The sequence below is a fragment of the Barbatula barbatula genome (genome assembly GCF_947034865.1).
Source record: "Barbatula barbatula genome assembly, chromosome: 1".
NCBI lineage: Eukaryota > Metazoa > Chordata > Actinopteri > Cypriniformes > Nemacheilidae > Barbatula > Barbatula barbatula.
The window spans coordinates 8,165,417-8,309,595 of record NC_136766.1 but is presented as its reverse complement, the minus strand read 5'-3'; the positions used below and the strand labels follow the sequence as shown (position 1 = coordinate 8,309,595).

Genomic DNA, 144,179 nt, shown 5'->3' with positions numbered 1-144,179 from the left:
GGTCCCAAAGAGTAAAATTTAGCCTGTTTTTGTTGGATATGTCTCAAGATTATGACAGGTTTACACGGATGGTGCATTCTAATCTTTTTCACTCTTAATTAGTATGTGATACCTTCGTATTTCAATTAACACACAGGGCACAAGCATTAACTTGATTTTTGTAACAAACATTAAAGCCTACATGGATAACACGGGGACACAAATCTGAATAAATGTAATGAACATTTGCATGCGATATTTATCATAGTAACAATGCATCACAACAAAACTGTTCTTTTCACGTTTACCATTGTAAATACCAACAAGTAACATGTTCTAGTCCTGATGGCTGCAGAAACTCATTTATTCATGGAGAAAGGCATTGCAACCAGGCATGCAGTCAAATGAGTCGCGTTTATCAGCCAATTCAGGTGTCTGGCCTGCAGTGCTGGAGTGTTAATCCCAGTAATGTATGCCAGAATATAGTCTGAAGCAGTTTTGCTCAGTCCTGTAAATTGGGTGCTAAAACATTGTCTCAGAAGGTGCAGTTCAATTACTTTCTCCCCCAAGACCTCTAATCTATGAAAAAACTGATGGTCTACAAAGATAATCCAGTTCTTACTGCCTCCCACACATTTACACAGTTTTTCTGATTTTCCTGCTGAGTTGTACTGTTCGAGAGTTTAAGTTGTTGAGCTTTGGTCCCACTCTTCTTCGTAATCCTCTTGAGCAGCAGTGTATTTGGGGCAAGTGCGATTAGTGATGACAACACGCCCTCATCATATCTCCTAGAGCAGACCAGTGAAAAACCTTCCTGCTCAGGATGCTGCTGTGTTTCTCATCCGCCTGTTTCCCAGCTTTTCCTTTTTCTCTCGTCCTGTTTCTCACTTTGTCTAAAGCATGGTAATCTCAGTTCTCTGAAGAAGCTGTTAAGGGCACGTGCAAGAGGAGGGTTTGCTTGTAGCTAAGGCATTGAGGCTTTTGAGTCTTCTGTGCATTGATTATGTCAGGGATAATGTACAGTCAGCTAGTTGTTATTGCAGAAATAAGCCCCGACTGTATATCACAATGAAGCGACTTATTTAGCAAATACAGCCGGCTGCTTGTACATCATCCTGCTTATTACACGCCTACTTGCCACATGAGAAAGAAAACTGGACATGAAATGTGAATTTGTAATATTGTATTAGCACATTTTTACAGAATGTTGACCATTTCGTGAGGAAAAGCCATTTACTTTCGGTTTTAAGGTAAGAAACGACGTTCAAATGTTTTTGGCGTCCATCCATCCATTTTCTACCGCTTATCCGGGGCCGGGTCGCGGGGGCAGCAGTCTAAGCAGAGATGCCCAGACATCCCTCACCCTAGACACTTCCTCCAGCTCTTCCGGGGGGACACCGAGGCGTTCCCAGGCCAGCCGGGAGACATAGTCCCACCAGCGTGTCCTAGGTCTTCCCCGGGGTCTCCTCCCGGTCGGACGGGCCCGGAGCACCTTCCTGGGAAGGCGTCCAATAGGCATCCGTAACAGATGCCCAAGCCACCTCAGCTGACCCCTCTCGATGTGAAGGAGCAGCGGCTCTACTCCGAGATCCTCCCGGGTGACCGAGCTTCTCACCCTATCTCTAAGGGATCGCCCAGCCACCCTGCGGAGGAAGCTCATTTCAGCCGCCTGTATCCGGGATCTTATCCTTTCGGTCATGACCCAAAGCTCATGACCATAGGTGAGAGTAGGAACGTAGATTGACCGGTAAATTGAGAGCTTCGCCTTGCGGCTCAGCTCTTTCTTCACCACGACGGACCGGTACATCGACCGCATTACTGCAGAAGCTGCACCGATCCGTCTGTCAATCTCCCGTTCCATCCTTCCCTCACTCGTGAACAAGACCCCGAGATACTTAAACTCCTCCACTTGAGGAAGGAACTCTCCACCAACCTGGAGTGGGCAAGCCACCCTTTTCCGACTGAGGACCATGGCCTCGGATTTGGAGGTACTGATTTTCATTCCAGCTGCTTCACACTCTGCTGTAAACCGTCCCAGTGCATGCTGAAGGTCCTGGCTTGAAGGGGCCAACAGGACAACATCATCCGCAAATAGCAGAGACGAGATCGTGTCGTCCCCAAACCTGACACCCTCCGGCCCCTGGCTGCGCCTAGAAATTCTGTCCATAAAAATTACGAACAGAACCGGTGACAAAGGGCAGCCCTGCCGGAGTCCGACATGCACTGGGAACAAGTCCGACTTACTGCCGGCAATGCCTGACAGCCCTTAGCAAAGGACCACAAACCCCATACTCCCGAAGCACCCTCCACAGGATGCCACGAGGGACACAGTCGAATGCCTTCTCCCAATTTTTTTTGTGGATTTGGAGAAGGCATGTTTTTGGCGTGTTTTTTGTAAATGTTTGTTGGGTTCTTATGGACCTTAAAGTGGGCATGAAACGATTTACTCACGATCTCGTCATTTTAAACCTGTATAACTGCACAGAACACAAAAGAAGATATTCTTAAGAAAGTAGGTAACCAAACAGTGCCGGCTCCTACTCACTTCTATTGTATGGACACAAAACCAATGCGAGTGAATAGGTGCCGGTTAAAAACATGCTTCAACATATCATCTTTTGTGCTCTGCAGAAGATAGAAAGTCATACAGGTTTGAAATGATAAGAGGATGAGTAAATCATGACAGAATTTTCATTTTTGGGTGAACTTTAATATGATTTCAATCTAGTATTCTTGCATATTTTTTATGGAGAGTTTTAAATCTGTGGAAAGAACAGACTGTTCCTGCCCTTACTAGACATCACTTTGAATGACAAAAGTGATACAAACTACACAAAAAATACAGTGATGAATGGAATCTTAAAAATAACCAGTCCAACGGAAGCATTTAAAGAATAGAAGGATCACTGGGAGACAATGTAACCTTTTGAGGACTTGTATGACATGGATACATGGGTTGCTATTCTCTGACGCTGTCATGTGCACCCACTCTGTTGTGAACAGGATGTTGTTTAGTGTCTGACCTGTCATCAATCACCAGATGCTCAATGCATTTCATTATAACAATGTGGCCGGTTAGTTGATTGCAAACAGACAGACACACACATCAAGCATACACGGTACACACGCATATCGAAAGATTAAAGTCTTTCGTATACAGTATGAAATCAGTCTGTCAAGTACACACATCTGTTAGAATATGTATATGAGTGATATGATACAGGCTAACTTTGTGCATACTGACAGTGGAAATACTTTGTGCTACCTTACTAGTGTTTGTGTATGAGTCTGCGAGTTCCCAGAAATGAGTTAAAACAGTAGGTCACTCCAAAATAAAACGTATGTCATTGTGTCATTGTTTATTTAGCCTCTTGTAGTTCAAATTCTGTATGAATCTTTCTTCTGTGAAACAACAGACTTAGTGGTTTATGTCCATGCAATGGAAGTCAACGGGGGCCAATGTTCTACAAAATATCTTCTTTTGTGTTCAGCAGAATATAGTCATACGGGTTTGGAAAGACATGAGAGTGGGAAAATGATGAAATATTTTTCATTTTGAAGGGAACTATCCCTTTAAATCATGAATAATTTGAATGGCTCAAGTAAATGAAATGGTTCACAAAGATGCGGAATAATGTGTTATATTTTAGTTTAGTTTAAACAGTGCACGTCTAAAAGAAACTAGTGATTAAAACTAGACTAGAATAAACCGGCATCTATAATCCAAGCTCTATAGTCTGCCGAGCCAGCTATTGTAACTTGCAACACACACGCACATACACACTGTCTGTGCAGCTGGAACACATCTATGAGAATCAGCTATTGAGAATATTTGTGTGTGTGTGTGTGGGGGGGGGGACAGGCAGGTTTTTCAAATGTACAAAGTAAACCTCTATGGTTCGAAAGAATGTCGAAGTGCATATGTAGGCTTGTGGAAGGAAGTGAATGAAAGAAGACACTTGCAGTATGAACACATGAGACTACAGCTGTGTTCTCTATAGACAACATCAGATCAGTGTTACACAGATTATTCAGAGTGCAAACTAATTAAACCCATTGTGAGTTTAAACTCCAGATCGCAGCTGTTCATTTCAAGTTGTTTCTGTGGTGAACAGATGTTGAGCATATCTATTTATCACAGACTCTTAGGGGTAAATGGACTGTTGACATTTTACGTCCTGTTTTTGTTAAGAGCCAGAGAAATTCATTCTGCGGAGCTGCTAAATATTGGTGTTATAAGCAAACTCACCACGCTTCCGACACTGCAGTCACTTTAAGTTATTCCTGATGTTGTCTACAGTCAAGCCTCCAGCCTGGCTGTCATTATGCATTATGTCAAACAGATCCTTGAACGTGTGGACAAGTTTGGAGAAATGTAAGGGTCCATGTCATGACTGCCTCACACTTGACAAACTGTATAGCGAGAATGGAGACTGATAAATTTATAAAGACAGAACTTACAGTGATAGATCATAGTATGCATTTTGCAATTGGTAATAGTTGCTGCTTTGTTGGTTAACATTAATATCTGATAGGTTCGAGAAGGAAATATAACACAAGTTGTCATGAAGAAATGCCACAGACATGTATTGATAAAGTCCGTTGGTGAAATTTAAGTGAATCAACATATAGACTACTATACGCCACGACCAGACCGCTCCCACAGAACTTGTCACCAACTATCACATTCGGTGGATGAGCAAGTTGGACACCTAGACAAAGCCTCAGCCTAACTCCATGTCCTAACCAAACGTGACGCGATGAGATTCCTGCCATAAGCAATTTGTTTGTCCATACCGAACGCGAAAAAAAGGGTGGGTCGTGACAATCAATCACAAAACACAGCCAATCAGAACAGTTCTTCTCTGTCCACGTACCCTCTCTCGCTGCAGCTGAAGAGACACGTGAAGAGAGATGCGTACTGTTCTCATGACCTCAGTTGTGCCAACGCTAGAATTTCAGAGACTAAACGTATGTAATCAAATCTACATAGCCTGTCATCATCCATGTTTGGTGATAAATATTCATGAGGTGCAGAACTTATATCGAATGAGATCGTTGTGTGGGCGGAGCTCTCAACATGGAAAGGATACCTTTAATCGCATATCACAGCGTCGCATCATGTTTGGTTAGGATGCGGTGTAAGAAACTTCCACCAAGCCACTGAGAGCTGTGGGAATCACTCTTTAACTCAAGGAAAAAGAATGACATTTGTTTGTTGGTTACTTGAGTCAATGAATTTAAAAGATTACCTGTGACACACTAGTGTTGTTGCGTTTTGTCTATGAAATGTAAGACTTTGTCTAAATGATTTTTTAAGACAATGATGATCTGTGATGTAACCAAATATGCCCCTCTCTGGATTGTTATACAGTGACGTTACTTAATATCTTAAAGGCCATATGCAGAGCAGCAAAGCTTTAAGCCTCCATTTTACTTTAATCATTTGACACGTTTGTCCTTTTCTGTAAGAAACCGATGAAGCATCTTCATTCGGTTCTGATGTGGTTAAAGGTCCAATTTGAATTTTCTTGGAGGATCTATTGACAGAAATGCAATATAATATACGTACCTTTGTCTTCAGAGGTGCATAAAGACCTTACATGATGTAGTGTTATGTTTTTATAAATAAAATTTATTTATACAACTTTTTCGCAGTTAAACATTGACTAGTTTGTTAAGTGCAGTAGCGTCTCCTTTCACCTTCTCAATATTTTAAAAGATGAGCTAATCTCTGTTGTTAAGGTTTTATTTATGAATAAGGTGAGGTATGATCCACTATTACATCATTTAGAGTCACGTCTGGTGTCCTCGTCATCTGAAAATGAATCACGCCGCACATCTTTATGGCGTATTAAATGCTTGAGGTTACATTTATTGCATGTGCTTTCCACAGATACTCCTTCCTGCTATCCTCTATCTTACTCTTTTCTCACAGACGCTCTGGCTTTATTAATTCAGTAAGTCAGCTGTAATACTGTCTACACAAGGAACCATGAAGTGATTCTGTGGAATAAATCATAAATCATGGATTCAGCGTTTTATCTGTTTCTCTCGAGACAGCAGATAAGGCTTGGAAAATTCCCAGTGGGAAAACCACAGTAGGAATTATCATTTTGGATGAGTCACAAGGTTGAAGTGTGACTGAAAATTTTAGTAAATTTTGCATACATAGGTACTGAATGCTGAGACAACCGTTCACATAGTGTACCCTTCCTGCAGTAATTTTCAATGGCACAAGATGCGTTTTAGAACGCAACCTATCGTGTGCGCAAACTGAATGCTCGTGGCTGTGGATGGCCGATTATAACGTTGCAAATGAGATACGTTTTCTAGACAGACCAATCAAATCACTTTATTAGACGTCAGTATTGTTATGAATATTACTTTTGTATTGAATGTAGCAGCATTTTGGAGTTCAAAGATGAGGCGTCTCAGGGTTAGCCTTTCTTAAAGCCACCGCTCTTTGAGGTTTTATTTGAAATGTGAAGGCGGGCCAGGTAAAGATGATTGGCAGCCGCATTTGGCCCGCGGGCCACCAGTTGACTAGCCCTGCCTTAGAGCAATCATTTTCCTGGTCGTCGACATAATAGTTTTAATTTCTATTTTTTATTTTTGTTGGTAGTAAAAATGTGGCGAATTCTTACATTTAAAGATGGTTTATTATAATTCATTATTTATTTTTATTATTTAATTCAGTAACCTGAATGTTTACAAATAAAAACAATTAATGTGGTTGTGTTTCTCTGTGACTGACAGCTTCAGCTTTACTGTAAATTATTTAAAAAAGCCGTAGAATCTGTTGTAGCCGACTTAACACATTGTGTGTTCACGGTAGAGCAGACAGAGGATAAGAAAGATAAGGAGAACATTTTTGGTTATTTAAGGAGAGCTATGAAGAATGCATCCCCCCAACTCTGGCTCTTCATTCATGATTAATGTCCTGAGGCTGGATGAATGATTCATGGGTAAAGGTTGGTGTTGGCTCCTCTTTCAGCCTATGATAGCACATCGCAGTGTGACATTTTACCATTTAAATGCATACTGTAAATGCGGCAGGATTTTGGACATTTTTTATATTGCATCAGCTCCAATCTAATGCTTATTTTCTGTCTCCCTCATTCACACACACACACATCCATCAGGTGAGCGGTCAAACGCACAGTTTGGGGATTGGCATTTGGTTTGGGGGATCGGGGGGCAGATGGTCTCGAAGAACCAACACCACATTTCTGGTAGAACCTAGAGGGACAGGAAGTAGTGTGACATGAGGACATATAGGCAGGACCTTGCCTGAAGCAAATGTCTCCATCTGTTTTCATCTAGTATTTCTATCTTTTGCTTGTCTCTTATTGGAAGTGACAATCAGTAATGGGTGGGGCTTTTTGGCAGGTTGTAAGGCACAGATTGAGCAGGAAGTAGATGGGGAGAGAAATAGAGAGAGTATAATAAGAGTATAAAATAAGAGTACAATTATTTCAAATAATGTGCCATTACAGGTGTGCATATATACTTTTTTTACAATAAAGAAGGATGATAGGAAACTTGGTGAAAGAGGAGAGCAAGAAGAGTTGTGAAATTCTCGTAAATGTTGTGCCACCCCAGCTCAGATTTGCTTGTCTGTCTTTGGCACCCAGACAAGCAGAGACTCAAATGACTTTCCACTTATTTAAAAGTAAACAAACAACCTGTCAAACTGTGTGTGTTAGCTTGTGCCGAGTCAGAAAAGCAGGTTTGGTGACTGAAGAAAAATATTGAGGCATTCTTGTGATGTCATCAGATTGTGTTTTAAGTGTATGCATGGTATGCATACAGCTTGTGATGTGCTACCTTTATAGTGAATGCATGCAGTGGTTCCTGCAGACTGCAGATGCTTAGAAATGTACAAAGCGCTAAAATGTTTCAAATTTGTTGTTTGCGTTTCAAATGAACACCCATTTAGAAGACCATGTGCCGACATGTGCTTACATTTATCTACAGTAGAATTCTGTCATCATTTATTCTTAGATTACCCTTAGATTGTTCCAAACAAGTATACATTTATTTGTTTTGCCGAGCACACAGGAAGAAATCAGGAAGAATGTCAGATCACATCCACCATTTACAACCATGGTAGGGAAGAAAATACTATGGGAGTCAATGGGGGATGAGATTCGGCAATCTTCCAGATATCGTCCTGTGTGTTCACCAGAACAAAGAAATTCACACAGGTTTTGTTTGGTTTCCAAAGGTCATTACATTACAAGATGAAGGATATATAAACCTTGGTCATAAGAGAATACAAACAAATGTGTGTGCTCTATTTTTGATGTGTAATGACGCATGAGACATATCTCTTGACGGATGTAAGCAGGCATGCTTGTTTGTTGTTATCACCTCGGCTACAGTTATGTTTTGATTGTGGCCTTCGAGATCTCTGAAGTTGAGTAACTATAGGGGTGAATAGGTGGAAAGAGATTACCTAGAATAAATCAATCTGATCACGGGTGCTCGGTCCCAGTCGGCACAGTCAGTACAAACAAGCACGAACTGGCAAACACTTCCATGCATGCATGCACACTAATAAGTGCAGAAGTCATGAAGGTCACAGGGCCACTGATCACAGACAGTCACCATCTAATGTCCTCATGACAAACATTGAACAGGGGGGACAGTCTGAACGGCTAAGGGGCAGCATTTATTTAGAAAATAGTGTGTCTGTGTGTTGTATGAACACACCGACTGAACATTTTTTGTGTCCTGTAAGACACTTTTTTTTAGTGTCGGTTTTAGTGTTACTTTCCACTGACACTTACATCACCTTATATATGAATGTGGTCTGTCCTTTTTCCCCACATCGCCCTCCTACTCATGATTTGTCTCTTTTCCTATAAGCGAATCTTTCTTTGTAAATGTAAATATATCTCTTTTAAAGATTTGATCTTATTTATGATTAAAGTGATATTTACAATTTAAATGAAAAAGAACTACTAAGCTCAGATGGTTTATTAAATTTGCCCCAGGCATGTGAGCTACAGCACATCTTAAATGCTTTCAAAATTTTATAGCATCAACACCATTACACGTATCTGAATATATTTAATGATCAGAATTACTAATACTCTGTGTGAATGCAAGTATATATGAATTTTATATTGAATTTGTGTGTTTCTTGGATTTTCAGTGATGCTGTCTTTTAATCGGTTAGATAAAATCAAATCTTCTTTTATTCCCCCAGTGGACATGTCTAAGCTGGGTTCTCGTGAATTTGGGGGCGTGTATAACTTCAGCACCTTCCTGCTGGATCGTTCGTCTGGGATTCTGTACCTGGGAGCACGGGATGCTGTCTTCTCCGTGGATACTGCCAATCTATCAAAGAGGATGAAGGTGAGCTCTCGTTTCCCTTGAGCTGTGAACAGCTTCTGGTTTTCATTATTCTTTATTGTATATACACCCATTGGAGAGAAACAGTATTTGCTATAATCAATAGAAAATAATTAACAAAAAGTGGAAAGCTAAATTCACCTAAGTCATTCCAATTCAATAAAAGAGGTTTGTGCCGTGTTACAGCATCAAGCACACACGCACACAGAGTCCTCATAATAGACAGCCTAATAAGATTGAACACACTGCTTTTCATCAAGCTAAGAAGATGATCTCATTCCTGGTCGCTAGTGCAGTTCGCTAACTAAATAAACCCGTCCCAGCGGCCCTCCCATTTCACCCAGCAGCTCGCTGTCTGCTCTTATCAGGCTCAAAATGTATCACACTCTCTAATGTGGCGTCACGTCCATTTGCCCCTAAGCACATCGCACGTTTGTCAGAGCCCAGAACATTCTTGCCCCTTCCTCGATCTGCACTTTGCTCATTGTCTAGAAGCCAAATTACTCAGTTATGTGTCATGTAATGCTAGATAGAAGTTTAAAGAGAGCTACTGTGCTGAGATCATTGCATTGATATCTTGACCTCATTTCCTGTGCTGATATGAACGGCCCTATGCATAGAGTTTCTACATTTTTGAGATTTGAATTTTAATTCAAATCCCCCTCCAGATTTCACTTCACTGGCTGCCAGTTGCAGTTAAAACGCTGACACTGGCCTTCAGAACGGTAACGGCAAATTCGCCCCTTTGCCTCACTGCTCCAGGTGTACATCCTCTCCCTTCATTCGGTCTGAAAATGAGCGACGCCTGGTTGTTCCATCACAGCGAGGCACCAAATCGCTTGCAAACCCCTTGTTAAGTAATGATTATGTTTAGCGTGTTGACAAAATGTTTATTTGCTCTCCTAATTGTATGTCGCTTTGGATAAAAGCGTCTGCCAAATGAATCAATGTAAATGTAACGTTATATAACATTATTTTTAGATTTTAAACATATTTAAAATGTTTTCAAGCCATAAGGGAATAATATTGAATTTAAATGAAGAATTCAATTTTTGCTGTTGGTTTAAAGGTCCAGTGTACTAAATTTAGTGGCATCTTGTGGTGAGGATGCGAATAAAAACCAACGGCTCACTTCACCCCTTCCCTACTGCGGCTGACACAGGACTAAGATGTCGTCACGTTTTCACTTCTTTGCCGAAATAAATAACATATTTACAAAACTCTGTAGAGCAGTTTGTCAGATTAGGGCTACTGTAGAAACAACATTGCGAATTCCACGTAAGGGCACCCACGGTGTATGTAAATAGCCCATTCTACAGTAAGAAAAACAAAACGCTTCATTTTTTAAGGTCTTTATACACCTCTGAAGACATAGTTATGTATAATATATTGCATTTCTGTCAATAGATCCTCCAAAAACGTATGTTATTCAATTATACAATACATTTTGGCAGAATGGATGGATGCATTTGACCATTGAATGACAAAACGATGAGGGATGTTTTGCACATTTTTATGTTGTTGTTCACACTGTATCTACAGGCCAAACAATCTTTAAATATCCAGGCCTGACACAGTTTTCTTTTTAACAAGCATGGAATCTGAAGTACTTATCTTTCTCTCTCTTTCTCTCTCTCTCTCTCCCGCTATCTATGTAGATTGAGTGGAGTGTTGCAGAAGAGAAGAGGAGATCGTGTGTTGCTAAGGGAAAAACCGAGGTGAGCGTGTTTGCCTGAAGATGTTGGTGTGGTGATGTTATTAACTTAATAGCAAAAAATTACAAACATTATGCGAAAAGGTAGCAAATTATGTTTGAATCTGAATGAAGTCACTTGTATTTTTTAAGGCATTTTTTAAAGATAGTAGCAATACTTATGTTTCAAGACTCTCAGTTTTTCTCTCTGCTGAGGATGGGACTAATGTGAATGAAACAGATAGTTAACGAGCTCACTTATCTGTGGTTAGCGTTCACTGCATGTTGGGGGAGGGACCTGTGGATGATTGACAAGTGGGCTGAGACCTCAGTGGGGGAGGGTCAGAAAGGGCGTGATTAGGCAAACAATAGGTATGTAGTAATAGAATGGAGAAGAAATTGACGCTAAAGAGAAAGATCGGAAGGTGTAAGATAATTGACCCCACAGATATGTTGCTGTTCATTGAAATACACATTTTCTCTTCTCCTGCACACAAACAGAAGAAACACAGAGGAGTCTCTTATTCGTCTTTATTGATGTGTTCATGTTGTATTTATCCAGAAATGTAATGTTTTTCAGTAAAACATATTCAAGCTGGGTTCTCAATCAAAATGTCAACCTTGCAGTTATGCCGGAAATCTGTGAAATGTCCATCACGATTGATTTACTATGCCTGATACAGTATAGGGGTATGGAGGTCTCACAGTATGAAAACGTCTGGGGGTCTCAAACATAGCTCAGGTTACCCATCACTGTCATAGATACAGCAATACACAAAGTCACCCTTTAAACATCCATACAGGCTGTAAAAAGCATTGTGCTGGAGACAGAAGCTGCTCAGAATGTTATTTAACCTTCCTTGGGCTGTCTTATACATTTACACAGAGTTTTTAATAGACTAAAAAACAAGTAAACGGTAAAACGATTCATGATACACCAGCAAAATGCAAAAACAAGATGGTTTAGGCATAAACTGTACTGTGGTTAACCAAGATGTTCTTTCTTCTTGAGTCTGGAAGCATTTTCTTTTATGTGCCAAACATGATAAAGCTATTGAAATAAAAACAGTTATGATTTTCTTTTGCAACTGTATTTTAGAAGTGTCATCGTAGCTCTTCTGTACATTTTCAGGTACAACTACAGAAAACAAACAAAAGGTCTGATGATGAGCATGATTTGCACTTTGTGCACCGTTTCTGAGCTTGTTCTTTACTCTGCTGCCCCTCACAGGGCGATTGCAGGAACTACGTCCGTCTGCTAGAGTTTTTGGGAGATGGACGAATATATGCTTGTGGGACCTTTGCCTTCGATCCTCAGTGTGCCTTCATTGTAAGCGCATGTGTGAAGCAAACATTCGTACATATGAAGACACATTTGACCAGTTTCTAATGTATTTAGGGACACATATTTATGACACTTGTCTATGTTTGTGACCGTGCGTAGAACATCTCTTCGTTCTCACTGGAGAAGCACGAGGATGGCAATGTGAAGATGGAGACGGGGAAAGGGAAGTGCCCCTTCCAACCTCGCCAGCATTACACTGCCGTCATGGCAGGTGTGGTATACCAAAAATTATTCTACTAACTGCTGTCTTGTTAATATATTGATCAGATCTTGTTATTGCTACTAATTATTGCTACTAACAGATCAATTGAATTGTGTGTTTTTTCCCTATTGCAGCAAATATTTAATATAAGATTTATTTGAAATAAATGACAGAATGAGTTACAAATGTAACCTAAGTATCGTATTTGATAACTCTCTAACGCTCTTTTCTTTTAGGGGGAATTCTTTACACTGCCGCCAGTATTAACTTCCTTGGCACAATGTACGATATTTCCAGGGCAATGGGCATCGAGCAGGAACGCATCCGGACCGAGCAATCCATCAGCTGGCTTAGTGGTAAAACACTCCCCACAACTACACGCTATTGTTCTATGTTCAAAGCAAATCAATCTTTTTCATTAGTACACATCCACCAAATGTAAAGTTTCCTTTCCATTTATTTTACTGGAATTTCATGGCCCCTGCCTATTTCTTTACACAGATCCAGAGTTTGTCAGTTCTGCCTTCATCCAAGAGGATGAGAAGAATAACCCTACCGGTGAGGATGACAAAATTTACTTCTTCTTCACTGAAGTTGCTAAAGAATACGACTTCTACACCAAAGTCAAAGTGCCCAGGGTGGCAAGAGTCTGCAAGGTACTAATCCAGTCTGTTTTCCTCAGCATTCGTTTACTTTAGTATTAAATCAATAATGATATATATATATTTTCCTCATATTTGTATGTTTTATCTCACTCACTGTCTACCAGTCTGATGTAGGTGGTATGAAGACTCTGCAGAGGAGGTGGACGACATTTCTGAAGGCCCAGCTGGTATGTGAAGGCAGTGGACAGCGTTTTAACGTTCTGACAGATGTCTTTACTGTAGAGCACCAGCCCGGAGTCCCCAACAGCACACACTTCTATGGCATATTCACCTCGCAATGGTACATTGTTCCCTCTCACCTTCTCTGAATATCTGGAATGATCTCATCTCTGAGTGTTTTGTTTGCTTTGCTTTTCATTGCTCCGCGATTGATTTTGTGCCTGACCACCTGATCTTTGTGTTGTGTTGATGTGCAGGGAGCGCGAGGAGCTTTCTGCGGTGTGTGTGTACAGTCTGGAGGAGATCACGAAGGTTTTGAATGGCCCCTTTAAAGAGCTAAAGAAGAGCTGTGAGAACTTTATTAACCCGGAGCCAGTACCAACACCACGACCGGGACAGGTATATAGCTACACCCTCACTACTACACATTTCTCAATAATACAGTTCAAAAAGATGCTTTGGATCATACGATACAGTATTACATAATAGAAAACTATATATTACAATAATGCTATATTACAATACATAATAATATATAATATTTACTGTAACCTGTTCTGTGCCGTGGCGTAGATCAACTTTTAATATGTACTGTACCTTAGTTTACTGTACTTTATTTTCATGTATTTTAGTATGCTATTCTAGACTATACTGTAATAATACTATATGGTACTACACTGCGCTAGACTGTTTTAAACTAATTCTATACTGCACTGTATTGATATTATAATATACTAATGCTTAACTATACTACTACATAACACATCTATATATACACATACATATAGTATATATGTATGAATGTATGTAATAACATATATATCTGTATATTATTCTATACTAAACTGCAGTAGTAATATATGCTAATACTGTTTTAATTATATCCTATACTAAGACTGTAATACTATACTATACTGTACAAATTCTATATTATTCCATATATATATCTGTATATACTTTATAATTTTATATGATTCTATATGTTATTATATACTATACTGCAGTTATATTTTTCTAATGTAAAAAACTAATTGTATACTATACTGTAATAATTCTACACTATTCCATGCTATAATGTACTAATTCTATACTATTCCATATATATTCTATATATCATTCTTTACCAGTCGTTCTCAAACTGGGGGCCCCCAAGATGGATTCAGGGGGGGCACAGTTTTTGTGCCATTTTATGAAGTATAGAAATGTTTATCATAAATTTTGTGCAATCAGAAAAAATAATACCACCAACCAAAATAATTGATGTTTCAGCATTTTATAAAAACCAAAGTTTAAGATCATAAGTCTTTATTTGGGGGGGCTCAAAGCAATGCGCCCCACACAAGGGACCTTACATAGAAAAAGTTTGAGAACCACTGTTCTATACTATACTGCAGTAATATTATAATACACTAAATATATACTTTACTGTACTAATACTTCACTTTATGGTACTAGTTTACACAGCGATATTACAAGGTGCAGTACTGTATAGGCAAAGTGGAGAGTTGCTTGTAGTTTTACCAGACAACATTGTACCTGTATGAACCCATAAGAAGCGTCTGTTCTACTCACCATCACTAATGTCTGGCTTTTAATCTTCACTTTGGATTTTGTTAATGATGTGCCTTCTGTGTCAGTGCTTGAACAGTGCTCTGAGGGAACAGGGCTTTGAGTCCAGCCTGAAGCTGCCTGATAAAGTGCTGACGTACATGCGGGATCATCCTCTCATGGAGAACAATGTGGTGACCGCACCGCTTATGATCAGGAAAGGCATCACATACACCAAACTTGCTGTTACCTTGACAAAAGCCCCCAGCGGTCGTAAGGAACAAACGGCCACTGTTTTGCATCTTGGAACGGGTAAGTGTTTTGTGTAAATAGATGCAAAAAACACAATATATTAAATTGTGTGATTATGTTCATCTGAGATTGAATTGAAATGTCTTCATCTGGGTAATGTACTGTACACGTGTGTATGTGTGTGTGTATTATAGATCGAGGAGAGCTACACACAGTTGCCGTGGTCGGCCCGAATGCAACTCTGATCGAAGAAGTCACCCTGTTTTCTGCACAAGAGCCAGTGAATAACATATTGCTATACAAGGTAATCAAGCACCTAACACGCATATCTAGTTTTATTAAATGTTATATTGTAATCTGCTTCTGCTTTTAATTTGTGGTAGAAAGCATTACTGTACATCTCCCTAAAAATGAATAAATATCGAATGCTTAACTGTTGTAGAACGAGGCTCTGGTTGGTTCCCCTCTCTCTCTGGTGAAGTTACCCATAGGGGGATGTTCTGTGCACACTTCTTGTGAGGTGTGTGCGCGTGCCCGGGGCCTCGGCTGTGTGTGGAGTCATAAAAAGCAAGCTTGTGATATGGCAAAGTAATTCACACTCTCTCACATACACAACCCATGAGAGTAAAATCTATTTTTCTTGCTTCCTTACAGTCAAAACATTCATGTTATTTGTGTCTGTTTCAGGGTTATTATTGTTAACTTTTAAAACATTGGTTAATTGAAATCTAATAAAATATAGGCTTAAAATATAGGCTCAGCCTCAGCCATTTCAAACCTGTATGACTTTATTCCGCAGAAGACAAAAGAAGATATTTTAAAGAATGTTGGTAACGGAACAGTGCCGACACCCATTCCTTTCTATTGTATGGACACAAAACCAAGTGAATGGGTGCCGGTTAACAACAGTCTTCAAAACAAAAATCTTCTTTTGTTTTTTGTGAAAGAAAGAAAGTCATAGAGGTTTGAAACGAGAAGAGGTTGAGTTAATGATTACAGAATTGTAATTTTTGGGTCAACTATCACTTTAAATGTTATTTAGAAAACTTAAAATAAACAACAAATTCGAAATGCTGCCTTAGCAGTAAACTTGATGAGGCACAACATTTGTTCGCTGGAAATAAAAAATAAACTCCTCATGTAAAATGACAAAAACTAGTAACAAATTTGCCCAAATTTATACTATAATTACATTACAAAAACAAACAAATAAATTTTTGTTGCATTTGTGTTTCAGGCATGGTAAAGAGGAAGATTTGGTCAGCCAATGCAACAAAGGTGAAGGTAGGTCTGACAGAACCAATGATATACTACTTAACGCAAATATTAAACAATTGGCTAAATTGTGCATTTTTGCTATTTTTCCAAAGTGTCTGCTAAATGTTACTGAAATACCAAGCTTGTTTTATTGGTATTCGTGTTTTTTTAAACTCTCTCACGTTCTGTAGGTCTTTGCTCCCCACCAGTGACTGAAATGCGCGTCGAAGAGGGTCTGCGGGTTTTGCTTTCTTGCGTGCAACTCTCCCCTCGTCCCTGCCACTGGGTCTCTCCTCCCTTCAGCCAAACCCGCCGCCACAACTATGACTTGGAGGTTGAGGTCACACAGGAGAGCCTAGGCAACTACGTCTGTTTGTGCGACGAAGTTGGCAGAGATCAGCCGCCCTGTCGCAAAGCCGAGTACCAGCTCACCCTCAACAACCCCAGCATGGAGGGGAACGTGGCCGCCGCTAGTAGCCGTCACTTCTTGGCCTCGCACATCATATTTCTCGTGGTTGGTTTTATTATCGGTGTCATCTGTTTATTTTTGATTTACAAACGGCAAGGCGGTATGCGGGGTGGCGGGCACTCATCCTCCACGTTAGAAAAGGGGCGGGACTTGCTCCCTTCCACAGACACTCCCCAGTCTCCAAGCAGTGCCAGTTTCCTGTCGGAAGCCATGCCATTAACAGAGAAAAGGAACGGAACTCTGAACGGACACGGCATGCATTCGGGCGGTCTTAATGGAAGGCATATTTATACCAACTCAGGTGGACCGAAACTGCATGAGTCAGCTGTTAACCTGGCAGAGGAACTGGATGGTAGAGAAAGGGCGGGGCCAGATGGAGAAGAGGAGGGGCTTGGGGATGTGCTCAGTGAGATGGAGGAGGAGTTTTCCAAGCTGCCTTGTCTAAGAGGAGCACCGCTGGCACAATGTGAGGAGAGCTCTATCTGAAGACCGGCACTCCTTTTTTCTGTAAAAAGCAGAGTATGCATGATGACAAACACAGACAACACAATTTTTTGTGTTTTCCAAGTGTGGACGTGCTGGAGCAGGAGGAAGCAGACAATCAGAGAAACTGACAACATACATTCCAAATATATAAGAAACGCAAGCGGTCACACAAAGAAGCACACACACAATCATGTGCCCACACAAAAAATGTGTGCTAGAAGTTCCTCTACTATTGTACTCTATTACGTTGTCATCTAGTCCATTCACTTCAGTGTGCATTTAGTGCTGTGTGTAGTTCTGTGTGTATTCTTTGGTTTCAACATGTGTTGGATCAGGTCGATGGTAAGATAAAGAGCAAGGGTTTTTTATAGCCAGCTATCAGCACTTTGACACGTCGTCCTCAAAGCCACACACACACGCACACACAGTCTGTGTGTAGTTCAGTACGCTCTGGTCGGTTTTCTGTTCCACAACTCTTTCAAAGGGGAAATGACCTTTATACGTCTGTATATCAGAGAAGCACAGAGCCGTATAACATTTGCCCATTCTACACAGCCAGATTTAATAGCATATGAAGGGCTTTTTAGTACGAAACCACTGTGTGATGCTTGTCAGGAGAAGATAATCTATTCATGACGGATGATAGAAACATGATTACCTTCTTGCTTTACTGACCAAGTGGTAATCTGAGTACTGTTTCTGTCGTGTACTGTGGCGTTTGTAAGGCTTCCAGGTCACTCCGTGCAATATGAAAACAGTAACTTGTCGGCCTCTTTCAGATGTCTGACCGGAAGGGCACGACTGAATAGAAAACATTAAGAGGAAAAGAGAAACTTCTCCTTGTATGTGAGTCCACGTCAGTCCTGACGGTAGATGGTGAATTGGACTTGTCATTGCCATATGATTCAGCCACAGTTATGCGTGTTGGAAATAAGGCTGGGAATGTTTTGAGGTGTCCATTCTGAACCAAATGTAGCATGTATAAAAATCTGCACAGTTTAATGAAGACAACAAGGACCACAAAATGATGGACATGTAGCACGAATGCGTAAATACAAATGAAGAAAGTGAAGGAAATCAGTGATTGTTTATAGTTTCCCTTTAAGGACAGAAAATGTGCCTATTTGAAGGTATATGTATCCCCAATAAAGTGCATGAGACATTTAGCTCACAGGACAGAGCCAGACATGTGTAGTTATAATCGGGCTGCAGAGTAATGTAAGCACTCCAAATACACGAGTGTTATATTTATGTAGCCATAATGATGTTTGTTTCAGGAGAATGTAAATATCTCTGAATATACAAGAAAATGGGAGAAAGATCTTTACATTTTGTTTATTCTCTCTTTGGTTTTCACCACTAGAGGGAGTCTTCCTAACCTGTGATAAACGGTTATTCTTCATCCTTGATGTTGCCATTTTCTGCCATTGACACACAAATATGGATCTGTCTTACTCTCTCTATTTATTTATTTTGTAAATCTTTTTTATAATAAAATATTTTGTAACATTATGTCGATATGAAGGTAACCCCTGAATTATGTATAATATATTTCATTTCTTCTGGACAAGTATCTTTCTATCTATTCACACTTTTAAAACTCAAAAATCGTATTTCTGGTCCACTCTTCGTGGCAATTGTTGGCAGACCCCCACCCTCTGAATCTATCCGTTTTTAGCAAGTTCTTGTCCAGAAATAACAAATCATTTAGTGATACATGGTCTTCTTTGTTTTGTTTTTTAACAATGAAATATGTTAATTGATGTACAGATATGTTGTATTCTGAGTTTCTATTTTTATAATTTATATATGATGAGATAAATGTACATTTTTGTTTTGAAACCTTTATTGGAGGAGTTTGTATGTGAATGGATGTTTGTGTGATGATGCTCTTTGGAATAAAATTGAATAAAAACTACCTCTCAAAACAAGAGTATTTATTTTGTTTAGACATTTAAAGGCCTTGGGGAATGTAAACAAAAACATTGTAAACAATACAGTTACAGCACGAAATTGCATATATTCCATGAAAGGATCACATATCAAATCATCTGTAATAATTCCCGTCGCACAAGCTCTCCGAGATGCTTATATGAGATTTGTCCGATTTATGTTCCTCGCATCCTTCACTGCTGTTATTCGGGTTTATAACGGGGCGGAACACGTGTTCAAAACAGAGACAAATCACGGAAGTTCAGGTCAAGGAGTCATTTTATGCATCTGACGTACTTTTCTAAAATATTCGTTCGATGACTAGTGGGTCAGCAGCACGATGCCAGGCAAGTCAAATCAGAGATATTTAGAGATTTTTTTTGTCAGATTGATGGAAGTGTAGGCCTACTTTGGTCAGCCATGAATTGTACGTCACATAACAGAGACGTACAAATCGAGATTTCGTGCAAATTTAAGCTTTCAGAACTCAAATAATTAGAGGAAGAGCCCAGAATATTAGGGGTGTGTTTTCCTGACGTTCATATTACTTTATAGATCAACTTTCGAGTACACGTTTCATTTATTACAGATGACGCAAATCGTTGTTGTTGCGCGACGCAACAGGAGACGCCGAGGCTGTGCCCATCTCGTTACAAAAGATTACATAGATAACATTTGATTTGGTTTTATGATTGTTTTTCTACATTTCTATTTAATATATAGGTGTCACGGCCTCTTAAAAACATAGCAAAAACTTCAGCGAACCCATAATGTATACAGAATAAAGAAATTACTGCTCTAATTTTAGTCAAGAAAATTGCGTGCGATAGTACAGATCCACTGCAGTTTAGGAAGTATTCTTCTAAAACATTACATATTTTCGTGAAGGCTATATTTTTCATTATTCTAGAATGTGCTTCAAATAGAATCCAAAGAAAAAGATTTATGTTGGAAATAACCCACCACTGAATCCACTATCATGGGCGATTATTGCTGGAAGTCTTGGATTAGCTGCACAGAATATAGACCCTGCAGCTGTAAATTTTGAGGACAAAATCCTAAAATGTGCACATAGATTTGGATGTACTATTTATACTTCTTTATTTCCATTTTTATTCTTTCAGACTAAATAATTGGAAATTGATCTGCATATATTTTAGATGGATCTTATTATTGTTTCAGATAAAGGCTTGTCTTTTGAATGCAAGTGGTGACACAGTGATTGCCATTATAATGCGAATTCGCATCAATTACCCAATTTACTCAAGAGAAATGAATACCAAACACTTGTAATGTAAAAGCAATATCTTGTTACAGATTTTATTGTTATTGGTTGATTTAATTCAACATGTTTACATCTATTCCTGTTAAAAAGGTCAACAGTTCTGCTGTCTTGGGTCCTTCAATACATCCCTGGCTTTAAACGCCGGCACAAATAACAGTGCCACTTTTAAGTGATGCCAGCCTCCATCCCACATCACACAGACTGTAATGCCTCATAAAGTGTTTCAAATATACTACAGGTCACTTCGGACGTTTTTGCAAATGGATACATACTTTGCTGGTTGCATTGTTTGGGTTATTTTATAGTTTTTACCCACAAGAAAGGTTTGGACAAATGCTGTTATTGCAGAAGCTTGTGATGGCAGTGCAGGCGCTTTCTGTCATTTTGGCTGCATACTGCTGTAAGGTCATTGAGTGCTGCTCACTCTCATCTAGTCTGTTAAGTGCATGCTCAAACTACAGCTTATGGGGATAATAACTCAGTCACTCTGTTTATTTTCTTTCAGCCGGTAATTACGGTGGAGAGACATGCAGATGCTCAGTGATAAGAGTATGGAAATGAGGAACAATATTTACAATATCTATCCGTAAACAGGAATATATAGACCTGTTGCATATATTTGACTAAGTATTGTGAGTTCATGCTTAACTTTTTTCCCAATTCTTTTTAATTATGTATTGTGCATGACATATTTTATTAGTTTTAATATGCTATTTTATAACTGACATAAATTAAAAACGAATTGAATTACCCTGACCATGAGGTAACAACCCAACACATAGAATAGGAAAACTGTAAAATAAATAACATTTGTAACTAATAAACTATAAAAATACCATGATTTATTGTACAAAACATATCACCATACTTGATTTACATACAAACGTTTAAAATGTTTTTCATAGTATAAATTGTGATGTGAAGACCCTTTTCAGCTTTATGATCATAGCTAAAGGCAAGGGAGACTTGAGTTAAACGCTCAATCTCTCATCATTTCCTAAAAACGTCTAGACATCTCAGTCTCATTAAAACTTCTTGAAGTGATAACAACAGCTGTGTCCTCATAACTGTAGTCCATCGGTCCAATGACTCTATTAAAAGAATAGAAACAAAGAACATATTTCAACATTTCTCTTGCTATAATGTTATATAAAATAATCAAAGTGGATTTCCATGATATAACTGATATTTTTTGGAAAAACTTAAAATCTATTTTAAGCAAGAGACATCATGTACCTGAGATGAAGATGAGGTTATTTCTTCTAAATCACCATAACAGCTGTTTTTGTGGCGAATCAAACTCCCCCAAAGCACAGAGTGACTGCAGCCGGGACACTCTCCCTCCACAGGAATTAGATGAGAAGGGTCTGACTTCAAAAAATGTCGGGCCAGGCAGATCAAATGGCAAACCATCTGACAGGAAGGGTGAAAACAAGACAGCCTGTCTGCAGCCTGAAATCATAAAAAAGCCAGTCTTATTGGGATCAGGATTGAGCTAGTCTTCTTTAACACCAGAGTGTCACCAACCTTCACAAGCTCTCTGCAAAGCGCACACCACTCCATCCGTCTCTCCTCTTGCTCCTCGCACTCTTGCTGTGGTTTCCTCTTAGCACGAACACAGCCATAAGTTAGAGGGATGTGCAGAGGTGGCTGCAGCTCAGGAGCAAAGTCCATACGGTACTCCTGCTTCAGCCAGCGCACAGTGAGTGGGAGTCGACACCATGGTGCAGCCCGTAACATGTTTGACACTACACGCCAGTGGAACTGCAAACTCGACTCTTTACGGGTGCGTCGGGTAACATGGGACAGTCGACGAGAGATGTGCGGATGCTGCCATGCCCACTCAAACTAGAGTAGGACAGACAAATAAATGTCAATGGCTGAAATTACTTTGTTAACACTTCAAAATTAGGTTACATTAGTTAACATAAACAATACAGCATTTATGCACCAATATTCTTTTGCACAACCAGAAATAACAAAATACAACAAAAAACATATTTACCCGAAGGGCTGCAATATCAGACGGAAAGCCGTGAATAATAAGCACCATTTCCCTTTAAAAGAAGCATTAAATGAATTAACAGTGTATCATGTTAACACCATGTCAAATCTTTGGCCGACATCTTACCATGGTCCTCTGCCACTGGTTCTCTTCGCTCCCCCTTTGTGTCGCCCGGCGTTATGTTGACCGATTCGGCGCTCTGGGTTCACAGTAAAGCCGATATATATTCGACCCTTAAATTTAGGGTTAGAACAATACAACATATACACTCCGTAGAAACTCTCCACCTCCACCACCATAGTAATAACGACAGATACTGAACCTGTTTTAGAGAAGTATGAATATAGATGGCGTGTAGAAGATTTATTATAGTATGTTCTGCACCTTTAAACATCAGCATTTAAAGCAATGTGACCATAGTATTGCATAATCTAACTACCCACAGGTTTAATGAAATATGTAAAGTGTTGAGGAAACGCTGTTTAATTTTGTAAACTGAACTCAAAACATTTGTTTTCGTACTGTAAGCCCTCTCGCTTCAAACTAGCACGTAAAAGATGTCCGGATATCGCCTGAGCAAACATACTATAAAAGATAAAGGAATTGAGTTTTTATAGATATCAGTTATAGCAATGAGTTAAATATATGTTAGTTTAATAAAAATAATTAAGAAGCCAACGATTATTTTAGAGCGTTTTTATCTTTTTACCACTGACTTTTCTATCTGGCGAATCAAGCAAGCGCCAAAGAAATCTAGGACCTCACATTCTATGCTACGATTGGTCTGATTTCAGGCCACCAGTGCGTTTAAGAGGTGCGGCTTGTTTGATGTTTCAAGCCCAATTGGGTGCTTTTATTTCCAAACCCCTCCTCTTCAAAGCATACCGGTAGTTACATGATAATTAAGACAGCAAGTGTTCTGTGTCATCTTCTTCATCCCGTTGTTTATTAAAACACATTTGTCCCAGCTGTACTTTACCTCGAGAGATATGTCAGTCACTCCAGATCTGATCCGCGAGAAACTGACAGCGGAGATTGGTGCGATACACGTGGTATGTAATAGTTGTATATCGAGATAAGGCGAGAACAAAAATAACTGAGTTCGGTGTCTGAAAATTCAGCGGAACTCATTTTCATTTAGTGTTATATTGTGATCACTTGCGCTTCTCTTTGCAGGACGTAGAAGACACGTCTCCAAATCGATGTGCTGCCAGTTTTAAAGTTCTTGTAGTTTCTCCCCAATTTGAAGGAAAAGCTCTGTTGCAGAGGCACAGGTGAGATAAGTGTGGATCATTTGCATTTTTCTAAATTAAATCCCAAAAAAGTTATGCTATGTTACATTGTGGTCTACCAAGTATTTTACTTGTTGTTATTACTTTAATATTTTGATAAAATGATTAATTTATCATTTTATTGTTGTTAAATAGATGCAAAGTAGCAAATTGACTGAAAATTGGGAATTTGAATTTCTAAGTATGTGGCAGCATGGAAGAGCCATGGTACATGTAAGGGCTAAAAGGTTTCTCAGTGACACAAGTATGTGGATTGTCTATGATATCTCAAACCCATATATTTTATTGTAATGCCACAAGCGGGCAGTAATTCATATTAGAATAAATTGTCATGGATTCTATATCAGGCTGAACACCAAAAGATGGAAGGGAAAATAAATGTAAATGGCTACATGTAAACGTAAATCAAATAATGCTGTGGAGAGTCTTCCTGTGCAGCTGATACGCATCCCAGCTGGCTAACAGAGTGTCAGCATAGATGCAGATGTGCAGAAGAATGATCTACATCTTGTACAGGGCCATTGAGCTGTGGGGGCATGCTGTGAAAAACAGGCATGCTGGGATCAATAGACTCCACGACCTAAAGCACTGTTTTTATAAAGGTCTCTACTTGTTTATCTGATTGTTGTTTAGGATGGTGAATAATTGCCTTGCTGAGGAGCTGAAAGAGATCCATGCGTTCGAGCAGAAAACGTTGACGCCAGAGCAGTGGGAGAAACAGAAAGCACAGTGACACACAACTCATTAAAGCCGCCACCAAGTGGTACACAGCAAGTGAATTCCTCTATTATTAGTGGGTGGATATTTTCATCTTTTTTGCCAAAGTATAATCACAACAATGTAATATAAATCAGATGCTTTGTATTTATAAAGTAACTGTGTTTAAGTTTTACTGTCACTTATGGAAAACATCTCCGTATTCAGACAATAAACCTTTATGGACTAAATTAATAGGGCAGCTTGGTGTTTTGAGATCTTCTGTCTACTGTCCCTAAACTGAATAATACTATGCTGTAAGACTGCAATCTTGTATACATGACCTTCATCTTAAATATCCCATTCATCCTTTAAACAGTTACGAATAACCGTAGCTCTGCAATATCAAACATTAATTTCAGTACCCTAAAAGCAGGTGAAATGCCTACTAAGGCTGAATGTAATGTGCAGAAAGCCCCCCTGCTGTCTGAAATAAAGACAGCAGCCCACCAGCAGGCTTTCAGTGCTCTCTCTTTCATACACAAACTGTCCTCGGTTGTGTGTTATAGTAATATTAGAGTGAAATCATTATTTTAATGCTAAACGCCATGCTGTGTTTGTAAAAGCAGAGAAAAGCTATTTAGATGCAAGGCGCTAAAAAGTAGCCCACAAAAAAGGATGAACCATCCAATGTTTGTCAGCGTGAGTGGGTTTGTCTTTCAAGACAATGTTCACTAAATATGAGCTGCATTATGTATAATAAACAATCATGGATGTGAATGCAATTATGGAACCCTAGAAATGTCCCCCACAGCTGGACATGCTTTCATAACAAACAGTTTTATTGATTTCACTGTCTTTTGTCCACGGAACACTGATAGCCACTAACATTGTATGGAGCACCCCTTGTGTATATCCAAAGAAACCTTCTAGTTTGCAGAAATAATCCAGACATACACTTTTAGCTGGATGTTCTTTTCATAATAAAAGCACAGACCTTTTGCTAACCCTACATCTTTTTCATAGAGACAATTCAAATGCATGGCAGAGTCAAAGCAGGTACACATTGTCTAGATCTGTTAGCTTGAACTTTCATTCCCTGTCCAACATCATAGATGCAGTCTGTATTTCATATAGTTGGGATAGGAACCAAAGCATATCTCCATAAACACAGTTTATTAGGAGCCAATGCAAAATAATTCCATTATCTCCAATGTGAAACAATGGTTTGTTCTTCTCAATTCTTAGTAACATTCCTCACAATACTGATGTGGAAAACATGGTTCTTGTAGCTTTTAAAATTTATATTATTTATTTCAGATCACGTCAGGTTGAAATCAAAATACAACAGTACATTTCCATTTTTGTTGCAAAGCCTAGCTTTGTAGCGGTCACTTCACAATTTCTTATTTATGAATCACAGCTATTTTAAAGCATGATCAGATCTGTGTTATGGACCATAAACATGATTGCATGTGCCACAAAGGTTAATGACACTGGGTTAAAGGCACAAACTGAATGCATATCTCTTATTAAAACTGATGTTAAATTCATGTCATCTCTGCCATGCTTCAAATCTTAGGTTATTAATTTCAATTTTTTAACACACGATCAACTTAACCACAAAGATAATATGAATGTTGGGAAAGCGGTTTGCTGTTCACTTATAATTCCCTTTGGGTAAAGGCAAAATATCTATTATATACACACTCTGCAGCATCAATTACTCAAGGAATGCACTTGACTGTGTGATTTCTGGTGGAGGCGTAGACCCCCACAGTTTCTAAAACTCTTTCCACACTCTGAACATACATACGGTTTTTCCCCAGTGTGAATGCGGAAATGTCGTGTCAGTGCCCCTCTGTGGCGAAACCGTACCCCACAAACTGAACAGGAGTACGGACGCTCACCAGTGTGTATTCGCAAATGAGTCTTTAAGTTCTCCAGGCGATTGAAGTCCTTGTTGCACACGTCACAGTGATACGGGCTGCAGCCAGGAGGAAAAAGTTGCCGTTTTATTGGCCTGGTTGCATTGTCCCCTTTCCCTACTCTCTTTTCAGGCTTGTGATACTGAATGTGATGATTTCGCTGATCAGTTTCACTATGAAATGAATGACCACAGAATTGACAAACATACAGCTTGGATTGCCCATTTTTCCTCACTTCGTGTCGACAATTTTGGGGTGGCCAGGTGAGGGAAGTCTTGTCTGCTGTTTGATAGAGTCCATTAAATGGAGTGGGCAAAGAAGATACACAGCCACTTGGTGGCACAAGGATTTCTGAGGTACCTAAGATGTATTAATGAAATATAAAAACAAAACAAATACAAATAAATATCAGTACATCTGTCCCAGGAAACCAATACAAAGACAATATTTTCAGACGGTGGCTATAGTTTAAACCATTACCAATGGCCAAAGCTATTCCGTCCAGCTCAAACTCCTCATTAGATCTTTGGTCCAAACTACAGTCTGGTCTAGCATCAAAATCACATCCAGAACTGCCGTCCAAGTCTGGTTCTGACTTTTCATTCTTCACCTTAACCTGCTCAAACTTTGGCTGAAATGATGAGGGGTCCTGATCACTTGGCCATACCTGTTGTATGTGATCTGAGGTATCGTTTTCTGTAAAGACACAAGTCCAATCAATTTGACATGAAATAACAGAAAATAATATAATGACAGCTCGTCATTTTTTTAAGACAAACGCATAATTTTACTAATAACTGTTGTAGTGTAAAAACACAAAAAGATATACGTCAAGAGGAAACCTCACCATTTATGGCTGATGTGCAAGTTTCGTGTGAGCGTGAACGACCGTCATCGCCTATTTCGTAAAAGGTTTTTTCCACACATTCATCTGCATTCTCTGACACCTTTACACGATCATTTATCGGTGTGTTTTCATCCAGATTGTCACATCCGATCTTGCTCCGCCTTGGATTAGCAGCACTGAGTTGTTTTGCGTTGGTTTGGTCAGAATAGATCTGCCGTGGTCGTAGTTTGAGGCTGATGAGGTTCTCTTGCTGGGATTCATGTATCTGATCTTGAATTTCTCGCATCGCCAGACCTGTTAATCTACTGACTTCCTTCAGTGCGGTCTCCAGGGCGACCTCGAACGCGCCGCGGAGAGCCGCTTCCAGCGCATTCTCCAGACACGTTGACACCGCTGATATGATTTCATTCTCCTTAATACCGTTTGGACGAGGACTCATCGTATTAAAATAGTATTTTATCTGATGCAAAATATCTGAAGGTTAATGGCCCATTTTAATAGTATTTGCAGCGTATTTTGGATTACAGAAGGCACAGCAGTGAATCCAGGAACCGGAAACCCTTCAAAATTAAAGTCACTAAACTTAACAAGCTTTCTACATAAATTATATATTTGACAAAAATAGCAAATCATTTGGGACCCTATACGAAATGAAAGCATTAACGTTTAGGAACGCTAGTTAAGAAAAATGCAAACCAGTCAATGAATCCTTTAGTATTTATTTACTTTTGAACAGAAAATTGTTAAATCTGAAAAAGAATTCTTCAAGACATTTGTAAAATAAATATATAAATTAAACTCTTTTTTTTAATCAGCAAAACTCTTTAGGTTAAAGTGTCTGTGTGTAAATGTTCCCCTCCAATATTTCATCATTTCCTCAAAGAATTCACTGGACTGTGTGATTTCTGGTGGAAGCGCAGACTTCCACAGTTTCGAAAATTCTTTCCACACTCTGAACATATGTAAGGTTTTTCCCCAGTGTGAATGCGGAAATGCCTTTTTAGCACCCCAGCATGGCGAAATCGTACCCCACAAACTGAACAGAGGTACGGACGCTCACCAGTGTGTATCCGCAAGTGAGTCTTCAAGTTCTCCAGGCGTTTAAAGCGCTTGTTGCAAACAGTGCAGTGAAACGGGCTGCAGCCAGATGGGAAACGCTTCTTCTTCAACTTGGTTGCATTTACACCATTCCCCTTTAATACAGTCTTGTGATACTGCACGTGATGATTACGCCGATCGCTTTCACTATGAAATGCATTACCACAGAATTTACAAACATATAGACTGGACTGGACATTTGTTCTCACTTCCCTACAGTTTTGAGTCAGCTGGGTGAGGGAAGTCTTGTCTGCTGATTGGTTGAGGCCATCAAGTGGGGTAGAGAATGAAGATATACAGCCACTGGATGACCAACTGATTTCTGAAGTATCTAAAGAAATATGCATGAAATATAGAAAAAACAGTAGCAGTACATCAAGGCAGAGAAAACAACACAAATAATGACATCATATTGCAATGTTTTTATTTATTTATTTAACCAACCACTACCAATGCTGGCTCCTCGATCCTCTGGTTCGGGCTTTTCATTTTCCACCTTAACCTGTTCAAACACAAGCTCAGAAGATGAAGGGTCCTGATCACTGGGGTCTACGTGTTGTGTGTTATCTGTGTGTTGTGCGTTATCTGTCTTAAACTTCTGTTCTGGGTCTTCCTCTGTAAAACATCACATCAAAACAGACAATTCAACTATGAATACAAAGAATTCATCAAGGCAAAATAGTAATTGAGAAACATCTGTCCCAGAGGGTTATCATAACTTTTTTTCAGAGGTGGACGGTAACAAAGTAGATTGTACTGTACTGAAGTACAATTTTTGAGCACTTGCACTTTAATTGCACTACATTTGAAAGACAAACATCATACTTTTTACTTCACTATATTCTGCCAAAGGCCAGTGTTGTTGCCAAGTATTTCAGTTTTTCTGAACTAGTATGAAAAGTCGATGGGGGTTTGAAGTGAACTACTTATTTAATACGACTGATACTATAAGCTCAGTGTATTCAGTGGGTTGCTTCAGATGCATACGGTGTACAACAATAAAACAATACACCGCTGACATAAAGGAAACTTACTTTTAATACTTGAGTACTTTTAAAAGCACGTACTTCTGTACTTTTACTTAAGTCTTTGCAACTTTTACTTGTAGTGGAGTAATATTTGACCAGCAGTGTCTGTACTTTCACTCAAGGAAGTGTACACCTCTGCTTTTTTAACTATGCATTAATATGAAACGTCCATAAGAAGATTAATTTATTTCACTGTTCAAATTTGCATCATCGACACCATCAGACAGACTCACGCGTTTCACGCGCGCTCCCCGCATCGAGATTGTCTTTAATCCTGCTCTGGTTTGCGAGTTTTGGGTTGTCATGTTCAACATGGATGTGCTGCGGTCGTTGTTTAAAGGTGATGTTCTCTTGCAGCATTTCGTGTATCTGATCCCTGACATCTCGCAGCGCCTGTTCCGTCAGTCTGCTAACTTCAGTCATTGCGATCTTCAGCGCGAGCTCAAGCGCTCGGCGCAGAGCCGCTTCCAGCGCATCTTCCAGGCACTTCGACACCGCTAATATCCTACAGTCCTCATCAATGCCTTTAACACGAGGATTCATGGTTGTTGTCAAACTCTTAATCTTGCACCAATGATCTAAACATTACTAGTCCATAATAAAACTAGTAGCAGCCGCCACTTCAAGCTACCGAAGGTACAACTGTGCGTGTGGGAATATTTCAAAATTAAAGTCACAGAATTCAACGAACTAATTATGTTTGTTATATCCAACATAACATGTAGAAAGCCCAAAATATAGGTAATCCAAATAAATAAATGTCAACTCAATATCCCCGTTGAAATAAAATCCAATGGTTTCTGTTACAGAAACTATAATGAACCATCCGTTGACAAATAATTTTATGTAGTTTTTTTGGACCTCATTCCAATAGAATTGAATGGTGTTTATATGGTTTTATCCACAAATAACACTCTACCACATAACTAAATGAGTCCATTATAGTTTCCATTAACACCAATACAATTCCCATCATAAACCATCAAATCGTTAGGAATTTCTGTGATGTTTTTTTCCGATGGCATAATTGGGGGATAAAAATCATATAAAACGAGATCAAAAATCATTGGAAGTATTCAGCTAGAAAATAAAGCGTGTACTTGTATTTGTGGACTGTCAGATTTTCTCACACACAAACCGCACGCACGTGCACGTGTTTCCCAGTTCGCATGCTGCGGCTTCCGTACAATCACAGGAAGAGCTGATATCTTGTAATCTTTACAAAACCACCGCCAAACCCTCAACACATAACTGCGCTAATACCAAGGACACCGGTAAATATGATTTAAGTTGATTTCACACGCATTTTCACGCCACGTGATTATATTTCGAGATTCTTTAGATGTTGTCCAGGTAACGTTAGGTTTGTGTATCATCATCATCATCCTCATGGGCATCACAGTGCCTGTTTACAATTTACAATGAACGTCAAGTCATTGACAGAAATGTGATTTGTTTTAATATCCGCCATTGTTTATTAAATAAATTGTGTTGTTTTTAAACTGTGGCCGTTATTAAAAGATCAAGAAAACTGTCATGCTGTCTTCGTTATGAAAACACGGGTTGAAGATGGAATCACAGCAGTTTACTGATACAACAACGCGATCATGCTGTGTTTTATGCATATTAACAAGGTTATTTACTTAAAATGCGTCAATATTTCGCAAGATCTAAATGACATGGGTGTGAACCTGAACAAAGCAGCTAGGCTTTAGTCAACTAGGACGGTTTCTCTTATGTGACATCATCAATCATCATTGCGTTGCATTTTTTTGAAGACACGCCTAAAGACTGCATAAAGTGCATATTAGCTTTAAATGGTGAGAAGTTACATTTTTGTTTAGTTTTCCATCCTACCATCTCAGTCTTAATAATAACCAAAAACAACAGCTGCATATAATGGATGGAACGGTTTATTGTTTGTTATTGGGTTTTCATGAATGTGAAACTATCATATATTTGTGTTTCAGGTTGGCATGGCAAAGATGACCGTGGTTGTGCTTACTGTGGACTAAAGACATTAAAGAGGTACAATTCTCGCTGGTTAATCCACCTGCCTCATTCATACTTCCTCTTTAAAAATCCCCTGTAGCTGAACTTTTAGTTGGTACTACTGTACAAAAGGCCCTACACTAAAAATGTCAATAATAAATCGTAAAAAATACTCAGTAGGCCTATATGATTCAGTACCCGTGCCCTTTAACAACGTCGTGGAGTCAAGCTGGTATCGATGTTAACAACAAGCTGGTGTCGACATAAACAATGTCAATGTTACAAATTTGCTCCTTTGATTATTGATGTCTAATGCTTAAATATTGCGTTGTTGTTGTTGTTAATATAGATAATAGTAGTTTAAATGTTTTTGTTTTGGACTTTTCTGTACTCTGATTTAATTTACATTATTTGACATTTAAATGTATGCATTTGGTAGATGTTTTTTCCCCAAAGCCTCTTGCAGTGAATTCTAGGTACACATTATTGTCAGTATGTGTGTTCTATGGGAATCTAATCTAAAGCCTTTGCATTGATGTATTTTTATGTATTTATCAATCTACGGGTATTTTGTAATCTGCGATATGTTAAGGATTTCCACTGACACTCATTTTGAAGTGTGAAAGGTGAAGAGAAGCGATTTATTTTATAATATCCTGTTTTGGCCTCAAACAAATCAACATGTTCCATATTAAATGGTTATTCTGGCCACAGTTGATCTGACATCTACATTTTGTCTGTGACTAGGAGCTGCTTCAGTTGTCCTGCCACATACACTATCCGGAAAGATGAAGCTGCGATTGCATTTCGTGGTGGACCCTATGGGCTGGTTCTGCATAGGCACGGTGCTGTTCATCTGGTTCTACAACACCCTCCTCATTCCCAAGCTGGTGCTGTTTCCACACTATGCAGAGGGACACATACCTGCTGCAACGGTGGTCTGTAAGTTACTATAGACAAAGGACTTTGACCATGTTCCTCTGATAACAGGTCCTATCACATTGTAATAAGTAGCCAGAGGAGAATAGTTAAACCGAAGCCTTGCTCTTCTAGAATCTGGTTTGTGCAACACCTAAGGCTTTGTGTGAGTCAGTTAAAACCTGGATTCCTCCTTGTTTAAAGCAGTACACCGTAATGTAGTTAGTAGATAAGAGTTGCAGGACAGGTTTTGTATACTTTTTTCACTTCCTTAAGTATTACAAATGTTGTGGTCTTTGAACCATAACAGAAACTATACAATGGTGTTATTCAAAGCTACTTTTTGGTTGTCATGACACTCATTACAGTCAGTACATGCCAACACATGTCTTTTCTGTCTGTTTTGCAAGTAAAATGTGAACCATGTTTCAAAATTTGCATGCTATCTGTCTTAAAGTTTGAAGGAAGTTTGTATGTTTTGTAATATTGTATTACCAGGGGGATTTGAGATACTCTAAACCAGAATGTTTGAGAAATATTATTACAGTTCAAAACATACTGTTTGTTCTTCTCTCCTCAGGTTACTATCTTGCATCGCTGCTGTGTGTCTCTGCACTGCTCAGGGCTTCCACCGCTGACCCAGGAAAACTTCCTCAGGATCCCAAAATTCCCCTTGCAGGTGAGAAAAAAAGCAGATTCGGATGCTCAAGCTATACAAAATGTCTGTGAGGCCTTTATAAACAAGTGCTTAGTATTTTAGTTCGATACAAGTTCAGGAAGCTAAAATCAATCCTTAATCCAAATACAATATACAAATCAAGATTCTGACATATGATTTTATTTTAAAGGGGAGGTGCCACGCTGTTGACAACGTGCTTTCTCATGCTTAACATGGTCAACTTGTCAAAAAAGTTGGACGTATGATGTAGTAGTTCGGTGTTCGAATCGGTTTAGGAAAGTTTTACGTAACAACTTTTCTTACACTGCGTCTACAACGGACACCGACCTGCTTGTACTTTGTCGGTTTGTTGCGCCGCCCCACATGCAGTGGTCTGATGTGTTTCTAATTTCTTTTGTCGTGTCGCGCCATACGCGTCCGGTGTAGACGCGGTGGTAGTCCCTTATTGGAAAAATCTTCTGGGAAAGCACCCCCAAGCATTAACCCGTCAGAGTGAGATGAAAGAGCATGCCCATGCGTCAACCAGGGAGAGCGGGAGAAGGTGCATGCGCACACATCAACCGAAGTTCAGCTGTGTTTGTTTGTTCACTGCATTTTGATAAGAAATGTTATATAAACGGTGGAAATAAATGTGGATTTGGAGATCGTTTGAAATTGATAGATAAAAGAGCTAAAAGATGCCAGACATGAACGCATATGTCTGTGTTTTGTTGGGAAACGGTGCGTATGTGCATAAGGCCCATAACACGAACTTGTAGTATAAACTAGTAACTTTGTATTAGCACCTATTGTATTATTGCTCCTGTATGACATATCGCTTGCTCCCAGAACTCTTTGTAAGTCGCTTTGGATAAAAGCGTCTGCTAAATGACTAAATGTATAGTGAATTAACAGTTATGCAGGGATACATTTTTTATAAATGTGATCAAACTGAAGACTCTTCGAAGATACGAAGTATGAAATACTACTTAAGGTACTCAAGGTTACTTTGAGATTGACAGAAGCTATGTGTTGCGTGCTCTTTGACATCTTTGAAAATAATTGTTACATTTGTAATAGTTTTTCTTGTGTGGGTTGAAGACTGTATTAAAACACATACTGAATTAATATTCGCTATTAAAGGGACAGTTCAGCCAAAAATTTGAATTCTGTCATCTTTTACTCACCCTTGAGTTGATCCAAATCTTGGCCACCATTGAATACCACAGTCGGAAAAATGACAAAAACATAGAGGATGCATTATCACATTATTGCACTTGAATTGTATTGTAGTTGGATTAAGGGCCGATTTAAGGTTCTTGAACCTGTATCTAACTAAAATACAAAGTGCTTGTTCATTTCACATTTTTATATTGGCTTTATAAACTCATAACTTATGCAAATACATTGTCTAAGTACTAGCAGATTGGAAGGAAGAGTTATGTTTACTTGGAATAATTGTATGTTTTTATATGTGATTTATGAGGTGAATTGTTGGCAGAGAGCAGATGTTTAGTTTATGAATCCTTTTTTTTACAGTATCTAACCAACCAGAAGATGGCAGTATAGCTCAGCAGTCAGTACAATATCTTACTGTTTACATTTACTGTACTGATAAACAAGTTATGTCCATAATAAGATAATACTATGCACACAATCTATTGGATTTTGGACATACTGTCTTGGCAGGCAGATTTAAATGAATAGTGAATTATTTCATCCTTTTCTCGCCCTCATGCATGTTGTTTGAAACCTGAAAGACTGTTTTTCCTCTTTTGAATGCAGAATTGGATAATGTTATGAATATCTGGTAGGGTTGTTCCCAAAAAATGTCAGACCCTTAACACTTTAGCCACGTTCACAGTAAACAATTGTGTTGTTGGATATTCAGAAAATTATCTGTTTTTGTGTTACACAGAAGAAGAAAAATGACATTATAGCTACATTACACATAAACATAAGCATTTTCCGCTTGTTTCGTTTGTGAATCAGTACTTGTCAATGCACTAGTTATGTCACCCTTCTCTTTCTTAATTTCTAAAATCTGTTTTCATGGACGAACGAAGGCAAAATGTGACGTATTTGACATTTTGTCTGTGTTTGATGATCTCTATACCTTGTTACAAAATAAAGATGAAAATCATTCTCTATCTTCCACTAGACGGCGACAAAGACCTTTTTCATAGTTTCATTCGTTTCTAACACCTGAAAATAGGTTGTTAAGGTTTTATCATTGCTAAATTATGTTTTCTTGCTTTGTTTCAGAGAGAGATGATTGGGAACTCTGCAATAAATGTAACATGATGAGGCCAAAGAGGTCACATCACTGCAGCCGATGCGGCCACTGTGTGCGTCGCATGGACCACCACTGTCCCTGGTAAAGCAAAAAACATGTGCGATATTCATTAGCGGTGTTCAAGACTTCTAAAAACAAAATCAATGTTCTTTATGAATGAGGAATTCTCAACAAGCTTATTGGCAATTAAGAAAAAGCAAAAAAAGTCAGGCTTATATCATGTTTTAGGATATGACCTGAAATGTGACTTGTTGACCTAAGGTCACGGTAACCTTAAAAGACCCTGTACCTCAGACTGCTTTACATTCCTGCTGGGTTTTATGTGAAGGGAGTTTAATGAGGTCTCTTTGGAGAGGTAAAACAGAGGGAGAGGCCATATCGAGTGACCAGAGAAACCAGCGTTAAGCCCGCCCCTACAGTTCAGCTGAAGAAGGCTGCTGTCTGTCTGGATTCAGCATATCGTGACTCCCTGTCATCGCCTGTAATGGCAAAGAGAAAAACAGAAAAAAATGTGCCCGTATCGATTTCCGTCTTCATTTGAATAATGCTCGGACCTGGCCTGCTCTCTCTCTTCTGACCTATTTCGACCATCTATGCCTCACTCACGTTCCTTATTCTGGTGCTCTACCTGTTGCCTTGAGTTGACCCATAAATGAAAAAGCTTCATAATTTTTAAACACTTATATTGTTTATCAGTTACTCTTTATTAGCTTGTTCGTTTATTTTTTAAGTTTAGTTGTTGGCAATTGTTATCGTAACATATTTCTCTCTCTCCCCCTCTCTCTCTCTGGCTCTTTGAGCAGGATTAATAACTGTGTTGGGGAGGATAACCACTGGCTCTTTTTGCAGCTGTGTTTTTACACTCAGGTTCTGAGTCTTTACACTCTTGTGCTGGACTTCTGCCAGTATTACTACTTCCAGCCGGTATCCTCGGTGGACCGGGTAAGGCCAGCATACATTTAGACACCTCTGTGTTTACTGTCCCGAGGGCTTTATGACGCTGTGTGTTTTATAGGGTCAAATAATTTAATGAAGATTTTAATGAAGAGTTGTAGCACCAGAGCTGCCACTTGATGTTTTGGGCGGAGCCTCCACATTTCCTTCAGATTTCTGTGTGAACATTGTTTTAAGCGCACACGATACATACGGCTGGTATTATGATAACACTATATAAAACATATACAATCTCAAATGCAAGTGATGAAAACAAAGTAAGAAAAGTTCCATATTCTCCTTGCAAAAGTGCCTGTAATCTGTCTAATATTTAAGTGTATTTTAGTGTTATCTAATATAGGTTGATAGCTATATTGCTGTCACATTTGTAGTGACGTTGTCACTAAAATTATAGTTTTGAGTTTAGTTTTTTTTCTTTTTTATTCATATTTTAAATATGCTTTTATTTTTAGATTTTTATGGTAATTTTCGTTAAATATTTAGCAACTTTGTTATGTGTTTTTGTCATTTTATTATTTATTTGTTTAGTTTCTATGTTGCTATATAAGATTAATTTGTTTTAGTTTTGTTTATTATTATAATTTTAGCGCTTTAAACTTATTTCTGAAAACAACAACACAATAGTGTGGTGCGGGGATGCATATTTTTGTAGGCCAACCCGGAAGTCGAACTAAAGCCTATGGATTTCCCCATAGATTTTGGAAAGAAAAATAAAATAAGATCTGTGATAAACAAATGTTTATGATACTTAATCATAACTCACTGTAAGTCACTTTGGATGAAAGCGTCTGCTAAATGTAAATGTACTTAACGTTACATATTTTGTGTGTTAAGATAATCTTTACAAATGAACAAATCATTTGTTACTTTTGAAGTCTAAATACAATCGGCAGAAGTAAAAAGCTAACATAAAAGATTACAATACGGTTGCTCGATATCAACGTCACCACCACCAAGCCTCCAACAACTTTATCTTACTTTATTAAAAACGTGTTCCCTGGCAAGTCATTATTCTGTGAATGAATCTCCCTCCACGTTTTTAGAGCTTTGTGTCCGTGTTGCATTATTTGTGAGATTTATATGCGTGATAATGTCTAATGTCTACCCCAAAGGATGTAGTCTATTTAGCAACTTGTTAGCAACCGCCGTTTTTAAGACACAATAAAGCTATAAAACATCACGAGGGGTTATAACTGGTGTGTTTTATCAAAGAATAAATAGTAAAAATATTAAGACGTTTTAACTACAGACTCTTTTTTTTTTTAGGCAATTTATCAAAAACCCATTGACGATGTAACTGGAAAAGCTCATTCACTTCTGGGTTTTGGATACAAAAATAGGTCATCTCTGTACCACTCTATTGATTCAACTGGGAATGTTTTGAAACCGCAGCATCCTCCGACTTGAAAGCCATTATTTCACAATGACACCAGACCAGCTGAGCCATCATGGCAACTGCTGACCGGCTGCAAATAAAAGCCTATAATGCTCAATTTTCTGTTGTTTATCCTGCGCCTCACTCACTTTATTTGCGCACAATGCGAAGCGAGCAATGATGTAAAGTGTACTGGAACGCCTGTATGGGAAAGATAGTGGCGTTATCTCCCGGGATAGCCTCATTTTCCCATATTGTGGATCCTGCGTGTTAGCATGTGTTTAGTGTAACGATGAACAGAAAAGAACATTCAGTGTCACTTTACGCAGCTGCCAGAAGTGAGATGATGTGATTCGGATCTGACCATTTAGACGTGTTTAACAGTTTTCTTCCCCCTTCAGGAGGACTTTGCCGTGCATCATGAATTAGCTCTTATACGTGTGTCCTGTTTTATGGCCCTGATGATGTTTGGGGGAATTAGCAGCCTTTTCTACTCGCAGGTCCAAGGAATCCTTGCAGTAAGTCTCTCTCTGTCATCCTTAACTGATTTGTACGACGATATTTATCAGGTTGTCCTGCCATTCATATTCTTTTCAACATCACAGAAGCAAACAAACTGACCACACTGCAGTATACATAAAAGTCCAGCTACGGGCACTTTTAAGTCCCAGCAGTGAAAGTTTAGATTTATGTCCAAATTTGCGTTATAGATAAATGCACAGTGTCATTACACTCCTTGACAAAGATATAATTCACGATTAATGTTATTGAATATAAAACACCATTGGCCACACGTAAAATAAGCTATTTGAATTACAATTTGCCATCATTTCAAATTGAATTGTTAAATATTCATATTCATAGCAATGTTTTTGAATAAATTACTGATCATTTTTATGATTCAAATGGTTTGATTTGTTTTATTTTGAAAATAAAATAAAAAAGTGACCGTAATTGCAGAAACAATTGGCACATTCCTAAAAGTTGTCTTCAGCCTTTCTTTTATCTAAACTTTGAAGCTAACTCGCACCTTCAGGAGACCCCACAGACTTTGACAGCACTTATCTAACTCCCGTTGCTAAGAATCAACATTAAGCTGTCTTATCCTGTGTCCTGTACTATCCTTAAACCCTCCACGACGTACTGATGCTTACAGACAAGCAGCTCCCTCACCTACCATCCCATGTTGTGATGTGCTCAAAGATTTAGCGGGGTGGTTAGCCTGTCGCTCTGTGCCAGTCACAGCAATTGAACTAGCAGACTAAGGCACTCATCCCTGCTAAGATCCTTTCCTCACACATCCTCATTGAGGCCAGCTGAGTTCAGCCTGAATCACAGCCAGGCCGGATTGGCACGGTGCTGGCTTCACCGGGCCAGAAGTGTGTCCAATAGCGGTTTAGGACCTGGATTTGACTTCATTGCTAAAGATTTACAGGAAGCCTTACATAACATCTGGTGACTTCTGGGACGCTGCTTTAAGTTTATATTTTTGTTTGCTGGAACACGTACAAAGGACAGCTTGTTTGAGAAACCCGACGTCAATCACATTCGCACCATTTTTAACACAAACACTCCCCTCAGTCTCGCCTCTTTTAATCCAGACTTATTTACATATTAATGTTTTTTGTCGGTTTGCTGCGTCTCTTCACCTGGCAAGCAGGGGGGATTTTAGCATCCCTATGCACGCGGACCCATTGTCCGCAGGCAGATGCCCTTTTGCCCCCGTGCCAACTTGGCAAGGTGAGGAGGGCACCAAGGGAGTCATGCTGTTGTCAGCTTCACTGTCTCTCTTTTGTCTCCGTGTACGCCGTAGCGTTTTTCAATCCCAGCGTGGGAAAGATCAGAAAGAAATCCAGCTCACCCCCTCGCATCCACTGGCTCGTTGTCATAGATCAGGGGTGGCCAACCCGCGGCTCGCGAGCCTCATGCGGCTCTTTAACTAGTTTCATGCGGCTCTTCAAAGCTTCAAATCTTCAGCGTCCCTTCCGCTCACTCCACCCTAACTGTGTGTTCACACCGGGCGCGAATGAGGCGTCAAACGCTAGTGATTTACATGTTAAGTCAATGTAAAGACGCGCTTGCGGCACGAATGAGGCAGCGCGAAAGACGCGAATTGCGTTAGTTGAAAAATCTGAACTTTGGCGAAAATTTGCGCCGCGTTAACCAATCAGGAGCCTGCTCTAGTAGTGACGTAGACGACGTAGCCCCTCCTATGAAGCGAATTTCACGCGCGAATAGCACGAATGACACAAAATGTTCAAGCGTCCAACTACTCGCGAATAGCGCGTTTTTGACGCCTCATGTGAACACACAGTAACATCGAACAGGAATTTCCAAAAGGGACTGAACTTCGCAAGAACAAGTTAGCACACAATGTTAACTGTTGAAAATTACTGATATTATCATGTTGGTGTGGTTATTTTCATTAGATCTGGCTGAGCAGAGGTCTGTGAATGCGTGCATACATGATTAAAAGATGATGTTAATGTGTACCCATGTGTATGATGTGGCTCTTTGCAGTAACACAGAAAAAAAAGTGGCTCTTAGTCTCTGACTAGTTGGCCACCCCTGTCATAGATCATTTCATAAATCGTTGTTGTATTGTCTCTGACATTCATAATAAATCACGTTTATGGTTCGATGGTGATATCAAGCAACATCCTTCTTGTTTTTCCCTACAGGACACGACTACCATAGAGAAGATGTCACACTTAATGGAAGACATGTAAGTATTTGAATTTGCTGCGATTTAGTCGATCACCAATGGTGGTTTGTTAGAGAAGGTTCATGATGTGGGTTATTTGAGTTTTAGTAGCTTATGCGAGCAGAATCACATCACAGATGCCGGAGGAGACTAAACGGCCTCTGATGTGTAATTCAACAATTAGAATGGATATGCAAATGAGCATTTAATTTGAAATGTGTATAAGTCAGAAGGGAGAAGAAATTCAATTAAAGGGGTAGTTCACCTCAAATTCTGTCATCATTTACTCATCCTCTTGTCATTTCAAACCTGTGTGACTTCTGCAAACACAAAAGAAGCTATTTAGAAATATTCTGGTAAATAGGGACCAACGATTTTTGGTTAACAAACCTTTTAAGTATCTTCTTTTGTGTTGTGCAGAAGAAAGAAAGACATACAGGTTTAAAATGACAAGTGGTAAGAGTAAATAATGACAGTTTTCACTTTTGGGCGAACACTCACAATTAAGCCCTCTTCGTATTCTACCCAATCGTTGAAAGTTTTTCTTTCATTTTAGTTAGATTCCAGCTTTACTTGCATCGTCAAGCCTGCTTGGGACTGACAACAGGTGAAGAGACAAAAATAAATTGATGGAATACTGAATAATAAATCAAAATGTCGATGGAGTTGAAATTAATAATAAGGATCTCGAAAGATGTTGGAGGGCCTATAAATTGGGCATAATGAACATGTTCATGACGGAGTTCCTCTTTAAAGATATTAAATGCTTTTCATCAATTTTACACATCAGCTTGCCTGAAAATATCCCCAAAGACCGCCACCGCTGTCTATTCGTAATTCAATGTACCACTTCACTACAAGTTTCTCTAGCTTATATTTCAGATGTCATGTTTATCATTTCAATCTATCGTTTAATTTATTCCTGTCCTCCAGTGGCCTACGGCGGTCGTGGCAGCAAGCAATGGCCGAGGTGTTTGGCACTCGCTGGAAGATCCTTTGGTTCCTGCCGTTCAGGAGCAGACAGCCTCTAAAGCTCAACCTGACCTCCCGCTCTCGTGTGTAGACAGACAGACAGAGACTCACACATCAATCCAGTGGAGAAGGTCACCCTCTGCTCTCTCTCTCTCTCTCTCTCTCTCTCTCGTCTCCTCTTGTTCTCAGTAACATCTTCTCCAGAATGGCTCAGCATCTTTAACGGCTCAAGCCCCTTCAGGTTCATATAAATACGGAGACTGATATGAATGCATAAACCTGCATACAGCTGTACAATCAGTGTCATGTTGAAACTGTAGATAATTGTTGTTTGTCTTGGGTCAGGGTTTATATTAGTGAAACAGGATTACAGGGGAATGGTTGATTCTGAGGCTTTGTTGTCTCCAGGGCAACACTTATTTGTTTAGATCTCGGCCCAGCCCGCTCCCCCTGGTCCGGGTCACGTGAATGGTTGTCATGCGAGAGGAGTGTAGGGGGTGGAGGATGCTGTCTGACTTAATGGCACTGATGGTTGATGGCTCTAGAGGTGAGGCGTTACCTCTGGCATGAGCGAAATACACTGCTGAAGTCCAAAAGCTTCACACATACATACAGATATACACAATAATAAATAGAAACACTGTTTACAGTTGTCACGATCGTGCACATATGTACGCATACCTGACTAAACACTACGAATGCCTCTTCTGATAGTTGGACTACTATAGCTGCATTTTTTCACACTTTTATCTTTCATTTGTATAATTTCTGTTTATGTGCCTTTTGAAGTCCATTTTTTACTTATTTGTATTATTTTAAGTACTCATTTATTTGTATACGACTATTCAAGTTACACTTAAACCACGATTATGAGTAAAAGAGAAAATTGTGAGAGAATCTTTAAATTGACTGTTGTACCATTTCGAAACCTCCATTTAATCTGGGAAGTGCCTCTATACATGCAGTTATTGAGAAAATACTTTAATATAATAAACAAAACAGTATAATTGACTTTGTATTAGGTGCACATTGTACCACCATGACCCACATGTTGTGGTTTTAGATCAGGTTAACTTTTGAAATGACACAATAAGGATCCGTGAGCAAATCTGAGTTCATGTTCATATCGATGAACCGTTGTCTATTATTGTTAAAGGAATAGTTTACCTTTAAAATTAAAATTGTATCATCGTTTACTCACCCTGTTGTCATTTTAAACCTATGTGATAATGTTTCTTCTGCAAAGTACAAAAGAAGATATTTAGAATATTGTTTGTAAACAAAACCGTTGGTGCCCATTGACTTCTATTGTGTGGAAACAAAACCAATGTCAAGTCAATGGGGAACAATGTTTTTGGTTACAAATCTTTTGGATTTCTTTCTTCGGCAGAAGAATGTCATACAGGTTTGAAATAAGAAATGGCCGTTTAAATAATGACAGAATTTTATAACTATTCCTTTAAGAAAAACAATATTGTGCAGATGCACCAAATGATTCAATGTGTTGTGCAATGGTGAGTTTTGACTACTAGGCCTGGTTTAATGTTGGCTCTTACTTGTGAATTTAATGATAGTTGCTTAGAGTGAATGTCGACATTCCAGTGTGAGGTAAATTATCAATTTCATTACATAATAGTCAAGCAGGCACTTCCATCACAGCCTGGATGTGGTTGGACGAGTTTGCCGGATGAAGATTAGCTTCATAAAAAATGTTTTATATTACATAACACTCCAATAGAATGTTATGAAATGGTAACATTTGGTATTATTTTTGTGTATTTTGTGTTACAGCAATTTAACACGGAGATCACTAAGCTCCAAACAGTGACTACTTGAACTATGTATTGTGAATATCATGCATTCACCGATTCAGTTGCTATTTTTTTATTTGCATTGTTCTCGTTCCTTTCAGTTTAAATTTTTATATCTTGTGATTTGTTTTATTTTAGAGGCTCAATTTCAAAGTACTACTGGGTGTTTTATAATCATTAATGTAAGTTTTCTCACCTCTTTATGATTTCTTACTGTTTTGCTTTTGTTTTTTCTTTGTATTATAAATATAGGACGTTCACATGAGATCTTTGTTGGTAATATGTGTGAGAATGTTAAACTGGTACAGAGCAGAGACTATTTGATTGCATTACTTGACTCATTTATGACATATTTATGTAATCTGTTTAACCATACGGTACTATTATATCCTTACATTAGCCTTATATAAATTATAAAGAGAGTATATAAAACCAGTACTCATTGTAGCGTTTGTTGATACAGTATAGCCCATGTTTATGTATCTGTATCCCCATCGTGAAGCAATAAGGGCCGCTAGAATTTATTCACTGTATGCAAATACTACTATTGTATGGAAAGGTATAGATCACTGAACATTATTTTACTTCAGTTTTACTCCTTTTGAACATTGAAACTTCTTATCGATGTCCTGTTTATGAAAGTGACTCTCTTCATGCGCGTGGTGTTTGTTTCTTTGGTTCATTTGTGATGTTGCAGTGTTTATTTTGTATTCATTGGCATTTAAAGTATATCAGCTATAAGTTATTTATGAAGCCATTTTAATAAACATGTTTTGCTTGATGATTCGTTATTTGTGTGCTTTTTGATGAAAATCAAATGACTCATTCAGAAGTTGAATCATAAAACGTGGTCCTCATTCTCAAGTTAACTCAAATGTCCTGTCAGAATTTGTCCCTTGATATCTCTTTAAACATAGTTTCGCCACAGTGTGGAAACGCCCTCTTCACACCCCAATCTGCTGTTAAATTTTGGCAGTAAATCCTCTTGTTTATTCTCATATGCTTAAAAAATAGACCCATGTAGGATCTCTCCCTTTTACCGCGCATTAAAAACCTATGCGATCATCATGAATTTTTCTGCAGCTTCTCAGAATTGTTATCCACCATTTGGTAACGTTCCATTTCAGTTTTGGTTGGATACCTTTACATTTCTACTTTGTTTTGAGCCAGTGAGCTTTCATTCAGCAAACCCATTAATGTGCACACGCACGTGTTTTAGCTGCCCACAGCCACAGGCTTGACCGTCTGGACAGGAGCTTTGTGACGCCGGATTTATTCTCTTCTATGGTTTTGTGTTTGGCCTTTGCGTCAAAAGCTTTTCTTGAGACAGTTAAACAATTAGCCCTCAGGCCTGTGGATGAGATTACAGCAGCTGACATTTTGTACACCTTCGGCTACTTTATCTAATGATTGACACGATGCGAGTTGTCAGCTGGTTCCCCACCTGTTCTAAAGCTGTTTACAGCGAAGACAAACCTCTTAATCCACCTAGAAAACAATAAGTAGTGTTAGTGCTCTGAGTAGTAAACAAAGGGAGATATTAAATTGCACAGTGTTCGACCATGAAAATGAACTGAATTTTAAGGTGCACCTGTTTTTATTGAGCCGTTTTATGTGTAGAGATGGTTGAAGGAAATATATCTGCCGTATAACCTTTCATTTGGCTGTTAAAAGGTTTTGTTTGGGGTGTGTTGTTTTGGCAAGATTTCGCTGGCTATGGCAGTCGTGCTTTGCCTCCCAGCAGCCCTGTATGTGCCTGGCCGCTTGCCCAATGCCCTCTCTGCCTGCCTCTGTGTCTCATGCCCTGGTGTGTGCCAGGGTCTCTCTGGTGATAGGCGCTGTTCCACTCACGGTCCCAGTGACGGCTAATGCCAGTTTGTAGTTCCAGTTGGAAGCCCTGGCAACACAGACATACTTATGGCCAATATCTCTCTAACCAGTGGCTGAAAAACATGCAAGGTCTGACGGATTAGGTTTGTGTTCTCAAGAGCTTTGACATGAAATACTTACTTTTGGCTCTAGTTGACTTTCATTTAGCAATTCATTTTTATTTGTGAGATCTTGACTAGAGCAGGAGGTGTTAGACTTTTTGATGGCAAGGACTCTTAAAGGCACCTTTTGTGAGGGACAACCTTTCTAAAATGCATTTCTATCTATAATGTTTATATATAAAGAAACATTTGTATGACATCGCTTATGTGTGACATATCTCGTATTGCTCCCTGATCTCTTTGTAAGTCGCTTTGGATAAAAGCGTCTGCTAAATGACTAAATCTAAATGTTAAACTGTGTTAGATAAAAAGGAAATTTAAGTATTTCAAGGTAGGTTATTTGTATTGTAGCAACTTTTACTTTGAGTGCATAAAAGAGAACTATAGTGACAAAAACTCGCTAGAAAGATATCTAAATATAAACGATTCTGGAAATGATGCATGTAGCAAAAAAGCAGATTTCGGTGGCCAAAAGAACTGTCCAGATACTATATTTGTACAATATTTGCTATTAAAGGGATAAAATTATGTCATTTACTCACCCTCAAGTAGTTCCAAACCTGTATAAATGTCTTTGTTTACAGAGAAGGATTTGACCAAATGTTAGCAACTGACATTTCTGGGGTAGTCAAATGTGCCCCAGAACTGTTTGTTATCCTAAATTCTTAAAAATTTTGACTTCTAGTTCAGGGCAACAGAAATCTCATCCAAATATCTTTGTGTTCAACAGACCAAATCGATTTATACAGGTTTGAAACAACTTGAGGATGATTAAATGAAGACAGAATTTTTTAATTTGTTGGGTGGACTATCCCTCTAATGCTCTCTCAGGTTCAAAAGCAGAATAAAGGAGTATGGTACAAAAAATGGACAAAACCCTAAATGTTTAAGCAATTTACTGTACAAAAATAGTTTAGAAAAAGCTAATTACAGCAGGGACTATGGATTTAATCTTTTATTAAATTTTTTTGATCCTCGGCTATATATATGCTTTGCACGTCTTATGTATAATTTATTTTGCAAAGCCTCCTAAATGTATATCCCAAATACGACAATGCAACATTAATGCAACATTTTAATACATATATACAAATACAAATGTTTGACATCATTGAAATATGTAGATTTATAAAAATATAATTTAAAGCTCAATGGCTGTAATGAACAGTGAGGTTTCCAGCTCTGTGAAATGTAGCTGGTTGCCAATGTTTTCTGCCATGTAAATATACATCATACAATCCCGTTTGTAGATGCCTTTCCCAGCTTTCAGTTGCACGTCGAAAACGCTGTTACCTGAGTCATGAACTGACTGACTTTACTTCCAACTGCTCTAAACAGACCACCTGATAGCCAAGACTCAATTTGAGTCTAATCCTGTGAAATATGTACCTGTAACGTCTGAAGAGACCCTTTTACACAGGTGCTGTGTGGCTTAAACAACTAAACAAAACGGTTATCGTTAAAGAAAAAAGAACTTCTGGATTTCAACAATACAAGGGGCTTTTTACATCTTTCGGGGTAGTTTGCAGTATAATTCAACCAGATTTAGTGATGATGAAGATTTTGATAGGTAAACTCAAGTCATCCCTTTGTCTGGCCAGTAGAAAGGGGAGACTTCAGCGAGGATAAACTTAGCTCAGATGAGAGGAAAGTCAAGCCTTTTATCTCGGGCAGCAACTGTATTTTACACAATGTCCCTCCAGTATAACCTAACAAAGAGCTCCTTATGCACTTCCTCTAGGCTGGCAGGTCTAACACTGGGCACTGGGTATGGTTGCGAGGAGACGTCTTTTAGAGAGAGAGTTTGGATGGTGCGCAGGATAAAGAACAATTCATTGGATCAGTGAAATGCGTGCGCGCGCGGGCATGTGTCGTGCCCTGCTGAAAGGTGGCGTCTGGGCCAGAAAGAACCAGATCCGTGGTGAGACTTCTGTTCTCTGTCTACCTTGTTTGAACTCCGCTCTGCCTTTTCATATCCTGTGGCGTTTGATTCGGTTTCTGGTTCATTCAATGCGTGATTGTTGTACATTTTCACAATCAAGTGCCTTCATCAAGACTTGTACATTTAATAAGGAAATGATGAGTACTCATGGTGGCAAGGCCTTCCATTCAACTAATCTCTATCTTAACCTCTAATCCTAATGGTTGTTTAGTTGCTTCCATTAACTCTTGTAGAACTCTGGCATTGCCCCAAAAGGTCCCACGCCCAATCGCTCTCTCTCTCTCTCTCCCTGCCACGGTTGGATGCCTCCCGCCCTGATGCTGTCCAGTCCCAGTAGGGGCCTCTGTTGATTGGCCCCGCGTGTGTCCTGCACTGTGCGCTGGTGTGAATGACGGCCCCTGTCAGCACTGACTGGCTCCCCGGCGTTCAGCATTCTTCACTTGACTGACAGTAGATAGTACCTCCCTTGAATTACCCTAAAAGATCGCCTGTGTGACGGCAGGACCACCTCAACCCAGAGGGAAAAAAAGTCTTGGCTGGGACTCTTTAATGTCGCTCTCTCACTGAGAGACTGAGTCATGACCTCTGAGCGAGTGTTTGCCGGCGTTGCTCCTCTCAGCCAAAATTAATCTAGAACATATCTTGTGCATGGCCAACTCCACTGGAAGTGACTTCAATAGGAGGCGGGGTTTTTTGGGTTCGTTTGACTTTTTATTTGATTTGTTTTAACACTTAACTTTTTGTCCCCACAAGAAATATATATAAAAATAACTTCCAGTGAAATACCAGATTATTGTTTTACTTTGCTTTGTTCATTCATCATGACTTCCATTAATAATGTTAATAGAGGAATCTGAATCCGAAAATACACAGGCCAAATACCGATGTATTTTAAACACGTCTAAAGAACCGAATAAGCACATTTATACTTCTGAATCAGAGAAAGTTCTAATAATAATTTAATAAATCATAATGAAGTTGAATAGAAAGGCACATTTTATTCATTTTATTCCTCAAAATTGATCACTGTAAGTACAGTATATCTGAACTTAGAAGTTATAATTTTTATATAAAGAAGCTTTATATATATTTTAATTAGTGTGTATTCTATTTAAATCAAATAATGTGCATTACATTTTTTATTTACTTGTATTATTTTGTAAAATTATTTGTTTTTTAGTAATGTTTATCTTCTGTATGGCCTTTTATATGAAAAAAATCCTTTATTCATTTATAAAAAAATATTAGTTATCTAACTTCTGTTCTACATTAAATGAACAATTCACCCAAAAATGTAACTTTGTCATCATTTCCTCACCCTCGAGTTGTTCCAAATCTGTTTAAATGTTTTTGTTCTGATGATCACAAAAGAAGATATTTTGAAGAATGTAGGAAAGCAAACATTCTGTGGCACTTTTGACTGCCATTGTGATTTTTCCAACTATGGTCGTCGATGGTGTCCAAGAACTGTTTGGTTAAAGACATTCTTCCAAATATCTTTATCTGTGTTCATCAGACAAAATATATGTATACAGATTTCAAACAACTCGAGGGTGCGTAAATTAGGACAGAATGTTAATTTTTGAGTGAATTGGGCCTTGTGCTGAAGTTCAAATGAGCCAAACAAGAAGATATCCTGCTGAACAAATCCAAAAACTTGCATTTTGCCTACCTTGGTTTCATTATAGTCCACTGGGTTAACTAAACTGCAAATAAAAGTTCATTTCAATGGTTTATATTATTATTATTTGAAGCGATTAAAATATTGCAAACAACTACACGTTTTTTTACACTGTATGGTCTAAGAGCAAAAGCATCCCCATAAAAACGACCCATTTGGCTTTCGTATTGTGGCTTCACCCTGATTCCTCTCCATTGTCCTCAAGCAGTCATTTATTGTTTTCTTCTGTGGGACAACAGGTGGTCATTGGAGAGCAAATTAAATATATTGTGGAAATGGATTTTGTCATTTTAAAACAATTAGCCAGGATTACTCCATTGTCTGTTATTGTTGCACGAGTGGACATCTGTTTAAACAAAGAAAGAATTATGAGAAATCAAACTTAATCAAATCTAATAAGGGTCTCTAGAGAGTGATATGTGGAGCTATATTCCTTTTACACATCTATTTCTGATATAATTGGAGGTTTTATAATGTCTGGGGACAGTGCTAGTCAAGGGATTTAAAAGAATCTCTGGATATTATTAATCACAAATTAGTTACAGACTTTTTTTTAATTACTCGACTGCCTATCCCATATGGGTCAGCTTTAACGCTGTCTGCGTTTTGTACATAAAGTAACAAGAATACAATTGAAATGACCCTAAGCTTTGATATGATATTTAATCACATCTTTAGAATTCTAATGACGTAACAAGAATTTGTACATATCTGAATTGATTAAGATATCAATGAAATATATACATTAGCAATTCACTTTGTATTGTATCTACATCTAATGTTTGTAAGAATTAATAAAACATTGCTTTGTACCAAACAGATATAGAGACAGTGATCTTTCTTATTGCTCGCCGAACTCTTTGTAAGTCGCTTTGGATAAAAGTGTTAGCAGGTGTTCACATTCATTTCAAGCATGTTCACTTCTATGCTGTCGAATTATTGATTCCTCTATTGATTTTTCATGTAGACGTCACAGATATTTCACTGAAAGAGAATCGAAATCCTATTAAAAACATAAAAGTGTAAATGTAATCCAATAAAGGCATGAAACTGCATTGATCTGCAGTCACAATCAATATCCGCCTTATGAGGGAAATTTTAGTGGAATGTCAAAAGAATGTTTTGAGGAATTTAGTTAGAAGAAACTGATAGATGTGTGTTCATGAAAACAGATAACGAACAACAGCCAACAGATAATGACAGGATTTGTTTGTTTTATTCTGCTAACTTTTATTTGTTGGATCAACACAAACAAATGATTGAAAGAATCATCGTAATCATACGAGTAACAGAGGGATCCAATGGATGAAACATCATGTCTTTCAGATGTAACAAGTTATGACCCTGAAACCCAAAGTGTAGGACAACATTATAATCTCTTCTGAAAATGTGGGACAGGTTCCGGAAATAAATAGAGGATAAACAACACTCAAGGTATTCTTCTGCTCGTGCTTCTTCTGAAATGCCACCACGGCCCTTGAATGCCAGACGCGCTGTGCTGTGACTCGCGAGACGTTCTCACACAATCCCACAATTCACGTGGAGGGGAAGCAGCTGCGGGTGGGAACATTCTATGAGGAGGTGGAGGTTGGGAATGCGCCGCCGAGGGAAAAAGGTCTGGATAGGTTACAAAGAGAGTCCCAAACATGGAACAAAGCTGGCATTGAGCGTTAAACCCCACTACTTGTAGCAGAGAGTCAGGTTGATGCGTAAATTTGCAAATGTCAAACGCGTGAGCACTGTTCGGCCTGTTTGCATGTATGTGTATTAAATGTAAATCTAAAGGAGTGGGATGCTCAGACATGAGTTGTAGTAGAGCTGCATACAGTATTAGTCGCTCCACAGTATCCATTAGATCATGTTGGTAAATGTCACCAGAGTCTACTTCGAATTGCTTTAAACCACCAAAGCTGTGCTAATGCTATTAACGCAAGCCAGTTACGTTGCTAGCCAATGTTTTTTTGCACTCATTTCTTGTAAATTTCTGATCGCTTGACTGTTTGAAAGCCTTCTAGAGGCTTGTTAGCTCTCACAGCTGGGTGAATTTATTTCGATCGTCGCTTTTTGCTTTTACGTGAGATCCTTGGCGAGCTATCACCGGTATTTCAGATGTTAGCTTTATATAGTGGGTCATTGTTAAGTCTAGAATACTTTGAAGGATGTAATCTGAACAAAAATCAGAACGTGGCTTGTGTGCTAAAATGCGAATTAAACGTGGTATTTGCTAATAAAGTTTCAGGCAAAAATCAACAAACAATTTAAATATATATATTTGCTGTTCTTCTGAAACCCAACATGTCCAAATTTGCTGTTTTTCAGGAAACACTGTACCTTTTAAATGGTTATTTACTGTGTTGTCAAAGTGGACAAGCACTTTTTATTGGTTAGATATTTGCAAAACCCAGTGACAAATAAAAAGGTTGACTAATAATAATAATTTATGGCAAAATAGTCACAAAATATAGAGATACAAGGTTTCAGAAGGACAGCAGCTATATTATTTGGCTATATGTTTTTAAATAGTTTAACACAGAAATTGTCATGAATTTTAAAACAAGGTTGAATTTTGACTCAATATTCGATCTGCTAGAAAAAACATGGCCAATGATATAAGGTCATCAGGTGAGTTTGCAAGACTTAGGCTCGGTTTCACAGACACGGCTTAGCTTAAGCCAGGTTGTGCATCTTGAGACAAAATAATGTCACTGATATATTTAAAGATATTTCTGGGCAAGTTATATTCAGTTAAGACAGGTCAAGCATTCATTTTAGTCTGGGACTAGCCTTAAGCCTTGTCTGTGCCTAATGTTCCTTATTCATCAAATTAAAGGGTTAATGTATCAAAAGACACACCTGCATGGATTAGTGCAGTCAGCATCTGACTAAGTCCAAAAAAGGTAGGCTACTGAAAATAATACATCTATTGGGAGTTCTGGGCCACGGCCAGGTTTTCCACAACCTTAGGAGACCTAAAGACAAAAATGCAATCCAATAGTGCAATGTAAAGGTCTGTATAATTTTGTGTTTAATTGTTAAAAAATGGAAATTTAGTTTTGCTCTCAACTGAAAATCGTTTTGTCACATCCCCGCATCTTTTATCATCTAAGGATGTTGGAACAATACACTCGTTGTCTTCACCATCTCAGGTTTATCATTCAATGTAGCAGGATGCTTAAATTTGACATTCTTAGACTGTCTGAACTGTCTAAAACTTAATGTAACTGAAAATAAGATCATTTTTAACTCCAGAGATTTAAAGAGGTCATTTCTTAATTATAACTTGAAACTTGCTTTATTTTTTTCTTTTAAATCTCAACCACAAAATAAAAATATATCATTTATAATGTTTCAAAAAACATTGTCCACAGATTAAATTGATCCTAAATTAATAATTTAAAGAATGCAATCATATACATGTTTTGTTAATTTGTTATATTGCCTGCTAATGCATCAAGACATACAAATCTTTAATGCAATTAACAATCCACCTCAGATTAATTCATGACAAATTAATATAGAAAAAGTTTGATCAACAACATATTAGAAGGAACCCTTAAGTTACAGGTCAAATGAGGGTTTTACTCATGATTTATATTTAAAACATACTTAAGAAGCATTCATATCTGAACTATTAGCTTAATTCATAGAACAAACAAGGCATCAAATTATTCATCCATATCATTTTCTTAAACATAGACATAAAAAAGCACAGAAGCCACTGTACAAATATCACGTAAAGTAAACTTAAAGGTTTGCGCATCTGTAAACAAAGAGGCTTAAACCCTTGTGTTTCATCTGAATCAGTTAAGCAATCCTGTGTAAATCTTAGAAGAGGTTAGTACCTATATTAATTGAACGTATCTGGTGTACCTGTCTGTGTTTACGCGTGTCTTTTTCTCTTTTCCCTGTTCCGCCTCTCTCTCTCTCTGTCTCTCTCTCACTCACTTGGTGTATTAGGCTGTGATATCTGAACCGTGCCTGGCTCTCATGTCTATGAAACTCCCCTGCCTTTGTTTAGGGAATATAATTCCCATTTGGGCCTCCCCTCATAGACATAGAGTGAGGACCGTTCAAGGGAGGGGGGGGCAAAGTGTGTGTCTATTTATGAGTTTGGAGGGGGGAATTCCAAACACCACAAATCAACGATATAAACTCGAAGAAAATGCAAAAAAACATTGAAAAGCATCCTCCCGTAAAAGCACCTCATTGGTTGCACACTTGTTGTACCGCTCAAGATGCCAAGAAAGATCCATGCTCCTGTTCTGCACAGCTTAAAAAATTAAAGCCCTAGCTGAGGTGGGGGGGGGGGCTCTGTGTGTGTGTGTTTGAGGGATTCGGATCCTGATCCTGTCATTATAGGCAGCACTGAGGCTGGAGTCATAGCTGGAGCACAGGATTGTGAGCGTGTGTGTGTGTGTGTGTGCATTTTTCTCCCATAATGCAGTGTGATAAGGATTGGCCTACATGGGGCTGAGAGAGTGGCGTCTGATGAAGGCTTGATTAGTGTGTTATCTACTCCTGAGCTGCTCCTGATGAAAGCTACTGACGGGGGAATGGCTGGGAAAACAGCAGACAGCTCCATCAAATGGCAGCTATGCTATGACATGTCAGCCAGGACCTGGTGGATGGTAAGTTTGGTGCTTTTTGGAACTTTTTTTCGTGTGCGAGTTTTTCCCACCAGTATTTGAATGACGTAACTCCTCCTTCAGTGCGATTCAGTGCATATCTTAGAGAAACGTGTTGAAGGGCAATTATTCGAATGTTAATATTTTCATTATTTGAAAAGATTTACAGTACGGTTACGTACAGAAACCTTCTGTGGCATTTGTTAAAGAGCATATTTTTTTCCCCTTTGTGTCTTAATTACTTTTTTACATCTTGCCTTTTTTAATCCTATGCCTAATATTCTAACCGTGACATGCTGTTATTGACAAAAGCGCGTGTTGGATAAGGATGTCACTGGTGTCAGGTGAGGTCAAGACCCTGTGTTAGACTCTGTGTCACGAGGTCAAGTTTTTTCACAAACCTCCTTCACATTTGAGTTTCAACGTACCTTAAACGTTTCAGGTGTCCATCCCCGTTCTTGCGTTTTTGAAATTGTGACAGTACTTCAAAGTCGTTGCAGTCGAGGACTAAAGAAAATTTGAAAACATGCAGTAGGAGAAAGATGGCACAATAATGGCGTTATCTTGTTATTCCAGAAGATGTTTTACGTCTAACATGCTCAAGGTATTTCTGGTCGTGACTTGCTCATTGGATTCGGTAATGCCGATTATAAACATTGTCACACAAGATGTGTTCTTCCTCTGCACTTGTTGGCATTTTCTCTGCGTTTGTCCATTTTTCCTCCTGGCAGACAAAAGGCTCTTGTTAGAGTTTTTGCTTTCAATGAAGCTACTGCTGGTTTTGATTCCACTATGAATATTAATTTCGTCTCAAACCCTTGCTTTTTTTTCTCCAGCCAGCCTCTTGTGAGTTATCATTTTGTTTTCTTTCACATGACAGGATTGGGATAAACGGAGATGCTTACTGTTTGTGTTAATCACCGTTTTCAGTTGATTTCTTTCTAATGAACTTCACTTTTATGATGATTAAATTGTTTAGAAACCTTTGTTTTGTTGCTCTGGAAAATATTTTATGATATAACACTTTTGTGGTATTTCTTTAATTGTAAGTTGTTTAAATTGATGTTAAAAGTCCTCTTTGAAACTCTTTGAAAAAATTAAACGTCTTTAATATGCAAACCTAATTTGAAATTACGTTATTCATTATTATACATCAGATTCATTTTTATTGGGAGGATTGTTTTATTTTTAATTTTGTGAAAATGACTGGTGCTTGGTAAATATAAAGAAAGTTAGTTAACTTGTTTATTTCTGGTTACTCTGTCGTTTGTAACTGTTTCTACTCTCATTTAATGCGTGTTGCAACGTTTTGATAATTATATTTTTATGATAATGATTACGTTTTAAGGCAGTAACAGATTTGTTTTTATTGAACTATTTTAAATATATTTTGTAGATTGGTTTCTATATATTTAAAGCCTTTACTCATATATACAATTACCTTTCTGATTTATGTAAAATAAGGAAATTGAGTTGAATATGTTTTATAATATATTTTGACAGTCTTATGTACAATTAAATATCCCTCAAAAATGTGGAAAACAGAAAATATTTCCATTGTTCTTGTTTCTCCTAATTACACAAACACATCTGGTGCACAATTTCATATAATTCATATAACATCTCAAATCTGGCACTGACTCACCTGCAGATGGACTTGAGAATGATCTAAACAATGACGGGAGTCCAGACATGGTTCAGTCTGGAATGCCACTCAGATACCCAAAACTAAATATTAGAAGTTTCAGCAGATGCTGGGGTGGGCTTCACAGAGAGGAAAGTAGCATTTATGGCTAATCCCTGTGGCCAACAGTCGTTCATTAAGGTACACACTGCAGCCCCCCCTATTTTGTTTATTGAGGGTCTCTTTCATTTTTCGTAAGAGTCCCTCTGTCTGGCTTGCTTTGTGCAGCTGGGAGACCGATGTCAGCCTGCATGCAGCCTCCCAGTAATCTGGCCTTCAGATGATGCTCCTGCCGAATGTGGGTCGAAGATTAGCATAATACCAACTAATCGTGAATAACATTAGCATTGAGTGAGGCAGTAATTAAAATGATTAGCGGTTGGGTAGAACTAAATGAGGAAATTCGTTGACAACTGCGTTACAGATATTGATTTAAATGAGAACTGGGCTGGGATGCTCTGGGATGTTGTTCTGATGATGGGAACATGTCAATAATGGGTTGACAAAGCGCTGTTTAGAACTTGCACTTGTTAAATCTAATGAATCCACATCTTGTGTCAGGTGTGCTCTGCATTATTCAGTCAATTGTGACTGTAAACGCATATGTGTGTGCATAAACCAGGTTTCTTATTTCCCAATGCTGAAGGACACAGGGTCTAACCGTACAATGACCAGCATTGATCAAAACACGGGAATAGTTCCACCTGACATTATGACAGGGGTGACGTTGTGGTTTCAGATGGGTCACCTTGGTCTAGACTCAAATCTTCTAACTGATCTTATAAGTAAACGGTATTGTTTGTCTGCAAGCTACACTCTCTCCGTAATCACAGTGTTAATTATTCCGGTTGTTGGGCACACCTCGGGTTCGCTTGATCCTTATCATAGGGATCAATCTCAGCTTCCCACTAACTGCGCTCTGATGCTGCTCGAACAGCATAGTGCCAGTGTAGCATGTCTAGATCAGTGACTCTCAACTGGTGCCCCCAAAATGGCTCACAGATCTGTACTGAAAAGGTCGTATATCAGACAATACGATGTTAAACGCAACTCATAAAATGCAAGTAACCATATAATCAACTTTTAACAGACAGGAAAAATGTGGCCCAAATCCCCAGTACTTTTCCACGTATTCATCTGTCTCTTAACAGAAGACCAATTGGATCAAATGTTTATTATATGAAGGCTAAAAAGCCATTTACAATTCAGTAAAAGATAAGAACATATTACCCACAACATGGATGTACTCGCATAAATAATAAGTAACTTTGTTTTAACCTTCCTTTGGAAACAACTATGATACACATGGAATGCATGTTTCTGGAAGGGAGCAATTTCAAAACCCTATGAAAGACAAAATATGTAGTCAGATCAGTTAACGTATCTTCTAGAGATCAGATGGAGACCATTTTGAAGAAAATGATGGAACAGCGTTCTTTAACTGCTACAGCGATGTGTAGCCATGCTTGACAAAGATCTGCTTAGGGCAATTAGAGAACATAAAGCCTCTTTGTTCTAAACAGGTTTGGGGGGGTCGATGAGGGGACATTGAGAAAGAAAACGAGAATAAGGGGAAGCGTCAATGTATGAGCAAGAAGTGCTGCATAGAGGAATAGCATGTATCAACACAATCTGTTCACTTTTGGCAATGCAAGTATATGAACTAATGTTAGATTTCAAAGTAATCAATATTGTGTAAAAAATTCTGTGAAGGGGTTCAGTGTGAAGCTCAGAATTGATAGCACAACCCTGTTTTAATAGCTCATGACAATGGAGTATTCATTGTTTTCTTTATTGACAACATTGATAAATGTATGATAATTGATGAATTTTGATTACTCAATTTAGATTTTCTTACATTGTTTACCTGTAGCATTAGTCCTATACTGCTAACTAACTGTAATTATTTAACAATATGGTGTCTACTTCAACAACATTTTTATGCCATGAAGTTTAATTAAGAGATGTTTACATTCATTTACACACAGTACATGAAGTGCTCAACATGCATTAAGTCACATTAACTACAGACAGAAGGGTTTAAACATTTTATGCCAGTCTTTACACTGCTACTGTGACACATCAACGGCATAGACCTTTTAATATTATTTGCATTTGAAGCATTTGGGTAACAAAATTACACAAGTTTAAAATGAACGTCTAGTAAGAATCAGATAAGCTTTATTTTCAGTTCAACCATATACAGCTTGTACAAAATTAATTAAAACAACATTCCTTGAGGCCCAGTTTGCGCTGCAAGACAACAAAAGACATGCATTTCACTGTTAACATTTATATAATCTGAAAATTATTATCAAAAAAGTTTGAATAAGAACTTAATCCTCATGGTCCTAGTTAACCATACAGTGTGGGGACTAATTGTCCCCCAAAGATACTGCTCATCTTTGACCTTGTGGGGTCAATTTTTGGTCCCTATGGGGAAAGCGTTTAAATCTAACTTAATTTGAAAATTTAAAAATGCTTAGTGAGGTTTATGTGAGGTTAAGGGGACATAGTATAGTTTGTACAGTAAAGGCATGATGTCTATAGAAAGTCCCAACATGGTAATTCAATATGTGTTTGTGTCGTTGTGGCCGGTCTGTCAGCTTGGGGTTGAAATTGGTCTGACCACGAGGGTCTCGAATTCTGCTGTAGACGGCAAGAGGGTGTTATATTAGGGATGTGGGGGTGTTCACAATACCGGTGGCTTTGCGGATGCAGCGTGCGGTGTATGTCTGTGATAATGGGAAAATAGACCCCAATGATCTGCTCACCTGGTAAAAACGATTTAATGCATATCAATGAATATCAAGTGAACTCCTGGCTGAATTCAAGGAGCAAAAAGTAAAATGCTTGTTTTATAGTGTTAAAGTATGTTTGTATAGTGTGCATGTTAATAATTCAAAAACCTTTCAAAAATGTTATGATACTAAATTGTACTTGTTTTAAGTGAAGGAAACCCTATTTAGTAAAAAATCAAAGATCAAACGTTAGACCGTGATGCTTCCACCGTTGTGTCTAATGAAGATGCACATTGTTACAGGAACATGTGTTCTGTGACCAGACAAAAGCCTGCAGGGATGCGCATTTCATGCGACATAGGTGCATGCTTGTCCTGTCAATCAAGACCTATTGAAGTGAGGAGAGAGACAGACGCACATAGAGAGTGAAAGCAAGTACACAGCAGTTTTGCCTGGCTCTTCTGTGGGGGCCTGCTGCTTCTTTCTCGTAGCAGAAGGATTGACCATGGATGTGTGTGTGTGTGTGTGTGAATTGGACACAGTGGTTTTGGCAGGATTCCATGTTTACTATAAGCTTTCTCCTTGTTTATTTGAGCGTGCATCTCGTTGTTGCTCTTTTTCTTGATGGCGGGTATGTGGCAGAGAGGAAAAAGGAGGGCCTTTATGGTTGCCAACAGGTGCAGAAGAACTGACACTATTCATGTGTTTGATTGTGTTTTTGCTCTTGTGTATGCAAGAGGTTTTTATATTAAGTTGGACGACAGGACAAAGAGGTATGACTTGGGGAAAAAACATAAAACAAAGTCACATATTCTTACAAAAGACACATAAATGCATGTTTCCAACTTTATTGGTTCCAACTTCCAGCTTTAAATATCATTACAATGACGTGAAACAAACAAACCAATTTGATGAGTTTGATAGTTAATATACCTTCACAGTCATTTTATTGAATAGCTTTGGACAGTGCCTTCAGTAATCTCTGTCATCACAGTAAAGCATAGTCTAAAACTGCTAAATAAACTGTAGTCTCATATTGATATAGTAAATACTGTATCAGGTTTTATTTAATTGTCTATTAAAGGCAGAGGTTTCGCTATACATTGTAGTTTGCTGCCCTCTGGTGCTTAGATGGTTAGATGATATGTTGTCTTCATATTGAAAATGTAGAGAGAAGCCTTTAAGAAGCTATTTTTTAAATGACCTAAACATTCATATAGATATAGGAGAGATTTTATGGTTCTATTTGAATATTTTTAAACAATATTAATTGAATAGTAAAAAGCTGTTTGGAAATGTATCACATAACTAAATTATGTCCTTATTCATCATGAATAAATTAAATACGTCTGACTTTGAAATAATATAATGCTTACACGTTTTGGAGTACTAACAATGTACAGAGTACGAACTGCGATCACGCACCGCAAAAGTTCATGCCAGACAGTCCACTACCGCATCCTCGTGGACTGAAAACAAAACTGTTGCCATGTCTACCCATACTCGGCCCACACATTACATACACCTGTGGGTTCCAGAAAATCCTGTTCACCAAAGTACTGTCATTATTTTTATACGATCTATACGATCATGCCGACTACATTTTCAGTAACAGCTGTTTTGATCATTCTTAATTTTACACGATTCTTCTCGTGGATGTTTTCAGTCATTCAAGTACGTAGAGCTCATTTACAATTGGACTATTTTTAAGAGTAGGCTATATAAAGTGTACAAATAACCTGAAGTTTTTGCACTTTTTTTGAGAAGTCACATTGAATCAAGAAAATATATAAAAACGTCACTGCTCGATTATACTGTTATCATGCCGTGACCCGGATTCGAACCGGGGTTGCTGCGGCCACAACGCAGAGTACTAACCACTATACGATCACGGCGAGCTATCGGAGCAGTTGAACGAGCCGGTTCTTTCACATCACTGCAAATTTTAGATTGTGGTGAAGCGCTATATTTTGTTTTATAAGCAAAATATAACGTCAGACCTAACTTTTAACACAAGTAAAGTGTAGCCAATAATCTATGAGGATATTGCTTGGTGTGATGTGGCAATAATGTCACGATATATACTTCACTATGACATCATGGCTCCGTGTTACGAAATTTGAAAAGGTTTCGTCAAAAATGTTGTCAGTGTTTATATATTGCGTTGGCTTCACGTCATAATTAATTTTATCTTAATAATCTGTGGGAACCCTGTGGTCATAATAATATAAAAATATTAATCTCACAGTAACGGATTAATAATATATCGCAACCCACGTCATGTAATTTACGTCTCTACAGTGCAAATTGCCAAATAACAGTTATTATTTAACGTAAATTGACATTATCGAATTAGATAAATCTATCGATTTTTGAGAACGTGCGCTCGAAATAATAAAGGTTGAACACCGTGGTAAGGTCACTGAGCTCCACTGGGGGTCATAGTTCTCGCGCAGGAATCACTTTAAAACAGGCTGCAGGTCTGCTTCTTTCCATAAATTATCATAATGTGTTTTATAGATGTGTATTTAAACAAGTGCACTCTAAAAACACAACTTTATATTTTGATTAGCATCGCATGCTTTTGCAGGGGAGGCCCTCTGATAACATTTGTGGGGGCTTTTTGCGCAATTAATATATTAATTTAGCTTAAAATGTATTTATGTCGAGGCATTTATTGATGGAGAACACTTTATTTTTTATTATTTTACATTAATAATTATATCGCATTGAAATTATATCATTTTACAATTGTAAAAATATGAAAAATGAACAGCCTGCCTTGCGCTTGAGGCTATGTTAACTGTGACAAAAACACGATAAATCATTAAAATAATAACTGGGAAACCTTCTGAATATGTTTTACCATTAGCCTACACAAGCGTTCTAATTATAATGACAAATGATATGGCTTTTCAAATGGTGTAACATTTAATGAATGTATTAAGCAATATAATTGTATAAAAAATGAATGGGAACACATAGGTAGCTTTTACATTCCAATTTTGTGCAGTACAGATGTTTTCTCATTTATGCTTAAAGTGGACGACATAAACTTAGGTGTTAAACCCAGCCATCCAAGCTCAACTGCACAGCTGTACAGCAGCACAGAGCTGCACCTTAATGCTTACTTTTTTTTGCGGAGAGAAGTGTTGGGCAATATAATATAATGATTTTGTGTTTATATGAAACGGAAAACTTTGACATTTCATACCAAAATGTGATAAATGATGCCTTAAATAATTATTTTGAAATTTTTATATAGAAATTTTGAATTTGGGCTCACAACAATTTAAGGCATAAATGAAACACAAATTAATGATCCAATGAATTCAAATATTCTACTAATTTATGTCATACATGTTGGGGTTCCTTAATAGAATAAAAAATAAAATGTGTAAGAGAAACCATAAAAAACTTTAATTAAAAAAGCCATAATTGCACTCATGACGTAAAATGTAGACATGTAGAGCAGATGATCTTACAACGAGGTAAGGCTCATCTTTAAGCCTTATTAAATTAGCCGTGCGCCCATTTGTCGTCATCTTAATTGATGTATGGTTTTATAAAATTCAAGTTTTAATGTGTGGTATAAATTGTTCAGAAGCAGTTATCATTTTGCATTTAGTTAAAGAATTTCGATATTTCGAAAACCTGTTTTTATATGAGTCCAGATTTTCTTTAGAATCGGAATCTTTATAATCTTATTGATCATTTTTAGAGACTTCTGAAACGAAACATCGCCCACTGCGTCCGCAGGGACATTAAACGATAACTTCTGTATAGAAAATGTGGCGTTGGATGCTTTACCTCTGTATATAAAATGGAAACTTACGTCGGAGGCTGTATGAGGTTCTCTGCGCGCACGCGACAAAAATCCAAACTCTTGTTAAACTTGACAGCCACATGTGAACAGAATTAACAAAAATATCCAGAAGAACATCGAACCATCTTTGTGTTAATTCATACAAAAATTTACGCTTATAGTGATTTTCTATCCTAAGATCGTGACTGAGCTTGCCGAAGTTTATGTCTAAGAATTTGCAGCCCCTTCGCTTCATTTCGTATCACACTCCACCTCCTTGATATAAAGCTCCAACAAGCCGTGTGTTTGTTTTCACAAGTGTGATGTTACCAGAAGACGGTTAACGGTTAATTCCAAAGGAGTAATTTGTTTTCAGAACTGATGTCTTTCATTTAGTAGCGATTTGTTTTGGGAACGAGTAGATTACAGACTATCACGACCAACATGAACTTTTCACTGCATAATTTGTGTCCTACAGATTATGTGCCGCAAGTGAAAGTTGAGTCTTTGTCCGGAGCGACACATGAAAATAATTACATCTATGCATTAGATAAATAAATAGAATAAATCATAACACCGACAGCAAACACATTAAATATTACTGTAATTAAAACATAATGAACAGATTAAGAAATGTTCACAACGAAATGGAACCAACAAACAACAATTACTGAGTGTTTAATGTATGGGTTCTGTAAAACACGTCAAAAGATTGATCAGGAACTGACCTATAGGGAAAGATAAGATAAACAAATATATTCTTGTTGAGATAAATAGGCTATATTGATTGAGGTAAATAAAAATCCATTTATATTGTTAAATATTTAATATAAGATTCCTAAACTACATATTTTATTTAATTTACCAGAATACCATAATGGATATAGGCCTACATTGCAGTGTATGATTTCCATTTATTTATTAAGGCTGGTTACATAAATAATGCATACATAGGTTTATTACCCATGTTTCTACTTGTCTGTGTGCCATAGTCTACACGTTAAGGATGCGAACGTGCATCGGAAAACATTCTCATATAAATGTGCATTATTGGATTATTATTGGCTTCACCGCAGAACCGTGTATGTAACGGTGGTGTTCTGTTTTGGATCGATGCCATAATTGTGCTCTCTAACCGTGCTGTCTTTCTTCCTAGTCCCATATACATTTCTAACTATATTTTAACACAGAAGACTATAGATGTTTTAAAATGATTTAAACGTGGCCTGTCGATGGCATATTGGAAAATTATTCTTTGTTTTAAAGCAAAACAGACAAATATACCCTCGGACGAAAGCAGTAAGGGAGGAAGAACTGTTTCATATAATTGTCACCCTCCTTAAATGTATATAATAGGCTACATTGATTGTTTAAAGTATTTTTCCTAGAAAATCCATGAAAAAAACTAATGTACAAGTCCAAAATGCACACAGGAATGTGACCTCACCTCGGGCACTAGTCTCAATTTCGGTCGGTCTCGCTTTGATGGGACTTGGTCAATGTTAATATGCAAATAGTGACACTGCCTGCCGAGCGGAAGTGAGGGGCCTTGGGCATGGAACGCAGAGCGCATCGTCGACCAATCAGAATCGAGGATGTATTCCAAATGCGCAGCTCAGTTCGACTGCTGCGAGCAACAGCGACGACAGACAGAGAAAGTAAAGGCGCAGACCTTCCCACTGCTAAAAACTCAGCCTATTCTGGACCGCGTTCAACTCAACCACCAAAAAGCTTTCCAAAACGACTGACTCGCAGAGGAAGGACGAGAAAAAATATCAGAGGTGCTCGCTGACTTGATTTTGCCGACTGTCTGCCAAGAATTCTCTTCCGGTGTTCATTTTTGTAAGCACTACAACGTGAAAAGACAAGGAAAGAGAAAAAATAAAAAAGCATTCTTTTTTTACTTTGAGACATGTGAACGTACCGGCTTCATTTTCATCCGGCCTCCAGGAATCCCCGTCAATTCCATGCAATACAGTGCAATGGTACGTTATTATGGAAAACACTGTGTTACTAACATTTTGTCAATATTGTTCCTCGAGTTGCTTTGTTACGCGCGTGTAACTTCTTCGAGTCTTTCTGTAAAGCAAAGTTAAAATTTCCCTGGACAAGACACTTAAACTGCAAACTCGCGGAAAAGGATAGATGTTGGATTGTTAATGTCATGTAGCCTGTATTGGCAGGCGTCCTATTTGGGTCATATCATTGTGTCAGAAGTTGGTGACAGAGTTTGTGCCTACGGAGATCCGCTCTTGGCATGATTCCTGTGTTAGCAAAACTCTCCCCCCATTGAATAGCAGTGCACTTTGGCACGGTGCATTAGCGTGAATACCTGGACAAGTTGTGTTGATATTTACTATTGTCACCACTTCACAGTTCCCTTCATTGAAATGCTTGTATGCATTGTAATGCTGATTTACATAATGACATTATCTGTCACTCTATTAAGTTTTAATAAAACGAGATAAACGACACTTAAATCTAATAAGGATACATTGTGCGCGAATAACACCCCTTTGTTTCTGTCAAATGTTTATTATCTTTAAAGGTCTTTCAAAGTCGACAGACGGCCGTACGTGTCTACAAACCGATTCATTGTTTAACCCTGCAGGTATTTAGACTTTGCTGTGCTTCGCTAGATTATGTGCCCTTTATAAAACCATAGTTGGACAGAGGGGGGTGGGCTTTGACTTAGATGCCGGTGTAACGTTATGGCATTATCTGTCCAGCAAACAAACCAGACCTATGCATATCCAACACTGGTAGGCTATAAGTGTAAGAGTATTCTGTATGTTTTGTATTCTTACAAACAGGCGCCTAATTTAAACCTCCGTTACATTTTGCAGACTGAACTGCCAAACACCTAAGTAACACTAAGTATGAATAAATCCTCCCGTTCCCGAATTTGACTTGTTTTGCATACTGAAATCTGCAGGCCCAAACTTGCATTCACATCATAAATTAGCTTTTGTGTCTCAGAGCTTGTGTGTGACTTGCTGGATGCTTCACGAGTAATGCAATTTATTTTTGCCTAAACGTTTGCCTTGTAAAGTAGGCTTTTACCCAAAGAAAAAGTGGCCATAAATGTGTGTATGTCCTCATCTTTATTGCAAATATCGCAAATATCAATAGCCCAAACGATCGTAGCCTAATTGAAGGTGTCAGCAGAATCTTTGTTCTGTACTGTGCTCGCAGGCTGCGCTGCGTCGTATTGCCATAGTTTTACATGCTCGACTAAAGTCCTCGCGTATAATCGTGGGAGTGGGATAAAAAGTGGGAAATTGCTTAAATCTTTGTCAATGTCATGGTCTGAGGTGCAGTCGAGGTGGGCTGGAGATATGGGATATGCGTTCGCTGGAAGAGGAGGAGTGTGAGTGTGTAATTAAAGCGGAAAAAAATCTTCAGACTGATTTGTTAGGCTCCAGCAGACTAGAGGGTGTTACCGGCCCATATTATATCAAGTTTGAAAAGCAAACATAGGATCAGAAATAAGGCGCCTACAAGTTTTCATATTGCACGTGCGATATTTTTTTCGGCATTCGTCTTTTAAACTTAACTCGCGCATTCCGGTGGGTTTTTCACTCGGATGCGCTTAGATCAGTCGCGGTGGATGCGCCTATAGATTCACTCGCCTTGTAATCTGCTGTGCTCTTAAATAGTCAACGGGATCGGTTAAATGCACAGTGCGGGATCTCCAGTTGTCCTCCGTAGCCGGATAAGACCGTGTTTTTTTGAATGAGGAGTGCACGGAGCAACACGCGCTCTGAAGAATGAACCGATAATATCGATCATCTGTGAAATCCTTCAGGACTTTGATAACCGCGCGATTTGATTTGGCGAGAAAGGTCATGATGTATTCGCCGATTTGCTTAACACAGGTATTGATATCAGCATTTCTATCGTTGTCTATATATTTTATGTTTTGAATGGTCTGTGCTAGTTGCTTATGGTTGTTACAGTATAGCCTATGTATCCCACATTATTCCCAGCTCATTATGCGCATTTATTGGACGTTTCTCTTGTACATTTTAAAGTTAAATGTCATTTTTGAACAACTTCTGCGACATTCTATCTTTGTACAAAAGGCCTGTGGGAAATAAAGCCGCGAGGGAGTTGATTCATTTAGACTTAACTGCAATATGAATTCTGCTAAAGTCGATGTTAAATTAAAAACGCTTTGCTTAAAAATGTGAATTTTAAAAGCGGACAACTTAATGTATAGGGCGGCTATGTTGGAGAATGTATTGAAGGCACTGCGCAGTGTTTCTCCCGGCTTGACACAGCTCATACCGCATAAGTGCAGTTTAGCGTGCACAGTTGAATAACTGCTGTAGTTAAACAGACCGAAGTTTCCTGAAAAGTTTATTCAATTGTATTTACAAATATTATTAGTATTTGTAAATTAACCAGTTTGTTTTACAAACGTTGTCTTAAAATAAGTTGCAAATCGTTACATTTAAATAGATACGATTATGTTGTTCATGCATACGTCCTTTCAAGACGTTTAAATTCACTGTGCGAGAAATCACATTGAAGCGCATCTGTCTTGTTTCGTTTTTACGGAAACGTGTTTTAGTTTGTCCTGGGAGCTCTTCTCACAGAGTGAATTAAGATGAAAACAATGATAAGGTTTGATTCAGTGGCTGGACAGAGCCCGCCGGGTTTGGCTGACACAATTTTACTGTTTATATTTTACTTGGCATGAGAGAGTGATTGACTGAGATATGGTGAGTACAGAGCAGAGCTCGATCCTGCGCGGCCCACAGCCTAGCCTACTGTCCTACACTTATAAACATTTACGTTTTAATATGAAAATTATTAGCTTTAATGGCATTGCTAAATATCTAAATATATTTAATGAATTGTGCTATTTTTACCTATCAGTGGGTTGTATTATATTTTAAGTGTCTAGACTTTGGGTTCTTCTAGGATGTTTAATATCAATATTATATTATTGGGAAACATCAAAGGGTTATCTAGCAAAACGACCGAAATTTATTTATTTTAGTAATAATAAGTAATACTTTTGAAATGGTGGGGCTTTCTTGAGGTAAAATATCATGGTCAATTTATTTTTGCATTTTTATTTGGTTATACATTTTTTTGTGGATAGGATTAAAAAAATCATTTTTTTCATAATGGCCATTTCTCAATATGTATATTTTAAAATGGATATATGTAGCCTATATGTTTGGCAAGGAGTATTATAGGATAGTGGAGAGTTTAATGTAGCACGAGGGTGTATGTGTAATATTTCAAAGATCTTCATTGAACTTATTTATATTACAGTAACATGAAGCTATGTCGTCTGATGCTTTAACAAAATCAACATTTTAAATCTGTTTTAGTTTTTTATAAATTCCTGGACTACAGGGCATACTGAGAAAACTCACACTCTTCGGCAACTTACTTTTTTCTTGTGCAACACACCTTTGCAAATTTTTGAGTGAAGGTTTACACAAAAATTCCTAAGTTGTGTAGTCTTGTTGGTATTTATATAGTGGTTGAGTGTGAGTTATGTTTGTGGGATTGTCACAGATATACAGGCAGTGGTGTGCTGGTTGTGGTTTCCCAGAAAGCTGTCGCCCTTCTGCATGCAGAACAATGTGTGGTTTAACTCCCTCGGATTCGTTCGCATCAGTCCTTGTTCATAGTTCAGTGTAGCAGTGGAAAAAATTCAGAAATGTTTGCACAGTGTGTGAAGGGTTGTCTCTTCGCTGTCAGTTTTCACACAAATACTCTTTTGTATCCTCGTAACTTTTTTCTTAAACCTCCTCATATAGAGTTGTAAGAAACTTGTTTGTTTTTTCTTTCTCTTTTTTTCTATTAAGCCACAGGTTCTGGTTTATTTACTGTATTGAGAAATTAAGGAAGGTGCTTTTAAAAGTGTTACACGTGGCAGTTTCCTCCCGTCAGTGACTGTTGTTAAAAATTGTGTATTAAGACATGATTGATGTTTCCTAACATTGTTGAATAACTTTCTTTTGCTAAGGTGATTAGGATATTATATATGTGGAAAAACAATCAGCAAATGTTTCTCAGTGGTCTGTAAAATTGGCAACTGCATTTGCTCAGTTTATATTGTAAAGCTACATAACAAGTCGGGGCATATGAAGACAAAAAAGGCTTACGCTGAATACGACAAGTGTGAATTAACTGTGCCGTGTTTTTGAGGAGTCAGTTAGTTTTGGTTTGGCATTTTAATGCCACTCTTACCAAACGGCAAAAAGAATGCCCTTTTTATTGTCCATATTGGTCTGATTTTGAAGAGGCTAAAAATAAATGCGGTACATTAATGATAATAAATTAAGTGATTCCCAAGGACCGCAAGCAGCTCCTTATAGTAAAAAGAGTGGAAGCATCTTGGTGAAGGTGTAAAATTGTCCCCCTCCTCACAATTTTCACTTTTCTTACTGTTGCCTTTTTAGTTAAAAGCCTTAACATATTTCTGGCCTTGGGAAGCTTTATACTCTCATTTTAGACAAAGGACATGTCCCAATTTGTCTTGACGTCTTTGCAAGCATGGTTGATGACAGTGCACTCAGCTGTCCTCGTCCAAGGCATTTGGTGATTCTCTATAGCTTTTTGCGAAAGGTTATGCAGAGCTCCGTGATGGGGGCTGTTTCAGGAATGCAGGACACTTTGATAAGAGATCTTGAAGAATGGGGGGGTGCATGGTCTCCTGGGCCAACACACAGACAGGTTCTTTGAGCATGGCTGGAGAAAGAGAGTGAGCGAGAGATAGTAGGGGGGCAGAGAGAGAGAGAGAGAGAGAAAGAAGGGGAGTGAGGGATTGGGGATTCTGTAACTGTCTGCTCTGTGCTGGCACGGCACGGGCAGATGTAGAAAATAGTGGCATCCTTCTTCTGTTTGCCTCAACACCTGCAAGCAGGCCAACGCAGCCTGAAGTCGAAGTAGAAATGGTAGATAAGCATTTTTGCTTGAGATGTTTTATTAATGACTTTAGTGCTTCAAAGTTCTTCAATAGGAGGAAGTGATAGGCAGGACCTTACTTTAATTGTTAAATCCATTGCATCCTTGAAATTATTTTTTTAATTTGCAGCTGTTTAATTTTCTTCTTCTTATAAACAGCTTTTGTTCAAAGTGTTTTTAAAAAAGAAATTCTGCTTTGCTTTTGGCCGCACAGGCCATTGGCAAACTCAGGTGAGAACTCACGCCAAAAGGTCACTTCTGCTCCTGCTAATTTTTTCTTTTTCTTTTTCCCTTTCTCTCTCTCTTTTTTTCTTCTCAGGATGAGTTTCATCCCTTCATCGAGGCGCTGCTCCCTCATGTGCGTGCCATAGCCTACACCTGGTTCAACCTGCAGGCAAGGAAACGCAAGTACTTCAAGAAGCACGAAAAGCGGATGTCCAAGGACGAAGAACGCGCAGTGAAAGACGAGCTGCTCAGCGAGAAACCCGAAATTAAGCAGAAATGGGCATCCCGTCTCCTGGCCAAGCTGCGCAAGGATATCCGGCAGGAGTACCGGGAAGACTTTGTGCTCAGTGTAACGGGCAAAAAGCACCCGTGCTGCGTTCACTCCAACCCCGACCAGAAGGGCAAGATCCGGAGAATCGACTGCCTGAGGCAGGCTGACAAAGTGTGGCGGCTGGACCTGGTCATGGTCATCCTGTTTAAAGGGATTCCACTGGAGAGCACAGACGGGGAGCGTTTGGTCAAGTCCCCGCACTGCACTAACCCAACGCTCTGTGTTCAGCCCCACCACATCACTGTCTCTGTGAAAGAGCTGGACTTGTTTCTGGCATACTATGTCCAGGACCAAGGTAAGCGGTAGAAAGATGGAAACATTTCAAATAACATTTCAAGTGATATGTTAGCTTGTGGGTTAAACGGTGTTGAGACAAATACATTTAATGTAAATGTGATTAATTAATATTTTTTTACACAAATGACTGAAGCAAGAATGATTTAATTCCTTCTGTTTTTAATAGTTAGAAGTAATGTTTACATTTGCAGATGAAGAACTCATATAAATCCTTTTGAAGTTTCCTCTATTTATTAGAATGAGCGTGTGCACTTTTTAATGATCAGACCAGTATCAGAATTTAACACGGCACTAAATTTGGATTAGAAAATCCAATCCTAGTGGATAACATGTTAAAAAAAATTCTCCCCTTGGTTTTTATTCATTTTGTAAATATAATGTTTCATTTACATTTATTAGTTTATCAGAGTCTAGATGAGAATTGCTTTAAGACATTTTAAAAGCTCCAAACATTTCTTTGACCTTGAAGATTTTCTGTTTGAAATTAATTTTAATTTTTTTGTTTCTAAACAGCTCGTATTTTATTACCACAAATAATGTAGTAATGCTTTTGGCCCAGTAGTTATGTGTGTATGTAAATGTTTTCAAAAAGAGTTTGGCTATCGTCGGGCATTGCACCTCCATTTTGTGAAACTGAAGTGCCAGGGTAAGCAGAAGGCAGAGCGGAGGCACAATAATGGTTGCCACTGGCACTATGGTTGGCATCAGAATCCCTTTTGTGTCTTTGTAAAATGGCGTTCATTCGTTCGTTGGCTCTCGCATTGTAGCTTATGTCTCGTATACTGCTCTGAATAGATCAATACAAAGTGGCTGCTATTATCTTATGTCAATTCTTGTCATGTTAGGAGTGTATTTACATGTAGAGATATATATTTTAAGATTATTATCTGTTTTATCTGTAAAATTATGTCATACATCTCAGATACAGTAACTAAGGATATTTCTTCCCCATTTTAACTAATCTGAAATATTAGTGTTACATAATATTGATGAAGCAATTGATTAAGGTCAGCAATTGAATGGTGGGTTCTCTTTTAGGGGCTTACTCTGACAGCTCAGCGTGTTTTGCTTCTAATATCCATTGCCCATCTCTAAACAATGCCCTCACATTGTGCCAGTGTACCCAGGGCGGCCATTTTGTTAGCGTTGTGCCAGGAGAGTGCCAGTGACAGAGGATGGCGGTTGGTATCAAACCCTCTTTGTCTGCTTGCTGCATGCCTTTGATTTGTTAGTTGGCATCCGCAATGCAGTGGGCACGGAGGAAAGTTTCTGACGGTGGCAGAATGGCAGCTGACGTTATTCACTTCAAAATTCAACAAAATAAAACATAGTATTTAAAGCAAAAGGAAATCTTTATCCACATCATAAGGGAAATTGTGGGTTGTGGTATGTGGTTGAGAATTGAAAGTGTAAATTGTGTTTGACAGATTTTTGACGTTTGTATGCCAGAACAGGGAAGTTCTTTGTACGGTGACAACAATTGGCAACATTTTCTCTCTTTCTAGTAACAGTGTGTTTTACGCACTACTAGACACAACTAGTGTTGTGTGCACTTAGTTATTCTTCTCGTGACCTGATCTGGTTTAAATCTAAAGGTGTTTTAGAGCGAACCTCTACACTTTGCATCTGTAGAGGCATTAGACACTTCACTTTTGGTTCATGGGCAGAGTCTTAGAAGACAAGCCAGTGTTTGTATTAGCACCTTGGTAAATTCAGTCCTTTGAAAAGGTGGTGGAGAGGACAGGAATGAGGGGCGGTAGGCTTTTCGGTGGGCATCACGCCATGCCCTGCCTCTGTGCTTCACCAAGCCTATCCATGCCATTGTGCTTGTGTGTGAGCTGTTCAGCTCCATTCTCTCGTAAAATGATTATAACGTTATCAAGATCCCAGTTATCCAGTTAATCCAAATTCAGGACACCGCTTTTAATGTAGCACTTTCTGAGCGATTGCGTTTATATTAAATCTGTGTGTTGTGTGCGGTTGGCTCACTTCCATTTGTGTGATCTGTTTTATTCTTATATGAAAAACCCTTTTGCTTTAGATAGAAGTTGCCTGGATTATTTTTGCTATTGATATTCTTTCATTCCTTACTGGCCCTGCAAGTCGAGTCTGAACATGTGAAGCGATGTTTATTTTACTCATAAATCAAAACTCCCACTTGCCAGGCCACATTTTAGAGAGAGGAAGTATGCAAATAATTTGCATTTTAATGGTTGAAGATGTGCTGTGTAATTAACACACTTTCGCTTTAGTGTGTTCTGTGTTTAATTCTCTGACGTTTCACACGTATATTTGAAAGTGTAGCGTTTTAATATTTATTTAAAAAAAATGCAAAACCTCAAGAATATCAGGGTGATTTAAGTGCTGTGTCAAGCCTCACATTATTTTTTACATTTGTCTGACAGTTAGTTTGTTTCAAATATTTAACTCTCATTTAAATTTCAGATCCACGTCTCGGTTGCAAGCGCATGTTTTTGGAGATTTAGCCAGTGTTACTAAAGAACCATAAGGTTTTACACAATCTCAAGAGCTTAAGATAGCAATAACAGTGTAAAGGTGTCATGATTTCCTATTCTAAACTCTCTAATGTTTATTTTGGTCCCCTGTGAACTAGCCGGTGTTTTATTGGCTGCTTTTCTAGTGTCGGGTGGATTGTATCCTATTTGTTCTAGCATGTTAAAGGGGTCTGTTTTACGACTGCAGGACTTAGCTTTTGGCCCCCGTGTCAAGACCTCAGCTAAAGATGCGGAAGGTGTCATGTGAAGTTTAATTGAGCACAAAAGATCTTTGAAAACGAGGCGGGGGCTTGCGGCGCGTGGGGGCAGGCCAGGGGGTCGATTTGGGGAGCACCTGGACCCCCGGCTCACTGGTGACCTCTTGTTGTCTGGGTCAGCAGAGCGTTTGCCAGCTCCTTGAGAAGAGCTGGTCATTCATCAAACTCCCTCTCTCAACTTGCCAAAACCCCCAACACACAAATGCACACACACACACTGACTTCCCAATTGGGCCTCTATGAGCCTGTGTGTGTGTGTGTGTGTGTGTGTAAAGAAGCTGTTTGCTTCTAGTTTACAGCTGGCTGGATATATGGCAGGGTCACCACAAGCCATCGTGACCTAGAGGTCATGACCCCTGTCAGTGACGTACGACTAGTGGTTTCCTCACTCTCACTTTTTTCTCTGTCTGTCTCTTTATCTGTTATTCTGTGTGCTTTACTAGAATTTTTTTTACTTACTTAAATTTTTTTTCTAGATTATTAGATGGATTGGTTCATTTTGTAAATTTTGGTTAGAAATAATACACTGTAAGTAATATGGAGTCAGTTTGAAATAAAGCCTCAAATAAAGTGAATAAAAATGGATATTTCCGCATTATTATAGTGTAACAGGACTTGCCTAAATTTATAAGTAAGTGAATGTCTTGAAATTGTGTTCCATCAGAAATGAAAATATTCTTAACTTTTGGCCTCCCTTGCAAACCCTTAAATTTTTCATCCACGTTAGAGCTCATCAGCATTCTTTGACACAGTGTAAACTGTAATGTGTAAAAATGAGAATTAAATGGACAGCTGGCAGGGATGCAATACACACACGAACCCTTTGACAGTTTGAGGCCCAAACCAAAGCTCGACGGAGCTACAAGCGCACACAGCCACAGCATTTGTTTTCATTTAGTCATTTATTTATTTATTTGCAAATTGTTTCCAGACAGCCCGTGTGGCAGAGGCAGTCATGAGTTTGTCCTTTGGAGAGAAACAAAAAGTGTTCAGCACATTCACTTGATGGCCCGCAGCTACTGACTGGCTCCCAAAAATCAGTACAGATGGTCTCTTTTTTCGCTTCCTCTTTCCCTCTGCGATTTAAGCTTGTTGGTACTTTGCTTTCAGAAAAGAACTACAACATGCAAGACTTGGTTTCAGTTGTGGAAATGAAATGCAATAGCTTCTGTTTGATGTTTTAGTACATTGGTGAACCGCCACATTAAACATAAAGAGGGAAAGAGAAGGAGGGAGGGGGCGGTCAAAGGATTTGCCACTACGACTTGAATCCACACGATAATCTTAGAGGCCTGTGGGTGTTGTGAGTGCTTTTCTGCTGCGTTTCCTCCGATTAAAGAGCCTGATTGACTAAAACACGCATTTCTTTGCGTTTCTGTGTATTTTTGCTTCTATTTTTATATAAGAAAGAAGTCTGTACCAAGAGAGGGATCAAAACGTTTTTTTTTTCTTTAGCGGCTGCTTTCGAAAGTATGTAAGCTGTAACGTTATAGTGCTGTATGTGAATGTTGGGAAGCTCGTGCAAGCTGTTGAATGCCAGAGCACAGATAAAGTCAGACATGTGCTGGCCTTATTTAACCTCTACCCATCCATTTGGTTTTCTTTGGAGAAACTTGATCTCCTTCCACTCAAAGCAACCAAACAGGCCATCTGATCAGATCCTACTGCAAGACTATGATGTAAGCATCACGGGAATGCTACTGAGAAACGTTGGGATCCGCTCCGGTACCGCAAACAAATCTACTTTACAAATCCACAGATGCTTCTGTGATCTCGTGGAGCTTGGCCGTTGAGTTTGTTGCATTTGTGCTGAGCCTGCAGTAAGGTCTGTAAAGCGGAGGCCGCAGTGCTGATTAGTATTCTGCATGGCCCGCGGTGACTATCTCACGCAAAAGCCATAACCTATCGAACACATTCCCTTAGTCTAATCCATTTAGAGCTCCCTCCAGCTCTCTGGCCTCTCTTATTGATTTCCCCCTCCCTCTGAATCGCTCTCTTGTCCTCAGTGTCTCTCTCCCTGCCCCGCTGTTGGTTAAATTCAGAGATGTAGTGTTACTCCACATGCTGCCGCAAAGGAACCCCCCCCCATGTGTTCTCTCTCGCTCTCTCGTTTCCATCGAGCTGCCTTTATGCGTGGTGTCATTCCTCTAGTTTATCTTGTTACTGCACTTTTAGTTTTGCACGTCCATGTTGCATGTTTCTCTCTCCTTCCTTACTTTTTGTGGTGTTTTGATTGCAATAAACTGATCTCATGCATTCTTGTCTGTGCGCTTCGTGTCTGAATGTTGTTCCCGGGACGTTTTTTTGACTGAATACCTTCTGGCTTAAGCGCACTATAACCTCCTTTTCTTTCTTTCACAAACTGTAATGGGTACATAAATCTCTGTGGTTACGAGGAGTGTCGAAGGGTCTTTGCAACAGCGTGGGTTTTGCTTCACTAGGGTGTGCGTGAGTGTGTGGTCTGCAGAAGGGGATATTCCCTTTGGAATTATCAAAAGTGGTGGAATAACATGGCCTATCATTAATGTTGTCTTAGATGCCAGAATCTGCTATCGTAAAAAATGGAAAAGTATATTTGAGCCTTCTTTTGAGGGTTCACAGACTTTTCTGCCGTTTTCTTTCCATGACTTATCTTGTGTTCGTCTTTTCCTAAACCCCTCATCGTCAGTACAGACAGGGGCTTTGTGAGAACCCAGAAGGCACTGCTACTCCCTGGGGTCCTCTTGACAAGAGAACCAGCACCAACCCCTCCTTCCCTTCTATGTGTTCTTTAAATGAAGATGGATTGCCACATCCTCCCTTACTGTATCTCACTGTATGGGGTGTCTGGATCTCCTGCCCCAACTCCCTCCCGCTCCAAGACCGGACCAGCACAGTCCCGTAATGGCCTCTGCTCTTCTATCAACCCAACATGTCTATCACATAGCTGCACCGATGGAGATCATCCAGACAGCGAGAAGCAGACAAAAGAATGTCAGAAGGGATTTAGGGTTAAGGTAGCACAAGAACCCATATTGAAGCTGCAGGACCTGGGGAGCTGAAGAGGGCAAGAGACAGACATAAAGAGAGAGAGCGAGTCTGGATTCCTCCGTTGTGGGACAGTCGGTTTCTTTCACGTCTATACGCTGATGGGCGTCCTTCATTAGGGGGACGGCCCGATGAATAGCTGCCAGAGAAGGCCAGAGACAATCGAGGAGGTTGCCATGGGAGACAGTGACTTCTCCCCCCCTCTGTCCACAGTTGAAGTCTTTTCATGGCAGACAGGATTCAGAGTGATGGCCGTCTCTTCTTTTGTGTTGTCTGGTACAGTACCTCCCGTCGCTGAGACGGACGACCCAGAGGTAACCGTGTGGAAGGGGAGGGATGCCATGATGGGGTCAGGTCTGGCGAATTGGCGGCCCCAGAGTTGTAAACACTTAATGAATGACTTTTTGTGGGGTTAAAAGTTATGCCAGAACTGTTATCCATAGCCTATTGTGCCACGCTTTGTGGAGGTATCAGCCTTTATACTTTCAACCAACATATGTTGAGAGCATTACGATTTACAGTCTTAAAGGCAGATTTCATTAAGCCACCAGTCATTGCTGTTAACCAAAGACAGGTGTGTTTACATATTAAGGAATGGTTAGCATTATTATTTTAAATCGGATTTATACTGGAAAGTCAATAAAATCAATTATACCTACCTCTAGATTGGCAAGGCAAGTATCATCCGGAAATGTACGCATCTGATTGTTATTGCAAAGGAATGAGTATAGGTTATGTAATTACTGCTAGACATCCTGTGAGGTAGAACAACAGCAACACCAATCCTAAGTAATCATGGGAACGACAGATGTCAAAACACGCGTGTCCACTCGCTTTCCCCCAGTGATAATAGCATCCTGTTTTCACACGGTTTCATTGTGCCAGATTTTGGTTAAAAAAGAAAGTCAGGAAATGTTCATTCACAGTTGAGAGATATCACCAATTCCTCTACAGAGCAAATATTCAGTACACCTTATGTTGAAGGAATATTTCTACTAAAAATGAAAATGATGTCATTTTTTACAGTACTTATCCTAATGTCTTTCCAGACCCATACCCTCAAAAGAATGCTGGGTTATTTTCAACCCAGCGTTTGTCACAAAGGAACAAACCCAACCGTTGGATTGTAAATGAATTTATGCTGGGTTGTTTTAACCCATTTTTGGGTCAAATGTTAACATTTTCCTGTTTAATTTAACCAAAAGGCTGGGTTCGTCCCTTTTTGACCCAACGTTGGGTTGAAAATAACCCAACCTTTTTTCTGGAATACAAATCAATTTTTTTTTGACTTACATTTGTTTTCAATAGCCTAAGGTAATTGCCTCAATACATCGCTTTTATATACGAAGATAAATAGAGGTAGTCATACAGTAGAATCATATTTGGCTAATGTTTGTGAGTTGTTAGTGGTTGTAAAACTTGATTTCTTGCCCCTTAATGGGAAAAAAATATCACAGGAGTGTGTGTAATGTGTATCCGACCACCTGTCACCAACTGCTGACTTGTTGTTGCTCTTCCTTTCTGAAGAAGTATGTTCTTGTAATTTTCCCTATCCTATGACAGTTCAGAGCAGTAGATTCTGGGAAGTCGGTGTGTTACACTGTGGTGCAGAACCAGCAGTCAGGCGGTGGTGATTAAACGCACACTGCCGGTAACGGGCAGCTAATGAATGCAGGGCTTTAACAGATACGTATGTTCCTCATTACAAGAGCATGAACTGAAAGGATATACGCATTGGCTCTGGATTACTGGAATTTTTCTCAAATTGGACTTTATGCCTGGCCCAGGAATCTTAACTTTTTTCCTTCTTTCTCAACCCCAGTGCCTCTCTGACTTTTGTAGAACATGCACCCACCCACATGCATACTCTTACACACTCACAAAACAACACATGCTCGCCCACACTTCAGTCCCTAAAGCCTGCATTTAGACAAAATCAGAAATACTGCCTTGATAACCGCAGCTCCACCATGGCAATTGTCAGTACTGCCAGTATATTTTCGAACATAAGCGCTATAGAATTGGGTTCCAAGTTCAGCTGGGGAAGTTTGTAATTAAGGCTAGTACATGTGCATAGGCCCTGAACCCACAATTACATTACGTTTCTTTCCCAAAATAATAATGTAATGATGTGGTCCAATAAAGATGGAGCGCCAGAGAAAGCACAGTTACTTCATCTCTACTGGGTCAAAGATTCACTTGTTTCCTTCTCGTTCATTTAGTTGTGGCTGTGTTTAAAGGTCCAGTGTGTAATTTTTTGGAGGATTGACAGAAATGCAATTGAATATAAATAACTATGTCTTCAGAGGTGTATAAAGACCTTACATAATGAAGCATTTTGAATGAGCTATTTCTATTTACACACACCGCGGGTCCCCTTGCATGGAATTCGCCATATTGTTTCCACAGTAGCCCTAAATGGACAAACTGCTCCATAGAGTGTGTTTCGTAAAAACGTTATCTACTTTGGCAAACATGCAAAATGTGACAACATCTCAGCCCTGTGTCAGCACCGTAGTGCTTCAAAAGGGAGTGGTAAAGTGAGCCGTTGGTGTCAATTCGCAAAATCACCACTAGATGATAAATTTCATACACTGGAACTTTACCTTTTTTTTAAATTAAATGATTTTGATGGTTGACATTATAGGGCACATAATAATGGGTTACTGCTAAATCTCAAAACACTCCAATCCATAACTTCTGGAATGCTTCGAATGCATTGACATCAGTGTGGATGTATGACAATGCGTGTGATGGTTTGCAGTGTCTTTTTCAAGTTTCAAAACAATGCCACCTTTGCTCAAATGTAGACTCTGAACCATAAGTAAGTACTTAAGAAGGATTAGAGGAAAGTTGACTATTGTTCTCCAGAGAGGATGTTGAATGTTTGAATTTAGCCTTCCCCTTAGAATGCCAAATGCATGATTGCTAAACTTTTGTTTCTAAATAGTGAGTGTTTGCACGTGATACAGAGAGATTGTTGTCAGATAGTTTTTTTGTCCGCCTATCTGCCGGTCAATTGACTAAGGAGAGTCATCCTGTGTTGTAGCCAGATGCAGTAAAAGTACATTGCTTTAGATTGGGATCAGTTCTCTAGATGGAAGAGAACCAGGCGAATTAGCTTTTATTAGTAATGCTAAAGTACGGCCACATTTTAATGCACTTATTGGTAATTGATATGTCCTGAAAATGCTGATGGTAGCCCATGCTCAGGTCAAAACAATTTTACCAGTATAAGACCAATCAAGACAAATGCCATCAAATCAAAGAAAAAAAGCTAAAATTAGGAAACCCATATATTGTGCCTCACTCTGGTTTTTGCTGTCTTGAGGGCTTCCTTAAAACTGATTAGTTGAATTGTTGCTCAGGCAACCCACCGACTGTGCAGTTTTGCCCATCCCTTGTGTTTAGTTATTAAAACATTTTCTTGAGCTAATGCTAAAGCATTGGTCAGTGAGAACGAAAAAGGCAGAGACTCTTGCGGCTTGAACCACAACCCACCATGTGTGTCTTGTTAAGGGCAGTTATGACAAATGGCAGCAGCTGTACAAACTAATCTCTCTGTAGCTTTCACACATGGCATTCAATTAACAATGGGCCACTGTCAGATCATAATCCAGAGCTAGCCAACCTGCCCCTTCTCCCGCTGGCTTAGCCAATCTGTACAGTATGTGAGTGTGGAGAAATGTTATAAAGTGCTTGACGTTTTTTTATTGTGTTGACGTTAGCTTTCCCGCGCCAGCTCAATCAAGTTTGTATTGGTCAACTGAGTACCTTTGCATTAAATAGCATAAGCACATGTACAGTGTTTATGTATAGAAGTAGTTATGGTATTTAGGTCACTATAATGCAGCACAAAGATGCTCGCGCATGCATGCACACTTACACAGCTGCTTGGGTTGGCTTGTGTGTACGTGTGGCGGGAAGTGGCTTGTCAGGGACTACATTCTCCCTGGGTTTGTAATGATGAAGTGTGTGTTGCAGAGGTCACTGTCGGATGGATTCGAATGAATACACACCCTTTGTGAGACTAGTGTTCCCTCAATTCTAGGGTTAGATGCATGCTGATGTCAATCGTTTTGATACTTGAACTTGGAAGGTTTTGGAGAAGAGCTACGATCTGGTCTAGGTTTTCCGGGCTGTTAGAAGCATGGACAGTAAGGTCAAAAGTGCATTGTGACTGAATCTGGAATCAAATGAGTTCGGAAAAGAGACCAAGCCAGACTTGAAATGGAAAGCAAAGCCGAGAGCATGAATGAATCAAGTGAATGAGGGAAGGGCTTTGACTTTTTTCTACTCCGAATCCAAGAATAATTAAGCTTGATCCCTCTGGCTCTGGACAAAGCCACAGAGTTATTGAAGAGAAAGAGAAAGTTTGGAAGTGTGTGGGGGAGTTGAAACCAACCATGGCAAGAGTGACCAGCCCCATCGCGCAGACACACACAGTATTCATTCATGATGTCATTTCATTCTAACTCTAATGTTTAGGACTTTTGTAGATCAGTTATCTTTCGTTCTATATTTCTTTAAAGATTGTTTAACATTGGCCTTCACTGTGTTTTGTTTACCTCAGAAGAGCTTCTGAACTGGCAGCCCATGTGACTTCCATACATACACTAAAGCACACACACCTTGGCCTGCGGGAGATTGCTGTAGGCATAGTTTGTTTTTATTGCATTTTAAAGTTCCTGGTACAGCAGAACATTGACACGATTATTCCTCTCATTTACTTGTAATATACCTGAACAATAGGAATCCAGCCTACATTATTTTACACAAACTTAACCACACACAAATGTACTTGTTGTCCAGATTTGAGTTTTGTTTGAAATGCACTGGGTGGGAGGAGAATAGACTAGCTTAGACAAGCATTATTGTAATTAGTTCGGACTTGCATGCTGAACAATAAAATGGGTGGACAAATTCTGTAGATTGGCTTTGAAGGTAGGATGTGCTCTAAAATTAGTAAGCAAGCACCCTAGCAACCACATAGCAGTACACTTATAAGTAGCTCAGAGCAGCTGCATCCCGGCAACTACCTACAAGGGACCAAGTGCCACAAATCCAGTCTGCTTCTGTTACGAAAAGTGATCTAGTTTACTTGAGGTGGAGAACTTACAGGATCCGAAAAGCCTTGAATAACATTTGCACTTCCGTTTTCATTTTATTCACCTTGTCAAGAAAGCAGCGCTGCTACAGAGGCACCAGTTTCTTCATGAATGGAAAAAGTCCTCAGCTTTGAGAGAAAAGCTCTAGTTTTTTCCCATGTTATCTTGTGGGATTTGGACGTGCGGTTTGGCTGGAAGCTGGTATAGGCTGGTATTTTTAAAGGAGTATCTGATCTTGGATGAGTTGTGTAAGTGCAGTGAGCAGAACAGCACGGGGCTTTGTGACAACACACTCTCTCTTGTGCTGCACCTGCGGATTCGTAAAGTACAAAGGGCCACCGCCACTCATTCTGCTACTGTGCTTGTCTGGCATCTCCCAAGGAGATCAGATCACCCCGAATGTGGGTGTGTGTGAAAGACTTTGTCTACATAATTTCTATATCATAAATTGCAAAGGACTTTACAGCTCTCAGGGCACTGCTTGCATGTGCAACATGAAAAATCTCTCTTAAGTGCCCATGCGTGCTGACAGAGAGTGTGTGTGAGAGTATTTATATATGTATATACACTTGAGTTCAGGGCAGGACACAGACTGGCATGTAGCGTGTGACATGCAGTTAGTCACGCACACCCTGTGTAGCAACGCTGCTATAAATCACAGTACGAGTTGCTGGGATCACAAATATAAATATCACTGGACCAATAGCCACTAGTGAAAATGTTGCTTGTTGCTTTTAAAATGACATCTGACACTTAATAAATCAAATTCAAAAGGTATTTCTCAAAGAACAAGTTTTCCCAGAACATTTAGAATTTGTTTGGAAAGTAGTGTAATGCAGACGTTTCAGCAACAACAACATACGAATGTTATGTGGCCCCACCTTAACTTCTGGTAGACCTCCGCAAAGAATAAAAAACTGTTGAGTAGTTTAAATGTAATGTTATACAATTAATAAACAATGAAATATAAATGAATATTAAATAAAAATATAAATGAATATGAATGAATATAAATAAGTTATATTTATAACAAAAACAGATCAGAATTGAGCTTTGGGCCAGCTGTGGCTTTCACTGACTTTGCATTGCAGACGTTGACAAACATTTCTGCATTCTTTTCTGCACTCTTTTAAGAAGAAGTGAGATTTCTATGGTGTTTTTAATAGTAATCAAATAATCTGAAGCGAATCTCACTCCTCGTTTTATTTCCACCTGTGAGAAACAGTTGAGATATCAAAGACCTCATTGGTAATTTTTCCCTACGAATGGCTATAGCTTATTTTTGTAATGGAATTTGACTCGCTTGTGCTAAAATCCCTCTCCGTCTAGTCTTCACTGAGAAACTACAACTTTCACCCCGAGCCTCCATGTAGTCAAATGACACAGACAGCCTGTTATACCCCAACAACAAAAGCCATGAATTCCTTAAGAATGGCCTTGTGTTTGTGAGCACACCCCGGCGGGACCTCCGCTCCATGTCTATACGTCTTCATCGACGGCCTTTGTCAGGGTGTGGCGGCCCTACAGACTGAAAAGACTCTGCTATCACCTGCCAGACTGCAGAAATGTTAATGCCATGGCCTTGATAATTGGATTTTACTCACACCGTCTGCAAGAAACTCGCACACACACATCTGCGGATGGATGTTCTGGCCTGCCATTGTTGTGCAGCCCTCTTAGCCGAGTGCTCAATAGAAGCTTGCCGTGTTTGCATAGGGCCTCACTTCTACATAAAGAGTGTTTACAGTCTGTGTGCGTGTGTGTATGTCTGAGTGTATGTGAAACCACTCTAGTGTCAGGCACATGTCTGTGTGTCTGCTGGAACACATAGGTGTGCGTGAGTAACAAAAGAGTGTGAGGAGAAAAAGTAAAACAGAGAGGCTAAAAAAAGAGAAGATAACGTTCTATCTCAAATGCAAGACTGTTATCCAGCTGTGTGTTTAAATGACTCCACATGGCGTTACCGAGAGATAAAGCAAGGGAGGGAGGCAAAAGGTTTTAGGCAAAATTGTTGATATTTGTCACAACTAAAGGATTTTTTTCGACAATATGATACAGTCTCGGGTGCCTCGTTTCTTCTATTAAACTTCCCTCGTAATAAGAATAAAAATATTAAAAACACAAATTTTATTTGACACTTTTGTTTTATTAAGCACATTTATTTAAGGGGTTAATTAACTCCAATATTAAAGTTTTGTCTTCATTTACTCTCATGTTGTTCCAAACCTGTGTGACTTCTCTGGGTTAAAGGGACAGTTCACTAAAAATACAAATAACAACACAGAGAAAGATATTTGGAAGATAGCTTGTAACCGAACAGTTATTGGCTATGGGGTATAGTAGGAACAATTGCAATTGTTGGTAATAGTGCTCCAGAACTGTTTGCTTTCCTACATTCTTCAAAATGTCTTCTTTTGTGATGAACAAAACAAAGAAATTCATAAAGCACTTTTCCCACAATGTTAGTCAACGGTGGCCAAGAAATGTTTGGTTACAAGCATTGTTTCACATATATTGCTCTGTGTTCATCAGAACAAAGAAATGTGTACAGATTTGGAACAACCTGAGGGTGAGTAAATGAAGACAAACTTTAATAATGGAGTTAATTAATTTGTTAATTTAAACTTTCCCTTTAAGGACAATCCTTATGTTATCTAGAAAATAAACTTTCTGACATGTAAGCTCAGATAACAGATGACCTCTAAGGAAGCTATTCAGCAATATTTGTGTCAATGTTCTCATCATATTATGTATTTTAAACTTCACTGGAACGCTGTATAACTATTATTTAGCAATGGTTTAGTTTTAAATGCCTCACACTATTGTTTTTTAGTATATATGTGTTGAAACAGTTTACATTTGTGATACAGATTGTAAGAGCTATTCTAGCCTAGGTGTATTAACCGTAGGGTGTGGGATCAGCGTTACGACTGTGTGTGTTGAGCCTGTGCTTATTTGTATATGTACAGGACACATACATCTACTGGTTTTTACACTGAGCTATTGCTTTTTTTTTTACATCTTAGTAGTGACCTAAATTCCTTTCATTTACTTTTGAAAACCCAACCAACCAAACTCACCACCCACACACTTAGCCCTCTATTACATGGGTAATATTTGGTATGTTTTTTTAGCGTTTAAGTTTCTTGTAAGGAAACTGTGACAAGTTTATTCCCTTCACTGTTAGAAGTTTTGAACTATTCGTTCCATATAGCCTGCCTACACATGCAGCTATAGTATAAGAGTGTGAATGTGTTGTGTTTGGCATACACTCTGTATTTGCCTGTAATCTTTGTCAAAGCAAAGAGCTTGGAACAATTACATTGGCAAGTTTACTCACAGCTGTAGTTTTGACTTGATGGCGGACGGTCATGAACGTGCTCACTGCAAGGTTTTTGCCTTGAGGTTCTCTCACTAAGAATATTCATACAGTAGGCGGAGCCATGGCTGTATTCCAGTGACTGTGAGTTGAGCGGTGTCTGCAAAATGTCGGGAACATAAAAAGGAAAAATCTTTATAACTCTATATGATATGGAAATAATGCTTATATCTAGTAGACAGGTTCCTGTCTTTTTTTTAGCTAGTTAATCCATATGCCCCTTTTGGGATGGTTGCTTTTATGGAAATTTGAGCTACACATTGAGCATTTGTTTTTTATATGACAGTGGAGACGTAAATATTTGGATGTTTTGTAAAAATAGAATAGATTTAGATTCCAGGTGTCCTCCGCACTAGCAGCCCGAAGTAAAGAGAGGATGTTACGAAGTATTTTATGATAAACATTATGAACATTTTACATCCCCAAATGGCCAGAAATAAGACATGTTTAAAAGTAAGAGGGTACAAACATTTGAACAAACTGCTAAATATGATATCTTTGTGAATCACTTTCTATAGACGATTTCAGCTGCAATAACATAAACAAACATTAGTGGCCCAAACTTAACTTCCTGTAGACCTCCGCAATGAATTTATACCTGTTGAGTAATTTTAATTGAATCTAACACAGATAATATGCAATAAAATATAAATAAACTAAATTGAGGTAGCTGATTGGATGATTCACACTCACACCCTCCACCTGCCCCCTGCCAACCCTGATCGCAAGCTGCCAGGATAGCCCTCCGTCAAGGGGGGTACTGGTCCGAACCCAAGCACTGCGCACATACATGCAACATACATATACATTAGCATAAAACATTACATAAAACATCTATATTGAGTTATACAATGAGCTATGAGTATAAAAAAGTAACATCTTCCTATGTAGCTGTTGTTACATCCTCAGCAACAGCATAAACTGTGTTGTCATACAACCAATACCAATTACCATTTTGGTCTATCTGACAAATGTTTATTTAGTTTTACAGATGTTGTCGATCTGCTAGTTGAGAGTCAACATGTTTTAATAGCTAAACATTGAGTTGTTTCGTGCATCTCGTGGTCTGGATATGTAGTATGTGTCTGTGTGGTGCTGTATTTATAGTGAGATGCTGCGGAACGTGAGGCTCAACCTGCCAAGCTCGTAAAACACCTGTGTAAACACTGGGCCCATCACACCATTCCTCTGAGGAAAAAATCCTGTCAGCCCTCCTTCTCTCACTCGCTCTCATCCATACCAGCTCGCTGTGTGGGGGTCTCTCGTGCCTGACTTTCCTTCATATGAGAAAATTCCTTATTCCCTTTTTCCAAGAAATACAAAATAAGAGACACATCGAATGACCCTCGGGTCAGTGGTCACCTAAGAAGGTATGTGTGTGTGGCAACTAATGTTAAATCCTCTTTGGCAAAACCCATCTGCAACGTCACACACACACACACACACACACACACACATGCACACACACATTCACGGCCGTTTCATTTTACTAGACTATCAGTTCAGGGGAACTCCGAACCTTCACTCTATACTCCAGACCTCCATGTTAACGGTGACAAACAACACACAGAGAGCAGATAAGATCATAACACAATTGCGTTCGCGATAAGTGATAACCATCTACTGTGAATTTACATGTGCGTTTGCAGGAAGAAATCTGAATGCTTTCAGTCATTTCTATTATAATAAGTAATTATTTTGCTAAACTTCTCAAAACATGTGCAGAATACAGAAGGAATAGTCATTTATTGCACGCTTATGGGTTTTCCTTTGTAGTGTTTAAGCAGGCAAAGATAAGAGTCACAGGGGGACCACATTGAATAGAAAAGATTTTAAAGATTAAGGATAATAAATATTATTATAAAGGTATTGCATTTCACAAGGCCTCTTGGCTTCTAGCTTTATCATCAAGACTTTCTTGGTCGTGCAAGGATAACTTGAACTAATCCTTCTAAAAACTGCTTAGACATGAGTTTTCAGATGATCAGTATTGGACCGCCATAGCCAAAATATTTGGTCAACCTGCATGGAAAAGGACCAAATTCTGGCTTCATAGTCAAGTAGACCAGCCTTTACCATCGTAAACCAGCGTAAAAGACCATGCTGGTCAGGTTATGCAGCAACTTGTTATGAAAGTAAAGAAAATTTCCATATTTGAAGTATTAAAAACACAGACGACCCGGGATATTAATAAAACTTTATGAGTCACACATTAGCTTGTGTCCACCCTATGCGACTCCATGTTCCACTGGCCTGGCCATCTGCATTCCCACCAGGTGACATCATCTCCTCTCACCGGCCATTTGCTCGCCCCACTCTTCCGGCGGTACGGCACAAAGTGCGCATACTGAGTAGGGCGGAAGTGCGCTAATCGGCCCTGTGCTCTCCCACAAGTCACCACCCCCCAATCCCCCCCTAGGGCCATGTGAGTTGTGTCTGGGCTGCTTGTAACAGTATCTCCAGAAAGAAACACAAAATGGAGAGCTTTGTGAGGAGAGATTATTTTAGGAGAGACATTGATAAGAAAGAAAACGAACATAAGCGACCTTAAAACTACAAGCGGGTAAAAAAGGCACATGGTCTAGGGAACATATGAAGAGTTTATTTCCAAAATTAGAAAATCTCTTCTTTTTTGTACATTCCAATGAATATCAATCAAACTGCAGTTGGTTTGTCTTGATTTAAGCCATAATAACTGAAACATTATAAAACAGCTATGTTTTTTGAAGAAATTTTTAAACGGAGCTTTTCAGTTTGGAAACAACCCTTTATATAAAGATGCTTTTAGAAAGGTGTGGGTTTGGTTGAAAAATGAACTTCAGGTTATGTTTTAGCTGGTTTAAAGAAAAAAATAGACAAGTAGTTCATAATAGAGAAGAACGTAATGTTAAAGCTGTTATTTACTAGATCGCCATTCCCGCTACATGATGTGAAACATGTGAATCCTTCTGCGGGGGACTTGTCTCATGTTCTGGTGGCTGCGGCCGTTCCACTCATATCAGGCACTAATATGAACCAGCGCTATTGTTGTAACTGCAAAAATAAATCCCACAACCTCCTCCTCTCACCCGAGTGCTACCACACACCATATGCGTCAGTCAACCGCAAAACACGCCGGCCATTATGGCTCTCCAGACTTCAAATTGAAAGCAGAGATGTGGATAAAGAAAAACACTTTGATACAGAATTTGATGTTGTGCCCATAGTGTAAATGAAAGTAGGTTGTGTACTCATATCTGATCTGTGGTACTCAAAAGCACTTGAAGAGACATCATTTAACCAGTCGTGATTCAGTCTCTTTGCTTCAGGAAGAGTTGTAGTTCACAGGCCTTTCGATGAGCAATAACACAAAGCACACACCTATATTTGACTATGAGGAAGCCATTGGATAACTTGTGTTTGTTTTTAACAGTTAAATCCCATTGACTTTGCCAGGATGTGTGTCCAGAGGGCCTGGTGCATTTATGTTCCTTCAAAGCAGTGACAGCTAAGCTCATGTATAGCGCCCTTAACCAAATATTGCTCTCCCGCCATCCCGCTCAACCTTTTCTCTGAAAGCTTTTCACTTGCATGTACTTGTAATGAGGAAATGAGCTTGCATACCAGGCTGTAGGGTTGAGAGTCACCTGCCGAATAGCTATAAGCTGGACTGTATACAGACTGTCAAGCTTCACAGACTCTCAGTTTAACTCTTTCTTTTCACTCGTCTTTTATTAGAACCCTGCGGGACCAGACAACAGATATCTGCTTGTTCTGTTTATACTGCAGTGGTGAGGGAATTATACTAGAATTATACTAAGAAGGAGTGTACAAATTATTGCAGGTAATTTTTGGTAATTATTTGGTAATTTTGTTGATTGAAGTTCATGACTCACGTCAGATAAAGTGGTAGGATTTTCGGAACACAAGGTACCGCCAACATTACACTTTAAAAATTACAGACACAATAACGAGGCATTTTTTGCTCTGTGTGGCCACCCATTGTTGCAATAACTCAAATCTTTGCTTTTACTGTAGCTCACTCTTATTTTATTGTTCCTGCATTGCGTCTTATCATCTGTAAAACCTAGCAAGAAAAGCACGCACTGAACTTATTAGTTCAAGTTATTGCATTACATTGAGTACAGTGTGCATGATGCGATTCTTGGCCGCGTTTGCGCTGTTGGGTTAATGAGCTGAACGAAACAGGGTGACTTGTTTAGCCCCATTTGAGGCACCGTTGCTGTCTTAAGTTAGTCAGCATACACAGACACCATTGCTAGATGGTTGTGTGTTTACACTGGCAGAAAGGGATATGTTACACGACATGTCCATGACATAATCTGAGGTTTCTTCGCAGGACCACAGTTTTTCATCTACTGAAAAAATATTTTTCTGAAATATTGGTCCCAATCCCCTGTCTTTTGTTTTTAGAAATTAGCACACATGCGTGACTCGCTGCCATGCTGGTGCGCTTGAAAGTTACACGAGCGGTTGCTCTGTGATAAGCATTGCATGAGAGTTGTGCTGGGTGCTGCGCTTGAATGAGTAGACATATCTCGCATGCAGACGTCTGTCATCTGCCAGGTATAACAGAGAGCTCTTTCATTCCCCCCGTCCCCTGAAAGAGGCCCAGAGTTTCAGGGAAAGCATTGTTTGTGCTCTGCAATGCTTAATCAGTTTGAAATAGCCTCCATATTAAAACTGAGGTTGTTTTGGACGGGACAAGAAATGAAGAGTTGCTTGTTTGTGGGCATTGGGGGGTGGTTGATGAGTTTGTGGTTTGTCTCTGAGGGCGTTGTTGAGATCATTGCCAGAACTCTGATAAGGATGTTAAAGAGAAAAGAGGTCAAGGTGAACCTGCTTCATGTAATTGGACTGTTTTATGAGTTTAATATGTGATCACAATAATGGAAACTAAAAGAAAAACTTTGTTAAATTAAATGGAAATGCATTTGCACACAGCTGGCAAAATGGAAACTATCCACATTTTCTTTATATATATTTATTTTTTCAATAAAGTATGAAGAGATTCTGCTTTTAATATTTAAAATAATTTAAAATCTAATTACTCTGTATGTTTTTATACCAAATATACAGAAACCATGAATCACTAGACACTTAAACTAGAAACATTGTAAAAAATATATCTATATAATTCAATAACCCTTTCATAATATTCATCTAGTTATTTCAAGCGTCGATTCTTCATTGACTTGGACGTGGTGACCCCGTGTCCTGATGGCATGCGTCCATCCATTTTCCAGTGGAGGCCTCTAAGACGTGATTACACAAATGTTTATATCTTTTACAGAGTGCTGCTGGAGAGATAAAGCGATGCTGATGCTTATCCTCTCTCCACACAGTAGAAACCACTAAGACAGAATATAAACCAAACCTTGCAACAGGACTTTCATGTGCTCCATTATAGTCGGCCCTACTCAGACTTGATCGACACTTTTTGAGAGTTAGCTTACCATTAGCCATCACCTCTCCATTGGTCATACTATCTTATTGTGCTGCCATTCGAAGAGTGAATAATGCATCTTTTGCAAAAGCACATTGTGTTTAGTGACACACTATAAGGAAATGTTTTGTTTTTGATACTTTCTGTGATGTGCTGGGTTACAGGAAACAAATGGAGACAATGCAGAACCTTGAGAAGGAACGATTTCCTGGTTCCAGGTTTACTGAGACAAAGACCAGGGTTGTTACACTTAGTGGACTTAGTTGAGTGTAAAATAGTCAGTATTTATTTCAGCCTTCCAATGGCCGTATTACTCAGCATACTAGCCTAATATTATCCTTGGCACAATGATTTCGCTCCAAACAGAAGGACTGATTGCATTCCCCGAAGTCTTACTGTCTCTCTATCTCTCTTTTTTTGTAAGCAAGACTGTACATAGTTCCAGCTCAACTATTATCAAGTTGGTCAAGAAAACCTTGTACATGATAAGTCAATTGAACAGTCAACTTAAACACATTTGCTGAATATTTTATGTAATAATTTAATTAAGTCTGAAAATGTTTTTATCATTTGTAATGAATATTCTACCAAAATTAATTTGTTAAAATGGTTTTAGTTATTACAAATGAAGAGTTTGGTTCCAAAATGAAATAAATCAAACATTTGCAAACATCGTAATGTTTCTATTGTGTTTTATGTTTTTTTATTCAAGTTTTTTTAGTTATTAAGGCTTAATAAAAACAAACCAACTGCAGTTTGATAGATTTTAATTGGAATGAAAAAAAAAAAAGTGATTTGAAAATATTCAAAACTGAGTTAACTCATTTATGAACCAAGGTCTTCAAATATAATAGGCTTTATGCTGAATGTCACATGCAGAAACGGGAAAACACATCTCATCGCATCCGTTTCAGGGGTTTCATTTATACAATTTTGCATAGAAACCGCCCTAAGTTTGATTTTACGATTGTTTCTTAAAGTGCATACATGTGATTCATAGAACGGACATGCGCAAAGAAAAAGTGTGTACGCCTCTCCTTCGGATGTGAAATCTATCAATCGCAAATTATCTTGAAATTGTGCGCAGCTGAACAGTTTCAAATCTCTGCCTTTTAACGGTAATATAAAAGAGCATCTCTCACCATCAAAATCCTTTACGAGCAGCAACAATGGCTAATATTTCCAAAAACCTGCAGCGCTCGGACAAGCAAAAGTAAAATCCTAACCCTGATGTGGCGCTAAGCACTTTTACACATCAATTTTTATAAATATGAACGTTGCCATGGATTTTTCCGTACGCACACTTGACGATCAAATCCATGCATTCGCACGCATTTTAAATGAGGCCCCAGGTTTTTCGTACGCACTTGTTTCCTATACACTTTATAAATATTGGGCTATATAGCACTAAAAGTGGTCATAGGGTAACCACAGATATAACTATTATTTCATAATGTTCATAATCAACACTGTCTCTGACAAGCGGACTTAACCAGACCTATTATACCCCATAAATATGCAATATTTATAAAGAAATTGGTTCTTGGCTAGAATCATGTGGACCTCATTTAGTTCTATGAGCCACTTATGAGAAAGATGTAAGTTGTAATTAATAGCAGCAGCCCGAACCGAGAAGAAAACAAAGGTATGTAAGTCGTGAGCAGGCGTATGGTTAGAGGCCCAGTAGAGGGGAAGCAGTGAGGTCTAAAATAAGCAGCTCAGTATACAGCGTGTATGCTAACACTGTCACTTTTCAGCATGACAGGAAACAGTTAATATGTCGCAGAACAAATATCATCAGCTTAAGAAAACACTTTATTGGCATGTATATATGGGTGGAAGCTGCTCGGTACCTTGTACATACTCTTGAGGATTTGACTTATCTGCCAAAATCATTATCCTTCTATTTACACCGCAGAGATTTTTATGGAGATCTGATTATCACGTATTATGTTTTTTTAGTTTAACTGTTTTGGTACGTTCCTGGGACCCAGGCCCATGTTTTATTGTGCTATTCGAGTGCACAGCAGCTCGGGGATCTTTACCTTGTGTGCGCTAAGGGTTAATGCTACAGACATCTTCCGTTGAGCTTTGGAGCAGCTGCCAAGGTTAAATAAGGTGATAGCAAATTGTTTACTTGTTGAAAACTTCTATCAAGTTTGGCTGGTTTGTCATTAGGCCTGCCCACTTTAGAGAGTTGGGAGGTTTGTATAAGATCTGCTAGTGGCGCATTATCAGTCAGCCTTGCAAATGGAGTGATAACTTCCAATAAAAAAGATTAGTTATTGCCTTTGTTTCAGCCCTCCTTTCTCAGCGCAGGCACTCAAGACCTTTTAATAACACAGACGAGTTTGTCAAAGAGCAGCCAGAGACGACGGCTAATAAAAATTCAAAGCTAATCCAAGGAGTTACCATTCACCCAGCTTGCCTTTGAAGGAAGACTCTCTCATGAAATTGAACGGTTTGAGTCGACATTCGAGAGTGATCTAATCCACCCTCATTGCTTCTGTGTTGCGCCTGAGTTTTGGAACACCACTGTGTTTTGTTGTCGTGTTTATGACCTAGTTTCTGTTAAACAGGCTTTGATAAGACGCTTGACAGAGGCGGTACGGCTACTTTCAACTATCTGCTCCTGACCACGTGAGCCAATGAGTCAATCTCTTTACCAGGAACATGGAGTTGCTCACTTTGTATGTTCAAGAATTTACAGCCTGGTGAAATGGCAGTAGCAATGATGATGATGATGATGATGAATGGTCTTGTTTCAGGCTTCTGGAGTTATAGGTCTGGAAAACAGGGATTCCTAAAGATGATGTCCTCAAGCCCAATTCGTACTGTGAGGTTTTCATGTTGTTAGATACCCACGGCAGATGAGTTCCTTCATCTGCTTTTATGAAGAAGGGGGTTAATCTGTAGTAAAACAGAAAAGAGCTTCTTTACGAGGTGCTAATGGTCTGTTAATGTAAAGGAACCAATTCATTTACCTGCTTGTTTATTTACTGCCTATCGTGGTAGACCTCTATTCAGGCCATGGAAAGAATGTTGACAGGTTAAGCACCCCCTAATGAGAGCAGGCTGACAGCAGTCCCCTAGCAGTTCATATACTTTCCTGTGTACCAAAACATGTGAATGCTATAGAAAAATTTCTCCAGAAATGTCATTCCAAACCTTTCTGTCTTCTGCAGAACACAAAAGGAGATAAAACCACTAAAACATCTAGTAAACCACATATGAGTGAATAATGAATTTCTGTTTTTGGATATACTATCCCTTTTCGTTTCAGTTGGTGAAGCACACCCTGTTCGTGTTGGACTATCTGCACCTTGATTCTGCTATCTTAACCTGATAGTATCCATTTCCTTTTTTCAAAGACTTTTGTCTGTAGATGTGCAGGTTTTGTTTACAACACACCGTAACTCAATGCCACTCCAACAGGCCATGGCGTTACTCAATTAGTTGCCTGCTTGTCCCGACCACTCTAATGGTTATGGGCAGATAGCTTTACAGTCCACTGTTGTGTTTATGGTTTCCTCTTGTGAAACTTATATAAATGCGGTGCATGAAACAAGATGTGATTTAGAGAGCCGGTCACAATTCGAACGGCTGTGGCTGTCGTTTCCTACCTTTGTGTGGACGAGGGCCCGGGGGTGCGGCAGCGGATGCTCGGCCCCGGGGCTTGCCGCTTTGAAGGGGAAGGAAGCTTTGTGTCAAAGGCAACAGCTCTGTTATCTGGGACAGAGACAATCACTGTTATAGTAACAGGGTTAGTGACCCATTACAACTAGATGAGTTTCTCTTATGCAAAGCTTAAGTTTTGGTTTAACTGTGTAACTGTTCTGATGTTTTGTTTTCTACCAGCAAGTCCGAGTGCTTGAGAAAACCATAGCAGCGTTTTCTTGATGTTCCTGCCGTGTTTGTTTTTGCTACTCAGTGTGCAGGATTTTCTAATAACCTTGAGAGAAGCATGCGCAGGCCCCAGTTCAACGAGTGCATATGGCATATTTCTCTTCAGCGCGGAGAGACCGCCCCTTCCAGAGGCCCCCACCCCACGTGCACTGAAAGTCACTCAAGTTTTTTCTCTACCCCAAAAAAGTGCTCCCTGTAGACATGCTATATGGCCTCTTGCAGACCGTCTCCATGAAGGAAATGCATTATGTGTAAAAGGAATTCCATATGGTGACATACGATCTATATAATTCCTTCAAATGATAAAAAACCACCTTGCATGCCCTGTTCTTTGTGCGCTCAGCATGAATAACTTAAATAAAGACCCTTCCCCCACCGTTTTCCGTCTGGCTCTGCTTTAGCTATGCTGTGGATGTGTTTTTTACTGTACGTTTTGCGATATGACGCTATGGCCTCCCGGGTTTGCTGTAGTGAATGTTTACAAATGGAGGCTAGGGGTGTTCCAGGTGGGGCGTGCCAAATTCGAGTGGCTTGGATTGGGGTCCCGGGCCACGGAGGGGAAATGTTGCAGCACCTCTGCCAACCGCGTGGGACTGTGACTGCCACTTGTGTCTGCAGCGTCATTTAAATTACTTCTCGAGAGCGTTGTAAAACTTCTCCCATTGAGAACAAAATAGTCCTGTGATGCAGTTTTGAAATGCGGGTTGTATGTACATGTGAACGTTTGCCAGGAGTATGGATTACTGTGTCGGATCTAGTGGTGGCTCTTTGATATCCTCTCCAGTTCCCATGATGCAATGGCACAACCAGGCCCAGCGCAGATAACATTTTATGGCCTCTGCATGGAAGCCTTTCAGTATCATTTTAGCATTAGCCTGTAATGTTTTAAAGCAAGATTTATTGTGGGGTTTTTTTTTGGTGCTTACATTGGTTAAAGTCTAGTTAGGTTTACAGAAGCAGCCCTAATTGGATAGACACAAATGGGCAGCGCTTTCCCACACACTGTAAATTTGAAGAGTGTCATAAGTTATAGAACTCGAAGCGGAGTGTCTAAAACATGTGTTCGTTCCCGATTTGCTACTAGATTTATTAGTGCCCCCAGACTAGGCAGACTATTTCATGGAACGTTTAGCAAAACACATCCAATGGTGAGTAAAATAATTTGTTTTCATTGTCATTGATAGCATGTTATTGTTTCTACTTGTGCGATGATCAACCTCAAAGCAACAGTCGATAGATGTTCATGAGATAAAATGCTAGCTGATCAAACGTCTCTGCGTTTATAGCTGCACCATACAGGGCAGGGGGTAAAAGGGCAGTAAAAATGTAGCAAGGGTTTTTTCCTCAGATGGTGGAAAATTGCTTCAGGCGATAATAATTAATACACGTGATGGTAGCATACCTAGCCTGTAAAAAGAGCTTAAAAGTGTTCTGGCCCTAAGCATTCTTCTTGAGGTGAAGAGACAGGGTGTGCCTTTAAGTCTTGATATCCCAACATGCAGTGGCAACAGAATAGAAACAATGTGTGTGTTGTCTCGTACAGTGGCAATGTGTAGTACTGATGGAGGTCTTTGAGGGTGCTTTGGGCGGGTTGGGGCTTGGTGATGAAAAACTACATCGGGTCACACCGTACACAGTGAGGGCTGTTTCATCCACTTGCTTTTCTTGCCTTTTCTTGCTTGTTTCCTTGAGTCCTGCCTCTGGACAACTTGTTGTACAAAACGAAAACTCTCTCTCACATTGTTATCAAGCATATTTTATTCTTTGGATGCAGCAAGTGCAGTGTATTACCCTACATACAACAACATGCTCATTCTTTGACTTGACATTGCTTGAAAACCTAAATTGGTGTTTGGAGGTTGTACGGAAAAGGTAACACGTCTGGTTGTTAGAAAAGTGCAAAGTCCTTCACAGTTAGGTCAAGCAGACAGTTGCAGCAAATGGAGGAAGTGGCAGGAAAAAAAACAACAGGAGAAGAAAAAATGGTGGATGGGAAATTCCTGAGCCGGCTCTTGGAAAAGCTGAGTGTTGGGACTAAGAGCTCCGTCCGCCACTTCATTCCTACGAAGGGGAGGCTACATGGATCAAACAAAGGAGCTCTTATGCGATTAACATGTGAACTTGGCTTTTGAGGTCAAGTGAACAAAAACCGTGAACTAACATCTCAGGCCTCCCAACGCTGTCTTGCACCCTCCCTTCTTTCTTTTAACCCTTCCTCAGCCTCTCTTCATGCTCTGTCCTTCAGAATGCGTCTGCTGGGTGATTTGTTAAGAAATACCACCTTTGTAGGTGCAGGGGTATTAACAGGCCTCTTCTGAATTAGGTGGCATGACAGCTGGGAATTGTTCTTCATATCATTTTAGTGTTTTGGCAACTTGCCCTAAAAACTGAACTGCACACAAAGGCCTTTTGCATTCCAGCCCCTAAAGCGAGGGAGGGCGGCCGTTGCCACACTGCGCTGGAATGCCTGCTGTAACTCTTATTTTAGACAACGTGTGATTATAAAATTTGTGACACTGTTTGCACTTTTTTGATGGCCTTGTAAGTTGTCCATAAAGCTTTCTTTCATCTCTGTACATGTTAACTGAGAAAAGAGAAAACCTGATGTGCAACATTTTCAAGTAATTATTGTAAAATCATAGATATTGTGTCATATTAATACATTATTTCGTATTCGTTACACTGAGCGCACACTACCAGTAACAAATGTTTTATAAACTAGACTGAGACGTTTTTCAGGATTTTTGACCTATGTTTGAATGTTTCTTAGTGACCTCATAAATAAAATCTGCAAAAAGATAAAGAATCAGTAAGCCCCTAAACCTTTAAACGGGTTGAGTATGTTTTATACATCATCTGAAAGTCCCATTTGAGTGAATACTAATTCTGTCTTGATGTGTACATGAGTAGGGCAGGGGGGCATTACAGGGGCGCATTATCTTAAGAGTGATTCACAGGTTACAGGATGAAGACAAAGCTGTTTGCATAACAGGTCTGTTATTAGAAGTGTTCCTTGTTTCGAGCCAGGGCCCCGTTCCATAATGCCAGGCTTTGTGTAAAATAGTTTATGGTTTTAAAACAACAGAATCTGAAATTCATTTAGCGATTCCTTTTCTCATCATTGCCCATATAAACTGAATGCTGGAGCCAAACCACATGTTACTTTTGAAGCCCAAGGCCACCCCGGCAAGCCAAAGAAGCACATGGAGGATTTGCCTGCCTGAGCATCTGCCAAGGAAGAGGGATCCTGCCACGTGAATTATGGGATTGCGTCTTCCATTCTAGTGGGCTTCTTTAAGATTGTTTGATAGCTGCTGCTGAGGGACAAGTTTTTGGCCGATCGTCTGCTGACCTTGGGGCACTCGTGTGCGGTCTTCAGAGTGATGAGAGAGAGCCGCCTTTATTATGCTGGTGTTAATCATCAATGACTGGCTTTCTGACGCTCTTCAAAGCTAATGTTTTGTAAGGGGAACACCATCCTTCCTCTGCAAGCTATGTCACACTTATGCTACATTTCCATGAAGGAAATGTCATATATCATACGTTCATATGTGTCATACAATGTTTGGTAAACTTGACAAAAATCTCAAGCATTTACAGAAGATGATTGATATAATTGCCTCATAAAACAATGACTCATAATGGTATAGGGCAAATATCAAAAGATGGAAATCTTTTGCAAAGGTCACAGGTTTAAAGGTTTAATTCTTTCAAGGTTCCTTGTACATTGGTAGCTTAACTTGGTAATTTTAAGCATGGTAAGTCTCTAAGAGTATTAACTGGGGATGTTCTTAGACCTTATGTCCAAAAAGTCTCTAGAGGCTTAATTCAGAACTTTGTTGAACATGCACCATTCATTTCTCAGGTTCTTGTTAATGACACAGAGGTAACTGAGCTGGTATTTGTATAGGACAAGAACTGTGTGCTGTAAGATGAACAACTTCTGCAGGGAGCTGATGGATTCAGGCCTCATGCCCTGTGGAATTTCAATGATATTATAATGAGGTATATTATTGAAAAGCCATTCAAGTCTTTAGATAATAGATGACATGTAGAACTTGTTGGGATTAGTTATTTTCAAAGATTCACTTTTAATGGTCCAACTTGAACTAACTCTTGACACATGCTTTCTGAGTCGTATCCCAAAACTTATAATAGCTTGCATGCTTGATAAAGCCTGTTGACTGTCAATCAGGGGACTAGATTGAGCATGCAGAAATGTATAATTCAACATTTTATTAAGAAGGAGACAGTTTATTAGAATGCTGTTGCAATTGCAGCATCTACTTTAGCTCAGGCAAACTTTTTACATTGAATTTTGTGGTGTCATAGCAATATAAAAGTGCTTAGAGATCTGCTGGCTATGGTTGGGATTCCGTTTTCATGTTTGTAATGACACATTAAACTCGGTGTTTCCCTCCGTCTTGTTCCAGAAGTGAGTGCCAGTGGAGCAGTCTAAATGCGTGCATGCTTTGTTCCTTTGGCTGTTTCGGGCCAAGATCTCGCCTTAGATGTGGCATTATATTATCCAATAATTCCCTCAACATCCTAATTAGGTTGTGGGTCGGTGTGTGTGTGTATGGGTGCTAAACAGTGGCTGTCTGTCGCCTCTGGCCCATCTGGAGAGAGGCCATACTTGGGTACTACTACTCTACTGTGCTGGCACATTGCCCCGCCTCCTCATGCTTGAGCTGACACCCCATTGGCCGTCACCACTAACGGAAGCTTGGCTATCAGCTGAGGTTGGCACTGTGATGCTTCGCAGCTCAAGGAAATTCGGTTACATAAAAGATGTTGGTCTGTGTGGTCTTTTTACCCTGTGTCCCAGTTATTCATCCTAAGTGTGCAAGTTAGAATTAGTATGTTGAAATAGCAAGACCAAGTTGCCTATGAGGATCAGTGCATCTGTGAAGTGATAAAATGTTTGTGGTGTATGGCCAAAGTTTCCACTGCAGTTTTGAAATGTATGAATGAAAGAAGGATCAATTTGATAAATGTTTAAATATAAATGCACATAGCGTGCAACAACATGTATCCAGTTTTGATATATGTCCCGATACTGGCATAACAAGAACATTTTGCTGCACACTCAAAAGTATGCACTTGTTCATCATTAGCAAAGTACATACTTCTAATGTTTCATATATGCTAATTAGAATGCAGCCCTTGTTTTTATAAATGTGAGAAGAATTGGCAACGACCTTCGCCAGAAGTGTCCTTGACTGCTTTCCACTTTATTACATATTTTTTTAAAACTACCGTCTCCTTGTTTCACAAACCACAGAAACATCCGAGTAGTCATGCTAGCATAGATCCTTACTAACCTGTTTCGGTTTATGTTTGCTTCAATAAACAAATGTGTCACCTCAAGTCAACTGCTAGCATAAATCGAACTGAACAGTGCATATAACTTCAAAGTAATAATTGTCTCACTTGTCTGATTTTGTATCTTTCAACGTGTCATTATTAAGTTTGTGCAGATAAAGCTTAAAGGAGTGTAACTGCACATCGTGTGCAACAAAAGTATGCTTATTACGACATGTCCTGACAGTTGATGCATAGCAAAGCGGTTAAACAGGATTTCTTCTCACACTGCAAGTATGTCAGTGTGCATGCATGAAGTTCCAAAAGCAAAGCTAATTTTGTTTTCTCAGTTTCAGCGAGTGGGAACGAAGATCTGCTGTACATGAAACAATGAAACAACATTAAGAGAACATGGCTTTAGATTGTTATTGATGATTAGATGCTCAAATGAAGTGTTCAGTACGTCACGTAAAACGTTCATTCTTGCCAGGACTTGCTCTGTGTAAGATGACACTTTCCCACAAACAAACCTGTGTTCCGAGCCTGCACTCACTTGTGATAAGGTGCACATGGTTTAGGGTTTTGCACTGAACTTTATGAGTTTCCTCGCACACATTTTCTCACTACAGTCAACTGCTACTGTTCACAAACATGCTTCACGTAGCCATTGGCCTCCTGTTGTGTCATTCATAACAATCTCTCTCTCTCGCTCTTTCTTCTCCTTCATTCCCCTCAATCCATTCCCCTCCCCATATCTCCGCCTCTTAACTACTTGTGTGGAGTTAATGGACTGTTTTGGCTGGGCTCCAACCACTGAGTGTCACCTCATTAGTGTTCCTCTCGACAGGAGCTACGTACGACAGAATGTCATTGGTTCTCCCTTCTCCCACCCCCCCGTCTGTAGAACCCTGTATGAATGGGAAAATGTGCATGCATAATTGAATCTATAGTCTCAGTCTCTCCATTCCTCCCTTCCTCACGTCTGACGGCTACAAAAAGGCTTGGACGTTTGCCACAGCTACGGACGGATCTGTGCGGCGGTGGCATCCCGGGTCTCCGCACACTCATGCAAATAGCCATCCACTCGGCCAATCAAACGACAATGCGAACAGAAGTGATACGCTGTCAGGGGGAAATTCAGAGATGTTTGGTCGACATTTGTCAACGTATTGATGTGCGCTATGACGAAGTTCCACGGCCCCTTTGGAAAGACAGTGTGACAAAAGCTTTTCTGTCAAAACCTAGAGTTTGTAAGGACAGACACAGCAGTTGTGACCAAGTTTGATTTGATAGGCCCTCTATAGACTTCTTTTGTCGCCAAGGTTGAAAACGCACAACAAACAGAGGGCTGTCACAGCGGTCCAGTCATTTTTATGTGACGGATGAGCCACCCTGAGTTCAGTGTTGCGCTGACATGGGAACATGTGTATATCAGAGATCTCCGCATGATGCTGTGTGCGTCTCCATCATTGTGTGCGCTTTATGCCTCCAGGCCTTTATTTACTCGGAACGTCGCTGTGTGTTATTGTTGAGACGTGTGCCTGAAGTTGTGTGTGTGTGTGTGTGTGTGTATGGTGCCCTGAGTGACTTGTTTTTCCAGACACTTCTTTTATTTTCACCTTTTCTGAGCCGACAGAAGGCAGTCTGAAACACACACACACAGTTTCTCCTTTGTTTCACTCTTGTTCTCTCTTGCTCTCCCTAGTTTGTCGTAGCTCAATACAACCCACTTCTATTAAACAGGCCGTCCTGTCTCTGCCATTGTTCTCGCCGTCTTTTCAATTCTCTGTCTCTTTTTCCCACCCCCTTTCTTTCTCTCTTCCTGCTCCATCTCTCATTCATCCCCAGAGTGACTGACTTTAGCTTCCCCTCTTCACGTCTGCAATCAAGTGCTTGAGCTCGGGCGAGAAACGGAGGCCAGTGTTTAGTGTGTGGCTTGGAAGAAACCGTTCTATTTGAATTTTTTTGTAAATGATAAGGGGTCTGTCCATGAGTATGCAAGCTTTGGTTCATATCCTGCCAGTGTGTGTGTGTGTTATGGATTGTATTTCAGAGAACGATCCGTTTTTGAAAAAGTTATTTTCACAATTTTAGAGCTGAAGAAGATATAAAAATGTCTTTAAAGCACCACAGCATAACTAGACTGTGTTTGGGCCTTCAAACCCTGTGTGCATATGTGTGTACATTTTATTTAAATGTATGTTTTAGTTTCCAATTATTTATGAAAATATTGTTACCTAAATTATAAAAAAAATATAATATATATATATATATATATATATATATATATACATGAAAATGTAAAATTATATATGATTCCAAGTTTTTTATAAAAAAATATTGCTGTCACACCATAGTTAGTATTAACATATTATTTGTGAACTACCCACAAATGTATTAAATAAATGACTTAAATGCATTTACAGGAACCTGTAAAATGACCATCAGTCACAGAGATGCCCATAAATATGCCCACTGCCCGCTCACACAAACCCAATCTGGGGTTTTCTGTCTCAAGAACTGGCAAGCAGCTTTCATTACTATATTTTTGCTTTGGTTGCAGTTATCTTTGATAAGAAGCCGTGTGTTTCTTTAAACAGTCGCTATGTTGGAGAAGAGAGAGAGAGAAGAGTTGGAAAAACTAAAACGAAGAGGACAAGACGTGCATTAAAATCATTGATGTAAAGACGTAAATACTGAGAAAGATAGAAGAGATAATGCTGATAGACATGGAGGTATAATTAGATAGAAAAGGAAAGCTTGAGTGTGGGTCGATTGATGGACGGATAGATAAAAACGAAGATCCGCCTGTGTGCGTTTTTAATCTCACTGCCGTACCGTGAGGTCACGATGTCTCATACTAGAGCCAGCCCATGAGAAACACGCTCTCAATTGTCGGATGTCACTCGGCCACTGACAATATTTACGCTATTGCAGCTGCACCATTCAAAACATTTCGGCCAGGGCACCCCATAATTAGGAGATATTTTAACCTCCATCTCCATGCCTTCTCTCTGTCTCCCTCCCTCTGCTTTCTCTGGGTCCTTGGCTCAGGGCTCAGGATAGAGTGAGAAGAGAAGTGAGAGAGGGAACTTGGCTCGGGCCTGGTTTCTTTGGCAAGCAGAACAGTACATGTGTGCAGCTTTCTAAAATGGCTGCCAGACGCCTCCTCCTGAAATGTCGACGGCGTGCATGCGGCCGGTCTTTTTTTGCGTGTGCTGAGTTGGGGGTGAGATTCAGTGAATTAAAGTTGCTGAAGTATGTGATAGCTCTAAACCAAGCAAAAAAAAAGGGAAGAGGCTGATTGGGTTACATGGGTCTGAGCCAAGAGCAGGCATGCTTGCTCGGGTGTTTGGATTCGTAGATCCACGATTCAGGTATTGATGGGTGGACTTCATGCAGAATAACATTGTTGCATTGTAGGTAGAAGAAGTGCTCAAGGTATAGTTGTGACAGTTGGGTGGATGGGTTTCAGCAGATTGGGTGGCACAACGATACATTAGCACTCCAGAGCTGATCCAGGGATCCAGAAATGAGCTCATCTTACGCCTTTTCATTTAGATATGATCCTACAGTAGATCAAATGTCTTTATCTTCGACGCAAGCATCATAATGCAAAGATCAGTATTACATTTACAAATATGTAGGATTGTGGATATTTTAAAGCAGCAACGAGCCGTTTTGGTTTATGGTTACCCCATGTGGTTGATAAGTGCAATTGTCTGATACATGTCTCGTAAATACTGTTGCAAAGTTTCCCGGTTGTCAGCGATATACGTGAATTTGTTTACAAAGTTTATGTAACCCAGATATGTTGTTTTGAAACTATGTCCACTGGTTAGGTAAAGAAGCCTGTGTTACCATAAAAAAGTAGCAGATCGTATTTGTTTGTAAAATGTAAAGCAGGTAATGGACGGTGCTTGTGAACCTACCCGCGTTCCAAAGTTCCCAGTGTGATTTCAGCCGAAGCAGAGCTGTTTAGGTAGCAGCAGCAGTAAAATTCGTCCAGTTAAGAGTTGTCCCACCACTAAAAGAATTTTAGATTTATTATTATTTTGAGTTCGAAAAACGGCTTGTTGTTGCTTTAATGCAAAAACGTATAAACCTGTTTGCTTGTATAGGCAACCACACGGAAATGCCATTATTGCAAGATTCTCACATTTTCTTTATAAATTCACTAAAAGTACATGATACCTTGCTTTCTGTTCTTTCCTCATGCTCATGTTATCATAGGAACACTGAAAAGATTCCCCCCATTCCCCTGTCTACCCTCCGTCTTCCTCTTTCTGTCCTCGGACAGTTTGTTTGTTTAAACAAGTGGCAGGCCTGTCGAGTGCCAAAGGGTTGTTGTGCTTGGAGAAGCTCTGAGTGTTTCTTGGTGCTGTATCTCTCTCTCTCTCTCACACACACAGTACTGCATGGCCAAACTTTTTAAATGTGTGGCTTATAGATGTTTATTTTCAAAGTGAACTATTGGCCGCTTGTTCCAGTTCTTCACCATGTGCAAAACTCACAACCGCACACATATGTGTATATATATATATATATTTCGCCTGTCATACTGGATTTTCAAGTGTTACCAGGGTGAAAATAACAAAACGATTTGACAATTTCTTATAGCAAAACTTCCAAAACAATCGATAATTTTTCTATGTTTATTCCAAAAATACTGCTGGTTAGTTTGCGATATAACATTGACCCTGTAATGTATCCTTGGATGTACAGTTATTCATAACGTCAGCTTTTTATTTGGATCAGGCCTCTTTAATAGGGCACAACAATGGAGCAGCTGGCACACACCGCGTTCAATCACTCGACTTCAATGCTATATTGTACTTATAAATGCAAACTATTCCTCTATCTCTCTCCATTTCTTTATTCTCTCATGGGGCATCGGGCGAGGTAGAAGATGTCTTTAACCAGACTGATGGATGACATTAACTTGCATGTGAATCATGGGGGATGGAAGTTGGCATAGGAACGGGCACTGTCACAATGCCAACCTGCTGCTGTCCAATCAAAGGCTCAGCTGCCGGCCTACAGTCCAATAGGCTTTCCTGATTTAAACACCACTTAAGACATTATTTACTGCGGTGGGAAGAGAATTGTGGTAGCTTGATGCTAAAATACCTCAAGATTCACTCGAATGCACTGGACAAACTTAAATTCGAGATTATTCTCTGTGTATCCCCCTCCATCTTAAATTTTCTCTGACCTTTCTTTTCTTAATGTATGGTGTTCCCTCCCATTCTTTGTCATTGTTGAGCCGAAGCCAAGAACATTCTGTTTTTGCAGCTCTTTTAATGGTCATTTTTTTTGAGGGGGTTGGGATTTATTTTTCTTCCTCTATCTCCCCCTTTAACTTTCATTTCTGAAACAGCTTATGCGGGACAAGAGTAATGTTCCACCTTTCTCTCTTGTATTTTGTCTTTATCATGGCATAGACTGATATATCACCCAGGGCTTGTCTGCTATATATATCATTTTCCATTGTGTATTGTGTAATGTAGTGTTCTCATTTGCGGTTATGAAATTGTATTATGTATACTTTTCAACTGCATTGTATTGTTCACCCTGCCTATTGCAGCGTGTGTATTTTTGCAGTTGAGTCAACATACACATCCCCAATTCTTTATTTAAGCTATAGGAGGCTCAGAAAAGAGATATAATCAGGTGTGTCATTAGTACTGTGGAATGTCTACCCAAAGGTCCTGTAAGGTAACATCATTAATCAACCTGAACATTGAAACACATATCAATGACATTCTTCTAATTTTTTCATCTTTTCCTCCCCTCTCCCATCTACTCATGGACTGTGAGGTGTAGCAAGTGTTCACTCAAAAATGTTTGTGAGGCACGTTTAGCCTTGACTTTGACTTTACTTACATCTCTCTACTGTATCTTTCCTCCCTCCTCCTCTCGTTCCCCGTCGTTGAATGGATGTTTCTGCACACATCTGGACTGTTCTGTCATGAATGAGTAAATGTATTTTTCTTTTCTGGACAATAACTGCCATCTGTCCCTGGAAGATGTGCAGTTCACTTTATGGTCTTCAGCATATGGTCTTCTGTTTTATAGTATATATTTTTTTACCTTTCTCTGCAACAAAACATCCATGTTTGTTTTATAAATTGTGTTCATGTGCCATTCTGATACTGGTTTTCTTCTTATTTCCTTATGTCCTCACAACAAAACAACAAGCCATAATGCACAAGAGCTAAACAAAGTGAAAAACTTAGTAAAAAGTTTATCAAAGTGATAAACAAAGTGAAATAGCATAGGAAGATAAATTACAGTAAAGTGCATTACTGTCATCTACAGTACTTGCTTTTGTGTTCTTATCCAGATCCCTTTTTGTGTTTACAGACTCGCAGCAGTCAGGAAGTCCCAGCAACAATGAGCCTGGCAAGAACCCTCCACGTATGTATATGCACAAAACCGCACATACACAACACACAGTTAACATATAATCACATCTATAGTCATAGCGTTGATATATACTATGGTGAATCCAAAACAAACTTCTGCATGACATCCTAGTCTGTAGGAACAAGAGAAGTGATTATTCCGCAAGGACATGGAGCAGTTAGCATACAGAATCATTTGATATATTGTCATAACATCATGTCAGTCAGCATGATCCCAGTGTTTTTTCAAAGGAAGGAAAAAAATCAAAGTGGTTATTTAGAAGGTGCATTACAGCTAAAACGTTAAAATGTGCCAAAAAAACCTTGTGAAAACTTTTTTGCCTCTGCCAAAGAAAACTATCCTCACACTTTTCGTCTTTTAAGGAAATTAAACTGAAACATGCTTATTTGATGCTTATATTATCCCAATATGCTGGTTTTGACAATAATTATACCCGATGCTCTGCACAAATTAAAGTCAACTGAAAAGGCAACCATGTCATGTCTGTGAATTTTATAAGGAAAACAAAAATGCCATTTATATAAAGCCAGCCACTTTATGACATCATCAGTTATGTCAGTTTTTTGTTAGCACTACCACCATGAATTTGTTTTTCCTTGTGGAGAGATTGTCATTCCTCATCTATTTGTCATTCCAGTGAGGTTGTTTGTTCCCCTGGACTGACCTGTGTTTTCTTTTCGTGTTTTTCCACCTTTATCCCTGTCCTGTAACTGCTACGTAACGTGTAAAGAATGAAAGGATGAAATGAAAATAATGGAAAGTGTAATTAGTGCTTTACCGCAGAAGCAGGTTGTGCGATTTGCCCTGCCAAGTAAACAAAAAGCTCCTAGATCACGACTCAGAGGCACGACTAATGCTTCTACTGTAAAAGTTCTGGCCATCATTGCACTTCCTATTTGACTTTGCGGTGCATTGTGGGAAGGGCTTGAATGCTACGTGAGGCTATCCCTCGAGTGCTGGTCTTTTTTTTTAAATGCAGTGTTCCATATTAAACCTTTTTTGTAAGAAAAAGTCTAGATGAGTCTGCACGAATCACAATTAGTGTTGTCACATTTCTATTAACAAGGTATTGGATATATAGTAAATAGAGGATAAAAGGTTATTTTGGCAAAGTTTGATGTGGAAACTAATATGTATCATTTTATTTAACATACTTTTTGCATAAATGTCTTCATGTGTATGTGTTTTGTCAGGATATGTATCTAAAGAATATGCTTTTGTTTCCCACAGTTTACTTGGAAGACAGCTTTATTAAATCAGGGGTCTTTAGTGTTTCAGAGCTGGTGAGAGTATCCAGAAGTAAGTCTCTATTGTTTATACACAAACACACCGACACACCTAGCTATTTATAGCTATTTCAAACATAAGTATTTTCACATAAAATATGACATCATTATTATACATTATTTATATATAATGATGTACAAGACAAGACTACTGGCTAACAACCAGCACGCTTTATGCTGAAGCATTCCTGATTTAGCAAGGGAGTGACTTGCCCAGAACATGTGTGGAAAATCCAGTCTGGCGGGTCTTGTGTGTGTGTGTGTGTGTGTGTGTGTGTGTGTTGGTGTGTGTGCATGCAGTGGCTTTGGAGTGTAAGCATGCAGTAGTTTATGTGTAGACATGCCTGCCCTCATCAAAGACGTTGACAGATGTTCCAGAAGGAATATTTCTCTGATGGCAGAGGACAATGACGCCCTCAGGCAAGATGTGTACACACTGCCGAAGGGTCTGTCATGGCCTGACACACACACACACGCTCATGTTTACCCTTAGGTTGTATGATGCACTCAGTGACACTGTAACTGATACACGTCACACCTACATGTAACACAATGCTCACGTTCTGTCCCACATACACACAAACACGTAAACACACTGACATCGACTCTTAAGAGTGGGTGTTGATCTTCGAGTTCTTAGAAAATTACAAACCTTAACAACACCACCAACCAGTGAAAGCATCATGCTGTTATATCACTAGATGTAACTGTGGATACTGGTACAAACGTCATACCTGCATACTGCTTTCCTGTGGTGGCAGTAGGTATTGGGCTTAATGCCAGCAGAGATTAACAGTATGTTCACCTGTGTTTCCTTTATCTAAGACCCTCTGGCCATTTCATTTTCACACACACACACAAACACGCGCACACAAACTCACACACTCAATACTGGATAATCTTCTCACACATTACCTGAAGTTGAACTGGTGACATATCTCCATCTCGTTCTTATAGAATTCAAATGGCATAACGTGAATGTGGCTTTTATTTTGGGGTTAGATTTATACACATGCAAAATGCATTGAATCATTGAAAAGGTTTGGATACTGTCAACTGCAAGATTGTTTTTCAGTGCTACAAACCAGATGTTAAATCACTTAGTCATATTGATGAACAGTGGCTTTACAGAGTTCTCTGTTCATAAAAGCTTAAACTAGCTGTGGCACGCTATTGTATGTAAACAAAGAGAGTGGGGGCAGTGGTTAGACCGCTGAATGGTGCTCTGGATATTGTGGTTTTTGTGAAGATATGATATCTCTGACACACTTCATACTGTTACAGCCCCTACGGCTGTTCTCTCTCAGATTGAATTACAGTTACATTTGGGTTTGCCTTCATGCAAATGTTGTCCTGAATAGTGCCTTAGCGTGTATGAGAGCGAGAGAGTCATGTGAGATCTAGCTAGAGAATACACCTAAATGAATGATCAGATACTCATCAACATTCGTACCTACAGTATCTCAAATCATAATCTCTTCTGTCTCCCTGTTCTCTCAGCTCCTATCACACAGGGTGCAGGTGTGAACTACACAATGGCCGACATGCCTGGTCAGCCGTACTATCAAGACCTGAACTCAGGAGTGAGTTTACACCGTTCCCTCTCGTCTCCACCCGGCAGGTTAGCATGTACTTTCAAACACAAACATGTGTTATTAACAACATAAACACATTTTCTACTGTTCTGTTGACTTTTTGGTTTAGAATCACACAAATTTGGAACCATACTTTGACTTCTGGACAAACCACTCAAAACAAATATTCATCGTTTATTACAATTGTTTTTATAAAAGCTAATAGTTTAAAATGGTAAAATTCATCCACGAACAACACATTTCCAGGTTCAAATCTGTCACATTGAATAAAAAATATTACATACATTTATATATATATGTGTATAAATATATATGTATATAGAACTTAGTGTTCTATAGTATAATAAAATCAATTAAATAAAATATAAATATAGATAAATATATAATGTAATATAAGAAATAAATTCATATAATTGCATTTGCATACTTTTTTAAGTTTTTATTAAAAGTCTAAAATATGAATTTGGACATAATTACTTAAACATAATTACATGTTTAACATTTCTTTTTTATAAGTTGTTACTCCAGTTTTCTTTTTTCCTTGAAAATCTAATTTTGGGTCTGGAAAAGGATTTGTTTTTGTAAATATTAAAGTGATGCTATTTTTATAGGTTTTCAATGTGTGTAAGGTGCACTTTCTGTGGAAAGTATTATGGTTTAAATGCACATTCTTCTGTCCTCTGCAGTAAAAGGCCTAAGACCATACCCGAGGACAGTATGGACACTAGCCCCACCGGGCCAGACTTTTACTCTTCACCCGGATCACCGGCCAGCAGACCCTGGCATGAGAGAGACCAAGGTGAGAGAGAGATTGCCGGAGGTTGCAGGTGTAAAGTATGATGTTGATCTTCATTAAATAACTCTGTGAACGCCCCAGGCTTTATGCAAATCAAAAACCATTAGTCAGCATTAGCGTAGCATTCCCATAACCTCTGACATCCTTTTAAACGCTCACCAAACATTTGGGTACAATAATGCTCTCCATTGTGCCACGATTTAACATATAGTTACTCTCAGAGAAACAGCTGTTTGTATTGATGTTTGTTTTGATTGTAAAATTGGATAAGACTGCATTTATTGGAGATAAGTGTCACATTTTCACAGGGCGGAACTGTCTTATGGGGGCATGTGTGTGGCAGTATTAGATATGCTTGTCTAAAGACCAGTTTAAGCCTGTTTTAGAAAAAAAATAGGAAATTCTTTTGACTAGTTCTTTAAGGGGAATGATTTTCTTTTTCCTACAGGACTATAAAGCTGTGGGACAGAGAACCTGTTCTGTGATAGTGTTATTTGCATGCACCATGGGTCTGAGAGTAACACAATTGTAATCCTCTATATGTATGTATTGTACATGTGGCAGAATTTACAATAAAGCAGACTTTGACTTTTTGACTTTGACCTAACTCTGGAAAAAAAAAAATATATATATATATATATATACTCATATAAAGGTAGGGTAAATTCTGCAACATTATCTTAAAAAATATGCCTTTTCTATTTAAAGGAGGATTTTAGGAGGATCTATTGACAGAAATGCAATATAATATACAAAACTATTTCTTCAGAAGTGTATAAAGACCTTACGTAATGAACCATTATGTATGTATTATCTTAGAATAAGCTATTTCTATCTAAATACAGAGCAAGCCTCTATACATTAAATTGGCCGTCATGTTTTGTACAGTAGCCCTAAACGTGTCCTCAGACGTGCGATGCTTAATCAAAGCTGAGACCATGCAAATAATAATGCAAATGAATAAAATAATTATTATGTACAAGCTGCACACTAGTTCCAGATAAACAGTGATGCACAAAACTGCTCCGTTATTCAGCTAATATTACAACAACAACACCAATACCAATGTTACTCAGATACTGATCCGAATCAAAGCAACCTCCTCGGGGGTGATTTTTAGACGATCTTTCTCTCCAACGTCTCTTTGCTGGAAAGCATCTCCATAGATCTGGATCTCCGCTAAAAGCCTTAGTACCGCGGGTCCTAACGCGTCTCTGCTGGAAAGTCTTTATAATATTAACGCAGATCCTAGCTCCTGCCTGACTTTTATCTTTCTTTTTTACTTAAAATCCACAGACCCTATATTTTATGTAAGAAATAAGACATCACTCTTTCTACAGTCCTTCTCACATGATCTCTTCCCTGCGTCAACATGAGAAGACATGCTGTCTCCGCCGACAACATTTTATTTGTACTTTGGTGGCCACCGTTGTGTTTGGACTGAGAGATTGGTTGCAAATCTCACGGCTAGTGGCCCCTATAAATCCCACTCTAGAGTATTTGGACAACAATCATGTAATTAGAGACAAATATTGTAAATCAAACTAAACTGGTGGCCTTTATTCATTGGTGGATAATTGATTTGCCATGTTTCACCCTCATAAAAGGGGATTTGTCTGGCGTGTGGCAACCATTGAACTTGACCTGACCTCTAAAGTGGGTGTGTCAAAGGTCAGGGCAGGGTTTTGACCTTTGTGTTTAGACACGAGATGCAGATGGGATGTGGGGGAAGTGAAAGGAGAAACTAGAGCATTAGCTACTCTTTTCATTCCATGGCAGGCCCACACAGAATTGAACAGAATTGGTACACAGAATTTTATAAAGGGCTACACATCCCCCACCACTTTGTGTGTTTCTTTGGAAGTATTTTAGTATACAAAAAATATATACGACTATAAAAGACTTCAATGTATTGAACTGGTTTTCTTGTTATATTTAACTCGGTTTAGCAGATTTTGTATGAATGTATGGTTTTTGCATCTCTGCAAGTGAACAGTATATAATCGTGTGTATGTTTTTGTGTGTGTGTGTGTGTGAGAGAGAGAGATAGTGAATCAGTCAGGTGTGATGGCGTCTGTTTGAACTTGTCCCTTGACAACTAACAGGTGGCCAACATGAGAATATGAGAGAAAGAGAGAGCAATAGAGAACTACCCTCAGCAGATACAACAAAACTTTTGTTGTTGCGAGACATCTGCTCACCTTCACTATTGATTTTATTTCTTGTCCTACTCATCCTTGTTTGTTTGTTTTGTTGATTTAATTGTATTTCTATTCTTTCCTCCCTTGACTTTGCTATATGCTTCTGTTTTTGCTGACGTTTAACTGTGAGAGACAAAGAAAGACTAAATTGAGACGGATGGAGGACTGTGGAGAGGGGGATGGGGTAGAAAAAAGAGGGATAGAGCTCATGAGAAAGTGGTTTGTTTTGTAAAACTCATATCAGAAGGAGCAAAGCATGAATATTAAAGCCATATGAGGCCTTGACAGAAGGAAACTGCTTCAGCCAGACCAGCCCTTGTGAGCAGAGAAACACACACACACACACATATACACTCTCAAACAAAAACATAACTTCCTGATTTCATATCAAATAAGCACAGAATGTTTGGCGCAAATATATCTGATTATTTGTAATACACTATTTCATAACCATATATACAAAGCTTTTAAGAGTTACAAAGCACATTAAGAGCGAGTAAGTTCAGTCTGTTAAACCTCTTTCTGTGATCAAGTTTTATCTGTAGATTATGTCTAGGAGATTACATGACCTATTTACAGTTACGCAACCCCAAAAGGCTTGTTATGGGTTTGTAATGGCTTAAATTTATGCTTAAAGGCTATTTGTGGAAGTGTAGTTGGTATGTTGCTTTTTTTTTAAATGTTCTCTGGGTGGTTATCATGTCCTGTGTATAGGACACATGGAATCCCCCTACATTCCAATGCCTTTGTGCTGTTCAGTCGAGAGCATTTAACTTTTCCTACTATCACAACACAGAGATTGAGAGAGAGGGAGAGAGAGCAAAGGACAGACAGCAAAAGAGAGAAATGTAGTGTAGTGATGTATTCCTTCATTCAAAGCTGTAAAAACACAGGGCACTTGCTGATGTCATTAGCCTTTTCATGTTTCCCACTCCCTCACTATTCCTCAGTTCATTATTCCTGTTTTATTCCGTCAGCCTCCTTTTTTGTCTCATTTGTGATTGTCAGGGAGGTTGACAATCATTGTGTCTCCTCCACGTCTGCTGGAGAAGCACCTGATGGGATTCTTTCTGTCACATGTTGGAAGTAGATGTGAAGGAAATGTTTCCTTTCACAAGCAATCTGGATGTTTGTTTGATAGACAGAAAGAAATTGAGCTAAAGTGAGATGTCATAGATCAGTTCTAAACAAACATGTCCACAGCACAATATCATAATTCATTCAAATCTTTAAACAACTGCGTGCTGCTATTTAGCACATCTTCGGCAGTGTGATTTGTAAAAACAGATTCAAATATTTTTTCCTATCCATACAATTAAAAATGTTTGCCAACTATGCTTGTGTCAATTGTACTTGGTCGAAAATCTGTTAGATAAACGTATGACCTTGTCCGTCTTATTTTTCCAGCAGACATGTCCTCTCCCACCATGAAGAAGCCAGAGAAGCCATTATTCAGTCCAACATCACCACAGGACTCCTCGCCTCGGCTCAGCACCTTTTCCCAGCACCACCATCCAGGACTGACCACCGTCGGCCACAGTGGTAAGATTCTTGCAGTGCAAATTATCAGTGTGTTTTTATATATAAACATAAAGACGTGTAAGGTTTAATATATAAAAGGGTTTTAATGAAAAGGTTAAGTGTGACATATTTGCCAAAGTAAACCAAAACTACAATGTGATAACACCTAATGAGAAGCAGTGGATCATCTTATGTTGTGATTTCATGTTATTTAATTAAAATCCATCGCTAAAGCAGCTGTTCTCTGTGTCCGTGCAGTTATCTCCACCAGGAGTCCACCCCCACATTCTCCGCTGCCGTTCTCCGCCCCTTCCATCCTTCCCCCGGCCCCCTCGCCCTACATCTCGCACGGCGCCATACGCTACCCTCCACACCTCAACCCACCCGACTCCCTCAAAAACTACATGCAGTCTTACGACCCGTCCAGTCCACAGAGCAGCCAGGTAAGTCAAGATTACTCTCGTACGCCCTCATGCACACGCGTGAACCTTAACCCTAACACAACGATGGGTAATTAGTACAGTGTTTATCTCTACTGGAACAGAGCCTATAATTCTAGCGACTGCATCTGCATTGTCCGTAACACATAATAGATCCCAGCTGTTAAAATAGGGCGTTCGTTTAACGTTTCAATAGTAATTGAAATAGGCCCTTTCCTGAGAAATGCACACATGTGGAGCATCAACGGATTCACAACGCACTAGAAATAATATGCATCATGTGTGCCGTAAATTGTCCAACATAATCATTGTGTTGTCACATGTGTTAACCATACCGTGAGCGAACGCTGCTGTACCCCTAAAACTAATAAGAGCCTCATTGTGAGAGCAGATTTCGTAAACACAAAGATGTTTCAGCGCAACTTTCCGTTGCAGTCTATCTAAATGTCTCTGGTTGTTCCCACTGCATCCAGCTCAAGTTTGATTAACAGGCCACATTGTTTCGGCGTGGTAATTGACCCACTTTAGCTAACAAACACAAAATCATCGTCGTCTAAATCGGAGGGAAATGGTGGGCCGAACGGCGGCCTCTCCGTAGCTGCTGCGGCTCTGTTTACCAGTGTAAAGGAAGCGAAGGGGAACGAAAAGACAGGGGGAGAAAACAACAACAAAAGCGAGTCAATAAACACTCCAACCAGGCCAGCCACTGCACAAACACATATGTGCTCAATGTGGATCCAGCTCTGTATTAACTACTGTTTCTGCGTGTGTTTACTGGAGCTAGGACTGCATAAACTACTATTGTATATATTGTGATATTATTTTATATCATTAATTACACCGTTTTTTTGAAGGTCTATATAGTGTATACAGTATGTAACAAAACATATTCTAGAAATATTAAGGCCCCACATTTTATTAATATTTTTAAAGTAATTATAATTAACATGACGGCGAGAAAATTAGCTCAGTTTTCTCAATTGCTCAATTACACAATTTTAGTGATGGATTGCATAAGGGTTATAACAATAATAATAATTATTATATCATCTTTATTTGGCTTTTGCTTATTATGCCAACATTACTTATTCACAATTATTCAAAATAGTTGAAACAAAAATTTCATTTTTAAAATACCAATTATAATAATAATTGTTGATTTGGTTGTGAGAACGGGAAACAAAATAAACAAACATTCCAACTAGAACATTTAGTCTAATCGTTTATCTTCGATATGAAGGAACGTAATGTTTTCAGCAGCTTCATTCTGCTGTGGTCATGGTGACTAACTCCTCCTCCTTAGCAGGTGATGGATGGAACTCTTGGTGAGATTGTGTTTAAAAAAAAATCGACATCTCTGCCAAGCAACACAGACTGTCCCACTCATCTTAATTCGTTCCAAGAAATGACTTAAACAGTGATTGGCTTCTTCAAACACTTTATAAGAGGAAACAGAAATTTCTTGTGTTATGCTGTGAGTGGTTAACACTTAGTTTTTCTTTCTTCTTAAATTTTCATACCTAGTTAATTTAGTTATTTTTTATTTTGGGTTGGGGTTCAATTTGGTATTCATGTACAGTAAATGCATAAATCTTGACTAAGCCCAGAGAGCAGTGGTTAAAATCTTGTAACTAATTGTATCCTGTCAGGAGAAAAAACTAGTGTTTGTGACAAATGCATCATACGACAAGCTGCTAAACTAGTGCGCAAAGAAACATGTTTGATGCAACGTGATATGCTGGGAAACACAAAGCTGATTCTTTAAGGGATTTCTTTATTCTTTGTGTGATGGAAGCGAGGTCGCAGTACGACCGAGTTTTATATCCCGCCGCCGAAATGGTAAACAAAAGGCTCATAGATTGAACGAAGCAAAGCGCCCTGGAACTGTTGCTCAGGAGAAACCGCAGGGAACGATAAAGGTCGTAAATATTTGCCGTTGCTGGGGTCCGGGGCTTGGTGGGGGGAGATCGCTCTGCAAATAACACGGGGCATATAATCGGGTGGATGGGAGCCAGGATGTTTTTATGCTTGCTTTAACGCAGATTATATTACACCCTAATTAAACATTCTATTCACATCAGGGAACCCCATGGACACCATTCTCTCTCATAAAGGCATGTTTGAGTTTTGAACTTAGGGCCCCGCTATGTGAATTCTGCAGAGTCTGTCTCCTGCAGTCAGAAGTGGAAGGTGGTAGACGCTTTCGCCTTCTCACCCGTCTGTCTCTCTCGCTCTCGTGTGTTCCCTCCACCCCATATGGTTTTTGTATCAATTTCGAATGGGTTCTTAAAAATGCACACTCAGCTTTGTCGCTCTGATGGGAAAGGAAGATGGGCGAACATCAAAGCGCTGCGTTAATCTGCCTACAGTTGTAATAACAGAAAGGAACGAACATGTTCACTAAACAGTTCAAAAAACCGACCGCAAACCTGGTATGCTAACAGACCGTTTTTTGTTTCACGTTCAACAGCCGAACAGCAGCGGTCAGGTACTAGGGAAAGTTCCGGGTCACTTTACGCCAGTGCTGGCCCCCTCGCCCCACCACGGCACGGTCAGACCGGTGTCTCTCTCCATGACCGACACCAAGCCAATTACCACATCCTCAGAGGGTGAGTAAAACTCAATTGCATTACCTGTTTTAAGACACACTGTATTACAGTGTTAGATGCTGATCGAGTGTCTGTGGTATGTGCAGGTTATTCGGCTCCAGGCACCCCCACTGCCAACCGTTTTGTGGGACTGAGCCCAAGAGACCCAGCCTTTCTTCACCAGCAACAGGTGAGATATGTTCCACCCCCCCTTAAATTTTCCCTTTCTCACTTTTTCCCTTCTCCTGTACTTTCTTAAATCCCCATCCAGATGTTCTGCATTCTCAACAGGTGTCAGACAGGTAGCACATCAAATAATATGCTCATGAAGTGTAGCCACATTCGTGGCCCTGTGAACTAGAAGCAATATTTTTTACCAGTGACTTTACCAGAAGGAGGTGCAACTCTGGCTGTCTGAGAGCTGTTTTGTATTTTTGTCATCTTTTGTTAATTGATAGAGCAAGTGAAACTTTCAGCGTGGATGCTGCGCTAGAATATTCAGTCTATTAGATTATTAGCATTTGTTAGAATTAACATTCCTGGTGTGAAGTCTGCTATTTTTTTATTGAAAACCTCTTTCCACTTGCTGTTTTACCACAGTTACGTAAAAAGGTTTATGGTTTTTGCAAGTGTGGGTTTTTGTTACCGTTATGAAAAAGCCATTATAGGTTTCCATGAATTCATAGATACGAAATCCAAGTTCTCAGCAATGAGCTGTGACTAAACTTTGTTTTCATGCAAGTTCACCCAGTAAATCCAGCAACCCCGAAAGGATTTGGAGATACTTGGACCAAAGTTACATTTCATTGCATTAGAATGTCAATGCTTGCAAAACTTGCAAATGATTTAAAAAAAAAGTAACAGCAAGCACAGTGTTTTTAACATTAAAATGTTAAAAAACATTACAAACATTACAAACTACATCTCTGGTTAATTCTAAAGGACACATGCAGTATGCACATGCAGTATGCATGTGTCCTTTAGAATTAACCAGAGATGAAGTTTGTCAAACGAATTATGGAGTGTGTGAAATACTCTTTTCATTTTGAGTATATGAATTTTGTTTTCAGTTTAAAATATAGGGAACCTCTTTTTTGCTTATGCTGTCTTTTAACTAAATGAAAGTGTGACTCGAATGTCCAAACACTTTTTGGGGCTGCTGTGAATTAAACTAGTCAAAACTAGTTCAATTAAGATTTAGTATAAAGTACTTTCAAGTAGTCTAGTCTCGATTGTATTTTCCAACCGTTAAATGAACCGTACAGAATACAGAATTGAAAGGTTTATTTACACCTGGGGCCGTTTCTTGGACTCTATTGCGACGGCTTCTCTCAAGACGCATTTCAACATAACATTGATCTTGTCCGGCAATGTTAAATTTACTGTGGAACAATAGCAAGCATTGTTGTCAAATGGACCAAATGATAAACAGCATATTGCAGAACTAAACTTGAGCAATTTGATTTATGTCAGGCCAGGATTACAAGGTATTTAGCAAAATGATCTCGTTCTGGCAAAAGGCTCCGTATTCTAAAATGAAAAATAGTGGAGCGTGTGCGGCGATGGCCCAGTGCAGCATGAAAGGGCTGGTCCGAGGCCAGTATTTTCCACCCTCCTCTAATTGAATTCATCTGCACGCGGCGACATCATAATTAGTGGTTTTCTCCTGCTCCGCTCCTGAGTTACAGTAATGGCAAGACTCCCTTTTATTGCTCTCTGGTTTGGCATAGTTGGACGGTGCCACAAAATGCACAGCTCACCACCAGGGAGGTTACTTCAGATTGGCTCTTTTAAAAAACATGGGACTAATTACTTTGAGAAGGATTTTATAAAGATGCCTACGGGGAAATTGGTTAGTAGATTAATACAATTGATCATTAGACTTAATGAGGGGAGTGATGTATCGATAAAAGCAAGAGATGGGTGGATGGAGTGCATGTAGAGATGGATGGATGTTCATTACGATGCGTTTTAGCAGATGCTGGCCCGGCACCTGCCGTATTTCTAGCGTGGTCCTCACTAGCGACTTAGCCACTTTGCTTAATGCCTTTTGTTTTAGTTGTAGTTCCTTTAACAGAGAGAGGGATCAGATGGAGACAGGATGATATACTGTATCAACCATCCATCATGTTTATATTAGACAAAGCTTTTGTTTATCCTCGAAAGAGAGATTTGTATAGCAAGGCCTGACCCGTGTTAACCTGCAGCCATTGAGCCGGCGGTAAATAATGTCGCCTAGCTTTTATTCTGGGTGATTTATCATTGGATATTATGAGACGTATTGACACCTGTGTTCCCCTGCTGGGCTTTTGTCAGAGCGTGCTGTGTGACGTTTGGGGCGTATGGATTACAGTCGTCGCCGTGGCATCACCTTACAGAGCCATTGCGCTCCTTTCCCAGCATGCTGCTGGGCAGGGTGAGGCCTCCAGCTCAGCCTGACTGTCTGGAAACTGAGAACGCTTCAGACGCTCAGCGGGGTTCTTTCTGTTCTCTCAAGTCCATGCTTTTCTCCTCTCTCTGTATCTCTTGTATTTCTTTGTTTTTCCTCTCTCGCTATCTCGTAAGCACTTAAATGCTTCTAAAATGCATCGAGAGGGTCTCTGTATATGCTCAAACGCGGCCTCACTGTAATGACTCCATTACATAAACATTCACAGCGTCTCTTTAGCCATATACTGGAGTCTGTAAATCAAGCGGGTGTGGCCATACATACATAATCACTCCTATTGGTCTCACAGCAATGGTTTAAGCTTATTTAATTTAAAAGAACCATCTTTATGCTCATCGGCCCTATGCGAGACATCGCTGCTCGTGATTTGTGGCGCTGGGTCTTTCATTTAATGTGCTTGTTGTCTGTTGTTGGCGGCGCATGACATATGATGGTGCATGTTTGGAGAGCTGTATGATATGGCCCTCTGAAGTGGCAGCTTTGGGATTGAGGCCATTAGCGTAATGGACAGTTTCCTGCGATAAGCCATAAAGACAATTCATCCTGATTGTAGACACTGCGGAACAGAGACGAGGCCATACCCTTTACAGTGTGTTTATGGTAAGGCTGAAAAAATATACAGTATCCCAGAATGCTTTAGGTGCTGTATGCATGTCAATGTATAAATGTAGCTATGTAAAGGGATAAAATAAAAACCCGGTCATTTATTCACCCTCACATCACTGAAAACCTGAATGACTCTTTCTGCTGTGGAATACAAAAGAAGATATTTTGAAAAATGGCTTTGTGTCCATACAATGAAAGTCAACGGGGTCCAGTGATGTTTGGTTACCGACATTATTCAAATAATCATCTTTTCTGTTCTGCATAAGAAAGTAAGTTGTACAGTTTTGGAATACATGAAGGTGAATAAATTATGAAAGAATTCACATTTCGGGTGTACTAAATTGTAATGTGGTTGTTGTACACAATCTTACAATCTTGTTGGGATATTGAAACATGAATCAACGTTGTTATTATTATGATTGCTTTCTTCAACGCGTTTGTGGTATGAATTAAAAATAATAACTGGATACGCACATTTGGGTGTACATGACAGACAGAAATGCAGACAGCAGACAAATGACAGACAGATGTCCTCATAGTATACATTTCACAATTGCACTGTTGTTAAATCAAGCTCATTCACTACTTACTCCTAACCCAATCACACGGGGGAAATGACAGATGAGCATTCATGCACACAACCCCGACAGCACCTGCTCTGGACTGATACCCCTGTGCGAGGTGTTTGTGAAAACACCAGTGAGGAGTAGATTTCATTAGCCTGTCTCCCCAGGGGCCCTTCCTTTTTCTTCCGGTGTTTCCATTCTGCCCCCGTCCCTCTCCCAGAGCCATGATCTGTGATCACAGTGATCACAGTCCAGTGCTAACCTGCTTAAGCAGTACACAGCTGTGAAGGTGCTTTCCATGCTGACGCACACCTCTGTGATCTGGTAGTGACAGTGACAGATGGCACCTGTGAGCGGCAGGACCTGGAATGTGCAGCTAACCGCTGACGTCAGGCTTGATGCCGGGGGTCAAGCTATTACTTCTTTAATGTAGAGATACCGTGTGTGGCATGGTTTTAGTGTGCCATTTAGCAGTTTACATTATCGCTTTTATTAAGTGACTTAGCATGATTTTTAGCATTTAATTAGCATTTACTGGGAATCCAACCCATGACGACAACACAATGCAGCTACCAAATAAGCAACAACAAAAAATGAAGAAAAAACTATTTCTTAAAACAAGTAGCAGTTTATTTCACTGTATAATATTTAGGTGTTTGTATAAATGAATGTAAGTGCAAACAAATTGTATGCTGTACAGTTTGCTAAAGCTAGTTATTACATTTTGTGCTTGAAGGGATATTTCGCCTTAAAGTTAACCCCCAAAATCATTGACTCACAATTTGCAAACCTGTATGATTGTCTTTCTTCTGCAAGAAGATATTTTGAAGAATGTTGGTAAACAAAAAACGGTGGTCCCCATTGACTTATATGGACACAAAACCAATGCAAGTCAATGGGGACCAACGGTTTTGTTTTACCAAAATTCTTCAAAATAACAAAAATAATTGATGCAACTTCATGTCAATTAAAAAGTTTACTTTCTTCTGTGGAAAACTAAAATTTGGTTTTGTGTCCATAAAGTGCATGTCAATGTGCTTCAATGTTGTTTGGTGACCAACTTTCTTCAAAATATTTTCTTTTCTGTTCTGCAGAAGAAAGTCAAACATGTTTGAAATGACATGAGGGTAAATGATAAAAAAACTGGGTCGTTTTTGGTTAGACTATACCTTTAAATACCTAACTACTTGTAAGTCGCTCTCGATAAAAGTGTCTGCCAAATGGATAAATGTAAATGTAAACCCAAAGAGCTTAAATCGTCCATCGAACTGCTCGGTGAGATTGGTGACCTTATACACTAAGGATACAGGCAGTAGAGCGCATCCAGGACCTTTTCAGCATGTATTGTATTAGTGTGTTTTTTCAGAGTGTGGGGTCGACCAAAACAGGATGAAGGAATGTGCACTACCAAAACAGTCTGATAGCTGACCTCGACTTTGCCCCACGGCCATTGTTTTCTGGATTCAGGTCGCCGGAGAACACACACAAATACTGTATCACGCTTACTAGTGGAGTTTGTTAAAGAAGAGCTGGCAGTACTGACGGAGGTGGATATCCGCACATAGCAGTGTGAAAATACTTCACATACTTTTACATTACTCCCACTGTAAAGCACGTACAACAGAACACCACTTAACATTTTTATTCAAATGAATTTGTTGGTTTCTTAGCCTCTGTTATGTGATTTGTGTGCGTCACATCATTGACATTATTTTTCTTGCTAGTTACCTAGTATATTTTAATATAGAGCCACAACACCCATGACAGGGCCACCAAGCTAGCAGTGAACTTCCTGTAAGTTCCCATTCAGAGTTTGACTAATTGATGTGCTTTCACTCTGGGCATTCTGTATTTCAGCTGCCAGTAACTCTCTGGGAGAGCACTAAAGCATCTTTGAAGTAAATATAGAAAATCAATTATTCAACTTGCTAGATTTATTGCGATGGAAATGGATTTTTATTTGGGAGCGTACAGGTGCTTTCCAGAAATGGCTAGAGCAATTGACAGGGACTAAGTGGGATTGAATACTCAGAGAGCGAAGGTTCCTGATGAAAGTATTTGTGCAACTTGTGCGTCTGGAGTGTGCCGTTGCTGAAAACACTGTGCATTAGCGAAATGGAAAGTTCGAAAATGCGTACGGATTTAATTGCTTTCGGCGTTTACTGTAAACTTACGTTTTCGTGTGCGCGAGTAGGTTTATTACATTTTGTTATGCAAGACATTACACATTTTTGTTTCTTACACTGTCATGCATACAGCTTGTTGCATGTGTGTGTGTACTGTATGTGTGCATATCTGTTCCATTCTGTGAAAATGTGCTATTTATTTGTTTTATTTTTACATTGACATCTTCAAAAGAAAAACAACAATACTTGTAACCAGTTAGAGAATAGTTTAACTTGATAGACTAAAATCAGTCTCTCAAATAGCATGATTCATGTAATGCTTCAATGAAAACAGGCTGCTATAAAAATACCTAACAGCAGTGAAGTGACCGTAACTGCATGCACCACTTGGAATGCATGAGCTTCCTCCCATTCCAATGCATTCTGGGATAAATGAATAATCTTCGTGTAACCCAGCCCCCATTTTTTGTATACTAACCTCTTCTTTTGCTTTCAGGATGATTAATATTTAGACCACTAATGGTATTGCATGCCACACATGACGACTGCCTTTTTCATTTTTAACTTTCTGAAGTTTAAATAGAATCTAATTGTGTTTAACATATAACATATATCCCAACCTATGACATATGAACGTATGATTAAAAATATAATCTGTAATCCATAATCTTTTAATCCTGAGCATTAGTAATGCGTTTTATGTCTCTAGTAATGTTAGATTAACATCAGATAAATGTAAGAATATGTGTTGAGATGAGTCTAGAGCTGCAGGTTTTGTTGCATGCTAAATGTGTGTTAGTTGCCGTTGTGCTAGCCCAGTTGTCTGACTGAGAGGTGTTTGATTGACAGCTGAGGATTTGTGACTGGCCCGTGAATCAAAACATCAGGTCATATGGCTCAGAGGAGACTTTGGGGATTTCTTGGCAAAGGTAAAAGTTTCCTTTATTTTCAACCCACCTCTCCATTAAGTGTTACTGTTTCTGCAATAGTCCAACAACTGCTCCAACTCAGTCCTAAGAATCTTTTTTATTATGTTTTTTCACTCATTGCAAGAAAAACAAACATAAGCAAAGTGTATTTGGCCATTAATGTCTGTTATTGAATTTAAAGATACGAAGACTATGATTATTTTAATTACCAGATTTACATTTTATTTCCAAATGTTTCATTTCCATTTCTCTTTTTCAAACGTTATATAAGTGTAACTTTCAAACCTTTTTCAGGCTGTCACACAAACGCTACTGGTCTTATTTAAGATTTGTGTGACAGAATATGATAAGCACCACATTGTTTAGCCTGTCTTGATGTTTCTCTTAGATTAGTCCTCCAGAATAAGGATCAGAACAAAATCAGACATATTAATGGTTAACATCCTTATCTCATTGAAAGAACGGCAGTTAGGAAGATGATTACTGTTGGGAAAGAGCAGAACTCTGAGGTTCACAAACAGCAGAGAGCTGTATGTTTGCAAAGGTCACCGCTAAGCTTGCCTTTTTTATAGCGGCAGTCAAGACTGTTAATTTTCAATCGCTCTCTTCCGAAAAAACATCTAGTATCATTTTTATAGATACTACTTGGTTTTAAGTGTATCTTAAGTGTCCAAACGCTTTCAGGGCACACTGTACATTTACATGAATGTTCTTCATAAATGATATTTTGATGCATCTGTTCGACAAAGTACATTTCTAGTATAGTAAAACTCACTGCAGTGTATACTTTAACATGAAGTGCATACAGCCGATGCAGAAGATGGGCTTAGCGTGAGCTTTGTCCTTGAGCCACATCCCGTCTCTTTCAGTCCCACGTTTGCTCTGCACCTCTCTGCAGCGGCTGCTGGAAAGGTCTTGCTCAGCACTTCCTCACCGCAGTAGTGTGGAGAGACAGAGCAACACTAAACACACTCTTACCTCTTTCTGCAGGCAACAGGCACACAGGCCCCTGTTTTCATTCCACCCCTTTCTCTGGCCTCTTAATAGACCACACGGAGTACAAGGGAAAAAATGTAACCTGACGAGGGCTAACCCTGTACTGTTTCTCCTGCATTACACAATGAGATTTCATAACCAACATCAAGCAGTGGCTCATTTTTAACATTTAGTTACTGATAGATCAAACCCAGATTTTATCAAATACAAAAATATTCACTAAAACTAATTTTCTAAGTACTGTAAATCTTAGAAAAACTTGGCAGGCTCGCCAATCAGTTTTCTTCTGTTTCGTAAGCTGAAAGCTGGAGTAAGGTTTTTATTAATGATGGTAGTGCGGCATGCGCTGTCTGAACTAATGCTGACCTTCTTGTGTCTCGTCCTGCTAAAATTCAAAGGAACTGTCCGTGTGAACAGACCTTTATATTTTTTAACAAACGTGTCAACAATATCCAGGGGACCCTGAGAAGAACCCAGCAAATGGGGTCTCACAGAAACCCCCTGAGAACAACCCAACACTGTAGATAGGTTTGATGAATCTATCCAAACAGATGCAGTGTATGCTCATCTGAGGCATGACGTAAAACTGTCTGACTTGTAAACAAATAAAAAACAGCTTGCCTTGACAGATTAGAGGAGCGTTTTAGGCAGAACGTAGTGAGAAAGTAAGACATTTACTGCAGATGAAGTGTAGTCCAAGTGCAGAGTTGACTTGAAGTCATTGGCTTATGGAAATGTGATTTGTTGCTTGCATGCACAAGAAAAGCTACTGTGATGCAGTGCGATGCATGCCAGTCCACGGCTCAACCCAAATTGAATTGCAGTCAGTCCTGCTTCTTGCCATCTTACAGGAAATGGGTCAGCAATCCATTAAGATGGCATAAGATAATCTAATTGAACATCTGATCCCAAAAGGAAGCAGACCCATGCTAGTTCCTGTACCCAGAGGAGAGACCCGTAAGCAGCTGGCGGGAAGAGATCTGTTGAAAGAATCCTAGAGTGGGGAAAGTTGTTTGTTTCTCTTCCCTTTGTCCCGTGTAACAACCATCACCCTAGTGATTGGGGGAATCACAACTTTAGGTGTCTGGTAACCAGGGGAAACCAGACAGTAGGTAACATAAGACTTGAACTGGGGGAAAAGGGTAGCACCCGCCCCATGACAATCCATCAGAGGCACAGTACATGGGGTGGTTTACAGGCTGAGGGGCGGGCTGTCTTTGCTGGGCTGTTAGTTATTCCCAGTGCAAGTGGTTAATGGTAGAGACAGAAAGGAATAGAAAAACTAATACTATGCAGTTTTTTTATTTTGTGCTCTTTTTCATTAGCAAGTTAAGATAAAATTTAACTGCACAGTAAAATATATTTTGTAGAATTAGATTATAAACATGGCACAGTATTGTGATAGTTTCTGGTATTGTGATACTTCTACCGGTATAGTATTGTAAGTTACATTTATGTTACCGTATTCCCACTGCATAGTGAACACACTGTGCACTAAGAAACCACTTGCATATTCTGTATGATTGTCTTAGCTTGCTTTTATTTTTAAATAAACTTGGTTGAGTAATGAGTTTACATTTGTGAACAGGTTTTGGCTGGCAAAATCGGTTCTTCCACTTTGACAGTTTATGAATATAATATGAAATAATATATAGGAAATATTAAAAACAATTTGTTCATAGATCTTAGAACTAACTGATGTCATTAATACTGTATCTCATATCAAAAAAGAAGAAAAAAAGTTGCACTTTCTATAATATTTATGCTGCTAGATTTTACATAGATGGTCGTTATATGTTTTGCTGTAGTTTTCAATCTATAATTTTTGATAATTGAATGGTTATCTCTTTTAATGGTGTCCTTACAAATCACTGCATGACATCTGAACAAATGACTGGTCTGACGTCGTAAGCTCAAGTCACAGGTAATTGCAAGAAAGTCAGAGTTATGTCGCAAGTACTTTAAAGTTTATCAAGTCAAGTCATAAATCCCTGAAATAGTGTCTCGAGTCTGATTAAATCCAAGGCTGTCGTCCACATCTCTGAAACCCTTAATCTCTCATTTCCTGTTAGGTGATTTCTCGAAGGGAGAGGAAAGGGTAAGCGCAGGATCAGTATTAAAGGGTAAATGAGGACTGTGGAGGGAGGAAAGAACCGTACCCGTTACTTCTGCGCATATTCTCTTTAACTCTTAAGAGAGAGTGCAGTGCATTTCAATTCTGTGTCCGTCTATTTTTGTTTTCTTTATATAGAGCAACTTTCTCACCCGGTTTCTGGCTTTTTTATGTAAAGTCTGACTCTGTGTGCGACCCTTGTATCACCGGGTGTAAGATTTCAGCCTTTGGCTGCGAGTGATTTGTATAAAACTCAGACTGAATCATTAGCTGCTCTCAAGGCAACAGGCAGCAGTGTCACCCCAGGCCGCCTCTAGAAGAATAAAGTCACTGTTCCACATCCGCCGGGTCCCTGTCCCTCACCAGCCGTCGGCTTTAGCCCCCTCGGAAAACAAACAACAAACTCCAAAAGAAAAGCCCTCTAAAGGCTCGCACCTGCACCCAAACCAGTGATCCCAGGGAAAAGTGTCTTTCCGCACAGTCTCCTTTCTTCAATCAGCCCATCACCCCCTCTCAACCCTCTCCCTTTTCTTTTCGGGGTGGGGATAAAGAATCAAGAGGGAGAAAAACAAAGGGAGGCTGTGTGCGCCGGCCACTGTTGACAGAGCAGGAGTGCGGTCTGTAATCTGCAAGCAGAAAGATTGTGTTTGGTGATTGGGTGAGACAGGTATTTCAGACTCGGAGGAAGGGGGGCCACACCGGGGCTCTGGTTTCTGGCCTCCCTAATTATTTGACACATGTACGCACCATTCAGTCCCCCCCCCGTTCTTCCCCAAGGGAACAACATGCTGTTTGTGCGCCCTGACGTTTTTGCATCCAAGATTCGCACCACAGCTCGCAATTAACAGACTTGTGTTGTTGTGCAGTTAGCATGTGCTGAATGCAGATAGGAAAGTTCTGGAGACGCTTTAACGCTATTGATCAGAAACTGGGTGTCAGCTGCAGGGGGTGGGGATGAGCGCATGCTCTTGGGGAAACTTCCCCCGTGCGTTTGCACTATGAGCGCTTTGTTTCTCTGGGATATCCTGTTCCCTGACACGATGCCGAACGTATTATTTTGCACGATTGTGTGTGAAAGGATCTGTTTTAAAAGGAGGGTGGGGAAAAGTCTAGACCTGATACAACTTTTTCATTTACTGATTCAGAATTGTAATGACATGTATTGATGCGTTTTATTCCTTTACATTTATTTGTTTAGCAGATGCTTTAATCCAGTGTAACTTTTCAAGAAAAAGAAAAACAGGTATATAATCGTACAAAATGTGTGTATTAATCCAGAGAAGTATAATTATAGACACTGCATATGATGCAACAAATACTTGATGTGTTATGATACATAAGACTCCATATTGTGCTATTCTTTTTATGACTTTCTAAGAATACTTTAAAGAATGAACATTCTGTTATCATTTTCTCACCCACATGTCATTCAAACCTGTATTGACTTACTGTCTGATGCAGAACACAAAAGAAGATATTTTAAAGAATGTTGGTAACCAAACAATATGAACTAGAGTTATACATTTTTTCCCAAATCCGCATAAGTGGATCATAATAGTAACCCGTACATTCCCTCTCTCCTCTGTGTTTCTACAGTCCTGGTACCTGGGCGAGCTTAATTCCATTCCAAGTGTCGAACGGGACTCCGATTCTGCCAACAAATGTCCAGAATTACAGCATAAACATCATTGGTGAGCCCCTCCTGCAGGCGGAATCAAGCAATTGAAGGGGGCCTAGAAGCGGAGCCCAGAAGTGATGGGGTCCTCGGACAAACCAGCAAGCAGCACTTATACAATCGACCTGGACATTTGCCCCACCCTCTAAAGGACATTGGCTTAGAGCGGTAGAGTGAGTGGGGTCAAAGCGTTCTCTTGTGACATGAGCCTCTCTCCACACCAGTCAGTCATTGTGTCAAGAGGCCCCTAAACTGAGATACTGTGACCATACAAACTTTAGATGCCTTACTGTATATGCATGACATGCTAGTCTCTCGTAGTGTTTCTCTCGTTCTTACGTCACGATTACTAGTCTTGGTTTATGAAATTATTTAGATGGGGTGGCCACGGAAGGGCTGGCTTGCTGGACGGTTTGAAAAGCAGGCTGCAATTCACACAAACTTTGATCAAACAGAGGCTCATCCTATTCGTTACAAGCCCATAGGATCAATTTTCAATGAACTGAATGTCTCTATTTTCATATTTTCCTCGAAAGTTTCATTTGACCATGGTGCAAAATCTTTTAAATCTTGTCAATCTTGTACTTATTTCCTTTTAAGGTAAAGGTTAGAATTTTCTCTAAAGAGTTAAAAACTCTGAAAAGGTTTTTTCTTCAATGAAAGAAAAAAACTTATATTGCTAAGTATGAAATATAACCCCTTTTTAGTTTTTTTGATATTTCCTTTGAAAAGGATTTTTAGACAAAAAGTCAATATCTCATAAGAGGCAAGTGCAATTTAAATGATTTTACTGAAGGGAAGCTATCACAGTCTGTCTGCCCTAAGACTCTAAAGGAATGGGGAGAAAATGTTTTAAAATGAACTTAAAAACGTAAATATAAAAAATTTGGGATTCGGGACTCTAGGGAAAGCTAAGGTTAGATGAATGAGATGGACAGTGAACGTTTACCTGAGCAAAACTGAACATAAACAATACAGCACTTATGTTGAGCCGTACCCAAACATGTGGGTAGTTTTTTTTCTTTAATTTATTGAAAAGAAAACTTAAGTAGGGTAAAAAAGACGCGAACACACGGCGTGTATAAAATGGCTTATTTTGACATATACCTACCGAACTAGTATGCATGTTTAGTTGGCTGTTAGCTTCTAAAGCTACTGTTTACACTTTGATATCATGAGAAACAATAGGGAAGCAGGCTGGTCTGGTAATTTAAGACGAGATGTGTATGTGTGTTATGTGTGCTCATTTTAACACTAACCTGCGAGTTGAGGCGAGGTCTCAAGGTGCTTATTTCACATCCTCTTTTTTTGGTAGTTCACAAAAGCCGCAGTCCCAGAAATCAATGATTGCTCCCGGCATTCTCAATGCCATCGCCTCTCCAATCAGACATATTTATAGAATTAATCTTTCCAGTAATCTTAATTTGCACGAAAGTATATAGTCCACGTTACGTGCCTTGCCTTCGACTATAGAGAACATCACTACACTTGTTTTTGCTGCATTTATTACCGTTTTAGGAAAAAAGTAAAATTTTTATGATAAGAAATATTTTGTACTCTGGATGAATTTGTGACATTGTTGATTTTTAGCTTCATTTACTACTTTATCTCACATTTACAGTGCATATCGAGGCTTTGTATAGTTGCTGTTCTAAACTTTATAATCAACATTCAGCATTATTCAGTATTTTGGTGGTTTTCTTTTTTGATTCTGTTTTAATCGTTTGTTTGTTTTTCCATCTTCCAGTCATTATTGGGGAGGGCGGGGTCAAGATTTATAAGAATTATGCAATACCAAGTTTTGCCTATGTAGGTAGTGCTTTTAGCTATGTGGATTATTAGAAGCTAGTACAGAAATACAAATAGTGTAAACATTTATTTTGTTGATGTTGTGCTGTTGCTGTTGTTGTTGTTGTTGTTGTTGTTGTTGTTTTCCTTTTTTCGTATTTGACCAAAGTGGGAACAGCTTTCTATGCAGTGTGCGACAAGGTATTTTTTCCCTTGAGTGTACCGAAAGGTGGTTCGAGTCATTTTGTTGAGTATTCTCAATAAGGGGAGGACTTTTTTCCTACACTTTGAAGCATGTCTGCAGAGAATGCACCCTTTGGTCTAATATGGCTGCAAAGTCACTGATTCGTCTACTGTGACTACAAACTCCTTTTTCAACCTTCGACCCCGGGGTGCTAGTTTGACTCACATAATAAAACAACTTTCATAAGGGAGACAGCTTGACTTGAGAGCGACAATCACGAGTGAAAGACGCGCACTTTGGCTAACACATTGAGGGTACAGTATGAAATGCTGCCCTACTGTTAGTGCATTTTCCCACCATATATTTCTCACCCCAGTTCTCCCTTTCCACTTAACAATGTAGCTATATGCAATTCCCAAGTAGATGCCTTAAATTTTCCCGAACAAGTGACTTGTTATAAAATGCGCTACAATCACCATAATGCAAGTTTGTGCGTGTTAATTGTGTCACAATCAGAAAACATCACTGTTTCTTATTCTTCCCTATGAAGTGCTCTAATTTACAGCCTTATTGAGATTGTCTTTTGTAGACAAACAACCCCCATGGGGAAAATTGGTTTAAACATTGGTAGAAATGTTTTATAGGTATTTTAGGTTTTACAAGCTATAGACTTTGTTAAAAGGGAATGACGTAGTGCTCTTATGGTCTGACGGATCAACGAAACCCAGTTTTGCACCTACAGCATACAGGCAATCACAAGCCATAGTGCCCTTTCAATACAACAAAACTCAGGCATTTGTTTCACAGGGCACTATAAGCATAAATGTTAACAAACTTTTCAAAACTTTGTTTCATGTAATATCCCCCTATTACTAAGGATCGGTTCAGTCCATTAAAAAGATGCTCAAGTCAAGCTGAATCTCTCCTTGTTCTTTATCAACTTTTCGTCGGTTTTTTCGTACTAGAATCAAGTCGCCCCGTTCAATGTGCACTGTTCCGTCTTTTTGTTGTTTTACGTTCTTGAAAAATTAAGTGCTTTGCAGCCTTCTGGCCATTGGCAAGGCCACTCAAGTGCATTTCCTCCCGCAGTGGTGAGCGTGTCAGGGTCGTAGAGTCATTCTCGTGTTTTAGGGCGAGTTGGAAACCGTGAAGGAGGCCGTAGGTAGGGGCCATCTCGATGGCTGTGGTAATAGCAATAGTTTTTGATAGTCGTCGTAATGGGATCAAATCTGCTCTGGCAGCTTCGTGAAATGTGTGCGTGTGTAGATGAATCAGTCCGAGAGTGCGAGGGTGACTCACGAGGAGAGTAGTTAAGGGTCTTTCTATTGAAATGCCTGCCTGGTTAACAAAAGTGTGTACACTGTAAAATTCCTTTTCTTTCCCAGTTTGTAAAAAAACCTTGTAATCGTGAATTTAAATGATGTCCATATTTTTTAGTAAAAACAAAAAATGTCTTGAGTTTAGAACTTTCCAGCTGTCCATTAAATAAGAGAGGTGGAATATGTCATTCTTCATTTTATTTTCCTGTACTTTTAAAGTGGAGTAAATTCCCGCGTGGGACTGTAAATGTTTAAAACAAAATGATGAAGGTCTTTTGTTGTATTTCGTGTGGATTTACTTGGATCCTTGAGACATTTCATAAATGTTTGAAGTGTTGTTTTGTTAGTGTGGCCATAGAGTGTGTGTGATGTGATTATGTGATAATGAAAACGGGACAAGAATTAATGTTTCAATTTGTGTTAAGTAGGGTCGTTTTTTCCTGAGTTGGGTAACTCCTAGTCACTTTAGAATAAAGGCACCTGATCTGAGTCTCCCAACAACAACTACCAGGGTAATGTCGCGTATGACATAAAAAATTGTTCTACTGTTTTGTGCAAAATAAAGCATGCGTTATTTTCCCCATCACTAGAGGCTGACCCACCATACGATGTACAGAATTTGCTTGCTGGGAATTTTCTGCAAGATGCCACGTTGGCACCTCCATTCTGCAGTGTTTACAAGTGTCTGCTGTGGGAAGGGATTGGGAATGCTGGACGCATTCGACGTGTAGTATTCAGGGCAGGCTCGGTACGTAGGGCTCCCAGAAGCCTTTGTGTAGACTCACAGATGTCTTATTCATGTTGCCATCACGGAGAAAATAAACAGCTGAGCATTTGCACTTTCTGCAGTTCCCACTACCCCCTTCATTGGCACATTGTTTGTTGTGTGGATTACGTAGCGCTAGCTATGAAGCTCTTATTAGCCCGAGTGTTTTTATCTTGTGGGACTGAGTGTTGTCATGGTAGCTCATAGCACTTCCCCTCACCATACGATGTTTTGAGGCGTGACTCGATTGTCAATTTATACCTTATATTGGGGTACAGATAGCAATTTCTTTTTTTGTTCAAAGGGCTTATCTTTATAGTATTGGTTGCGGAATTTAGAAATTTAGAAATTAGGTATAAAAAGCAGCAAGATGATACATTTGTGGCGTGGTGAAGTTCATGAAAGCCATGATCATGGTCCTTGTGAAGCCTACATGTGTGTGTGTATATATGCAAGGAGAACCAGTGGAGCTCATGCAATGTCTGTTTTCATCTGTTCTGTGTGTGCAGGTGTTACCTCCGTTACACAGGGAAAGGCAGTAGGACAGTTTGGTCCATATCTACTCTCATATTTCTAATATTAGGGCATTAACAGCCGCATGAATGATCATTGAACAGGAGCATTTTTAAAACCAGCAAATTATATGATGTTTACCAAAAACAGAAGAAAAGATAAAAGATTTCAAGCAGTGCCTGTTTCAGCTCAGTGGACTTTCCCTTGTAAATAAAGAAATAAAGAAAAACATTGAATTTTCTTTTGGGGATACGATAAAACAAACAAACTCAATCTTCAATCCAAACAGAATCTGTGGGATGCCTCTTCCCATTTCTTTCCCCCCCATATGTTTCTGCTTTTTTTTGGTCCTGTGTTTGTTTTGTGTTTTTGTGCTTTGTTAAATTTTTGATATTTTAGTCAAATGGGATGCCCCAGTCTCTATTTCAATGAGGTAAAGTAATAGTTGGGCAGTGTGTTTCTCTAGACTACACTTAGTACTACAATAGATGACAAAAAAATGATTGCCAGCTCCACAGCAGAGTTGGTTTTTATTTCTTTTTGGAAGGGGGGAGGGTGGGGGGGTCTTGTGGCACTTTTATGCCCACTGCAATCTCAGTGGTATTGTGTTTGTAACATGACAACAACAACACTAACACCAACAAATGTTGTAACAGTTTTCGTAGTGATTGTGGAAATGCAGCAGTTGTATGCAAATATTAATGTATGTTCTGAATGTACATTATAGAACACGTTATCAAGTCTTTGTGTTTTTACTCACAATTTATGAAAAGCAGGTGTCCTTCAGTCGAGCTGTATAGTGAAGGCCTTGTTATTTTACTGTTTTGTTTTCTTCTGTTGATTTCGACCTTTTGAGTTTTCAGCTATAAACAGTATGCACTGCCTTCAAGCTGGTTGCATTTGGTGCAGGGGCTAAAATTGCCACAAGGTAAAAAAATGAGTGTAAATAACGCTTGACTTTTTTGTGATTGTTACTGTTATATCCAGCCTATACTGCTAGCAGCTGTTTTTACTGCAGTCAATTACTGGAAGTGGATATATTTCCTATGCAAAACTGTTTAAACAATAAAATGAGCTATGCTACAAAGCAACTGTCACCTGGATTCATTGCTTTCTCGTTGCTGATCTTCGAATAATTTACTTGCAGAAGTAATATATCAGTGGTCAGCTATGAAATTGGAGTACTGTTTGTATGTACTAAAAATGTCCATATAGCTTGGGTGGGAAACATAATCACACTGAAAATGTTATATCACAATCATTCACTGTGTGCCTCAAGAGTTTTAATGGAACTTAGTATATCTTAAAACCCAGTGGAAAATAGTTCAATTTCTGTGCTCTCGTTCAATTATTGCATTTACACAAGTCAAAACAAAGATATATGCGTAGATAAACTGCTGATGTCATTTCCTGTTTGAACTTCTAACATATGCAATGCACACACACAACAATGCCTGCAGAAGCTGAAATTCCCACAACTGTGTCCACAAGATAAGCACTGTTAAATGAACTTTGTGTCATAGCACAGCATCTCTCTAATCCCGCAGTTCACACACGCCTGAGAATAACAAGACAATAAGTTTAGGCTTTTGTGGAGGCCATTTTGGAAGAACATGAAAACTATAGTCCTGCAGTCTGCTTATCAATTAGGTCGAATCCGGCACCTGGCCGTGGGCACAAACACAGTTTGTTTGGCTGCGAAACAAAAACAATGTGGTGCTGCGCTGATATAAAATTACCCCAATGCAAAATGGTTATCATTACACCATTTATCAAAATTGGCCAGTTAAGTAAACATCTGGTTTCAATAGTGCGGCTGAAGTCTGTAGGGTTTTGGCTCTAAGAGTGTCCCACATATTTTCCAAAGGTTTATTTTTCCTGTGAAAGCTGTTGGTTATTTGATGACTTTGAAGAGACATCAGACTGATAATGTTGGTTAAGCAGAAGTGCTGTATAGGAAGATTCTGGGTCCCTGCATTTGATTTTGGGGGAGCCACTAAAAGGAGTAGCTCACTTAATAAATAATTCCCCATCGACTTTCCCTAGGAGGAATAACTTAATTACTATGGAAAGTCAATGGTAACTTTGATATGAACTACTCTCTTAAGACTTGAGTTGTGTCCAAAACCACCTCCTATCTTCTATATAGCTCAGTTTTGTGTTGGTGTACAAAACCTAAATGAACTTCGTTCTATACATTTATTCACTCTTTTATTCCCACAATGCAGTCTGCACTGATGAATCCAACCGTTGGGTTGTAAATGAATCTATGCTGGGTTGTTTCAAACCATTGTTGGGCCAAATACAGGTAAACATTTTTTGGGTTGATTTAAAGGGATACTCCACCAAAAAAATGAAAATTATGTCATGAATTACTCGACCCCCCCCCCACCCCAAGTGACATCATTGAGTCCCATAGTATGAAAAATGAAAATGGGTGCCCCAGAACTGTTTTCTTTCCTAAATCCTTCAAAATATAAATGTTTTTAACAGAACAAAAGAAAAACATTTTTCCCAGAAATTTCAGCTGTTATATATATATATATAACAAATATATTTCTTTCTGTTCAACAGAATTAATATTTTTAAGAGTGCAAGAATGCATGTGTGTGCTTATTTCTTTTTAAAGTAACCATCAACAAACAGATTAAGTAAATGTGAAAGTAGTGTTTTATATAAATAATCAAAAAAATATTTATCTATACTTTATTCTGTCTCTACTGTATATATTAATATGTATTTATAGTGTGAAGCTGCTTTGCAACAATGCAGAATTGTGAAAAGCATTATAAATAAATTTGAATTAAATAACAAACACAACCGTAAATAAATATGACAAGCAGTTGTTTTTATTTCTCTTTATTATCATCTGAAATACACTAAATGTGACAAACTGTGAGAACATGAACTTTTCTGGTTTACAATTCATAAGTTACAAAGATGTTATTAATTTATTTTATTTCCCATATAGACTGAAATGTTTCAATGGGGAGTGAATGAGTTCATGATTTCAGATCCTGCATGTGCCTAGCATGAAACACAAGGCAAAGGCTTGATGGTACCCCCATTTTACATTAACTGTAAAAGGCTGGACGCGAGTATAAAGTTATTTTCACACAGACCTGACAGGGAATTATTTTTAGGTGCCTACAGTTCTACACTAATATGTTCTTTGTCTTTACCAGACAACACTTTCATGTGCGGCTTCAGATGGTGACTGGATGCCACATTGACTAACAAACATATTCATCAATGAACCAATTAATTTGTCTGATTTATGATTTATGAGCGTGTAGAAAAATGAAATCCCATAAAATGGTTGACAGTTTAGATTAATAATATTCATTCATGTTCCTTTACAGATTCGGTGTATTATTAAACTCTGCTAATTTACCCATGAAGAGTGTTTGTGTTGTGCATGTCGGATGGGAGCGTGGGATTTTATCATGTCTGCGCATCGGCGCGATGTGTGTGCACGGGAACAGGTGTTCAGCATTAAAGTATTTTTGTGTGTATGGGGGGAGAGTGGGGTGAAAGGGGACTTTGATACAAAGAGAAAACAACGTCCTTGTCTTGAGAAGTGGCGTGCAGTGAGTTGTAGTGGTGGGGTGGGCCACCGGAGCGGGGGGCGAGTGAATGGTCCACTCCTCCCCTGTGAACACTCAGGATTAGCTCCTTCACTTTCCCACAGACCAACCCCACTAAAACACACACACGCACCCCTCCCGCTCGCACAATTTGCATATGCCACAGACAAGGAAGGCAACAAACAAACTTCATATTGAGCCGTGACTCGCTATTCAATAGATCTCACCCTCACAGACTCCCACAGCATCATTCTTGCATAGCCTTGGGTTTCTCCTTCAGCGTGTGGAAATGCTTTGTTCGGACGGGGATTTCTGTATGGTGCGTGTCTGCTGGAGGTGTAGCGCAGCATGCACGTAAACCATAAATAGGAGCGACGTGGAGATGAAAGACAGCAGATGCTGACATGGAAAAGTGTGTGTATCCCCGCTATGATCATAGTAATTATGTTCTGTAGGAATGTGGATCTTGCGTACGCAGTATGGGTGGCTGAGAAGTGCAGGGACATGCAAGACAGGGGAACTTTCAGTTACCATTCGATCAAATTATACCTCATCACTTTTACGTATCCATCCCTTAATAGAACTGTTGAGTAATCGCTAAACTATGCTTTTCCAACCCTGTTTTTCTCCGCCACCACATTACTGACTGCACGTGGCGTAATGTTCTGTTGTCAGTGACGTCTTTAACATTGGGCAAACCCACACTGAATGCCTTATTTATTGAAGTATACGGTGATACATGTACTGCTGGTTAAGAACCACAGCTCTAAACACTGAAGCTCACCTTAAGTCTGTTTAAATGTAACATTACATTGGAGCAGTGCTGCCACTGTGACTGCCAAGTTTCTATCAGGGCCTTGATTTATGATTCCTAAGACATTCCACAGACTCAGTTGAGAACATTTAGCTGTTAGCCAAGCGAGGAGTTGGAGAGGGTATTTCTCACAATATAAACCCTTAGCTTCTTTTACACAGCTTCAGTGAGGCGTTGTAAATATACAACAGGCCTTTTGGCGATGAGGTGCTGGGATGCTTGATCAAAACCCCTATGAAGAAATTGTGCATCAGCAGCAAGGAAATACTGAATGCTGGATGAGGAAATCATTTAAATAAAAAGAAAAGAAAACCGCATGTTAAGGGATTTTGATATTCGTACAAATATAATTATGTATCAGCAGCTGCAACCTACCAGAAGTTGTCAAATGTATTTACACCTGAAAAATACGAAAATGAGATGTATAGTAACACCAGATCAATAAATATGTTGGGGCCAGCCTTGTTTTAAGGCTGGTCCCAAATATATTTATCACACAAATTCCAACTTTGCAGAAAATGTTGCTCCTAGGTTGTCGGTTAGAGGAACACACATAATGCTAAAATATATACATTTCAATCTGCCAAATGCATACATGTAATTCAATTACCACAGTTACACAGAAGTGCAGTTTACATTTCTTTTTGCAGGTCTCAAAAACCTCAAACATTCAAAGTATGTAACCTCACAAATCACAGCGGCCATTTTAGTGCATAAATCACATTCCAAATGGACCCTGACTGGGTTCATTGTGATGACAGTGAAGGGGAAATCAAGCAGCTGCGATGGGCAGGGAAATAGCTGTGGATTAGGTTACCTGTGCAGAGTCAAAGTGGTAAGTCAAATAAGAACTGACAGTCTGCATGCGTTAGTGTATAAGGGTTGAGACTTTCACCGATATTAGAGCGCTTTTCCACCGTCGCACCAAACCGTTCTAAGCATGGTCTGGAACGGTTACAGTTATGTTTCCACGTGAGCCTGGTTCGACACGGCACGATTACAAATTGATCTCGGCTTGGAACGTGCCGTTCTCGTGCAGAGATGTTATAGCTCAGTCTCTTGTGTTACCAAGGCAGTGCGTGGCGCGTTTGTAATAACATTCTAAAGATTTCCGTTATCAGCACTGCAGTGGAAAATGAAACACTACATGCCGGCTGGCATGGATCGGAACGGAGTGGAACGATTAAGCAACGAGAACGATTCGGCACAATGGTGGAAAGCCCTCTAAGATTTGATTATGAAGATGTAACAGTTCTGTTTATCTTCCTCAGATTGGTGGTCACATCTCTGACAATCTCAGAGTCCTATTTTCCCCCCACACAATATCTTCATCTTCCTCAGACGCAACTAATCCATCTTAGAGACAAGGCAGTCGGCCTGAAATGAATTGATTGAGTCATTATAATGGAATCAAAACACAATAGGCACAGAACAGGCTGGGCCTTGTCATGTTCCAACCGTATTTTGCTACAGTACATCAATAGACCAAATAAGACTAGATCAGCGATGTTGAGTTGTGAGAGCCAAAACCAAACAACCGCCTGCTTGTGCCTGCAACGACAGCCATATGCGACTGATCTTTCAATTATGTTTGCGTATGGGATGAGTAGGACGGGTTTTTGTCTAGAGTTTTTCGTCTGCTAGATTTGTTGTAGATTCTTATCCACAAACAAATGTAAAACAGGCCGCGTAGTGACTCACTCTTTTTCTTCCTCGCATCTGAGAGATCTTCTTGAAGGAGGTTCACATGGTAAGGAGAGAAAGAAATCCTCCCGCACTCCTTCCAACAGACATTCATTTTCTCATCCCCAATACAACAATCCGTCGCTGCTTTATTAAGTGCTGGGGTGTTTGTGTTAAGTTAAAGCAGATGTCACCGCAAGGTTTGCTGTTACAGAGAAGCATTTGTGGGGAAGATTATTCTCCTGGCTTCGGATGACCCACTGCGTCTTCAGTGGAAAAATACGAGAGACGCAGCAGATGAATACATTTCATCATTATAATGCTGAAGTCACAGCCACTTCGGCAGACACAGCCATTTACTGATCTGGAGGATGCTGTGCTTCGTTCATTGGGCCCACTGTGTGTCTTCCACAATTATTCAGTAATTCAATTTGCTACGGTAACCATAATTTACTCGTAGTTTTTATGGAGAAGTACATGGTTAGACCGATTTGACTGTTTTTGGTGAAATTAGCAGCTTACAGTATAGAATAGGGGAAAAACTGAAATAATTGTTATCTGCTATGACAAATTTCAAATGGACATACATCAGACATTGCTGACTGCAAAATGCATTCCTAGATTACCTAGTTTCCTCAGATTTCTAAAGAGAAATTGACATGCACTGAATGAGCATATGAGAACAAATATGGCTGAATTAAACCCATCACTGCGTTGTGTATTACTTTCAAGCAAAAGCGTATTTGTGTGTTATGTATATTTTGATGAGAGCTCATATTTATGTCTTATGCACGACAGTGGGCCCATAAACACAGAAGTGCGTGCGTGTAAACATTCAGTGTGCGTGAGAGTGTTTAAATGAGTCTATACGTACGTGTTGACAGGTGCGTGTTTGTGTTTGTAACGCAAATTCGTGTTTTCTCCTGCGAAACTCCTTCCCACCTGCGCTGCATTAAGTGCCTCGAGCGGCGTAATGAGCTGCAGGTGCGAGCGCTGGTCAGAGCTGAGTGGCGCGAGGGTCACCTGCTGTTTGGAGGTTGGCTGAAACAGCGCCTGGCAACAGCTCAGCTCTTGGCGAGCGATGGCTCCCCTTCCTCCACGTATGAAACATCAAATATTCCCAACAACGCCAAAAAATTAAGCGCTACAGTACGCGTTTCTCTTCTCGTCATTCGTTTTGTCGCGTTTTCTTTCATCCATTGGCGCGCGCCCCAATTATTGTTCATTATTGTTTTGATAGATTTGGCGGATAGGCGGGGCGGGAAATGGAATGCGCTCGTAGACGCAACGCAGTTTGAGTAAATGTGACAGTTGGTAAAGAGGAAATTGGCTTTCACGTCCACCTAATTGCGTGATGAATAACTCCAGTTATATACACTGTCACCCACATATTGCGTTACCTCTGTTTGCTCCCACGATGAGAAATATGTTCAGTAATTATGCTTTATGTTGGGCAGCCAACTTCTGTTTTAATACAATTAAGCCATGTACATAAAGCAGACAAAGTGAAGTTACAGAAAATTATGTGTCAGAGAAAACTGTTGCCCAATTGCTCAAGTGCTAAAACCCGATGTCTGTGTTTTTTTTCTTTTAAAGAATGAACTACCTTGTGACTGTTCTATAATAGTTTTTAATGCATTAACCGTTTTACAATGAAATTCCATTTATTAATACAAAATAAAAACAAGGAAAACTATATCTAGAGCATTATTCAATTTCATTTATGCTTTTTAACATTCACTAATATACATTTTTAAAATCTTAAGTATCTGTTACAACCCAAACACATACTACCAACATGGATAGATATTTGATCTATTCTATTCTATTCTATTCTATTCTATTCCATTCAATGCCATGCCATGCCATGCCATGCCATGCCATGCCATGCCATGCCATGCCATGCCATGCCATTCCATTCAAACAAAAGGGGCATACAGTAATTCTTAGAGTATGTTTGCTTTTATAGTAAAAAAAGTGCAGGCATTGAATTTGAATCTACTAAAGCCTGTGTGTGAATGCACAGTTTCCAGTTCTCTGCCTTCCACCACATAAACTCATGAATCTACATATCTAAAGAGAGTCAGACACATGATTGCTGCTCCGCAGTCCCTGACGCATGCAGACGCCTTTGGCGCTAATAGTACAACCCAGTGCCAGATGTCATACCCATTCATTTGTGGGCGAACCACGCACCTGTGATCACTCTCTATCTGTCACCTGACTTTGTCATGGTGTTGTGTGAAATAATAGAGAAAAAAGATCTGGTCTTGCCACAGATTTAACCAATAAACCAATTAATTAGCAATATTAAAGTATTTTTTAGAGGCGATGTGAGCGAAATTTATGATGAATATCAAATAGTTTGATTATGTTATGGATGTAGTGTTAACATCACAGTTGACGTGATTCGCTGACAACTCGGAGGATGTGGACATTTACAAGCTTGGATTAAGTAGTTTCTCCAGAATTATGAAACTAGCCCCAGATTGTGTTTTACCATCTTCACGAACTACATTTCACATTTATCACATACGCCTAGAATAACTATTCACATATTAAAACAAGTACCTAATAACTTTAGTCCTGTCCAAGTTACCATAATGATTTCTATATCATGAAGCTCAGGTGTCCTTCTAACAATATGTGAAGCAGAATGTGAGAGGATTTTCAAGCGAGGAAACAAAAGGATGTCGTGTTTGTAATAAACTTATTTTGCAGCAGTTTGCAGCGCGAACATACATCTGTGGTCCATCCAGAATGTGTCAGTGTGCATATGTGCACCTAGACATGTGTTCATGAGAACGAGTCACTGACTGCTGGAGCGCAGGGTTCTGGAGAATTGATTCATATGGTGATCAACACCTATTTAGAGACTTTAGCAGCACCTCATTTGGCTTCAGCGGTGTGATATATTGACGAAAATACCATTAACATCTTATGGTATATCGTGAATGTCATGTGCGTGACATGTTCGAACGCCTTTATCTTCTCTTCCACTTTTTACATAAAATATTAAACAGAGTCTTTAATATCATACAGTTTCTGAGACAATTTATTTGTTTGTACTTCATCTTTCACACATTGAAAATGAACACCTGGTTTAATTGCTATAAAAGGATCAGTTTAGCTCAAGTTGTTTTCCATTTATTTTTGTACTGTATGCATGCCTTCTCTATCAGTTTTACAAATGTTTTTCATCATATTTTACCCTCTTTCCTATTTTTATAATAATTTAAGCTTAACCACCCTGAACCACACTTGGATCAAACCGTTACACCATTACCATGTAAAGATGTTCAATTTTGGAAAAAAGAAACAAACTTGTACCATATGAACAAATAAAATAAAAAAACCTTTTCAGTCTACAGAAAAAATGACATTTGTTCCATGCTTGTTTTGTCTGTGTTGTAATTGAAAGCAGAGAGCTCGGATTTAAACACATGGCACAAAAACAGCGAGTGCAGTAGCCAGCGGTCGGGCCTTTAGTCTTGGCTGTTCTAATCACGCCAGGACCCTGCTGCTTGTTGCCTTTCAACACGATGCCCGTGTAACAAACTAGATAGATGTAAACACGTATTGCTTTTTTATACAAAAAATTTTCATTCTCATATCCAATAAAATGCCCGACACTTGAATACCATAGATTATACAATTTTAAACTTCGGTTCATTTTATGGACGTAACACAATGTAACCGAGCACACTTTTGGATTACCGTAAAGTTTGTTTAACTGTAGGCCGCACACTTGCCCACTATACTATTTACTGTAGTCTAGATGTCTTCACGGAGGCCCAGGGACCTGAGGACCCGAGACCCCACCCGGGAACCGTATGGGTTTGGGTCTATATTTTTACTGGTTAGCCGGGTCCAGGTCCAAATCCTATTACTTCAGGTCCGTGTAGTACATTTCTCGGGTCTTAACGGGTTCAAGTCCAACTTTCAAAATATTGGACGGGTCCGGGTCGGGTCTGTGTAGCACAATCAAGGGTCTCTTCGGGTCCACCTTTGTGGACCCGTGAAGACCTCTACTGTAGTCTAAAATGGCAAACATTTAAATCTACGGTTTTATACTCCACTTTAACAAATCCTGTGAAGCACAGCCTCACGTTACTTTCCCCTATAGCTTACTGTAGGTGATTTAATAATGACCCACATCAATCCTGCATAGGAGCGGGGAGAAAGACAAATGGAGAAAGGAAGCGAAAAAGAGGTAATGGAGCACGCCTGCAAATGCAGCCACATGTTGGACCTTGAAGGCCCCTGCATTATGGCTGTCAGGTTGTGGGGTTCACAGGATGGCGTTGTGTTCCTACAGAGAGAGAGAGAGAGAGAGAGAGAGGGAGTGGGTGAGAGATCCCTGCAGAGGTTTGTCCAGCCGAGCGCCTGTGCATGTGGTATTAATACTAAACCACAAGGAGTAGAGGCGTTAGGAAGACTGCACACCCGTGCTTTGAAAACCACAAACAGAAAGCCACTGATTACATACTCTCCCAAAGAAACCTCAGGGTGGATGGAGAGAGATAGGTATCGCTGATGGGCTCATGCATTTACTCGTGTTGGAATCTCTCTTTCGGCAGTGTTTGAGAATGCTTATGCATATACAGTACTTATAGTCTTTGGTCAGTTGGACTATCCATTCTAAAGGAATCATATAAGGTCCATGTACTGTAAGACAACTCCCATCATTCTTTTTGCTGCAAAGCTACTCTTACTGTACTGTATGTATTACAGTTCACCTTAAACCAACTCTGACTCGCTCTTCGGTTGGTAATTGGTTCCAGAAACCTGGAACAGTCTCCTGCGAAGTGCGCTGCATCATAATGTTTTGAAGGTCCCTCCCTTTTGAAAACTATAATTTAATACTCTTCTTTACACCCAAGTTATAAAAGGAGAACAGGGACCAGTTTAGGTGAGATTGGTGTCACGACAGTTAGGTTAATGGTCAGACAACATCAGATTCAGAGAGTTGTTTAAAGGTGCAGTAGGATAGTTTTTGTAGGATCTATTGACAGAAATGCAATATAATATACATAACTATGTCTTCCGAGGTGTAAAAAGACTTAACGTCATAAAGCTTTATGACCTTAGAATGAGTAATTCTGATTCTACATACACCGTAGGTCCCCTTGCATGGAATACTTCATGTTGTTTCTAGCCCTAAACAGACAAACTTCTCTAAAGAGAGTATTTTGTAAATACTTTATAAAAACTCAGCTAAATTTCATACACTTGACCTTTAAAAGCCCCCTTTCCTCATTTAGATACAGTGGGGTCTGAAAATGTGAGATCACATAAACAAAATCATAATTTTATCCTGAAAATACATAAATCAATACATAAGTTAAAGAAGTTATGATAAAAAATTAAATAGCAGAAAATATTTTTTTTTATTTTCAAAACATTTGAAAACATTTTCTTTTTTCTTGCTTCCATTTATGTAACAAGAATCATTACACACAGAATTCATGCCAGCTTAAGTGTGTGCTGAAAATAAATATCTGAAATAAATGTTCATTAATTTGTAATTTCAGTCAAATTGTTATGCTAATCATATAATAAAAAATTGTTAACTCAGAAAATTGAGCTTTCAGATAATTGGAACCCACTGTATATCACACTTCTGGAGAAAATCCAGACTATTTTACTCCAATATGCACTTAACAACAAACATGACCACTTATATCTTCCAAAAGCAATAACACGTGCAATATTGTTTAGTCATTTAGCAGGGAGTTCAAGAGTTCAGGGAGCCATACAGCGATAAACTACACTAAAATTTTCATAACATGCAGTACAGAACATTATTAGTCTTTATTCCTTTCTCCGTGAGCATACAGTATACTGTGCACTCAAAAGGCGATCTCCAAAATGAAAGACAAACAGCACAAAGGTGCTGCGAGACGTAAGTGGAGTGTAACCTTGGCTTTCGTGAGTTCGTGGTAGAACCCGAGCGAGCCCAGAATGATCTTGGCTCACTAATGGGCTCTTGGATGGAGTGTTCAGAATGCGTTAGGAGCGTCCACACTCTCACCCACTCCCATATGGTGTGTGAATCTGGCTTAAGCGCATGTTTGAGGACTAAGAAAATGTCCCATATGTGTGTCTGTTTCTTTTCATTTGCTCACAACCCTAACAGAAGCCTGTCTTCTGTGGTCTTAATAACGTCTTATGTCTTTTTCTCCACATTTTCATAAAGAAAACATGGATAAGATAAAAAGAGGATGTTGAATGCAGTTTACATGTCATGGACATCATTAAAGAAAAAGTACAATGTATGGATTAACACCCATATGCACCTACTTTTATAAGTTATTATATGTCTCGTACACCAAACATGTACAGTTGCCAGTTCTCTTTTTTTTCATTTTCTGAAAAAAGGCAAATTGTTTTAAGTGCATCCAGAATAGGTTGGAAAAACAGACGGTGTGCTTTTCTGCAACTGTCTTCAGTATTACACAATTCACCACAGCATGTGAAACACTAGCTTTATCGATCTTCTCTGTGGAAAAATAAAGTATCACCATTCACATGTGAAAATAAAAAAGGAAAATGATGGAAGGAAAAGAAAAGATGTTAGCGGGTTTTTGTGCAGCAGATCATTCCATTAGTTCCACATGTTTAGGAGAATCGAAACTTTAGTCATTGTAGCTTGATCTGTGATGTACATTTAGGCCCTAATCTGGGTGGTATATACAGTATGTACTAGTTTCTTTTTACATTAACTTGTGTAAACAGAATGTTTTCCACAAACAAATTACGTAAATGTTCCTTAACATAAGCATTTAAAAAAAAGAGACCA

General features: G+C 39.2%; 7 protein-coding genes across 16 annotated transcripts in view; 4 read left to right on the top strand and 3 right to left on the bottom strand.

Moving 5' to 3' along the window:
• sema4f (sema domain, immunoglobulin domain (Ig), transmembrane domain (TM) and short cytoplasmic domain, (semaphorin) 4F) overlaps window positions 1-19,336 on the top strand; it is a 47,600-nt gene extending 28,264 nt beyond the window's left edge. The window contains exons 2-14 of the mRNA XM_079452612.1: window positions 9,197-9,345; window positions 11,001-11,060; window positions 12,267-12,365; window positions 12,480-12,591; window positions 12,819-12,938; window positions 13,084-13,238; window positions 13,352-13,527; window positions 13,664-13,805; window positions 15,044-15,266; window positions 15,401-15,510; window positions 15,649-15,794; window positions 16,444-16,490; window positions 16,655-19,336. Coding sequence (XP_079308738.1) covers window positions 9,197-9,345; window positions 11,001-11,060; window positions 12,267-12,365; window positions 12,480-12,591; window positions 12,819-12,938; window positions 13,084-13,238; window positions 13,352-13,527; window positions 13,664-13,805; window positions 15,044-15,266; window positions 15,401-15,510; window positions 15,649-15,794; window positions 16,444-16,490; window positions 16,655-17,418 — 2,303 coding nt within the window. The 3' untranslated portion in view covers window positions 17,419-19,336. The remainder of the gene's footprint in view (window positions 1-9,196; window positions 9,346-11,000; window positions 11,061-12,266; window positions 12,366-12,479; window positions 12,592-12,818; window positions 12,939-13,083; window positions 13,239-13,351; window positions 13,528-13,663; window positions 13,806-15,043; window positions 15,267-15,400; window positions 15,511-15,648; window positions 15,795-16,443; window positions 16,491-16,654) is intronic.
• A 1,775-nt stretch (window positions 19,337-21,111) lies between these two features.
• On the bottom strand, window positions 21,112-23,421 carry slx1b (SLX1 homolog B, structure-specific endonuclease subunit). 2 transcript variants are annotated; one of them, XM_079452788.1, is made up of 6 exons: window positions 22,963-23,421; window positions 22,767-22,873; window positions 22,641-22,692; window positions 22,163-22,483; window positions 21,872-22,087; window positions 21,112-21,726 (listed from the first exon to the last, which is right to left on the bottom strand). In XM_079452788.1, exons 1-6 carry the CDS (start codon window positions 23,038-23,040, stop codon window positions 21,697-21,699), a joined length of 804 nt encoding a protein of 267 aa, XP_079308914.1. In that variant the 5' UTR covers window positions 23,041-23,421; the 3' UTR covers window positions 21,112-21,696. The 2 variants fall into 2 exon arrangements, with proteins under 2 accessions (XP_079308914.1, XP_079308915.1); XM_079452789.1 differs by having other exon boundaries at window positions 21,259-21,726; window positions 22,767-23,072.
• A 54-nt stretch (window positions 23,422-23,475) lies between these two features.
• On the top strand, window positions 23,476-26,044 carry LOC306892087 (bolA-like protein 2). The gene is made up of 3 exons (XM_079452881.1): window positions 23,476-23,692; window positions 23,817-23,914; window positions 24,566-26,044. Exons 1-3 carry the CDS (start codon window positions 23,630-23,632, stop codon window positions 24,663-24,665), a joined length of 261 nt encoding a protein of 86 aa, XP_079309007.1. The 5' UTR covers window positions 23,476-23,629; the 3' UTR covers window positions 24,666-26,044.
• zdhhc21 (zDHHC palmitoyltransferase 21) lies at window positions 24,707-43,990 on the top strand. Of its 4 annotated transcripts, XR_013786427.1 has the most exons (10): window positions 30,658-30,803; window positions 31,500-31,557; window positions 32,269-32,463; window positions 33,020-33,118; window positions 35,363-35,474; window positions 36,197-36,335; window positions 38,124-38,240; window positions 40,404-40,447; window positions 41,360-41,945; window positions 43,190-43,990. XR_013786427.1 is itself a non-coding variant. In XM_079452817.1 (9 exons), exons 3-9 carry the CDS (start codon window positions 32,310-32,312, stop codon window positions 41,487-41,489), a joined length of 795 nt encoding a protein of 264 aa, XP_079308943.1. In that variant the 5' UTR covers window positions 24,707-24,725; window positions 31,500-31,557; window positions 32,269-32,309; the 3' UTR covers window positions 41,490-43,990. The 4 variants fall into 4 exon arrangements, 3 of the variants coding, with proteins under 3 accessions (XP_079308943.1, XP_079308941.1, XP_079308942.1); XM_079452817.1 differs by lacking the exon at window positions 30,658-30,803 and adding an exon at window positions 24,707-24,725 and having other exon boundaries at window positions 41,360-43,990; XM_079452815.1 differs by having other exon boundaries at window positions 41,360-43,990.
• LOC306892025 (uncharacterized protein) lies at window positions 25,438-27,982 on the bottom strand. Its single transcript, XM_079452743.1, has 3 exons — window positions 27,404-27,982; window positions 27,037-27,252; window positions 25,438-26,916 (listed from the first exon to the last, which is right to left on the bottom strand). The coding sequence occupies exons 1-3, from the start codon at window positions 27,840-27,842 to the stop codon at window positions 26,348-26,350; spliced, it is 1,224 nt and encodes a 407-aa protein (XP_079308869.1). The 5' UTR covers window positions 27,843-27,982; the 3' UTR covers window positions 25,438-26,347.
• Window positions 28,109-30,206, bottom strand: LOC306892039 (uncharacterized protein). 2 transcript variants are annotated; one of them, XM_079452766.1, is made up of 3 exons: window positions 29,763-30,206; window positions 28,952-29,116; window positions 28,109-28,832 (listed from the first exon to the last, which is right to left on the bottom strand). In XM_079452766.1, the coding sequence occupies exons 1-3, from the start codon at window positions 30,070-30,072 to the stop codon at window positions 28,273-28,275; spliced, it is 1,035 nt and encodes a 344-aa protein (XP_079308892.1). In that variant the 5' UTR covers window positions 30,073-30,206; the 3' UTR covers window positions 28,109-28,272. The 2 variants fall into 2 exon arrangements, with proteins under 2 accessions (XP_079308892.1, XP_079308891.1); XM_079452765.1 differs by having other exon boundaries at window positions 28,946-29,116; window positions 29,763-30,187.
• A 9,365-nt stretch (window positions 43,991-53,355) lies between the features above and the next one.
• LOC306891988 (nuclear factor 1 B-type-like) lies at window positions 53,356-131,435 on the top strand (the record flags this gene model as incomplete). 5 transcript variants are annotated; one of them, XM_079452668.1, is made up of 12 exons in its annotated part: window positions 53,356-53,451; window positions 68,931-69,462; window positions 104,774-104,827; window positions 106,067-106,135; window positions 107,623-107,743; window positions 108,404-108,516; window positions 112,122-112,256; window positions 112,494-112,678; window positions 115,146-115,284; window positions 115,371-115,453; window positions 121,860-121,939; window positions 126,645-128,242. In XM_079452668.1, the coding sequence occupies 12 exons, from the start codon at window positions 53,356-53,358 to the stop codon at window positions 126,772-126,774; spliced, it is 1,737 nt and encodes a 578-aa protein (XP_079308794.1). In that variant the 3' UTR covers window positions 126,775-128,242. The 5 variants fall into 5 exon arrangements, with proteins under 5 accessions (XP_079308794.1, XP_079308791.1, XP_079308793.1 ...); XM_079452665.1 differs by lacking the exon at window positions 53,356-53,451 and adding an exon at window positions 63,264-63,663 and having other exon boundaries at window positions 126,645-128,409; XM_079452664.1 differs by lacking the exon at window positions 53,356-53,451 and adding an exon at window positions 65,082-65,556.
• Between the last annotated feature and the right edge of the window lie 12,744 nt (window positions 131,436-144,179).

Coding starts and splice junctions, on each gene's coding strand:
- slx1b (XM_079452788.1), bottom strand. CDS start 23,040: ATGCTGATGTTTAAAGGTGCAGAACATACTATAATAAATCTTCTACAC. Junction 22,088..22,162: donor TTTGCAGAGAGCTTGTGAAG/GTTGGTGACACT, acceptor TTATGATTTCAG/GCTGCAGACAGGCTGTCTTG. Junction 21,727..21,871: donor TAACCTCATCTTCATCTCAG/GTACATGATGTC, acceptor TTCTTTTAATAG/AGTCATTGGACCGATGGACT.
- LOC306892087 (XM_079452881.1), top strand. CDS start 23,630: ATGTCAGTCACTCCAGATCTGATCCGCGAGAAACTGACAGCGGAGATT. Junction 23,693..23,816: donor AGATTGGTGCGATACACGTG/GTATGTAATAGT, acceptor TTCTCTTTGCAG/GACGTAGAAGACACGTCTCC. Junction 23,915..24,565: donor GCTCTGTTGCAGAGGCACAG/GTGAGATAAGTG, acceptor ATTGTTGTTTAG/GATGGTGAATAATTGCCTTG.
- LOC306892025 (XM_079452743.1), bottom strand. CDS start 27,842: ATGAGTCCTCGTCCAAACGGTATTAAGGAGAATGAAATCATATCAGCG. Junction 27,253..27,403: donor TTGCACATCAGCCATAAATG/GTGAGGTTTCCT, acceptor GTGTCTTTACAG/AAAACGATACCTCAGATCAC. Junction 26,917..27,036: donor CGGAATAGCTTTGGCCATTG/GTAATGGTTTAA, acceptor AATACATCTTAG/GTACCTCAGAAATCCTTGTG.
- LOC306892039 (XM_079452765.1), bottom strand. CDS start 30,072: ATGAATCCTCGTGTTAAAGGCATTGATGAGGACTGTAGGATATTAGCG. Junction 29,117..29,762: donor GGGGAGCGCGCGTGAAACGC/GTGAGTCTGTCT, acceptor GATGTTTTACAG/AGGAAGACCCAGAACAGAAG. Junction 28,833..28,945: donor AGGAGCCAGCATTGGTAGTG/GTTGGTTAAATA, acceptor ATATTTCTTTAG/ATACTTCAGAAATCAGTTGG.
- zdhhc21 (XM_079452817.1), top strand. CDS start 32,310: ATGAAGCTGCGATTGCATTTCGTGGTGGACCCTATGGGCTGGTTCTGC. Junction 35,475..36,196: donor ATGGACCACCACTGTCCCTG/GTAAAGCAAAAA, acceptor CTCTTTGAGCAG/GATTAATAACTGTGTTGGGG. Junction 40,448..41,359: donor TCACACTTAATGGAAGACAT/GTAAGTATTTGA, acceptor CCTGTCCTCCAG/TGGCCTACGGCGGTCGTGGC.